This window comes from Diprion similis, chromosome 6 (genome assembly GCF_021155765.1).
Source record: "Diprion similis isolate iyDipSimi1 chromosome 6, iyDipSimi1.1, whole genome shotgun sequence".
Taxonomy (NCBI): domain Eukaryota; kingdom Metazoa; phylum Arthropoda; class Insecta; order Hymenoptera; family Diprionidae; genus Diprion; species Diprion similis.
The window spans coordinates 24215730-24331515 of NC_060110.1; the positions used below are offsets into that span (position 1 = coordinate 24215730).

Below are 115786 nucleotides of genomic sequence, written 5' to 3' on the forward strand. Positions count from 1 at the left end.
CAGAATGAAAGATAATCATGATGATCTCCGCTTGACAAGTTGTGCAGAAGATCGGACGAAGTATTTTCAACTTTGGGTCCGACGTTGAATGGTTGATACTTATTTTTATAAAAAAATATCCGAGGTAACGCAAAGCCGATGTTAAAGACGAGATACACCCGGTGACTTGGACTGCGGAGTGGTGGCAGAGAGGGCTATATAAGACGAAAGGGGACCGAGGAACTTACCAGTTCAACATTAAGCAACGAATTAGAAGTTCTCCGCTGAAGGACCGACGAAACACTGCGGCCGAAAACCTAAGGGTCCACCGAGACATCGCGGATTTCCAAATCCTAACGGAGTGCGCGTTAATTTCCTAACCGGAAGCCGGACGTCTTAAGGGTAAATTATTCCCCATTGTCAACCGGGTTCTACAAAGTGGAACAAGCGAGCCATTTGTTTCCATGAATCGGCTCGCTTTTAATCGAAACCATCGTCTGCTACGCGCTTTTATCAAAGCAATGCCAATCACCTTACAGGCGTCCTTAGAACTCCACGAGCATGTATAAACCAGCCCTTTACACGGCGGCCAACGATCTTCAACGATCTGATGCCCATGACATCACGGAGGAATACGCCGAGGAAATCGGCCATATGTCGGGGCGATGCCTCGACATAGGATCCGGTCCTGGAGACGTGGTGAACGATTTTATTTTGCCGAAGCTGCACCCGAGGGCCAGCGTTACATGTGAGTCTCGTTCTTCTCGCCAGTCATGCGAACACCTTGTCAAACTAAATACACGCATTCCAACGCACTCCAGGTTCGGACATCTCCGAGTCCATGCTCAATTTCGGGAAGTCAAAATACAGGGACAACAAACGACTCTCCTTCATCAAACTGGACATCGAGTCACCCGATCTTCCCAGGGATTTAATTGAGCAATTCGATCACGTTATATCGTACAATTGTTTACACTGGTGCCAAAACATGCGGTGAGTTTTGTCAGTTGTCTTGATTGGAGGGTTGATCCTGATGAATTGCTGAGGCAACTGAAATAAGGATCAGATTTTGAGACTTTACTTTGAGAGTTGGTTATTGGTTCTAAACGAGTCCTCAAATGTTTATGCAAATTCGTGATCTGGTCCGATTGTTCCAGCCAGGCGTTTGAAAACATCTTTAATCTGCTTCGACCAGGTGGAAGCACCCTTTTGGTATTCCTGGCCAACAACCCTGGCTTCAAAGCGTATGAGACGTTGGCTGCTATGCCATGCTATCAAACCTACATGAAGGTGAGCTCTTTTCAGACTCGACGATCTTTCACAGGACCGAAACGTCATCTGAGATTCGTCGATTTGTTTACAGGACGTGGATCGTTACATTCCGGTATTTCAGCACACCGAACGACGGCGTGAGACTTTGAAGAGTCTGGTCCAAGACGAAGGGTTCGAGGTCCTTCACTGCAGTCGCAGGGAGAGAAGTTACATCTTCGATACACCGGAGATCTTGACCAGTAAGATGTGTTTTTGTTTAATCACACTAGGACGTAATCCTCGTTCTTCACGAATTGCCTACTGCGTCATCGTCGAGTGTAGAGATCTCTTTTCCTCGTGTGATTGTCATGCTTTTTTCAGAATTCATGCTGGCGGTGAATCCTTTTATAGAACGCATGCCAGTCGACCTCAGAGCAGGATATGTGAAAGATCTGCTGGCAGAAGCGGTGAAAGAAACGATTACCTTCAACAAAAGTAACAACAACGAAAATAAGTATAGTATGTTGTCTAGATATTACATATTTGTACTTCACTTAAGGAAACCTATTGCTAAGTGATATTAAAAATGAGAAAAATAAATTGTTATCTAGTTTTTTAAGTATAATATAAAATACACACCAATGATCTAACAACGCAACTATTGTTCTTCTCTTCAAATGTATACACGTATATGTATATTATGTATAGTATAGAAATGTAACAAATGTAAATTAGTTTACTTTATTCGTTTACGAACCCTTAAAGAACTTACTATAGGAGTTTCTAAAGTAAAACCTGATAATTTGCAATCAGCAATTTGCTTATTGGTTCTTAGGACTTTCATTTGTTCAATTTGCTATGCCGAAAGCGAGCTACGATAAAATATCCCTCGAACATATCGTTTGGCTACAATGATTAAGAATTTTCTTACAAACGTCGAGTCACAACTATTATGTATGCAGATTGCAGAGACTTATGACTAATCAACTTATTTCAAACTTGAAGGAATTGTTTCTCAAACGATCATGTTGAAGAATAATTTTTCTTCTTCAACTCTCTCAAAATAGACTATGCATAATGCATAATATAGACAATCTTCAACTATGTCTACCCATTTCGATTCTTACCTAAATGGATGTTTCCTAAAAACATTATACAATTTATTAGAATTTCGACCTGACTGGCACATTAACAATTTCATTGTTGGTAGATCATCGACTCGTACAGCGTTAGTATTGATTAGTTGACTTTAGGTTTTAATGCTCCCAAAAATATTGCATATGGATTCTATAATGGTGAATTTTTAACATTTTCTGTTTGAAAAAAATTCAGTATTCGTTTATGAGTAATTCTAAACTGAAATAAAGTGTTTATATTTGTGGTTCGATTTTTGTTATAATATCTTGTTTAAGATAAATAGCAATGCCTTTTTCGCTTTTTTAATGGGACAAAAGTACTCCTCTTAATCACTCGAAGCCTTTATTTCAAAGAAATGCAGAATATCATGTTGATTATAAAATGATATCTTTCTATATTTATTGTATAACGCTTGTACCTTTATATACTTTGTATTAGAATCAAACTAGAGCCTCGAAATACCTTTCGTCAGGCACATGTCAGTGTGTATCTCATTATTATCTATTACATACTCGACATTCTACCAGGAGTAGCGAACTTCTCTCCAGATAATCGTGCCATTGGCTATTGCGTTGCTGTTAATATTATTCATGATTCCAAGTGGCAAACTCTATCTTGTTGCTTCTAATAGACGGTACGTTCAAGAGTATGTGAGAATCGCACATTTTCACAAAATTTCTCATTTTCTATTAAGAAATACCAGAATATTTATACTCATCTGAAATGCTAAGCAACATTTTCAATTTCATCATACTCATGTAACAGTAAAATGAGTTACATTTAGGAAACTTTCGAAGTTCATACCGGTAAGTTGTCTCTTGGGGTTGATCAACGCTGCAACGTCATTGAATTTCATCAATTTTCAGGATTCATGGCGTCATTCATCCTTAACGAGGATAGGAATAATGATTATAGTTTACTGTCCAGGCGTCTCACTTTGTAGTTTACTCGATAAAGCTAATCGTCAACTGATAGCAGCGAAATAATCAATTGAAACCGATATATCAATCATCGTCCGTGTTTTGAAATGTTCGAATGTTCAATTATCGAGGTTATTTTTTTTCTAGATTCATGCATTGAGATGAATGGAATGAAGAAAAATGAAAATTTGTGGCGTGAAACTTAAGGGTTAGGATTTCAAACCGTACAATTAATACGAATTTTTTTGTTCTATTCAAAAACGCAATGATAACTACATCCAAAACATCAATGAGATAAGCTACTCGATAATAAATAGTTTTTACTTCTCCAAGCTGTTACGAATGTAAACTAATCTGCATGCAATGGTGGACAATTAGCGAAGACAGAGATTTTATCAAGCAAGGCTTAGATGGTGGGGGAAGAAATCGAGACTCAATAATTACATCAAATCTGAAGTCAATGTTCTTGATAGCCTTGAGCCAGGCACATTCATTAACATTTTTTTCGCCGCGATAACATTTGGTCGTAAAATTTGAAATCAGTCTCGACTCGTTGATGTAGGTCGCTAATTTACGAGTAATAAAATAGCTATCGTATCTGCCGGTATGTCAACTTTAATCAATTATTTACTATTTCTAGGAAACATGTTTTTACCAATTGGACCTACAGATTTAATGGTATTTATTCAATGTCGCATTTTCAGACGAGGTGTCATGCTAAATACTTTAATGATTATTATAAAATAATTTCTAACATGATCGTTTGAAAAGCAAGCTCTATATATGAAGCGGGACGAAATTGATTTGTTAGAAGTGCATAGTTTAAATGTGAATTAACTTTTCTAAGGAACCATGAAACCATTGTGGTTTGTATCGTAGATCTTGAAGGACTATTATCCCTTAGTTATCCCTTGGCGTAATAAAATCATCAAGCAAAAGTAACTTGACAACGGAACAGCACGTGGCTGATCGAGACTTGAGGTTTTTCGATCATATATGAGGAATAGTCGACTTTTATTCCCGTATTGCAGGACTTTATTTCCGACTCAATTCTGGCCACATTATTGACTTAAAAATAAGAACTTGATACTTCTTTCGCAATATGGAGTGTAAAATTAAGAACGCATGTTGATTATCAAAAAATTCATTCTCGAAAATTCATATAATTAGGTTAAATTAAAAAAAAAAACAATTGTAAATACAATAAAAATAATTATGTCGCATTTATAGAAGGAACGGTTGACTTTCGTCTCTTTCTCTCTCTCTCTCTATCTTTAAAAAGTCTACTTTTTTCCCGCAAAAGTTGAGAGGAAAAAATATTCCAACTTCGTCTCTCTTGAGTCGGGAATAAAAGATTTTTTTTCCTCGTTTCTAATATCACTTTGCAGCAAGCTTACTGCACTCATTTTCGTTGTTGTTACTTTTGTAGAAAATACTGCCCTACAGTTGAGAATTTTTTACACTCTATTCTTACTGTAATTGCATTAAAAGCATGCGAAAGTCCCACCGAAAAATCACTGAAATAAAAACTTTTCCATTTGTAATGAAAAATATGTATTTATTTTTAATTACTCTTTATTGATAATTTAAATGCTAATTAAAATCAAAATAATGGATTTGCAGCGAGACTGGAAGCCGGTCTTCGCTAAGATGCTCATCGCCGATCTTATTCCATTGCACCACAGACTTACTTGCTCACCAGATGACAAATGTCAGAGGTATATTCAGTGCGAAAAGAGGTCTTCCGAAAATTTTATCCAAAACTAAGGCTTATCAACAAAAATGCCGATACCCTGGTACTCGAGAAAGAACCGCTTCAATATCCCTGAGATCCATCAAACCCCATTGTTAGTCAAATTCTTAAGTATTGGACTTGTAATTTGGAGATCCGCAGGGGATGAAATTAGTGATACTTTGATGAATACAGAGTGGATTTTTCGAGTGTAATTTTGGTAAAATCGCAATGAAAAAATTTCACAATTACACCGAAGAATTGAGTGGAATTTTAGTGGATTACTGGAATATTACTGATTTTATGATCCACTGAAAAAAAAATCTGATAACACGGTGGAAACGAATCCGCCAGAATGAGGTTGACTGGCACGCGTTCTTTGGCCAAAAAATTAAACGGTTTTAGATTCAGCATGTTAATGGTCTTAGAATTGATCATACGATTTTTGATATTTGCAAAATTAAGAAAATGGTGGGCATTTTTCGAAAAAATTAAAAAATACCGCTTTTTTAGCCGTTTTTTGCAAAAATAAAAATAGTTAAAATCCAAATTTTGAAAAAAGTATGATTCATTCCGAGGCCATTAATATGCTGAGTCCAAAACCGTTCAATTTTTTGGTTTCAGGTTAATCATCTCCGAAAAATCAGCAACCATTCAGTCTGATTTTCAACTACGATGTTTCTGTATAAAAAGTGATTAAAATCAATGTAGAAATTTTTTATTCATGTTATTTGAAAGTGTATTTATTAAGCCTAGGAAAGCCTAAATCAATATTTACAGATAAAACTTATTAAAAAAAATTATTGAAAAAAAAACCTTTTTTTTTTGCTCGTCAGTTGGGTAAACCCCTTAAAAGGATCCACCGTCAACATAAATTCTGAAAGAAGTATCGCAATCACACGAGGAGAAGAGACTTCGACACTTGATGATGATGCTGTAAGCCATTCACAAAATACATCTTACCGTCCGGCAAACTTTCGCGAAGATCTGGTAAATGGCCAGGACAAAAATTTTAAACTGACAGGACACAGATGACTGGAGATACGTAAACTATCATTTTATTACCCGTAGAGCAGCAACTGACGTCAATGAGTCGAGACGAATTTTAAATACCTCGACAAAATGTTCCCGGGATAAAAAAAATTTAAATGAATGGACGTGTAGGCTCAAGGATATCAAGAACAACTTGACTTCATATTTGATGCGACTGTTAATCCAGATGTCTTTTACCACCACCTTCGCCGTGCTCATAACGGATAATCGCAGGTCATGTCAATATATAAATCGTACCGTTCCGTGTATCTGTCCTCAGTCACTACTAGCAGGAAAAATCTCTGTCTTCGCTGACTCTCCTTGCTGATTAGTTCGCCAGTCCGCGAACAGTGCTCAAGACAGACTGATTGTAAGTAATCATAGTCGCAAGGAACATATTTGAAACTATTTAAATAATTTTACAACGGAATAAAACTATGATCATTTTTTTTGAAAGCGTCCACCGCCAAACTTTGACAGAAAATGTCTTCTGTATTCCTTTACACTGAGGAATTGTTTTCATTTTTTTTGAAGTGGTAGAACATTATGAAAAAAAAATTAAAAACTAATTTTTTTTTTTCAAAATCTTGCGTTCAGAGGACACGTCAGTGAAACTCTAAACTTTTTCGATTTTTTTGAAACTTGAACTCATTATAAAGCTCCATAAAAGAAGTGGTTTTCACTGGGTTCTAATCAGTTACGTTCCACATGTGTCCAGTTATTATTTAAAATAACGTGAAAAAATGGTGTTTTTTGAAAAGCTCCCTTCGTCACAATTCTCATCGTAAGAATCTGGAAAAATTCCACAGCCATTAGAGTAGCGTAGAGAACAAAATTTATCATGGAAATTGCAATCCGACAAGTTACCACATAATTGGCAATTGTTACAAATATTCAAAAAAATTGTCGAAAAACGATGCAACTTGACATTTGTTTGAAGAAAAAAAATACTGTCACTAGATAATTGAATGAAGAATGAAGAAGAAAAAGGTCAAGTGCAACTCGACTCTTAGAATAATCATTCAGAGGCTAGAGCTGGATGATCGTTTAACCCTTTTTTTATAACGATCTCGTGGATTGATGGCGAAATTATTATCACCCTTAGATCAAGTTCACGGATTCATACCTAAAAAGTACTACATTTCATGCTTATTTACTGAACCGCTTTGACCCATCCGCAAATACGAGATCTGGCAGTGAATTTTACATTTTACCAGTTACTGGAACAACTATGTAGCTACGTTCTATTAAAATAAAAAATGGGGAGCGTCACACCTTATTTACAGCAGGACCTTGCTAGTGAGAAGAGTGAGTTTTAAGACGATGTTCAAACCAGCTCAGTACTCTGCAAACGACGAACTGCCGCGTCACGAGACCACCGAATTCATTCAGGAGTATTCCAATGAAATTGGTCAAATGTCAGGACGGTGCCTTGATGTCGGATGCGGACCCTGCGACCTAGTCATCGAATCTCTCCTTCCAATACTGAATCCAAAGTCTACCGTCGTCTGTAAGTCTCAACCACCGCACTGATAACGGGTGTCACGAAAATGTCTTTCTACCGAATGATTCCTCTGAACTCAGGCTCGGACGTTTCCAAGACCATGTTGGACTACGCAAAAGAAAAATACGGCACCAACGACCGGCTATCCTTTCTCCAGCTGGACATCGAGTCCTTGGCGCTGGAAAAAGATCTAATTGAACAATTCGATCACGTTACGTCGTTCTATTGCTTACACTGGTGCCAAGACATGCGGTAGGTTCTCGTCATTCCTCTCCTCGGATGGGTCAATCGTTGTATCTGGCTTACGGAATCACACGATGAATTCGTCTATGCTTTCAGTCAAGCCTTGGAGAACATCTTTGATCTGCTTCGTCCTGGAGGTACGGCCTTCTTGACCTTCGTGAGCAATTTTCCTTGCATGGACGCATACAAGGTGCTGGCGACTATCCCTCGATACCAGCGATACATGACGGTACGTTGTTATTTTCTTCGTAACTTGTTTATTCTTATAATCTATGTACGCATACGTAACGATTATGCAATGCTTGCGTTTATAAATCCTGGATCACAATTAGACTCGTACATCGGAATACATTCGTTAAGTGCACCGGTTATGTAAAAATTTTCCCAACACACGTCATTTGGAATCTCAGTCAATACTTATCCGCATTATGATAAGAATAGCAATCTAGTAATCTCTGAAAATTCTCAACATTTTTAAATTGTGAGAATAACACATTTGCAAGAAGTAGCCTGTCTTGGAATAAGCCCACGGGTTCCAGTCAGATCTTCTGAAACGCCAAACAAAATTCTTGTTTAAATCATATTCAATTACAGGATGCGGACCGTTTCATTCCAGTATTTCAGCACGCAGAACGTCCGCGCGAGTCCTTGAAAAAGCTACTTCAAGATGTCGGCTTTGAGGTCTGCCACTGCAGTAGCAGAGAAAAAACTTACATTTACGAAAGTCCGGATGCTTTCGCCAGTAAGTTGTTTGTTTGAATTTATCATCATAGCAATGAAATTGATTTTGCACCGTTTTCAGAATTCATGGTATCTGTGAACCCCTTCATGCACCGCATGCCGGCTAAACTACAGCAGGAGTACGAAATAGACCTGGACATAGAAGCAAGAAAGCACACATTCACCCTCAACACGGATAGAAATGACGATTATCAGATACTGTCCAGACGTCAAACCTTCGTAGTTTACATGAAAAAGCCATTGGTCTACTGATAGACAACCGAATAAATAACAAAATCGCTGATTGTATGTAGTTATATTCCTTGTTATATCGTAGTAAATATATTCTGAGGATTAAAGTGTGCCATGTAACAAAATCCTATCCCATAATTAATATCTGCAACATCAGTGAGATGTGACTCTCGGAGAAAGTTGGCAAGTCGGTGATTATTCGTCTGATTATCAGATGTGGTAGTGACTGGCCATTCTAAAAATTGTCAAGATCACGGTTACGCGAAAATAAAAATTAGATATCGTATATGACTTGCCAGAGTGAATGTAATAGGATAAGAAAAAAAGTTTTGTACTTCTAAAAATTCGCTTGAATATTATTTAATGACGGCAAGTCAATTTATTATTCAATCAGCTTGTACACTATTGACTGTCCATTAAAAATTTAGCAAATATTCGTTAAAGTATTTTTGACACGTGGTCAACTTTAAGCTTGAAATAGGCCCTCTCCATCGGTAGACTTCGTTTTCTGCCAGCAGTAAGTGAAAATATGAATTGACGGTATACTACTAGAGCTGTGAATAGTTTTCGCGCTATATTCAAATCATCTACAAAAGAATAATTTAAGCTTCGATCGATCCAAATTGTTGATTCGTGTTTCCCTGGGTGCATAAATTATTTTTTGAAAATCTGAAACAGTGCGGTGAAATTAAATCTGCACTGCAGTAAGACTTCACTCATAAATAGCAAAAGCAAAACGTAATCTTGATTGACCTTGATGGAATTTATCGGCACATTTCGCTATGAGTGTGATTTGGTTTTATCTGTAACTGATTCAGTTTTTTTTTTTTTTTTTTTGAGAATGGACCATAAATACTATGCCAATTCAGTCGACCTATTTCTAAGTTCATCTGATTGTTGCTCGCAATCATCGACGTCAGACATTTTTTATGGGTCATAATAATAATAATATCATATTAGATTAAACGAGGAAAAGAATCAGAATCGAATAGTACATCTCATTACATTTCTAGAGAGTGATTAAGAAGAAGAATGTAGAAAATGAAGACAATTTTCATTTGCGTCAAATCATTCTAACAATATTATCTGCACTAATAAAGCGGAAACTTATACTTATGATTCGAATACGATAAACATGTTTGTTTATTCAAATCAAAAGTTATTATAGTTGACTCTGCACGCAGACGTAACAGTATAACGAAATAAAAAAAATATTGCACGTAACCATTGTGTCGTTGTTATACGTATAATTAAAAACAAATTTAACATTTTTATGAAACATTATCGAGAAAAACAAGTTTAGACTGGTAGTGTAGTTAGGCATGACGTACGAAAGGCTCCTTGAACTACCTGAACTTCCGGAGAAACATTCTGAGAGCAGAGTTCAATTCAATTTTCACATACCTGATTCTATTATAGGTATAGTGTTGGGGTTTTTTTTTTTTGAACAATGCAACGTCGCAACAACAATATCAAGAATTCCTCGATCCTCGAAGAAACTTCACTTCCATGCAATTATTAAAAACGCAATGTTAATTGCTTCGCCAACATTGGACTCTGTGAAACGGTAATGCCATAATCAAAAAATACTGCTTGGTGTGGCGTACTAATTTGACAAAAAATTAAAATCACATCTGTCTAGAGAAGAAAAACATAGTATCACTGAATAATTAGATGAAGAAGAAAAACGTCAAGTAAACCGCAACTCTTAGAATGACCTTGAGAAACTAGTGCTACATGATGAAACAGAAATAAATCGAGCTTGCCTCCAACAAACAGGGAAAATCTACTATCAATATGTTTAAATGGATTTTTGGTAAATATGTTGTATCACTTTGAACGTGTTTTTATCCCCACGAAAAATCGTTGTTTCGTAATCCAAATTATCGGTTATCCGCACGGTTTCCGGCCCCGATAAGTTTAGATAATGAAAGCGCTTCTGCGAAAACCACCATTTAATTGAAAATTTAACAATCGATTCCTCTTCGTAGCTGTAATGGTTTCCAAAAAATAAAACCGTTAATTTGGACCCTTACAGCGAGTCTACCATGATACAGAGTCCATCCAACACCCACCAATAGCATCACGTCATCACCGATACCTTAACACGCGAATGACTTAACGAACAATTAAATCCACCGCATAACTTTCTTCAGAATTTAAAATACAAGCACAAATTTACAATTTTCGTTACGAATTGGTATCACATTTTACGGGGAGTTTATGAATGTTCCGGGTAGAACCACAGTCTTTACCATAGTCGTAAGTGTTTTGAATAAAATTAGACCAGAATGCATAAAATTACGTTGCCATCCCTGTGTACCATTGAAATAGAGAAGTGGGTAATTCCAAGGTTCCACATTTGGATCCATAGATGATGGAGTTGATACGTACTGCCAATTTTTCGGTATTTTTGTTGCGAGTTATAAAAAAAGATTCTTCAATTTATCCATCGGCTGCAATAGGAAATCAGCAGGAACTACGTTAAGTTCTTGAAATTTATAATAACGTTAATCCATGCCAGCTGACTTTAGAGTAAACATGAGCTGCATTCTGGTCATACAATCGAGTTTGTGATTATTATGAAATTATTATCAGTTTCGAGATAACTATACATTTGCCAACAGCTATCGGCATTCATCATGCAAACGATCCAGCCGACCACGCAGTTCGAGCAGAATTCATTTCTTATTGAGTCAGCATTCGATCAAGTTATAAGTAACCATCTACATAATTCTCATTGTTAAACAAGAAAAAGAACTGTAATTAAATCAGGCATCTCAATATTCCCAGAAGGTAAGTGAAACGATGCATTAATGCATTCTGCGCTACCTTGCATTAGTGCAAACGACGCTTTGACGTTGAAGACGTCCTTATGAGAGTCCATTTAAATATTCCGTCGAATGCTAAAGTTTATAACAAGATTTACTAGCGATAAGGCAGGCATATCTTACAACAATACGCTAGTTCTAAGGAAAAGTACGTTCCTACATCTAATGAGATTAAACGATGAGGAAATTTTCATCGTGTTTATAAATCGTAGGACCTTGCCAGTGAAAGCAATAACCATTAAGACGATGTTCAAACCAGCTCTGTACTCTAAAATCAACGAACAGGCGCGTCGTGATACCAGCGACTTCATTGAGGAACATTCTCGTGAAATTGGCTTAATGTCAGGACGGTGCCTTGATATTGGAAGCGGTCCCTGTGACGTAGTCAGCGATTTTCTGCTTCCAAAACTAGACCCGAAGTCAACCGTTGTCTGTAAGTCTCTACCACCGCACTGATAACAGGTGTCACGAAAATGTCTTTCTACCGAATGATTCCTCTGAACTCAGGCTCGGACATTTCCAAGACCATGTTGGACTACGCAAAAGAAAAATACGGCGCCAACGACCGGCTATCCTTTCTCCAGCTGGACATCGAGTCCCCGGCGCTGGAAAAAGATCTAATTGAACAATTCGATCACGTTACGTCGTTCTATTGCTTACACTGGTGCCAAGACATGCGGTAGGTTCTCGTCATTCCTCTCCTCGGATGGGTTAATCGTTGTATCTGGCTTACGGAATCACACGATGAATTCGTCCATGCTTTCAGTCAAGCCTTGGAGAACATCTTTGATCTGCTTCGTCCTGGAGGTACGGCCTTCTTGACCTTCGGGAGCAATTTTCCTTGCATGGACGCCTACAAGGTGCTGGCGACTGTCCCGCGGTACCATCGTTACATGAAGGTATTTGTTTTCAAACTCGTAAAGTTCACGTCATTTTAATATCTGTCAACGATTACGTTATTATTGTACGTCACAATATGATTCGTGTATCGAAATACATTTGTCGAGTTCAGAAGTTATCTCAGTTTTATTATCAACCATAGTTTGCAAAGCTCTGTGACATTTGATAGCAATCGTGTATCATGTATTAGGGTGATTCGTTTAAGATTACTTTTTTGTTCACTCCCGACCTAAAATTTTATCGAACATGTAGAAATAAAAACTCCCTGAAAGTTACAGCCATCAAAATTAACATCAAGTACTTTTCCTTAGTGTGAAAAGATTTACCACCTAAAATACACATAAATTAAGATTTTTTTTTCAAAATTCTATATCTTTGCGGCATTTTATGCTATCACATCGAATCAGATCGCAATCTACTCAGAATTAAACGGTCTACAAAAGTGTCCAGTGCGACGTAAGTGTAACGTACACTGGTGAGTTGCTACAGGTGACTAAAGTTGATTGTTACCTAAAATTCGCGTTTTTCGATGTTATTTCATAAATGACTAAACTTAGCGAAAAAATGTAGATGCCAAATTTGTAGGAAATTAAATTTCGTACAAAAAAGATCCGTGCAAAAAAAATGTGATATGACAAGGAAAATCAATATTTCAGAACGTTTGATTCGATAACCCTCGAAAAATTCATACAACAAATAAGTTGAGGATCAATATCTCAAGAAATATCAAACTGAGTGATTAGGTTCAAGGAACCTCTTTTGTAGGAAATTTAATTTAAGAAAATACTTATTCCCCATTATGATAAAAATGCGATTCTCTATAAAGATTTTAAGACTTGCTAAATTGTGAGGATAACACATTTGAAAGATGTAGCCCGTTTTGTAATGACCCAACTGAGTTCTTATAAAATCTTCTAAGATACAAAACAATATTCTTCATTCAGTCATATTCAATTACAGGATGTGGACCGTTTCATTCCAGTATTTCAGTATGCCGAACGTCCACGCGAAGCGCTAAAAACGTTGCTTCGACATGTCGGCTTTGAGGTCTGCCACTGCAGTCGCAGAGAAATAAGCGGCATTTACAAAACTCCAAATGATTTCAGCAGTAAGTAATCACTGCGCAATGGGTTACATAATTACAGCAATGTCTTAAAAATTTTGATCCGTTTTCAGGAATGATGGCAGCTATCAACCCCTTTATCCACCGCATGCCGGCTGAACTACAGCGAGAGTATGAAATAGATTTGGGCATAGAAGGGACGAAGAATGCAATTGTCTTCAACAAGGATAATAATGGTGGCTATAGCATACTGTCCAGACATCACATGTTTGTAGTTTACTTGGAAAAACCTTGGATCGATTAATAAACAGCCGGATGATCAATGGATGTCTATAGGTGAGGGTGGGGCAAAGTGGGCACCTTAAAATTTTTGATATCTCAAAAAATTTGGGGGCAAAGTGGGACCCCAGAAATTTTTTAAATAACATGCAAGGGATAAAATTATCCACCTCAACTTTTTGTTAAACATGAATTCTTCGGAAATTATTTACTAGAAAACATTTTATTCTGATTTTAGGCATTATTTTCTTAAGGGGCCCGCTTTGACCATTCTTCGTATTTTAATCACTGACTTGAATGTCACAAGAAGCTCTCACACTTAGAAAAAAAGAAAACACGCAGATATCTTAGTTTTGCTGAGCCATCGACTCTCCTTTGCTTCGAGTCGCAGACAATATTTGTCTTTTCGAAAAGCCGCCAGAGCTAGGGACGAGCATGGTATTAAAAAAAATAAAAAATCAATAACACCCTGAACGTGATCCTATCACATTAAATTTTATTTCATATATATATAAAATGTATATATACGCACGTGTGTTTATATGTGTATATGTATGTATATATACATATATATATACATACTACATACGCTGTCTTTGGTTTTACACGATTTAATACAGCCATTTATCATGCATATAGGTATGTATATGTCCTATAATACCTTATGTATTCGTTATTCAAAATCCTTCTCTCTGCTTGTGTGTGACGAAATAGGGCGCGCAAGCGCGCGTGTGCGTGTGTTTGGTGTCTTTTCTCGGTGGTGGTTGGTATTGATTTTCATAGAGTAGGTAACAATTTCGCTATAATCTAGCCGCTAAAAAACACACTCAAGTGTAGGTGTGTGTACATACATTAATTGATAGACATACATTTATAATTACATATTTCGAACACCGACACAATATTGGCACCCTGGTAAACACAAAAGTCTATCGCCGATCTCTAACCTCACTCATTGAAATGATGAAACTTGACAACAAACCGCAGACAAATGCTGTGCGCGATTTTCAGGATAGACATCTTATGAATATACACCAGCATGCCAAAATTTACAAAAATGGAAGCAACGCAATCGTAACCGTATAACTTATGTACTTGCGCCGGTATATACCCCGTGTCCATAAGGAGAGTGCGCACCTTATGCGCGTGCGTCAAGTCGTTTGAATTCTATTGGCTGACAGTTGTCGCCTGATTGTGCAGCCGCAGCAACACCAACCGCGGCTGTCAAAAACTGTCCCTAGAAGTCCACAGTTAACGGTGGGCTCCTAGGGACATTTTTTAACGCACGCGCATAAGGTGCGCACTCTTCTCATTGACACACGGTATAATATACATATATAATATATATGGTACATGTATGATATTATGCTATTTACGTACGTACGTGTATTCTAACAATAAATCGGTAACAACATGTCGGAAAAACCTGTACCTACTCCCAAACCTCTTACATATTATACTACATGCTATGCCATAGTATGTATACATTTAATTCTCTCGGCCATACATCAGTTTAGAGATACAACGTGTTTCGGAAGAATATAAAAACTACATGCTACTATTCATATTGTACGTGTCCCGCGCTATCAAACTCCGTTGTTTAACTTTAACCATATCGGGTAGACCATAATTTTATTTACACAACACTTGAGACTTCGTAAAAAAAAATTCTCTCGGTCAATTACGATCGTTACAATGCCGATTTACACTCTTTTCGAAATCTTGCAACACCTGCTCCGTAACTCGATTACTTTAAAATTCCATGCCAATCATAATTATCATCCACATTCACGTTGCAAATCATAATCATGCAAAATAATCAGTTTCCCAGATTGAGGCATTTTTCATGCAACTTTACAAAATGTAAATAAGTGTTAAAGAGGACACGTGATGTTTAATTAGTGTGGGGAAAATTTAAATTTGATCAAGTAGAAATATTTCTCTGTCAAATTAGTAACCGCAACCGTCTAATTCGGTTTGAAAATTTATACGAGTAGAACTGATTTTTTTTTTTAAGTTTAGAAAATTGTGTGCCTCAAATAATCGATAATCCATAATCGAAAAGTTAAAAAACCTGACTGAATCAGAATTTTCTAAAAGTATAATAATTAGCCAAGTTGCAAGGTATTCATGCAGATCCAGACAATTCGTAACCTCAGTATTTCTTCTCTCAAAAACAAAGCCCGTCAACCTCAAGTGTATTTCACAATATTTTTGTATTATTATAGGTTCATGACGAACAAACGAAGCAGAAAACCTCGTACACAGTATTACTTCATCTAATTTTCACTATTCACGATATAATATAGTATAATATGCACGTATATGTACATACATATTGTAATGTTTATCGTTAATCTATATATCACATATATACAGAGTGACTTTCTAACGACTGCATATGATCCGCCATGTGCTGAAATTTAGTGCGCAGGCACAACCGGCATAAATTCAGAGGACAGTTTTTGTTCAGTGGCAGTTGTGCTCAATTTAGAACTATGAAAATTTTTGAGGTTAGACACAGTTTCTCGCCCTGACAAACAGTTGTTCTCAAATTGTAGCGCGTTTCCATTCAATTTTAACACACCACGAACCATTCAGTCGTTGGGAATTCACTCTGTATACGTTCACGGTGTGGTGCAGCTACATATCTAACAAGGAAGGTATCTCAAGTCGATTTCTCCGATTTGATTTCTTTTGTAATATATTATAGTAGACTGAAAACTAAGCGACACGTATTTTTTTTTACCTGCCATTAAATACTTTAAGAGGGTGAAAGCACCCTCCAAAGTAAGGTATGTCAAGCGGGGTGATTAAATTTGACAGTTTTCTTTTTTTTTTTTTTTTTTCGTAATTGAGAAAATTACATTTTTCATTTCTCGTTGTGAGAAAACTTTCCCAGTTGGATTGGTTAAAAAATATGATGTTCTTATTGGTGAAACTGCGAAACCGCCCCTTAACGTGCCTTATACTTTGGAGGTTGGTTTCACCCCCTTAAAGTGTTTAATGGCAGGTAAAAAAAAATATGTGTCGCTTAGTTTTTAATCTACTATAACATATTACAAAAGAAATCAAATCGGAGAGATCAACTTGGGATCCCTTCCTTGTAAGCTATCAGCAGTACGAACATATTTTCATGTAGGTATCGGAAAGAAGTTCGAAACACACGCTAATGTCTAGATTGCACATCGTGCAATACTGAATAATTGAAAAAAGGAGAATAAGGTATAGATTTGAAAATCCAACTTCTCGATTTCATTGCGATTTGGAAAAAATGAATAAATATTTTTGAAGAATCTCTCGCCACAGGTCGATAACACGAAAAAAAAACCTTCTTCAACTGTTTTCGTGGTCCGGATTTCGAATCTGAATTTAATTATATATACCGCATTCCACTGTTCCACGTAACGTGCAAAAATGACAAATTACCCAATTACACATTGCACGAGGTTTAGCCGAATCAGAATCATCCCAACTATCATAACATTTGAAATTGTAGCATAACTCTTCTTACGAATATCATACAGGTAGGTATGCATTAAACACTGCAGTGTATAATATTGCTAATGCCGCAGTACCTCAAATTAATTATTTACGGCCATGTGCCGTGCAACAAATATGATTACCGCTATATTATGGTTATTCTAAGTGTTATCTTTTCTTACTATACTTGTACGCTCTTTATTTTACAAATAATCCTTAAGGCTAATAATTATTTTTATCATTATCAGTTATATTATATATCATTGTTAATTTTGTTATTATTTTTTTAAACGTTATTCATTATTACGCGTGTGTGTGTGTGTGTGCGCGTTTGTATGCATGTATATATTATACCATAATATTACACGTTATCCTATGTAGAAGCAACATCGAACATCGAATACATTTACATGAGAGAGTAAATAAATTTGAAAAAAATATGGTTCATAGAGTATATAATGTATAATAGTGGGGGAGGGGGAGGGTGATTGAGGGCAAGGCACAAGTGAGTCGAAGAGAGATAGATGATAGGTGGATAGATCTCATAGAAGAGAGAGAGAGAGAGAGAGAGAGAGAGAATGAAAGAGAGAGAGACAGCGAGTATGATTATATCCGAACTATAGATAAACATACTTCGGTGATTTTCATATAAGCGTGATATTCTTTTATTATTACTTCTATTTCAATTGAAATATGGGCAAAAACATTTATTTGCATCACCTTTTAATAATAATAATAACATCGATCAATGAATTTTAGATTACAAAGTTTATATACCGATTTTCTATTTATCATTATATACGAGAAAATATTTCAATTCGCTAAATTTCGACCTGCTAATAAAAAAACGATGCGTTTCTTAAATTTTACTTGTGACGGTGTCTAATTGCGCAGTTCACATTTTTTAAATTTATTCCTTCGAAAAGTATTTTGAGTTTCATGTTTTCCCAGTATCATGTTTCAATTCGACAAGACTCCCCTTCCCAATCTTGGCCAAGTTTTTGTCTACCCTTAGGATCCGCACTAAATCATATCAACAATTTAGCTTATCCCTAATTCTTTGATCTTTCACGTCTATGGGTATTTAAAATGTGATAATTCTTCTCTTGTCTCGCTATTTCTATCATATTTTCGTCTCTTATTTCCGTCCAAATTTCAAATAATAAATAAAATCGTAATTCGTTATTCTTGTCGTCTTATCAAAGTAACAACTTCACGATTCAACATGATGAAGAAATTATACATAGTAGGTCGGCAAATAAATATAAAATGTCTTTGTAATATTGTCACTACGATTATATCTGAACGATTTCACTAAATGACACTAATTTCATTTTCATTCGCATAATAATAATTATTAGGAAGATAGAGAGAACAAGAAAAAAAAAAAAAAAAGTAATTGTGATGTAAAAAACAGACGAAAAAATTCTAGCTAATTTCGTCAATGCTCATATAGAAAATAGAATGTAAAGTAGTTGTTATACATGTTGTATATTGTATCGTAAATGTACAATGTACATATAATATAATTTCTATTACGTTAAGATTTAAATACTTTCAGTGTAAAATATAATATTTCATGGCAGATCTCGATGTAGATTATATAGGTAATTATACATTATAAAATTTATGCGTAATAAGCATCGTCAACGAAAAACAACTGTGAATATATAAGTGTAACGCATTTATACAAGCATTAAAAATACAATCATGCGGATAATCACATATTTATATATATGAAATTATTTGTGATCGTATTGTGGCAACGAGCATGCATAACATAAAGTAAAGTCATAAATTTTGCACACAGGATAAACGGACGTGATCAAAGTTGTATATAAGGTATAGGGTCATAAGTAGAAGTGGCAATTAAGAAGATTCGTCGAAAAAACATTGATTAATTTTTTTTCAAAAAGTTCGAGAAGCATGGAGGTAGGTATACGGAGTGTCGTTTGCATTGAAAAAAGACTGAAATGCTATTCTGGACAAAGCCGTAATTTAGGATGATTTGAATTCCATTTGAACCGAACGCTATCGTTACCATTATTATTATTATCATTATCATTATTATCGTTATTATTAATATTAATATCAATATAAATATAAATATTATTATCAACGTTAAAATATAGAATATAATGTGTGAAGGTAAATTGCAGATGGCGTATAAATATTAATAATAACTGAGTATTAAATAATTTAATAAATCAATATTCTTATAAAAAATTACAATAATAATTTCAAGGAATCGCCGCGTTATTTTTCGTTCATTATTTTTTTTTTACTCAAAAATAAATATCTCATAGACGCGTCTGACGTATTATGCAGAGAGAGAGAGAGAGAGAGAGAGAGAGAGAGAGAGAGAAAGAGATGATTTTCTTTTTCATCCTTTTTTGTATAATTTATCGCACGCGAATATTTCTCAACTCTTTCTTGAATAGAGAAAAAATGAGAAATATAGATCAACATAAGCGAGAGAAGAAAATGTACAAAATAGACGATTTATAATAAAATTACTGTTGCATGAAATTACATAATCTTTAAGGAAACATAAAATTAATATTAATATACTCTGGAAGACAAAAGCCATGATTATGCGACAAATGGCAATATGACTGTATAATAATAATAATTTGCTGTTGTTAGACACATTAATTGTCTCAGATTTTCACTCATCATTAATAATAAAACAGAAACTGGACGTATACCATCTGATAATAAAATTCCGTGCACCCATCGAGGGTATTAAATGTAGAGGAATTTTTTTCATTCAATTTGAAGTTACATTAACTATATAAATGCAGTCATGCGTAACGTATACTTAACATTTGTTGCAAAAAGAAGAGAAAGATTTATTATTGTTATTTCTTTTTTTTTTCACAAGTAGTAATAAAAACGATAACGATATAGTATAAATTACTAAATAAAATTCTGTAGAAAATAGTCCTCAAGAAATTTGATAACGATAATTTTCAAGATTGCACATATCCGATAAGCCTTTTCGCTGTATTTATACAATTATACATAATGATAATATTTCTTTTCGTTTGTTTTTTTTTTTTTTTTGCTTTTTTTTTCTTTGTCTTTAGTTTACTTTAACACATGATTCCTGGCCCACGACATTTATTCAAAACAAAGTTCAGATAATATTCATTGTTCTGTTACTATCGATTTAAGTGCATATAGCAGCGCATATACATATATGTATATGTATATACATACATATATATATATACATATTATTTGCAATAGTAACTTTGGTTTCATATTCTGAGTTCAATTAAACATTAAACAATTATATAATAACGATGAAATTTATACGCATCCGAACCGTACTTCAGGCTTAAATCTATCCCTTTACAGTTTTAAATTGAGCGAAACTATACGTTACGTATAAATATATATATATTACCAAGCGAGCCTAATTTTCAGAATTAGAGGACAATAACGAAGAAAAAAATAAATAATAATCAATAAATTAATAAATAGAAAAATATGTGCACTTGCCAAGTAAAAGTAGCATTTGTTATTAATTGCTACTGAAAAAGAAGACAGAATTTCAAATTGAGAGAGAGAGAGAAAGAGAGAGAGAGAGAGAGAATAATTCAGGTACAGAGAATCGTTGTAGGAAACAACGTATTAATAGAGGAGGTGTCTAGCAAACCTACGCATATCCCTAATGATAATATAATATAATATAATTATAATAACTTTATATTAGTAAGTAACTTTATTGAAAAATTGTGAATCTTTGTTAAAATGTCACGAGGGCCAGGCAGCTACGATTTATCTGTAGGCCGTTAACTACACTTTCTCCTTTTCCTCCCGAATATTATTTTTTATTTTTATTGTTATTATTAATATTAATATTATTATTGTTATTGGTATTATTATTATTAATATTATTGTTATTATTTAAATTATTATTATCATTATTATTATTATCATCATCATCGCCGTCGTCATCGTCATCGTCATCGTCATCGTCATCATCATGTTTTGTTTTCGTTTTTATACGTTTTTTAATGATTTATTTATGTTTAGTAATTTTTTTTTTTGTTCACTTTTTTTTCAATTTTCTTCCTCCTGCCTCTTTAGCATCTATTTGTAACATCGCTGACCTACGCTATTCTATGCACACACCCCGTTTCGATTATAAACGATTAATACCGTCGTTATACTATCTACAGAGTGTCCAGAAAAAACAAATCTGCTACCGGGTATGTGTATTATATCGGTAATCGTCAAAACGGTACGAACGACGAACGTGCGTAGCGATCGACCGCAGGTAACTATTATAGGCATATATTGAACATTAATTTAAATTAAAGACATAAAAGATAAATATTTTCTATAACAGTGAAACGGCATATTGTTTACTTCAATCGTCTGCAGCTATATGATGATAGTTGCGTATGTAAAAATTGCATTTTAATTTTTCTGAATACCCTGTATCTCCACAATGTCGTATCAACTAATAGATAGAAATATATATATTTATATATATATATTGTATGTATGTGTCTGTGTGGCTATGTATGTATATGTATGCAGTAATGTGGACATCATTTTCGCGTTACATGCCATATCCTTGTGCAAAGGGAAATGGACTGTATATAATTAACTTAAATTACAAGGTAAAAAACCTATAATAATAAATCATGGTGCGTATGTGGATTATAAGCTGCGAAACATGAATAATAGCGACAAGTTTTTGGAGGATTAATATAGGAGGTTGCAATGAATGCTGTTTAGCAATATTCATAGTTTCTAGGTTTATAGGTATACAGATTAGCTACATGTATAGGTGCGTTCCATTAGCTATTGGCAAAAGAAGATTTGAGGAGAAGGATGCAGTTTGAAAACTCCCTAAAGTGACTGGCGAAGAAATTCAACTATTCCAGAGCATCTAATTGTAGAAATAAAAAATTTGACTAACAATAAATAGAAGTAAACATATGCAGACAATTTGCCCTTCAATATCAAGTAATTGTTAGTTTTTAGTAAGACGAACTAATTCTAAGCGTTGATGCGTGTGAGAAAAAAAATGGAGATAAATATCAAATAAATAAATAAATATATACTAAACTGAATTTAAAAAATCGGTCTGTCGACTCAAACTAGTCTAGCTGAACAATTATTATTTCCATTTCTTGTAACAAGTCGCACTGGATAAATTTAAATCTCACAAATTCGCATACCAGGCTCAACAGATTTTCAAAACATTAAGACTTGATACGGGGTAATGCGTTACTTTAATTAAACTAATTGTACAGATATATCTAAGGTAATGCACATAGTATATATGCATGTATGCATGTATGTATGTATTTATGTATGTATGTATAACTTTGCAAGTCGACGCTACCTTATCAATTATCATCTCTATGAACAATGATGACATTATATTATAATAACAACATCAACAGCAACAACACATAATTAATATTTCAACATGAATATAATATTTTTATCAATATTTTGTGTATAAATATTTGTGGTAGGACGAAGGAGGATGGGAGGTCAAGCTAATATATACAGACGATGTAATTACTGGGATACAAAATTCTGATCCGAAATTTTGCGCGCATAGACAGAGTCACAAAATGCATGCATTTTAAGATTTTCTGTTCTCCGACAGTTAGCCTCTGTCTCTACACCCAGTATTCAGCTAATCCGAGGTCTACGTCAAATCGTACGCATCACTGTTATCCAGGTAAAATTGTACATTGTACTATCGAGTGGCAAGTTTTATTTTAAACCTAAATTAAACAGTAACTTGTGCAACGATTGGAGACAAAACTTGAGAGAAAAAAAAAAAAAAAAACGGAATACAACAAACAACTGTTTACCTAAAAGTGAAACGGTTCGATTACCGTTGTATCGGAATCATAATAAATAAAAATAGATTCGTGATAATGAAATATGGGCAAATATAAAACTTGCAGATTGCAGCGTGATTGAAATTGAAATATAAGTATTATTCTCTAGGGTATTGTAATGGAAGATCTTGGACCGCTCTCTACAACGTAAAGAAATTGTCTTAAATTTCTACAACAAATAATATTAAAAATTTGTACCGTTTAGTAGAAAAATCACGATGCCCAGCTCTATAAACTAAACTATTAGCACGCAACTCATCCCCTATCAACTAAAATATCGATTTCTTCTTATTTATAACTGGTACAGTAGCAAATTGTGACTAGGGCTCTGCTAAAATCAGTGGTAATAAATTTCAAAATCACAGCAGCAAAATTAAAATCTCGATAATGATTAACTTGTGTGAATTTGACGACTACTCAATAATTTGTGATAGAGAATAACTTTCTTCTTCTACATCGAAGCTTTAAAAATGAAACGATAACAGCGAGCTGTATATCCAAACACATAGTTATAATTATTCTAATACTAGGTTGTTTATCAAATGAGACTGGACATAAAATTCATGAGTATATCAATTAAAGACAAATTTGTGCGTAAAAATCTTCAACACGTTTCCAAAACTTTTACCAAATACTTTGGATATGTGTTAAAGACTTGCGAAATGAAAAGAAAGAAGTTATAAAAATTTGATCGTTTGCATTTCTACGTACCCAAGTTAACAGCGATGCATAGAAGTATTCTAACTAACGAAATTTTCAGTGCATTTTTAAATATACACTTATGCCACGTACAATATTGTGCTATAATTATTTCTAAGCTACTGCAAAACTGTTGGTATACACATATGTACGCTTATGTATATCTACCTTAATACCGTTCCTATAAACATTAATCTTACAATTTTCTAAAGGTATCAATTCACTAACTAGTTACAATACAACCCTAGGGGAATATCCTATTTGGAAGAGGCGTTACGCTAATCATTAACTTTCTTCCAAATATAGTGTAATCATACAGGAAGCTGGCACGCTCTACAATATGAATACTATTCGTCGGATAAAAGCATCGAACTGAGAAAAAATATCTATAATCACAATAAAATAAGAAATGCCGAAGGTCGTGTAGTTGTGGTATTGTTACATCGTTACTACCAGAGCTAGATCAATACTATTGGGTTTCACTTTCCTGTATTACTAGGCAATATATTTGGGTCTGACTGTCCAAAAATTGTAGCCATTTCTTTACAATCAAGTTCACTCGCTTTGACTATACATTCAATTCCAGGAGAAAATCGAAATCGCTACTAGAAAAACTAGAATCGACACAGTAACTAGGATAGGAGACGAGCGGCTCCTGTCTTTGTTAAGAAATGGTAACTCTTCTTGAAAATAACTATCCGCATTTACAATATGTCTGTGTATTACTTTACTTTCTCCTATACTATTTGGAAAAGACGCATTATTTCTCACAGTATAATAGTGATTATCTATAAAATACAATTCTGCTCAACTTTTACTGCTATATACACACCATATGTATGCATATGTAATCTAGATTACATTTTTGTTTTTTCAACCCGTTGTATCTTTTAATATCCAAGCATCGTTATTGTGATATCCGTTTTTCCCTCTTTTTTTCAGCCTACCGACTGCACTCATTTCCTCTCCATTGCCAAACATTTGCTGAATGTTTCAACAAACGTTGCATCATTCAAGCATTGTTGTGTCAAGCTTGAAACTGCTGTCGATACACCTACTTTCTCAAGCCATTGTATTGAGAATATATCAAAATTGCAGCAATATTAGATCGGATTTATTATGAACAATGAAGAGTAGAGAAATTAGCTTGATTTTCAAATAATGTAAAAGCACATAAATTAATTCCAAAGGAAAAACAATTCCTGCGACTTATATTGTGTATAAAATATCATGTCTTTTCTCTTTGTATAAAAAATAGACTTGTACGGTACTTGAGATAAGCAGGCGTCGGGTGGTAGATATTAAAACCAAACGTGCGACTTGGAATAATGTTACAACTCTGGAACAATATGTCCGGAACAATAAAATAATGAGATTCTTTCGCACGCTGAAATACTCATTAGCCAAAATTGTATTCTTCGACTGTGTATCATGCGACTTATTGCATTTTAACAAATAAGTTTACTGGATTGTGAACAGTGTGGAAGTTATTCGCATATTTTTACTCAACCAGCTCATTTTGATGTTTGGTTCGTAACGACTTGTTTGCGCAGCTACAATTGCTTTGAGATCCTTTAATATCACAACATGTCCCTTTTACATTATCTATTGACAGTCGGATTTTGGGCCGAAATAACGTAAAACGAATTCGTTGACATGATGTAACAAGACATCATTTCATCAACTTCGATATCTTAACGCCAAATAATATTCAGACTTCGAATCCCACTGCCGTAAAAACTTTGCTGCCATGATAATCAGTGAACATGCCCTATAATGAGGACTATACGTCCGATACTAATGTCAGCGATAATACCACATTGCTCCGCACATAAGCCGACCCCCAATTCTGAGACAGTGTTGCAGGGTGTTTTTCTTAGTTACGTCAACGACAAAAAACGGCTTATATTCGGGACAATACGATAATTTAAACAAAAATAAATAACACACTTTACAAGAAAGTTTACACACCTTAAATCTTTACCTTACAGTTAATAAGATTCGCTTATTTTAAGTATATCATATGATTAGAAACAACAAGGAAAATGTTACAGTTTAGTTTACCCTGTAACATTTTTGATTGTCTTCCTCAAAGAGGCGATTCGACCAAAGTTCATTCTTTGATGAATCTCACATAGATCCTGATAAACGTCAGAAGTTCTGGGAACAGCTGGTGGTTAACTTCATCGCCTAATATTCAACATCGATAAGAAAATGAAAAGTTGCCTTGAGTGTTTTTTTTCCTGCTTTCAATAGGATATATAAAATATATTAATATTATACTTTAGTCTAACCTATATTTTACACAATCTTATTAATTTCATTGAAACAGCCAATGCAGGCCCACTTCAACCGCATATTTTATTGACTGCATTGATTGCACAATTCAGATAAGGAAATGAATTGAAAACAGGATGTTGTTTTCCGAACTTGAAAGCGGTATTACACATACTTTCAAATTTTCAGTGTCATCCATTTTTCTCCAATTATGTACCGATAAACAAGATTTACTAAACAAGTAGGAATGCATTGGCTTTGTCTTCGAATAAATCGTCAAATACAAAGATTAGATGCCTGATTTACAATCTCAGCAACTTTGCGATACTGTTCTGCAAACAGCCAAGATATATGAGTGCATTGAATTCCATTCCTTTTTCACCAATCAGTCCCAGCGCTTCTGAAGCAGGTTCTTGAGAAATGTTTTTACGTTGATTACTTTCAGTCAAAAATACGTTAAATGTGTTATATTATAATCGCACATGCCTTACGCTTCTCATAGGCCAAAGAGATTCACATAAATATTTATACACCTCAGATCTTTCAAGATTTGATTTTATAAATTATAAATGAATTGTTAATTCTATTTTGCATTTTTTTTTTTTTTTTTTTTTTTTTTGTTTTGTTCTTGTTTTTTGTTGTTGTTTTCTTTTACATCTTTCTTGTTTTCCTCCCTATAAGTATAATATGGTTAGAATGGTTTTCTGAGTAACATCTTATTCATATAACAACAAAGTGAATCGATATTTTGGAAAAGGTTACAGTTATTTAGAATTAGATTTCATATCTTTACTTCTCGATAGTCTGTTTGCTGAGCTCCTAGGTCACACTCGATAGTTAAAGAGGATGTATTACGTGTGAATTACCAACCCATTTTTTGCTTCACCAAATTAAAGTTGCCTTCTGTCAGAAAACATCGCCGTGACGAAGCTCTCTTTGTTTGAAAACAATTCACGGACTTCGATCATTTAAGTCAGTGTCAATTAAAGATAACATACTATAATAATGCATGGTATGTACATATACATAAAATATCATGCTTTTTCGAAATTATCGGCATAGCTGTGCGTAGAGCAATAAAATATACTAATAAATGTGTAAAATAGCGTTAAAGAGAAAGAGATAAATATAGAGATTCTGTAAGGTACCTAGTTGCGATTTGAAAAGGAGAGCCTCTCGATTAACACAGGAGTTGTCCGCTTCTTTCACTTGTCTCAACATCTCTCAAGAAAACTAAACAATATCTAATAATTAGCTCTTTAGTTTTACCACAACTCAATGCGGTAAGCGTTTTTTTTTTTTTTTTCGTTTTAATTAATTAATTGAAACACGAAGACTTACATATTGGACAGCACACCTATCGAGGTCCCCGAAAACACAGAAAACATCAGACTCGGATAGTATCTGATGGACAGTCTAAACACAGCAAGTAAGTTTCAAGGCCTACGCGTTATTCTCGCAGACCCAACTTGAGGTATTAGTTAGTGTTTCCACTCAGAGATTCTGGGATGCTGCTACCGCCGGATGGAGATAACGTAAATTCAGTAATTTCAAACTTGCTGTAACGATTATTATACTCGGCCTGCAGCGCTGCTTTTACCTGAAAAATCGAATTTGCTAAATTCCACAATATGATACACAATACGTCGTAAAATATTTACAAACCTTCGAATATGGCAATTTACGTTACACGTTTCAATGAATCATTAAATATCTTCCAATCTGATTTGTCTCTAACATAGAAACAACAATGTTATCAAAATAATTGAGAATAATTTTTTTTTCTGGGAAATTCCCAATGCACGTTGATGAAATACAAAAATATAGGTTTTGCTTGACATCATCGTACCTTCGCTTTTTCATCTTCTAGCCTCTGTCTGACCTCTTCATGCTGTCTTTCAAGTTCAACTCGTTTCTTCTCATAAATTTCTTTGAGTTTAGTACACTCGATGACACCTTTTTCAACCGTAGACTTAGCCAGCTCACGTTTAACTCTGTCCAATTCACCCTTGTCTCTATGAAGCTTGGCGAGCTGTTTCACCTGTCGAAGTATTACATGGATAATATATGCGAATAGTGTGGGGTACAAGTTCGAAATTAGTGGAAAATATTGGACGTGTACCTGATCCTGCCTAGTAGCCTGGAGTTTTTTCAATGCCTCTTCTCTCTCTCTCTGACGATTCTCTTTTAATAATTTCAACTGATTTGACTGTGAAACTTTCATAATTTTTTCAAGCGTTGCAAACAAACTCTCATGATATTTCTCTTGAAGTTCCCGCTCCTGCAGCACATGCTCTTTGCACACTGCCAACAGCCTCTCGCTTTGACTTCTAGGTAATCCTCGCGGAATTCCCTCAACTCCGTCGCGCTGCTCTGCCTCGGAACATTCAGAGGTTTCAGCGAGCAGTTGGGTGCTAAGTCCAACTTCGCTTGAGAATCTGTGGAATCAAATTACTCAAGTGAGCCGCACCGCTGACATTTGATTGAAACTATTGCGATAAGCACAGATCAGTGCAGTTAGTAAAGATAGTTACATGTTTTTACTCGAAAGTCGCTTTACCAACATCTGGCTCACGTAAAATTTAGATCTGTGCTTTTCACCGTCCAGTGATCCTTTCTGCGACTGTATTCTCATCTTTTCCTGAAACATTTCAACATTTAAGATCTAATTCATCCATTTGAACGTGCTTTTCTTGAAAGCTTATTTACTCAGATGCTTTCCAACGACAAAAAAGCACGCCAAACATATAGTTTCAGTAAGTAAATAATATCATTGGCTTTTACCTTCTCGTGTTTTTTCCTCAACGATTCCAGTTTTTTATCCAACTCCATCTTTTTATCCTTAATCAGTTTGTTCTCCATTAACTTTTCGAACGAATCGGCAACTATCTCATCGTTCACTGTAATAATTCACGTAAAGTTGAAAATGAAAATGAAAAAAATTTAAATAGAAGTAGCAATTGGATTGCTATTTACAAGATAGCTGACTTCAATTTTACATACATACGTTGTAAGAATACTAACCACTACTTGTATTTACAGGACTTTTCGTCGCAGAACTTTCCGCTGGTTGTAATGTGGAAGCATTTGGGCTCTCGTCTTGTTCTTGAGTTTCGGGAGAGTTGAGGATCCCCACTATGGACGATCTGCCGTGCGGACTGCCAGACATCGGCAACGATCCAGTTGATTCACTGATGGACTGCAAGCGTTTTGCCTTCGACAACTCATCCTAAAAAATCGCATTCTGGTGAGAATTGCATGAATATAAATATAACAACAGTAACCCTAAACATGAGGAAGTTCGACTTACTGTTGATTTTGAGGAACTTGCCCCTGTGCCAAACTTATCCTTATCCTAAAACGGTCGGGGAAGGTTAGTGGATTATTGGGAATATATGGTATGTATTATTGATTATTATTATACACAGAATCTCAATTCAGTGGGACAGCATTGTCAGTTGAAAGGGTTAAAGGTTTACAACGTAGGGTAATAATTTCCACCGTCAATTTCACTGGTCAAATAGCCAGACTGAAATAATGTACAGATAATTTGTTAAAAGCTCACTTCCAAATCGCCTTCCGTGAGTTCATCGACATCGTCTGTGAAGACAGACAGCTGATTAGTCCTTTTCTCTAATTCACTTTGGTATTTAATCGGATTGGCTAACGCTTCAGCAAAGTCGCAAAGTCCATCGGGTACGTAATCCTTGACGATTACGTGCAGAAACAGGCTAGCCAAAGGCAGTGGTTGACCACATTCAGTTCTCAAAGCGACATGTCTATATCCGGGACACAAACCAACGACTGGCAGCACTCTATGTCCGATCAGTCGACCTGAGTCCTCGTAGGCAGCTATTCGGAGAGATGCGAGTTCCGGCAGAACAACCTAGCAGTAAAGAAGTAGATAAAACCAACGACGGCTGTGCAATTGATAGTATAGAATAAATTTCTTTAACATATCATTTCACTCCAGTTGGATCATTACCTTTTTGAAAATGAATGGCGGGTCATCATAAACCGGGTTTATTCCGTTATTCTGGACGATTTTAGTCCTGAACTTCTTTCTCACTGTGTCCGCTGGTAGCCCGTACATATCGACCTCAACGTAAGTGCCAACTCTCTTGTCTGTTAAAAATTGTGCCGAAATCACGTGTATGTGTACAGTTCCAGCTATTATACCGTCAACAGTTGACTCAGCAAAGGGATCCAATCGCCGATCCTTTCGTCTCATGAATTCTGGTTTCAGGAGGTATCCGCAACGATGGTTGTACTCGAAAATCCCCAAGTTGAGTTGCATGGCAAGATCTGTTTTCAAGAGAAGTACAAAGATTTGCATTAATAGATTTTCTTTACAGTATTATTGTTAGTAATAGAAATTGATCAGATAATAAACAAAGGATATCGGTAAGTAAAATATTGGTATGATCAATAACGCTAACTTGCCTAGAGTTTGGTAATTTAATGCAACCAGCTGGCAGCCAGCGTTCCAAAACACCTGAGGCATAAAGTTGCTGGAATCGAATCTGGTCCCGGCGGGATAAACCCTGGAAAGCTGGTGTTTGTTGTAATTTACGAACTCCAATGGCCTCTCCTTCAACAGTGTTGTTGCTTGTTTCTCGTCAAACGAAGACATTTCGTACATGCGATTTTTCTCTACGAACGCAGTGTTACATTATTACAAAATAACCACAGACAATTATCACTGCAAATACGATTCTCAACTTACTCTCAGCATTTTCAAAACTGCTAAAATGCACGGGTTGCACATAGTTAACAAGAGCCGATATCTCGGCTCCCGCCTCAGTTTCCTTTGCAGTAGCAGCTGTCGCTACCTTGTCAGGCACAGGGATTTTGTCACCGATACTCAGTTTTATATCTTCGACGTTTGACTCTTCTTCGTCAGTGGTGGACTCCTCGTCCTCGTCTGTAAGTAATTTAATAATCACACCGTTTCAACGAATGATTTGTTATTTAGCTATCTTCTCCTACTCAGCAATCTCTCAAGCATTACCGACCATCGTCTTCTTGCGTACTGTCCTTGCTTCCCTGCCTCTGTTGGAGCAAAGGAGCGCGAGGAATGTCTCCATTTCCAACTTGCTGCTCAGTTGGAGCGGCTCCGATGACGACTCCATCCACAACTTCGTTTTGCGGTATGATATCAGGCGGTGGTCCACTCTCGCCCTCAGCTCCGTTGTTGACAAGTCCGTTGTCATCGGCTTCCTGCGAACCCTCGCCGGAATCCTGCGAATGTGCTTGTTGCTTCTTGTGATGTTTCTTATGATGATGATGATGGTGATGTTTCTTTTTGTTCTTTATTATTATTTTACGCTTCAACGACGACGGCGGTGGAAGTTCTTGTCCAGGTTCTAACTACAATCGATAAAGACGAGTTTCATACTCCAGTTTTCTAATAAACGTATTCGTTGAGTACAGAGAACGTTGGCACACCTTGTGAGATTCAAGAGGAGCATCGAGCAGCATGTCGCCAAAATACTCTCTGCAATACTGTGCTATTTTTGCTTGCTGTCTGGGATTGCAATGGTTTTCAAAACTGAGGACGACCGGATATTCTGAAGTCTTGAAGGCACTCTCAGCTATCGCCTCTATCACGTCCCGTGCATATATTTCAGGCACAAATGTGTATCTGCGAATAAGTAGCCAATCCAATTATTACGAATTATCGTTAAAAGACACTGAACGTTCAACTGACGTAGCAAAGTAGAGAAAAACTTTACCCGTGAACAATCATGGGTTCATCAAATCTGCCGTTCCAGAAATCCAACTCCACACAACGACATCCAGCTAACAAACACTGCCGATAGATCTCAACTGAACTTTTACCAGTTATTTGATGTCCTGTGAACATTTCATAGTACATTACCATTTTTGTGGGGAAAATGAAAAGGTGATGGGCAGAGAAAAACAATATGTATGGAACTATGGCGGTTCACCTGTGAGGTAAGTGTTGTGGCTTGAATTGATGAAATAGTGAGCTAGTGGCTGATCCATGTCGTCGGAAAGATCAAATTTTGATACAGCCATAATGGGATTATCCTCGCTCATTAAGTACCTGAGAAAACCGTCAAAACTAAGGTATCCTCTTCCTGCGTTGTACTTGTTTGGTTCGTACTCGTTGATAATATCCTTTGCCCGCGCTGTATTTGCATACGGATATAAAATCTCATTCAATCGTGGATCCCTTTGAGTTTTGTTTAGAAACTCTACAAGCTGTGCAGCTGACATTAGTCGGCGCTTCGCATTGCCCACAATTTCATCAAACACTTTTTCTACCTCGGTACGCTGAGTGAGGGATTTATAAAAATTGAAGAAATCTTCAAACTGAAATTTCTGCAAAGATATTGCATCATTCTGAAACAAAAATTAAATCGAAGTTAGTATTAATAATTCAAACTATGTTCAGTTCAAGTTTCAAAATCATTTTTTCGCTCTATTATATATCAATTTTCTGTACAAGATGAACTTCAGCCTATAAACTCGATTCAGCTACTAAAACTTGTACACTTTTTTTAGTAGCATTTTTAACACGCTTCCGACACTTGAATGAAGATCAACAAGATTTATAACTTCCTTTTCTGTTACTGGCCAATAGCCAGTACAAAGATCCAGCGAATATGATTTACTGTTTACTTGAGTCAACAAATGTTATTGCACAGACATCAAAACAATTTCTGTTTTCAAAGCACTCTGTTATATACATTCGTAAAGCAATGCAAAATTCACTTGACACTGATATTTAAGAGAAGGAGTAGTATTGTAATAATTGCTTGTTCTGAAAATTTCTAGACCAAATTTTGACTAGCGGCATCAGGCTCTTCTGTCATGTTAAGATGGATTATGGCATACATTATTATACACTGAAGCTACGTTCGTCGAAGACTTGTTGTAGAAAAGACATTAAAGTGTCAGATTAAATTTAGTAGATAACCAAGGCCGTTTAAAAACACTTAAACTAAAAAATGATATGCTGCATTGAGAAATTGAAGCCTTGGCTGACTGCCAACGAAAACTGTGGTAGCTGAAATAGTATGCCAAATATTACTACAAATGATAAAGGAGAAAACAAACCATTTTCGAGATCTTTTAATAATAACGTTTACAGATGTCTAACTTTGTTTGATAGATTATAGATTGAAAATAAGTACCGTTAACAAACACAAAATGGCTTTGTTACTGGATACATGCTACAAATAATTCATAGTCGACTGTTCTTCGAACACAGCCATGCTAATGATCAATGGAAACTTTGAAGCTACTTCAAGAAAATATGCTGTGTCCACTAAAATTCAATACTAAGCAATCAACTTTGAACGTCAGCATTAACATACAGAAAATCCTTTTTTTAATTTACTACTATCTCACTAATGTCAACGATACTAAGAATTTAGCTTTGAGGTATTGAAAATGGAGGGGGCGAATAAAAAATTCAAATGACGTACATACAAGACTACATTTTCGCTCGTGGATAACAAACGGGCTTACCTTGCCAGAAGGCATGCCGGAAATATCAAGTGCTTTTTCAACACGTTTGCGGTCTTCTTTATTTTGTGCGAACATTCTTATCACACTGAAAGCATATAAATCATTTAAGATTTTGTTTGCCAAATACAGTTTGTATCGCATGTTACTAATTTTGAGCAATCTATAACAAGTTTCTCCATAGCTTCCCACGTCACGGGAAAGAAGTTGCCACCTTAAGTGTAGTTTGCGATTCTGGAGGAAAAAAATTATGCTGTTGAATTTCCAAAAAGGTACTCACTTTTTAATTGCAACCTTTCCAGACTTGTCAGCTGTTAAAGAAAGCTTAGTGTGCGCTTTTTGTAAGAACATTATTGAGCTCGTGTTAAGTTGTGTCAAGTTGTAAGCAACTTTCAACAGCTGATCCGTCCAATGTCGTGCGATTTCAGCTCGTGTTGTGCAAAAATTGATAAACGTCACGTTGACAAAGTCAGAGCCGTAACACACCGTTACAGTCTTCTCCTCAAGGGAATCTTGAGAGCCCATTGTTACAAGGGATTTCAATTTCGGATCCTGTATAAAGAAATGTTTCATCGATCAGATAATACTTGACAATCTAATCCCACCCGAACCAAACTCCATATAATGAAAATCAAGATCCATATACACCAAACACCATTCTACACAGAAGTGAAACGATAGTAAACACAGCATTCAGAATCGTAACAAATGCAATAGTAGATATTACGGAAACGTTGCGCAACCACTTTGTTAGCATAAACTTTTCAATTGTCTTTAGTTTGTGAGTTAGATAGTGAGGATCTGCAATAGAAAAGTTTTCCCTCAACGCATTTATTGATTCTTTGGATGGGGGGAGAAAACTGTTGACAGAGAACGTTATTTGTTTTGTTAATAAATTACTTTGCCCACAATAAGAGGGTGAAAGAGAAGGTGTGTCCAGCGACAGGGGAAAAAAACTATCTATGAGTAACTGTAATAGGACTTAAGGCAGGTAACTTTCTATTTTTGTATCAGTCAACAGTAAATGTAGGATTTTTAAAAGCCGGTCAACGTTAGTATCCAAATACTCGACATTTGTATTGCAAGATGTTTCGATATTATTTAGAAAATAGTAATAGCGTCGTTTATTTTACAGAAAACGTCTTGTTGGATAAATATAGATGGGTTACAAGGCTGAGCAATAAGATAGTTATTATAAACTTGTAGATCCTTAAATTCTTGATTTTAACATATGCAGTAGGCATAAAAATGGACTTACATAACGTGTATAATTTCGCTATATATGAGGTCATGTCAAAATACTAATTTGCAATCAATTAGACGTGCAGAAATAATTCTTGGAATATCGTCCTGAACGTGATTTGAATTTCTAGTCGCAGTATTTACCAACGATTGCTGTACGGAGGTTTCTATTTTTACAATTCTGGTAATCAAGAATGCAAAATAACTGTGGATATAAATAATTTGCATAATCAACAACACTAATGGATTGGCTGAAATTTACGTAAAAATGAAGAAATTATTCATCAGCGATGGCTGATAGGACATATTTTATGATGTATGTTAGTCTATCGTAGGCTTACTTTTGGGATTTTGGCGTATTTTCCAGTGCGTGTGTCTCGTATTGTGGAAATATCGAGCATATCCATTTCATTGTTCTGATCTACCCAATGAAGATAAAAACCAAATTTATCGACCCGCAGCGTGACTGGTGTCCCAACTCCTGAGTCCTATGAGAAAATTCAAAAACAATTTGGACGATTAAAATAATGCAAAGTTATAACTACACCGGTATTAGTTTGATAAATATTATTTATAAATGTCCAATCTTTTGATTCTCTTCTGTGAAATTGGAATCGACTGGTCAAAACAATTATTCCATATGCAGATCGGCAAGCTTGAATCAGTATCTGAATTAATGACACTGTTAATCATTCCTTGCTACAACAGCATTTCTAATACAATATGCCGAGAGCTTAGCCAAGCAAAAATTTGTCAATGGGATAGATTGGAAGAAGAGGATAAAGTAGATCGGTTCATAATACATATGGAACACCCACAATAACTGCAGAATTTTAAAATCTGTTGCATTAGCTTTGATGGTTGCCAGTGAATTCAATGAATCATCACAGCTTTATAAACATAAATCACATAACATTTCCTCTCCTCAATTCATACGTCAGAGAAAATATCATATCTCGTTGTAGGCTGTAAGATATATGTAACGGGTACAGAGACTGTTTCTTTTCTAATAACAGCAAAGCTCTCTGCCAACAAATGGGTTGAGATATATCAATGCCGAACATTGAATGAGACGTTACCAACATTCTAATTACAGTAATTTCTTCACAAGACACATTCAGTTAAGCTCGAGTTCCTGGTATTGAAATTGAACAGAATCAAAGCTATGATAATGTTTAGCTACTAAGAATTCCGTTTCAATGAATCAGGACTACAACAGACAAAAGTTAACGTTTAATGCGTCTTTAACACATTCTTAGAATTGATTTATTTATCATGAAAATGGGCAACACTGGCTGTTTCAAGCTGCAATCTTCTATGAGAGTTGAGTCTATTTACACTTGGATTATAGCAGAGAATATAGAAGGTTCAAAAAGTTGCAATAAACTGTGCAGCTGAAGTGGAATAAACAATTCAATTATATATGACTGAATTAAAAACAGTTCAACTAACAAACATATTTAAAGAATAACTTAACTGTATTACTTTTTTTCCGATGTCGTTAACTGAGCTAGTATAGTGATCTGAATTTTATTTTTTTTTTTTTGTATCAATGATACCAAGTAGAACAAACTCCAAATAACTAATTAATCTCGTTATTAATACTACATTGCATATGAGTTGTTGAATTAACGGTTTACACTTTTCAAACTTGATTAAATTCTCAAATTTGCCAGGCTCAAAATGATACCTCTCTTGTCAGCAGTTAATAATAATATTGTTACGTCTGAAGTTGAAAAGTTGAGTGAAATTTTCTAACATTTCTAAGTAGGTAAAATATCTTACAACATTTGTCACACGCTGTTTGCTGAATCATATTGTCACACAGAATGAGAAATGGTTATTTTTAAATTGAATTTCACAATGAAATCAAGGTTGAACATTTCCTGATGACAAGCAACAGACATGAATGTGTCCAGAAACAGAATAACTGTTCAAAGTTCCACTTGCAAAATTCTTTCAACTTCCCAGTATTTCCGGTTGGAAAGTCACGAAAGCAAACATGAAATTCCAAATTTACATTATATTGCAATGAAACTCTTCTACTCTATTGACTTTTCATGTCCCGTGAAACAACAAACAATTTAAAAATCATAACACGAATAAAATTGAAGACAATATTTCAGAGACATTTTTATTTTTAGCATTTTAATATCGCCAGTAGAAGAAGGACAGTTGTTCAAGTACTTATGAAGTACGTATATCACATTACACATGAAATTCGATTTCAAGTAAGAATTTTTTCTGATGCTCAAACAAACATTTCAAAATTCATCAAATACCACCATTCCTAGATAATATTTTGGTCTTTATCTATGAGCAAGTTAAAACTTTGCCAGTATTCTTGTCAGCTTAACTCGTGAGTTTATCTTGATTTCATACACAATAATATTTGTTGCCGAAAAAAATCTCCGCTTATCGACACTGAAGATTAAGAAGAAACAATTATTCGAGAGCAATTACATAATTGCTAACCGAGTGACTGGATTCTTATCAATTTCCCTACATTTTTAATGAAAATCCGCAGATGTAAGCGAAACCAGTTAGGTCCAGCATCGGACGAAACTCATTGATAAGCAGTCACTGACAGGAGTTGGATTTCGTGTGTTGACAATCATCCCACTGGCGACATGGACAAGGGGGGGGGGGGGGGGGGGGGACGTGCAGGGATACAAAAAAAGGAGGAAGACCACGGCACAATCTCAATCTCACCTCGTCCCATTTTACGAATTTCTCGCCGTCTTGGAGCTGCTGCGATACCTCGACCGGTTTTATCTGAACGACGTTAGCGACGGACTTTGTGCCTGCCATCGTGAGTGCGACGGTGGATGTCAGTGAACGGACGTGCCGTTTCCCCGACTCGAAAAAATCAAAACATGCAAAACAAGGCGGCCCGCTTTTCTTTTCTTTTCCACCCTCAGCAGCCTCTTCTTCCGCTTCTTCGGCTGCTTCGCCCCCTCCGCCGGCCCGGTTCTCACTCGGCGGCAGCCCCTGTCAGCATCGTTTCAATTACGTCGTCTGCTACCCGTCGCGGGAAACACGGAAGGCGATGCTGATACTCCAGGCGAAACACGGAGAAAAGCCTGGCGGCACTGCTCTCTCCCTCCTCTCGTTCTCCTTCTCACTCCTTCTTCCTCACTCTTCGCTCCCTCTGCCGCACTCTCTTGCTCAAACTCTCTCTCTCTCTCTCTCTCTCTCTTTCTCTCTTTCGCTGGGTAACGATCACTTTTTACGTCGTCAAACTGCACGACCACCGCACGACCGAACCGATGCAGCGGAACGTCAACGCGATAATTGACGCGACACCCTCAGCGTTTTGGGAAAACATCGACGGCACATCTCTGGCCAATCACTGGCTCGACGTCGGACTAACTAACTCCTCGCCTCCTCTCCAGCCGACCGTCTTCTCCTCTCGAGAGCAACGGAGCAGACGATTCCGGATTCACCTAGCACACACATTTACACAGGCAAACGCTCTCGTCGCACCGACGGTACGTGTGTGCACACTATGCCAGGCGATAATACGGCCGCTAGCGCGCGGCCCCGATTACAAGAGAGTCGAGAGTCTCGAGATCCCAAACACGAAACAGCAGCCACGCGCCGATAGGCGGCAGTTGGACGCACTTTCAAATTGATTTTAATACACCGCGGGCTTTTCAAACTATCTGCAACTCCGCTATATTTCGCTCCATTCTTAAACGTTTTTTATCAATATTTTCAAAACACGTTATAGTTTTTACGACTAACCTCAAAAACTTCCATGTTCTAGCCTCGTTACAGTTTATTTACAAATTCAAATGGACTTTGTTGCTGCGTATAAACTCAAAAACCCCTGAGCAACAAGTTTCGGTCAAGTTTGATAGTTTTTTTCATTTTGTATCCGCCATATTGGATCCGCCATCTGGAATTTACAGATGATCAAATTCTGACTTCAGATTTGTGATCAGTGACCCCGATTACTCCCGAGTAACAACATTCAGGCCGAAATATTGAGTTGAATAATGCGTGACTGAAAGGGTTATAACGAGTAATTCGGAGCAAGTTACAAGTTTCAGGATGAGATCAACTACAAATAATAAGGCAGCCTGTGCGAGAGTTATTTGCTTGTTTTGCAAAAGGTTGATGAGCCCTCTTCAGAACTTCAAAGGAAAAGCTATATAGTCTGAAAATTGTTGACGTATCTTATTTGAAGAAATTATATTGTATTCAAAGAAGAAAATTGGCCGCGAGCTATTTTGTTCGAACCGCGAGACAATTTGCAGGGTTATACTTCTCCACTTAAATTACGCGATTCACCCCGAATGTGAATAAGACTCGTATAACTTTTATTGCAAATTTGGATCTGTTTATATCTGTGTATATCACTACTGATGTTCTCTGCTCCAAAATACAGAGAGAACGTTAAAGTTTACACAGAATTTGTCTCCTACGTAAATAAACTATATTTTTTTGCGTTCTAGCTCCATCGCCATAAGCTATATATAAAATTTCTTATTTACGTGATCGACTGATATATACGTATACTGTACAAATATCAAATCCAGAATAAATAAATGACAAATTTTATCTATGTGTATGTACATTATATAAACCTTGAAACTTGCCTTACATTGGTGAAAAACGTTCGATAAGACGGCAAAAATTGTGAGCTTGAATTAATAAAATATATTGTAACTACAATGACATACATGTATAATTTATATTGAGCGTGATGCGTCTGTGAGATTTGATAATCTTTGATGACGTCACACGACACCAACCAATGCGAGGGCTGTTGTCACAGCTGCTCAATTTCGATATCAAGTACCACTACATCTATAGGTACAAAATTCTAGTGTATATCTTACAGTGAACTGTGTGAAATGTAATAATATGATCGTGTCCTGAGTAAATTGTTCACAATTTATATTACGAGTATTACGACTGAAATATATTGGTTGCGCCTGCGGTAGAACGTGTCGAACGAAATCCTTGCTTCGACTACCTTCGCATGGGAATTGGCTATCGACCGATTAGGTACATACAAGACTCGTAACGCTGTATGAGAAAGAGTTTAATCGTTCGGCACATGCTCGATCGTCGTCACGATTTACAAGTTTTATAAGCCTGCAAGTTTTACGCTAATCCAATTTTAATAATAGGACGAGAAACGAGTTCTCGAAGAAGGTGCAATTAGGCCGCGTGCCTTGCGAGCCAAATTATAATACACACGTACATACGTTTATTTCGACATAGATACAGATCTTCAGGTGTACCTACGTAGGTACAGCCGTGACTAACAAAATGCTACTGTACGGTAATAACAACGCGACGAACTACCTACACGTATAACGTCTATGCATGATTAAGGGTAATTTCAACACGGTTTCGTGAGCCTATTTCGGAGAGATAAAAACTCGAAAGAGAGGAGTGGTACGGACTAAATGCCGTATCAAGCTATTAAATCGACACTTGCATGTATACATGGGCCCATAACAAACGTTGATATATGTATACGCAGTACCTAATGTAGTGGCAGCGGTGGCGAACTATTTTCGACGCTGAATTAATTATTTCACGAATCTGTTCCGCACATCGAGGAGGGGTGGTTTAGACGGTTGTGTAATGGCCAACACGGTTGTGCAAAGCACCTTAAGCCATTCCGGCCGGATCTATGCCTGACCCATCCTGGCGTGCAGATCTCGTGTTTCAATTAATTCACCGCTGACACCAGATTTTGCCGAAAATAAATACACAATACAGAAGACGTGAAGCTCGAAACAAAATCCCTGCACTAATGAAATGTAGTTATCTGAGCTAGTTTACCACCTGGTAAAACTCGAAGTCACGAGAAAAATGCACGAGCAGATAGTGAGTGATTTGAGGTTTGATGAAAGGAAGAAGGGGTCACCCCCATAACTTTTACTGCTATCATTAAATTGATCCAATCTTGTCTCATTACTGTTGGGCTTAAACAAAGTTGAACGCGGCGACCGTCCCTTTCCTTCGAGCTCGCTCTCTCTCGTCCTCTTCTCCACACTTTGCCGGGGTGAATGTGAAACACAAGCAAATCGCATGTTACATATACACCCTAGGCTAGCTCTCGTTGTAATCCTATTTTTAGCGAGCCATATAATCCAGACGCAATTTAGGACAAATTGCGGGTAGAGCTGGCCAGATAATAGATTTCGATGTGGTTGTGGCCTTGCAAAAGGTTCAAAGTTAAACAAACCATTAATAGTATGTTATACATTATACACATAGAGCATCCACAACGTACGTGTTTCCCGTTTTAATTATTAGTGTGAACCGCATTTTTGTCCGCAATTAACGCTTTTCAACGACAGGAACTAGCGCCCTTATCGCTGAACAAATTCCTGCGTCTGTCGTGTAAACCCGAGGGTGCATTTATCACGAAAATATAATATATCGTTTCCGAAAATACGCAGACTCTGTAAAATTGATTTGTTGTGTACAAATGATGCAAGTGTGCGCCTATATATATAGATCCCAAATCAGTGAAACTCGTGGTTCAGTGTTTTGCAATAAAAAAAAAAAAATAGGTACAACGCCGTTGCTCTCACCTTCATATAAACGATACATCAAGAGAAAAAATAATACAACTTGGTTTACGTTAAGCCGTCTCGAGGAGTGAGACGTGCACTACTCACGGGAATTGCCATATGCCATACCGAAGTGCAAAAAAAGAAGCAAACGCAGATTTAGAGGAAAGATTTCTCGACTGTCTGCAGCGAACGTCGGTTTAACGTCGTGCCAGCTATTAGTATTTGAGAAGCCTGCACTTACCACGATAAATCTTGCTTTTAAAGTACGATAAACGGTCTTACACGCGTTATACATAACATAAGTCTGCACTAACACGCGACTAGATAATGACTTTTGTTTTTGTCTAGTTCAAATTTAACAACGGTATTCTGTTCATTTGATCCGTAACTCAATTGAACGCTTTTGAATTTCGAAAACTCGTCCGAACCGTTAACAAGTTTTCTTTCATTCAAACAAACAATTTATATTCTTACGTGCCTAGCATCCGTATAAGAATTCACGTGTAAACACAGCTTGTGCCTTCGATTCTCTTGCGAGTTTCCTTTAATTCGTTTCAAATAAATGTCTCATCATTGCGTAGCATTGTTTGGACTGAGGAAGATCCAGATACACCTTTGAAGTTTGAGGAAAGAAAAAAAAAGGGGGAAAAAACAAAAAAAAGAAGGAAAATTAATCACAGCGTGTAAAATATTTCATCTAGATGATATAAACACCGATATATTTTCTTTTCAACTATTTCTTGCCACCCCCCCGCCCTTTGTAGCCATTTTATCTTCTTCGTTTTTTTTTTCCTTTTTCATTCCTCGTCGCGATCAACTGTCTGCAATCGCCAAAACTCCGGCAAGGCGAACGGGGTGGAGAAAAAGAAGAGAAAAAGAAAAACCCAGAGGGATTCTAGAGCGGAGAATTATTGGACACCCTCCAGGGTGACCTTCCTCCTTAACAATGACTAAGGAGGGACGTTGATACGTGAATATACCAACTTCATTATAGTATATGTGTGTATACCTAGCCTGACTAAAGTATCAACAGAGTCGAAAGCGGACAGGGAGTGGCTGCAGAGGTCGAACTATCGAGTAATATTCATGCAAGTATGTGCAACAGTATTTTTATAATCATATGTATTGAACAGTTGGAGCTCAGTGGTGAATTCTATACATAATATTACAATATACATTATTTCATTTCAATTTACGTATTGTATACAATAATTGCAGCCGTTTTAATTGAACTTCAGATCGACTTTTATAATACATATTATAGGTACAAATATTATACATATACCTGTATATATTCAATATATTCAGACTACATGACTAGCTCTAAATTATACATAGTTATATAACTATAATACAGGCTTATAACGTTAATTTATTATACTTGCACGCACTGGCTTGAGACTTGGCGTAATTACATGCATTACGGTATACGTAGGTATTATAGTTCAAAGTATCCCCGTATTTGACGATTATTATTATACATATAATTTCGGCGTTGTATCGCACTAGCAAGACAATTTAAATCTATTTACAATATACATACATATATTGCATCGAACACATAAACAATGTGAAAGAAGAAAAAAGATGGGTAAAAGAAATTTTCGTTCAAATATAAAAGAAGAGAAAAAAAACGTAAAAAGAAAAAGCAACACGCAAAGTCTAAATCATCCACCGTCTGCAGAGAGAGGGGGTGGTTTTTATATATATATATATACGTATGTTTGAGATAAAACTGTTACCCGGTCACGGCAGCCAACACGAGCAATTTCGAGGGCAATTCACGGACCGACAGGGGCGAAAAACATGTTTGAACAAAGGGCTTTGGGCGTATTTACCACGTACGTTTATACGTATGCACAATGATTGTAGGCAAGTGGGAATGAAAACAATGAAGCACATTGTACTACACCGATATCGCGATAGTACGAAAAATACACGACGAGGGTCATTGCGCAAGCCACATTTGTATGACATGATGATTGAAGGCTGACTGTGATAATAATATGTTACACGTATGATTGGACAGAGTATATGCGAAACGAAATGATCAGTGGATGATTGTATTTAGTTTTTTTTTTCTTTTCAGCCAACGGCGAAATTTTCTCTCTTGTTATAACGTTTGATCGTATATTTTGATCTCCGTTTGCATTGTAGCTTTCAAATTTAGTCTGCGGCAGTGCTGTAATTATCCAAATTCAAGTAATCCGAATCAAAAATTGAAAAAAAAAAGAAATAATACCGTCAGAGCTTCGTTTATACATTACGGACAACGCACTTAGGAATAATCGTTTCACTGTAAACGTTTGCGTAATATAAACATTTTGCAAGTGACATATGTAGCGTGAAAATATTTCGGTTTGCGAAATCGAAACTTGTGAAACGATTCTGCATAGAGAGTGCATGCAAGGGCGAAAAAAATAACTCAATTCAGCATTTCCATTTTTGTTTTTTACATTGGTTAAGGAGAGAGTAAATTTTTTAATTAACTATTTTTTCGATTATTAGGGCACTGCCTTAAACGTACTTATAAAAGATCATATATTACAAAGGTCGTGGAAATTTTCAGTCTCTTGATTAGAACCGCGATTGAAATGATACCTTATAAATTATAAATAAATTAAACTTGTGATCACTATACACTAATGGACTAAAAAAATGATTATACGTGGTCAAACGTGTGATGTACATGCATTGAAAAGGAAGAATAATCACAATATATCATCGCTGTTATGTGATTAAATTAAAACTCGACCATGTCGTCTTCGTCTCTTCTGATCGGATCCCCCTTCAGTAGCGCAATAATCATGCTGTAAAAATGATTAGATTTGAGAAAAATATGCCTAGTATTTAACGATATTGCTAAAGCATGCATGCAGCGTGGTTATACAGTAATTAAATTATAAATACAGTTAATGGACGGGAATATCAAGTAATCAAACAATCCATGTAGGTACATACATAATGTATTATACGGTTAGTGAAATTTTAAAATATATGTATTATTTGAATTTTCCCATTCATCACAATTTACTGCGGCTCGAGTATCAGCGAGTGGTATAAACCAGAACGCAAGGAGCAATATTTCTAAATTCAAAACTGGAGGAAAGATTCTCTCATTCGAAAGATTCATAAAGCCTGCGAAGGAGGGGCATACATCTAATAAATAAGCACTGTGGGCTTGCGAACTCACCAGTAAAGGTATATGAAGAAGAAGACGAGGTAATATCCGAGATAGACCATGCAGTCCCTGAGGTGTTTCTTGAGCTGGCCATGGTTGTGGATCTCGGTTGGGTCGTAGATCCCCATGTTGCCCGTGGGTACTGTCAAAAATTCATACACGAGCCAAAGAGCCATCGGTAGATTGACGACCATGAGGATCCATTGACCGTGGAAGAGTAGCAGGACGACGAGGAAGACGTGCCCGACGATTTTCGGTAGAACCCACTGAACGAAAAGAAAAATATGGAAATACAAAAAGGAGCGCATCGCGAGAAGAATGAAAGATACTAGAATCAATTGAACAATCAAAAACCTACAATAATCTACGTGAATTTCTTTTTTTTTTAATTTACCGGCTGATTGAATGACTGGAAGATTCTCCCATTTGCACAAACATCGAATTGATTCAACATTTCGAGTGAAACATAAGTATATAATATGTAAATGCATGCCACAATTTTTATTTATTTATTTATTTATTTTTTTTTTTTTATCATCATTACAGATCCGCCCAGTTTCCGTCCTCTGTAAATTATTTTGCGATTAAAGTGCTTGTGCAGGTTCCGCTTTTGCAGTAAATGTGCACATTTATACGTGTGTTTGCGTATCGTTGCGGTTGATAAGAGAAAAATGCTTACACATGTGTGATACTCGAGATGAAAAGTACTTGGAGAACATATAATTGGGTCAAGAATCATTTGAGGCTCTCAATACGGCATAACGATATGATATTAAAGGCGTGGGAAAGTCGACGTCAACGACGACGAAGAAATGTAATAACGAGGTAGAAATTGGAATATTTTTAGCACCGAATATCTTTGAATAATAATTATTTAGGCGATCGTTTTGACGTCGAGGTTGAGCAAGATGGGAATTCCTCGATAATTGACATCCAGCAAATTGGTGTGCGGTTGTTGAAAACACTGCAGGGTGACAATTAAGTAAAACCGGAATTACCGTGTTCAATTTCGAGCAGCACTGCTGGGCGTTCAGGTAATCGCATTCAAGGTCCGAAAGCGTAATCACCTGCCGTTCTTGTTAAGGAAAATCTATTCCATGAACAATCACAGAGCTCAGAAATTACGCCCCCACTTCCATTCTGCAGTGAGCGGCGTGCATACCTTCGCTCTGTTTCATCCTTTCCTCCAGGATTAACCCTCCGAGTCCTATTATGCCGCTGGAGATCGATATTGCTATAGGTATACGTACAGCTATATATGTATATACATCTGTTATACCGAAAGTCAGGTAGGTATTATACGATCGCCGAGAGATAATGCCAATAAAACTGGGTCAACGATGGATAATAACAGCAATATCTTAATTTCAAACTTTACCTTCCGTATATCACGCATTTTATTACTCCTCTACATTATTAGCTTTTACATTTTCACTCTGGTTTTTTCCTTTTCATTATTTTTCCTGTCTACACTTTCTTTCTTTTTTCATCTCTGTTTTTTATAACGAGTTTTCTACCTTCCCAAGCCACACACCCAATTTTAAAACGACTGTAAAACTTGACTCGATTATTCTGCTGTAGCGTATAAACTTAAGCTTTGGGTATAAGGTATAATAAGCGCTAAATGTCAAATGAAAACGTTATACTCTTGTACTCTTCGGATATGTGTAAGGATACGCTATAAAGTGATAGGTATAGAATATCGTTTAAAGTTTATAGGGTTTACACCTCTCCGTCGATCCATTACGTACAACTCTCGACATTATTTTTTCCAACAAATTTAACGTCATTTCAATGTTTGAACAATTAGTTCATTGAATTGGTAATTCAAACGTAATGCTTCTAAAATTTGGGCGGTCGTTTTTTATCAACATCCCCTTTACAACAGGAATATTCGTATTGATCTTCAATAGTTTCAAGGTGTCATCTTGAACTCACGCAAATCACGTTCCGTGACGGATCGATACGGCATCTGATCGATCGTAACTTGCGCACAACTATTCCGGTTTTATTCGGTTCAGTTTGGTTATATTGACTCTTTTTAGAGCAAGTCAAGTTTCGTAACATAACAAAATGATCGTGGAGTAATTATTGATCGAAAACAATGAATTTACACACTGAGTAGAAATGAAAATGGCCGCCATAATGATCACGCACAGACGTTGTTCACGTAATTTGAAATAACAAGTGACAGTATAAATGTTGATTCAGTTATTATGTCACTTTCTATACGAAAGCCTACAAGCTGTGTACAGAGATGTACGCAAACTTATCGACATCACGTTAATATACAACGATTCTACTTTTTTCCTATCATTATATGTCAACCTGTAATTTCGCATTAGATCACTTGAAGCGTTAAATGGCATCGCGATGAACGATCGCGCGCGATAAGCTGTGTTTGAATTACGTTGCCGTTGGGTCATTATACTTGTGCAAAATATTATATACACGCATATTATATCTGCACATGTAACTAATTAGTTTCAGTAATGCTTCAGATAAAAACAGTTCCGCTGAACACACGGCCAGATGTGGCGTGTTTTTTTGGAGGAATCGATATTTCTTTTGTCGTATGCTGTACGTATATTAGTGGGAATTGGAGAAGCGCTACGAACGGTTTGAACAAAGCAAGTGAGAGAAAATAGCCGCTGCGGGCACCTACATAGGCATAATGTATAATCCATCCTCTGCCGAGCACCGAGAGAGCTTTATTGTAAACGAAATGATGTGTTGTCAAGGCATCTGGAACTCGTATGAATCGGACATTTGGAAACATTCCTGCGAGGCATCGAGCGTGTAGGTTCGAGGCACGAATAATGATGTATAATATGTTAATCCTGGTAGGAAATTCATACCGATATCATATCATCGTTGCACGAGAGCAAACAAACGAACGAATAAGTTTATAAACTACCTGTGCATGGAATTGCGAATTTTATAGGTATATCTATGTGGAAATGTGATATTGTGATTGGCAAAAACGAAAAGTACGACACCACGGGTCAGGTTAACTGGGTAATTTAAATTTTGAAAGATGAAACGTGTAGTTTGCGCAGAGCAATATCGACAAGAGGGGCGCCGCTTTAGAGCTTGCGTTATATCTGCTTGCATTTCCCACAAGCCGTGCATATTGTTGAACGTTGAAAATTGCAAACGACGGTGAGATAGACGTGGAATCGATCGATTATTTAATATAGTGCTATTTTAAATTTATGTAATGCGACAAACTCGTGGCTGCTACCAATTCTCAAAACCGCGCGGGTCGTGAAAGACAAATAAACTGTATAAACTCCCCCGAAACTATGCAGAATCTATTTAGGCAGAGATATAAACGGAAAGTCGTCAATGTCAATTAAACAGGTGCGTTTTGTAAGACTATTTATTCAAGACGTTTTCACATCTATAAATATATTTCAAGTTTTCATCTTCTTTTATCTATAGGTTTCTATTATAAATCATAGACAGGATATACTTGTACGCTATATACATTATACACGCATATTACAGGACTGATTGTTAACCAAAATGAAAGCACGCTCTAAAAGCCTTATAGCGCTTTTTTCTGCCCATCACAGAACAATGAAACCATTTCAACGACAAATTTGATGGGCAAATTTTCGAGACCAGTGCTCGGCGGGTAAGTGTGTCTGGATGGGCCTGGAGCCATTAGAATCCGAGTTAGCGATCCGTGAGCTTTTTTATCTGCGGAGTCGTTTAACACGCAATCCCACAAGGCACACAAAATCCAGTTAGTGTAACCGTGTTTGACAGTTCAGACAACGACGCGGGTTTCCTTGCAGTTTTTGAATTGGCGGTTATTGCATATTTACCCAGAAGACCGTGCCCAGGGTATTCCAAGGCACCGTGAGTGAAACATGAAGACGTAAAATTCCCTAGAAATCTTCAACTACATCGAAGCAACTGAGTAGACATAAGCAACACGCATCGGGGATGTTTGTGCAACATAAATTCATCGATAAAGTACAGCGTAATATTACGCTGATTAGAAAGCACTACAATTAAAAAAGGATACAAAATACACAAGCAGAAAAAGCACAGCGCCGGTGTCGAATAGAGCAAACGCGAACAGTAGCGGTTCGGAAACCATGATTTCTACACGTAATTTAGCCGCCAATAAGTTCTGAGATTACGCCGAAATTATACCGCGAACAAATTTGATTCGTTAATCGTAACACTAAAGAATTAAATCTTTATTTCTATAGATAAGTTGTAGGAAAATCTACAAACTACCGCCTGTCGTCGGACTGTCAAAGCCTCGTCAAGCACACTTCACGCCTCTGGCCAGCAGGCTTACCACTTGGCGAACAAAAAAGTATCCTAGAATCGCAAGAGACCTTGCGAGGTAACATTGAAGCAATTACCGTATCGTTGGTGGATTATATACATTTTTTAAGGCACCAAACGCATAAAATAACATTCTCAAACAAAATAACCTCCTAGCCCCTAAGGGTACGTTCCGAAATTAGCTTCTAATGCTGTCAACTATTTCTTATCTCTTTTGCACTATCGAGTTCGTGGATAAATCTGTCTTTGCCTTAGGGAGTTTTTAGCACTGCCAACTTGTTAGTAGGAGTCAGACATGTTTAATCACAAATTTGTGCGCCTAATTTGAACATGAGTAATCGTTTTCTACTTCAGTTAACGAGTGCGCGAAAGCTAATCAATCAATTATCTTGTTATTTTATTAATTTAAAAGTGCTGCCGGTACACGAACGCGTTTGGTAACCGTTTCGTGGGTGGCATTGAGTTTTCTACCTTCGTTTAAAGTTTGGGATAGATAAGGACAAGACAGCAACACTGGTTTGAAGTAAGTCCAACGAACACTAGGAAAGATTGTAGTCAAAGCGTCACGAAAGCGTGGTTAAAACACTGAGTCGAATTAGGTTAGGTGAAGATCAACAACGAACGGGTGCACGCGCAATTCTCCAATCGACGAATTGCTGAAAGGATAGTGACACAGAAAGTATACAAAGTAAATTTCCTAATGTCTGGCCAAGACTTAGTGTCGGACCAAGGACTAAGAGTCGATGGGCGACGAGCAAACGAGCTGAGACAAATTCGGGTTCGCATGGGTGTCTTCGGGCAGTCGGATGGGAGTGCTTACCTAGAACAGGGCAACACAAAAGTTTTGGCTGCAGTGTACGGGCCTCATCAGGTTATTCACTTTGACGTCTTTCAGTTGTTCACATCCCTAATCCTGTTACCTTGCTTATTGACTATAATAATTGTTTGCTACAGCCAAGAGGAGGGGGTCGTGGTGGGAACAGAAGTGGTACGGGAATTATAAATTGCCAGTACAGTATGGCGGTGTTCAGTTTTAGTGCCGGCGAGCGCAAGAAACGACCACGCGGTGATCGCAAGACCCAAGAAACCTCCCTGCAGCTACGCAGGGCTATCGAAGCGATCGTACAAGTAGAACTGTACCCTCGCTCTCAAATTGACGTATTCGTCGAAGTGCTTCAGTCCGACGGCAGTGATTATTGCGCAGCAGTAAACGCAGCGACACTCGCTCTGATCGACGCCGGGATCCCCATTAAGGTACTTTTAATAGAAACCTATTATGCACTGTGCTTTTATTATTTTCACTATAAAAATAATGAAATTCCATATTTTTCACTTACAGGATTACTCTGTAGGATGCACAGCAACAATAGCCAGCATGGGAGCTTCGGAAGAAACTGACAGCAAGGATGAGACAGGACCTGGGACAGGAATAGTTGATGCAAATCATATGGAAGAATGTACGGGAGCGACGACATTGACTGTGGTTGCTTTACCAGGAGCCCCTGGCTCAAATTATGGGTCAGATGCTGACAATTCTGGTTTAGTAGTCGTTGCGCAGGGAACTGGTGCACGACTCCATCTCTCCAGGCTCGAAGGGCTCAGGCAACGGGCATTGCAGGGCTGCCGGGATACAAGGGTGATTCTTGATCAAGCAGTTAGATTCCATTTGACGACACATGATCCTCATTTTATTTAGTACTTTTTTTAATTGATCCCCAATTTCTTACACACACACACGCGCGCACATCATCAGCTATGCATAATGAAACAAACGAAGCAGAATTCGAAATGGATCATAATTTATTGTACTATTTCATCATTTTTTTCCTCGTTTTTTTTTTTCCAAGGTGTAATAAATCTTAAAAAATATATACATGTACACATTTACATAACAGATATCTTCGACAACTGTAAAAATATAAATTCGTTTTTTCAGCGTAGTTTTGAAAGGGTTCGTACTATTCCGCATTTATAAACCGTTTAATGCAGTATATCGTATTTACGAATAGAAGAGTAGGATACGTCGTTATTCTACAGTTCCGTTAAAGTTTGGCGTCTGGGTGTCTCTCCATTATCATTCCAACACCCTGGAATGGAAGATAAATGGTTTGAAATTTCAAGATCTAAACTTTGTGACAAATAAAATAAGAAATCATCCCTCACCTGACCACCAGCAGCACAGGCAGCAATTAGCCCGAATTGTTGATCCTCTTTGATCATGCGGTTTGCTGTGTGCGTTGCTAATCTCACTCCAGTAGCCGCAAACGGATGTCCGATAGACAAAGAACCACCCCAAGCATTCCACTTGTTGATATCTGGCACACCAATCTTACCTGATCTACCCATATATTTCTGTGCGAACCAATCAGAATCCATGGCTTTCAAATTTGCTAGAATTTGTGCTGCAAATGCTTCATGCACCTCCCATACTCCTATATCATTCAATCCCAGACCAGCTTTTTCCAACACCTGTAAGGCATTTAATTTATATACATTTTTGCATTCTGTACAAACTGTATTCAATATAAATAGATATTTCCATTAATTCGGGGATCAAAGCATCTACTTCCATGTGTTGAGTTTTACAGTTCCAGTACATAATCCAGCCGAATTTCGATATCGATATCCTTATGACAGTGTCAAAATAACAGCTGGTGAAGATAATTTTACCTTTGGTATAGCATAGGCAGGTCCCAGGAGCAATTGGTCGACCGGATCCTGTGATACATAGGTGAAGTTCCTCAGATATGCTTTTGGTTTGAGTCCAAGCTGCTTCGCCCTTTCCTCAGTCATAATGAGAGCAGCCGAAGCTCCATCGGTTAGAAAAGATGCGTTAGCTGCAGTAACAGTTCCGTATGGTTTAACAAATGCTGGCTTTAGCTTGGCCAACTGTTCTGGTGTAGAAACTCGAATTCCATTGTCCTTGTCAATGACGTCATTCACACCAGGCACTGAAAAGAAATAAAACTGTGTTACCCAACAAATATGCATGTTGCCTGAAATTATTCAGCAACATTGAAGGAATTACCTTTGAATGGTGCAATATCAGATAAAAATCCTTGCTGTTGGGCTTGGGAAGCAAGAGTATGCGAGCGCAAAGCATACTGGTCCTGTTCCGCCCGAGTTACTCCAAATGCCGAAGCTAATCTATCCCCACTGTGACCCATGGTCTCTCCGCTTGAGAATTCCGCTACCGCTGGCAACTAAGAGTATCGTAGTATAAGTTTAAATATCGTCATTTCACACAACTATTTTTTAGAATAATTTATAACTTTGCACTTACCTCTGGAACAAAATGGCCAGGCCTGATGCTAGCCAGGAGACCCAACTTCTGGGGTAAAGTCTTTGCTTTATTGGCACGCAGCATTAAGGATCGCATGTTGCGACTGTGCCTGATTGGTACATCGGACATGAACTCTACACCGCCAGCAACAATAATGTCGTACACACCACAGGCGATCAGACCGACGCCAGTGGTTATAGCCTGATTACTGCTGATACACGCCATGGTTATGGTATGTGCGGGTGTCTTTTGGCTGTAACCCGCAGCCAGTGCTGCTTCTCGACCAACATTGGACGTCTTAACTTCTTGTATGACTGTCCCATACGTTATATATTCTACCAAGTCTTTGTCAATTCCAGTCTTGTTTGCAAGGCTCCTAAAATTATTGTTCCAGCAGGTTGAGTATTGCGTTAAACGCCTTCATTTCCAGGTGTAATCGATGTTGGCTTTAAATCTTTAAAGTAAATAAATATAAATAAATCAAAACAAAACTCACAACAAGGCGTGCCTGGCGAGATCATGAGGCATAAGTTTGCTGTATTGTGTTCCTGACAACAGGAACGGCGTGCGAACTCCATCGACATAGACGATATTCTTTCCAGCCGGATTTCCTCCTTTCGTAGCATAACCTCTGTCCCCGTTTCTGGTTCCATTGAGGTTTTTCCAAGCCAGAGGAAGAGCTAAATGCGTAAAATAAACAGATCAGCATCGCACTTTGCACCTTCACATGTAAGTGAAGAGTTAAAAAATTGTTAAGAACAAATACGAAAAAAATTGAGAACGGGTGGGGGGATAGACTTTTGAAAATAAAAGAAAGCTCAATCTATCAGCCGAATATACTGTATAATGGCAATGAAAATAAGACAGTGAAGCCTCGTATCATAAATTTGGTCAAATTTCATGTAAATTTAGTACTTTTATCACAGAATTATTAGTGAAAAATTGTATAATTTGTCATCACTTTTTGGATGAAGTTTGCCGTGTCTGACTGCTGACTTCGTCAGCTTGATAGAAAAAATCAGAAAATAATGGGCATAAGGTATTCCTGGGGCAGATCAGCGGTTCCTGAATCGTGTTTCGCATATCATAGATTGGCTAATTAGCTTCAGTTGAAGAAATATGCGGAACGTGACCGAGTGTACTTTGCACCGCGTTGAGCCAAACAGGGCAAGGGGCACAATTGAATGGCACGGTATGTGCGGGGCGATGGCTCATCCAATTACACACTGAATGATTTGTTAAAGTCTATCGATATAGCAGAGTAAAAATCGTTACAAATCTCTCAGTTTAGCGATTTTACCTGCGGTCTGTGAGCCGATACCGTGATTAAGGCGTATTAGATTTCTCGCTAGATACGTTGCCATTTTTTTATTTTACTATCAACAATATAAATATACCAGACACACTATAAACACTCCGCTTTCCACTTATTGTTAACAGCCTTCTGCCAAGCAAGTACCAAAGTCTCGAAACAGTTAACTGCATCTAGAGAGTGCTTGATTGGAGTAAATTACTAATTTGTCGAATCAGATTCATGTTCTTCGTATCGCCGCTTTGGCGCTAGCATTCATTTGATAAAATGGCGGGATTTTGAAAAGTCGTGGCCTGAGATGTTGTCTGAATCGGCATTTATTTGCACATACAATAAGCAAACTTTTTTGAATTATAAATAAAGATCTTAGACGATTTTAATTTGTAATTCTTTATAAAAACGTATCCAAAATAACAACGATTGTTTAAGCTCAGAAATACTTAAGACTTTTGAAAGAATTCGTCTTCGTAAAAAATGTATGCGTTTTTTTTAGCTTTAGAATAACCTTAATCTTAAAAAAATTTACAGTCACATTATTCATCTGCATTTACGACGTTGGCTGAAAATATCTTCACGCTTCAGTCAACGTTTACTGCCACTTCGATTTTGTGATATTACAGCTAATACGTCAGGCTTTCCCGGATGGATTGAAGATGGCACTACGCACTACTAATAACCTGATATCAAGTAAAAAAATAATGTAGTACAGCAGAACAAGTATCATTACAGAGCAGAGAATTTCGCATCTTGCCATAAGTTACACGAGGAAACGAATGTTACGTTAAGCACACGGATAATCACGCATTAAAAATGAGCCAAAACGTGGTAAATTTCCGTCATAGATAATACGAGCATCTTCAATTTTCCCCCGCAAGCGTGTTCAGTCAGCTCTTATTGACAAATCAGAGTCATTTAGAAATCTACTGACTATAATTTTCATTAATTATTTCTTCGATTCCACCACTTGCGAGAGAAATATTCGATCTGAATGGCAGAGACCGTCGATAAAATCACAGGCATTCTTCCCATCGACCGGAAATTGGCTCGTTATCAGCACTGGATACTGCAGAATACCAAGGACAATATAGCTTCCGGTTCTTGGATTCCAGCTACGGACGAAGAAGGTATTGGATGAAGGTCGGGGCGCAGGTGTAGAAATATGAGAGGATCAAGTGTAATATAGGGTGCTATGTATAATAATGCAATGTATCGGCTGTAGGACGAAACCTGAAATTATTTACCTAGGCATAAATTCACGTGGGTGTACTTACAGGCAATTAATCCTTGCGACACAACAAGATCCACCCATCGGGCAATGTGCATGCATATACATTACACATACATCGATAGCTATAGCCGTGAATTATGCAAGGGAGTATATATTAAAGGCAGCATGGAGCAGGGAACAGGCGGTACCCGGATATAGATACTAGATACTTATTGGTGGTAGCAATGACACACACTCGTATTAATGCGACTTTGCTAAGTTTTTAGCTTGCATTTTGGCCGAGACACCACTAATTGTCTATTCGATTGATACCAACATATATAGATTATACTGGAAGACAAGCCTGCAGTGGGCATGATTGTAACGTTAATTAGTCATTGGTATGTCAGACCATGAGATATAATAATAAGGCTCGTCTAGTACTGGAATGTTGCTCGCAATTAGCGACGCTTTTGGGCTGATTCAAAAAATCGTTTGGCTTTGCTGGAAATATTCTGATTCCTTTAGCATAATTTAATATGTCCGGATATCGGAAAATATACTTATTCTAATTAATTGGTTCGAGGGGGTTTTAGGTCACTAAAAAAGTGGTAAAAGTTATTGTATTTTAAACTGTACGCTAGCTTAGTTAATAAAGTAGAAGGTTTACCGTGCTTCGATAATCGTATACTAACCTACTCGAAATATTTAGACGAAATTATGGCTAAATCATGTTTGCGATAAGATTATCAACAATCGAATTGACAGCTGTGATCTCAACTTTTCTAATCCCATACCAAAAGTTAGTTTAACCTTGTGTAAAGTGACGTAATTGATTCACGCCGCGTTCTAATTTCTGTCTCGAATATACGATATTATGGAAACTGTTGGTATACGAAGAGATTTTTCTTTAGAGATTTACCCTGGCGTAATACGTATAAGGAAGGAACGGTATAGGGAAGCTACCCCCTCATGGATTCGCAAAAAGGAAAAACAAGCACTCACCACGGCGTGACATGCCGAAAGAAAAAGCATAAAAATGGTGGCGACGACGGAGGTTACATTGGTTGAGTCAAGTCAGCTTTAGCCAAGGCTCGCGGGGGTTGTCAGGCGCCGGCGAGACAGAGACGGACCGAGATAAGAAGGCGAGGGGTGGGAAAGTTTGGTTTCTTTTCCCCGCGCTTTGCCACCTCGCTTCTTTCACCCTTCTCTTCTCACACCACCCCTTTCTCTATAATGTATTTATCCACCCAACTCTCGCGTGTCTCTTATACCTATACGAATACATACATGCATATATTATACAGAGTGAATCAATTGAAACGCCGAGAATAGGAGGAGCTCAGTTATGTCGATATCAAAGTAAGGGTCAAAGTCTACATGTAGGTAACCACGGTGAATCAGAAACAATAATGAAGATATGACAACAATGGAAAGATGACAGCATGAAATGTCAACAATTAGGTTCGTCTTGTCTTGTTGTCATATCGTGACTTTATTTCTCATTACCACTGAATACCTGTATGTAGACTTCGAATCTTTCTTTGATATCGATACAACTGAGCTCCTCCCGTTATCGGCGTTTCATTTGATTCACCCTGTAGATATTCGTACACATATAAAACCTGTATATAGCATTATCTTATTATAGCTCTCCGCGTTGCATTCGCGGGGTTCGCGTCAGTACTGGCTGACATCTCAATTTTCTATCAAATTATTCTTGATCTCTCTTCGAATTACCTACACTGGATCGTTTTCGATCTACCGAAATTATATCGTATGGCAATTCGACTCCACTGAATCGCTGACATTGATTTGGGCACCGATTGGACAAGGGCAGCGGGACGGGGGATTGGATTACACAAATAATTTGTCGGTAGAGTGCATGCAGGAAATCATATTACAAAGCCTATGATATCCATGGGTTTACTGCACGATCGATGTAATCATATATAATTACTCAGCCAATTCATCGATGAAAATTCGGAGCTTGTCGTGTTATTTGCAATAGAATGAAAGCGCAGATTTTTCACTGATTATGAGACGAGTTATCCTAAGTCGGGTCAAAAATGTACCGGGACAAAAACATGACGGAACAGAGTTTGAAGAAGTCCTATTGAAGCTGATCACGTTGAATTTATAAATTTTAATGAATAGTCGCTGTGATTCGGAAAATAATTTTACCGTTAATTTTAATCGTAAACACATTGTCATTATAACAGCACACTGCAAAGAAATCGGATTATTCTAATTTCTTTTTTTGTACCAAAAACTCTACAGCTGGTTCAATGCTTATGAAAAATAGTTTATTTTATTCACAAACGAATTCCATATACAAATCGTTTGAAACAGATTTTTTCTCGAGCTTGTAACTTGATGAAAAAAATTTCGATACGTTATAATTCAAAGCATACGATACACTTGTATCTCAATAAAGATCTCGATCACAAAACTCATGGAGAATTTATTAAATTGATATATGTACGAGTAAAGCGAGCTGTTGTTTATCAGAATGAAAAAGTAATCCGAGCTTTCGGTGAGAGGAAATGGGAGAAAGCAAGTGATGGCGAATAGTACAAGGAGATATTTCGAGTTGAAATTGAGTGTTTCAGAATTTTTTCCTGTATCACGGATACATTTTCATTTGAACGTATTAACGCAATTAACCCATTCGCTTTTTTGTAGACCATAGTGAAACAATCTTGATTTTCGTATCTTACGATTTTCTCGCAACAATTATCAAGTATGTAAAATAGGCGTAATATTTTCAGACAAATCGATTACCGTTATTTATTTTCTAAAATCATTCTCACATTGCGAGAAGAAGGCAAATTTTCATAAATGAATCTCAATTTCCTAAACATGTCCAAAGCGTCTGAAAATCGTCAAAAAAGTTTTCCTCTACTAAAATACGGTCATTTGAGACAATATTTTAATTTCTAAGTGAACGGGTTAATATCGGCTACTTCGGTGCCGCTTTTCAAGCTCCCGCTGCGTCAGATTTTCACTTCAAAACTCTTCAGCCCGGGCCGTACGTGTCCCAACATCCCTAATCCCATACATTCGGAAGTCATCCGACGCTTGAAATACGTAAATTCTATATGACCGGGCGTGAAGCGGAGTAAAGCCGAGCGAAAGAGGGCGGCGAGCCTCGGAGTGAATCGGGCTGTCTGGCTACGAACAGGGTTGAGCTACTGCTCGGTGCGCACGTCAGTTAGTAGTCGGCCAGACATCGCGAGTCGCGCACCCGCTTCGAAGCCGTGGGTGTAAGAGGGTCAGGAATAGTTGAGTGAGCACGTGTCGTTGCAGAGCGGATGGACGGCACTCGAGGGTGTAAATTTCCGTGGTGCGTTATAACCAGATTCGAGATTTCCTGGTGCTACTCGTTAAGTCGATGAAGAATCGAGGATTGCCGATTGCTGAATTGGAGAAGATATTATGATATAGTATATATTATAGGTGTATATATGCATATGTATATTGAATACGTTCGTATAACGGAGCGCAGAAGAGGAGGAGGGGCAGGGAGGAGGAAAAAAGTATCTGAGAAATTTAGGCACCCAGCCAAGTGACCTCGAGTATAGTATAAAAATATATGGCCGTCTGAAAAATGGATAATTAAAGTAGCTCCGAGCTGGTTTCTTCGCTTCTCGGCATATTCGTGGTGGAAATAAATACCCTTTACATCGATCTTGGAATATGGTATGTATTGGAGGCAGGAAGATAAATTGGAACGATCATTTCTCGAACAGCGGATTTTTCCCAGCTCGGTTCATCCTGAATCGGGGTACTTTTTCACCGATCGAAATAGTCTGTAAGACTGCAGCTTCCGCTTCTTATAAACAGGCTTAAAGCTCGGAAGAAGGATTTCCATCCGGCCGGAGGCTGTATCTACGAGAGTCTTATCTGTATGCTTGGAAAGGCGAAGGTTGCCTCGTGCCAAACTTTCTGCAGGGTGGAAAATTGCATTCCAGAGACGTCTCCGAATAACCAGCTGTTTCAACAACAGTAATTACCACCTAGGCGTTACTTCGTGGCGGGTATATTTCGGCGGGAAAATTTTTAGTGAGGGAGAGAAAAAGCTAGAGGGAGAGAGAGAGAGAGGAAGCGTCGAGCCCGCGATAACCGGCCGGTTATGGCATCGGGGCGCCAAAAGGGGGGAGATAAAAGTTCGAGAGGAAGATAAGCGGGCTGCTGAAAAACGGCCGTGAGGGACGGCGATTTTGCGAGATGTAAAACGGCTGCGGAACCAGCAGCTCGGGACTATCCAGTTTATGTAAGAGGACGAATCGTGTCCGACGTCGAGAAAATAGAGAGGCAGAGAGAGAGAGAGGAACAGAAAGAGAGAGACCGATTGGTAGTCATCATTGCAGGAGGATAACTGGGGAATTTCCGGTTGGCCAGTCGGCGCTAAGCCGACGTTCTTTTGCACAGCGCGAAAATAGTCAGTGGTGAGATTGTACTGTTGGAGGGTGGAAAAGTGGAGTGCGATAGTGAGCGTGAAAGTGAGTCGTCGATCCATCACCCTGCAAGAGGTTTAAATGTTTGAGTGGCATCCAGAATGGTGCAGGCGGTGGTTCAAATCCTGCGCCAACTTTTACCCGTACTTCTACTCGGTGAGTTGATTCATCCCTTAATTCTGGCCCTTGTAGTTTACCCCACCATTCAAGCGAAATCAAAAACTGTACGGGTCAAACCTTCTAAGGATTTAAACCGCAACGATGTTACGTTTATCGCTGGGACTGTCGTTGGCATTATCCTTAACAGGATTCCGATGTAATCGTAAAACAGGGATGGCTATGAAATGTATACTGCAGATGTGACCGAGAAAAATTTTTCTCTTGTTCAAACGGTTTCGAAAATAGAATCGTGCATTCATTGAAGACTTTTAGAATCATTCTTCCTAAGTTTGATCATATTTTCAAGGAAAAAAATACTTAAATTATCAACAAAAACCGATTTTTAGATACAGATGCTTTATTTCAAATCGATTCAAGGTGGTCGCAACTTGCAGGACTAGTAGATTCATTCGATTTCACCTCTTCAATGATTGATTTTATTCAGAAAACTATTCTCTGCAATGCCATTGACAATGAGAGACTTTTTTTTTGGTCACATTGATATCTTCGGATATCTACTTAATTTTAATAGTCTTACAGAACAGAACAGAATAGTGTTAAGCTGAATCACACAGTGAAAGAAAATCTGTTGCAGTTAATTTGTAAAAATAGTTTCATTCAAAGAAACACTCTATTCTGAATTGAAACCGAACGAATCCACTTGATTTTTTTTCCTGTCCGAGTGATTTGAAATTGGATCTCGATATCTGAGCTCTCACTGATAATTTCAGTATCTTTGTTCCTATATTCTTAAAAAAATCTGATGAATGTACTTAGCATGCAGCTACCTCGTAATAAAATCGAATGAAAAGTATTTATTTTGAACTCACCAACCTGCACCGTATAGATCGAGTCTCTATGAAACATATTTAAATATCATAATCAAAAACACTCATCGCCAAAACTGAAGGACCGAAATTAATAGAAACTTTAAAAAAAAATGGCATAATCAAACAAATAGGTAGAATTTTTTTTGGTAGCATCATGCTTATGTCCGACATTTTAATTCTGCGGTGAACAGTAACAGACAAAAATATCTAAATCCAAATTAACTTTAGACGCTATTCAACGCTCAAAGAACTGGTTTCTGGTTTGTCTGCATGAGACTGCGAGACAGTTTATACATACATGTTGTACGCGTTGTCGGATAGATTTGGAACTCCAGATCATTATAAAGTTGAAAAGTTTGCAGTGACATCCATTAATTAATGTATCTGTATGAAACACTCTGTGCAGAAAAAAATATCCCTTAGCACGCGTGGAGTAAACGCACACGCACGCGTGTTACCGGAAAGTTCGTGCAGGATAAATTCGTACTAAAAAATTCACATTGTCTCGCAGCTTTCAGCCGAAGCCTTATCCAGATTCTGAAACACGTTGTACAGTTATAGGATTAGTATGTTACGTTTAAAATTCCGAACTGAAAAACAGAAATCAGGTCTGTTTCGAAAATCAGGTTGCAGGTTTCCTCGCTTCTGCTTTTCTTTGTTTTCTCCATCATAGTTATTTATTCAACTTTCCAATTTTTTTTTCCATAGTAAATTGCTTCTCCCTGCAAATCGAATAAAAACTTTCTTAGTCGCGTGTATATACAGGTATATACCACTTACCGATTGACGGAAGACCGTGTTTTCCTTTTCCGTCGTCAATTCCGGGGTGAATATCGATCACGAGGAACTAGCTTGGACGGGTAAAATGCAACCCTCGTCACAGACAACCGTAAAGGTCAGAACTCCCATACCGAAAAGCGAATTATTTATTACCATTTTTTCACCCACAAAACGAACCAGCGACCTGCTTCGACCCGTACCGACGATTTTAACTTTTTACCATGTCAGGTATTAAAATTGACCGAGAAGATAAAAGTCTCTTAAAAATTGCATTTTTTTGAACCATGTTTATTTTTTAGTTTAGTTTATTGAAAATTTTTATCATGCTCGTGTCGTAGCGTTCGAAAATCTATGATGCAGAACACAAACTAGATCTCAGCCTATGCAAATTAAGAATGACCAAAAATAATCGATTTTCGATTAAAACGTTTATTTTTCACGATTAATCGAGTATAATCTATTATTTTTCAAACTCAATTAATCGATCGACTCGATTATTTTTCCTTACAATCGTTTTTTCTTCTTTACTCCTAAGAACGATACAATGCAATATCAATTTGTGTTATTAAAGTGTCAATTATTATCATTGTCTTACTCATTGAGTATCTATTTGACATAATAATTGAAAGATAAATGAATATTTTCACGTAAAATTGAAAAATATTTTTAATGAAATTATAAATTATCAAAACACTTTTTCCCTGTTAAGACTACTCGCTGAAATTTACAAAATAAAACGAAACAATCGATTTATCGATTAATTATTATCGATTCAATCGAGTCGTGTTCGATTACTATTTTGGACTCGATTTACTCTCAGTTCAGTGGCCATCGCAAATTGAAGGCAGCTCAACTTTAACCTGTCGGTAACGCAGCTCCCGCCTTTCGAAGCACAAGGCATTTTTCACGCTTTCGAGAGTCAGCCTTATAGACTGCAGGAATGCCAATATCGTCCAATTTCCCACTCCGGTCAGAGCCCGCGATTCCTGTCTTACGGATCAGGAACGAACTGACTTTCCTTTATATATATTTTCCCGCCGAGATAGCACGCCTTGTCCCAGTCCTGCAGCGGGATGATTCAAGGCCAACTTTTTCGCATTCTCTGGGATCCTCGAATTCCAGGCGATTCCAATTTCGATTTCTGAAAATTCTGAGGTGTTTGCGAGCTTTTCTCACTCCTATCTTTCCACCAGCAAAAACCGTCCGTTCAGCAACATTCTTCCCTGCAAAGTTTCTTACGCTGAGTAATTTGATGAGGTGTAAACTTTTTCTGAATTATTCTTTAGTTTAATCATCGAATAAAACGAGCTCAACAACCGTAAGCATCAGAGCTTAATAATTTTGGACATTATTATTATAAAACCTTACTTGAAATTATGGTAAATCTAGTTTGTTGTTCGGATTTGTTCAGAATCATTTCAATTGCATATAGTAAGGACATTGTTCAATTCGTGTTCACTGTCATTGGTACAGACGGTAGAGCTGAAAATTTTCAAGCCGTTTCTCCTCCACTTCGCAACTTTTGTTCTGATTTCCGTCAAAACGATGACGACCGTTCCAATTTTTTACAAATCTTTACCGTACGAAGTTGAGAATAAATATAGGTATATTGTTCGAGGGGCTCTTTTTCTCTCTCCGTCCATCGGTATTTTTTGCGGTTAATCTTTTCCACCGTCAACCCTTCTCAGGCCTTCCTGCATTACAGTCTTTTCGACGAAGGTTTTTATCCTTCCCTTTTCTCGTCAAGCTCCCCGCAGCGCCCGGGGGAAACCTTCACCGGCTGAGCGTCAGGCGGTTAATTAATTGAGGTTTAGGTTTGGTCGAATGCTGTTAGATCCAGACGTCCATTTCCATGTTCAGCACAAAGCACGGGAATTCTCGGTGTGTGTGCGCTGCGCTTATCTTTGGAAAAGCTCGAAAAGCGACGATAGTTTTCATCCGGCTAATGATAACGCATGTATTAGGTATACCTATACAGCCTATGGCTGAAAGCCATGGATCCTTTCAGCTTTTGACGGTGGTTGCGGAAAAGCGGCAAAGTAAATGACGTCTTTTATTCGCAAATGACACCTAGTCGACGGCGCTCGCGTCGCTTGACCGAAGCTCTGCAGGCTGCATGCCGTTAATGCTCGTTAACTTCCTCCTCCTCCTCCTCCTCCTCCTCTTCCTCAGCCCCTTCGAGTCCCCCAACGAGCGTTTATGAAAGCGACGTTTGTCGGACAATAATGCCGGCCACCGGATGTGTACGCGTGCAGGTTGACCCGAGGGGAGAAAATTGAAGGGGAAGAACCGTCGCACGTGGATGTGCGAAATTCTATGTCCCATATTGTGACGTGGGGCGTTACACGAATGTGTCACTCATAATGGTACAAGCCAAGGTCTCCAGCGATTTAATTTTGTTTGCTTTTCTTTTTTCCTTTCACTTTTTCTCTTCTCTTATTATCGCCATCTGCAAATTCACGAGCATTATATGTATAGTCCTTATTCAATAGCGCAATGGAATTACAATTAAATGTAAACTGTGTTGACGAATTCTCGGGTAGAATATTTTTGCCCTCGTTAAGAATAAACGAGCCTCGAACAATGATTCCCATTCGAATGATGGGGTGCTGTTTACTCGAGGGTTGAAATGGTGGAAGTAAAAGCTCGAACGCGGTGTATAATAAGCTCGGATCATGCCGACAGGGAGGCGCTTCGTTGTTTGCCAAGAGAGCAGGTTGCGGCTCGATGCACCGTATAACTTTGGGGTGTTGGTGGCGGCGCCATTTCCGTCCCAGTCAGACCTCTTCCGGTCGAGCTGTTCCGGTCACGCGTTGTCCTCGCCCATCCGGGCGTAACGTATGTCTGTAGAAACTGCCAGCGACGGTTTTCACCTCGGGGATCGGCACGAACAATAAATAGGAACGAAGCTCGGTAGGGCCATAAGAGAAACTTGCAGCTCGGAGAAAAGACGTCCCCGTAATCGAGCTGGACGTGGTGATGGCGGTCAGCTAACCGGCCCAGACGCAGATTAAGTAACGGAGTTTTAGGTGGGCGGGGATACCCTGAAAAATTCTAGCATCAGTAACGTCGGTAATCGATACGTTGTTTTCTTTATCATCAGTCGGTAAGGCGTGAAACGCATCTTATTCCAGACAGCGTATGTAAAAAAATAATGAAACTCTATCGGATGGCGATTTTATACCGCGAAAATATTTCATATTTTCAACTACAAGACAGGGGGGCCAACTTATTGGAAACGGAGAATAAGATATCAAACTCTTCTGCGTTGAGTGGCGCACCGAAATTATGTTGTTATCATGTGGTCATCATTCAGTTAACAATAAGAGTTTTCCAAGTCTGCTCGAATCGCGACATATCAGCTGTTCGAAATCAATTTGACCTAAAAAAAATTGCATCTCACACATAAGCCGCGTTTGACAGCTGAGGCTTCAGGTGGCCAGCCTGCACGAAATAACGAGGAAGCTAACGCATGCGCAGTCGGACGTTCTATCTGCTCAGTTTCACTTGGTACACGTTTCACTGACTGTTCTTCATGTATCTTAAAAAATTCAATAAACGACACATGTAACGTTACAATGCGAATAATATGGGTTGTTTTTCACATATCCTACACAAGAAGATAACGAGATATTAACAAGTAAGGTGCGTGAGTCTGCGAAAATCGCGCGCCCGGACCGCAGGAAGAAGAAGCCGTCCACCACGCACCTTGTTAAGCGAACCGTGGATAATTTATAATCTAGGGTCGCGTCAGGTTTGCCGAACGGAACTTGCTCGGCCCCCGGGGTGCGAGTGCTCGCCAAAAAACCGCCTCGTCTGCTATGCATCATCTCGTTTGCCGCGGTTGAAGTCCGCTTCTCTGCCCACGTCGTCGAGAGAGCGAGAGACCTGACTCTGTGTGCTACCGCGAGGATTAAATGAACATGTGTTACTCTATTAATGCGTAAGGACTGACCAGGAAAAAACACTCCGTTTCACTCCCCTGCATCGCGATATATGCCACCCCTCGCAATCACAAGGGTGACTACACGGCATACATGTGCAGTATAAGATATTTATTACGGCGTGGGTGTTGATTATCAGCCCCCCCCATTTCATCGGTGTTTTCATAATGGTATATAAACGTCGTTCGTACAACCTTACACATTCCTCTCATGAATCGTATAGTATTGGAAAATGTCGTCACGACGTCAGAGCCTGGTTGTCGGCGCCATTTTATCACCACATAACCTAAGTGTTTAATTTTAATGGGGGAAAATCGTAATTTTCCGGGTTTCAAATTACTCATGACTCATAAATTTATGAAACGTAATCAATAATGTACTTGTTCTAACATCCTAATGCAAAAAAATACGGTCAGCTGTCAATCTGGCTGCATTAGTTTGACTTGTTTTCACCAGACGACGCATTGCAAAGTGACAATCTCAACAGGGATCAGGAGATTAGTTGCAGAATGATGGAAAACACTTGAATTCTGTGAACCAATTAAGTCATATGTATTAGTTTATTGTATTTGTTTTTAGCCTTCCTTTGCATATTTATTCGGAAACTGTTAAACAATAGAATCACGAAATAAATAGTAGAAGTAATTGCAACTGACGTTATAATCCAGGTGAATTAGGCCGAAGCAACGATCGGGAAACGATTTCTGCATAATTTATTTACGAACATGATGAGTTGTTACTTTTCATTAAAATTTTCAAAACCTCCACAGTTTGGCATTGCAAAAAATGTCCGACGATGACAAGGGGACTCACATTATTAATTCCTGAAGAACTTCGATTTCTTACCACACCAGAGGCATAATTTCCGGATAAAACTTATCAGATCTTGATTTACGTATCCGTTCAAGCTCCTGTATCTTAATTCTTGAGCCTTGAAACTTCTTTGACGGGACTGTACACCTGACAGATCTTTATAATTATCGTCTCGTCACTGCGATCAATCATTCTCCAAAACTTCGGGCCAAGTTTTAACGAGATTCAACGATTTAATCCTCTTCCAAAGTTTTCGGATCCCGGACAAAACGCACAAAAATTTTTACATAATTTTTACTCCAACTTAAATATCAGTAAAGTATCGCAACTTTGATACAGTGCGGAGAATTTCCGATGGTTACACAAACCCCAGACTACTTATATACCCAAAAACCAGCCGGAGTACGACAAGCAGTAGTATCACTCTGTATACATCAGACACAATAAAGCCAAGTCCTGACAGACGTTGAGTCAAACTACTGGCCGGTCCTAACACTGCAATTTTTTCTACTGCGGCATCGTTGGGCTCATTCACAAGGGACGGCCTAACGTATTTGAACTTTTTCACCGAGACCTTGACCGCGTTCCAGACGGCCAACTTTTCGTATTTCTTTTTTTGTTATTCGATAGTCTCTAACGCGTGGTGAAAATTTTGCAAAGAAAGAATTTCCATTACAGTGTTCTAACTGGTCATTATTTTTCTGTAGAAATTTATTTGAAAAAAAAGGAATTCCGATTAATTTTAATGAAAAATTGATTTGGTATATCAAATTTTTTTTTCTTTCGTTTAGATTCACTCTGTTTAAACTCTGTTTTACGTGTACATATCTATATATGTATAGTATACCTGAATATGTATTGTATAGGTATACGTAGCGGCATAACTATGTCTAGGCTAAGAATGAACTGCTCAAACTCTGGGCATTAGCCAAAACTTCCTCAGAGGTGTGGCTCAATCGACTTATATCGTTTTCTCATTTGAATAATACAATACCAACTCGAATCGTTTCCGTGCAATTCGTCCGTAAACGCCTGTCACGACTGATTGTACTCACCGTACGTTTACTTTTACTCATGATAATCTAGGCAATGATATTTCGCGAAAATTTAATAGAATGCAAAAAAAAGTCACTTGAAGTAAAATGTTTCAGACTCTTCGATATTTTGCTTGAAAAGTGATGCACGAATCATTCGCCAACGTAATTAGTAAACTCCATCATAAAAAAAATTAGAAAAAAAGACATCAAGTGGAAAAGATAATATAAATTTTAGCTCGAAAATTTTTTCTGAAGTTTGTCGACAGCGTGATTGAGATGCGAGGCCGCGAGGTTACAGCATCAGCCAAGTTTCCGAACTGGAGCTTTTTTTATTTAAGAAGCGCGCGCCCTAGCTGGGCGCGACTGTCAGCTGCGTCGCGGAACTTTCATAAAATTTATGAACTACGCGTACCAGTACTTTATGTACCAGCCACTGCACCTGCCACCCTGCCCTGGGATGTATAACGTGCAGAATTCACCCTACTGAATTATGGACCACTCTCTGCACAAGGCAGGCCCCTTAACGGTGAGAATTTGGGGAGGGGGGGGATTTAAGGGATTATGGTAGTCGATTGTTTGAGGGTAAGATCATAATTACGAAGCTTCAGTGAAAAAACGTGCTCGTAACAGCCAGCCTCCCTTCTTCCCCTGTCCACACTTAAATTGTAAGACCTTTCACCCCTCCGTTAATTCCTGCTGAACGTTTTGCGGGACAAGTACGAAAAAGTTTTGTGTAAAAGCTCGTCAGGTTCATTTGGTCCTTAAGTGTAATTTATTTTAATTGATTCTTTTCTTTTCTTTTCTTTTCTTTTTTAACCCCTAAACCAACCCCTTGGCCTAATTCCGGATCCAACAGAACTTGTTACTCTGTGGTTGAGAATATATCAGATGCATGGCCTGGTTGAAAATAAGGCACAGATTTGGAAAATGGAGAAATCAAAAGGAAGAATTATTAACTGGATTAGGTTCTAAAATATTCGAAACCGTGAATCTCGATCGCAATACGTCAGTGGCTGATAATCTGAGATGAGTTACGATATCGAACGCCTTTTGTTAATGCCAGAGTCGATAAATTGTGCAATTTCACTGAAAAATTACTCTTTTTATTTGTAAATAAGTCCTACACAAATCACCTGATAGGAATTTTAGATGCCAATGTATACATTTTCACATAAAGTTCTTCAAACACAATCTGCATTGATTCATTAAACCATAAGAGCAATTTACAGATAATCTATTTACCAATCAAATTGGCTGTAATATATTGAAGTTACATAATACAGCAGAGTTTTTCTTTCATTATTACTATCAAAGGAAAGAGGGAATAAGAGAGATGCAGTTTCAAAAGGTGTTGATAGCTGAACCCTTTATATGCACATTTATTTCTTTGTCGTTTCTTTCGGTTGTCCGTACAATTTGTCTTGAGATTAACTCACTACATTGTTTAATCTTTATTTCGTGATTCACTTGTTTCGATATTATTTCAACTGGATTGTTTTGGTTTCCTTGGTGCATGCGTACAATTGCGCAGCTACGTAAATACTGACTTTTCCCAGCGGTTGTTTTCCATTCAACAGAACTGAGTGGCGACCGAAAATAGCAACTCCTTTACAGTTTCCCATTCTCTTCACGTTGACCGTGTAGCAGTGCGATGAAAGTACAGCATCTCCCAGAGCCGGTGATTCTTGCAGTATAAGACGAGCGCGATCGATGCGCTTGTAATAACTTCGAGCGTCAAAGCCGCCGGGTTCCACGTTAACCCTCCTCGTTTTTACCGAATGGATGCAAACATCTGCTTGGTGAAACGTCGTTTCTCTCGTGCTGCGTAATCTGAATGCTGGGTTAAATTTTCATCTTCGACATTTGAAAATTATACGCACCCGAAGGTAGGCCTGATGAAAACAACAGCCATTAGTATTATTTCAACAAGTCGTCGGTAAGGAAGGAATTTAAAGTGTCGATATTCGTCGCAAGCTTTGTTCCGTCAAATGTACCTAATGAAATCCGTTCCTACTAGTTTGAATCAGTGACCCGGTACGAACCGGATCCAATTTCAAGTGAACCCTTGTCGGAGGAAATACCGAAATTGTATTGAAGTCTAACGGAGAACTTTTCGGGTGAAACTGGTTTCTGCTATTCGAGTATTTCAGCTGTTGAATCGCATGTGTCGTTTCTGTAAATGATATATGATAATATCGTAAGAGTGAAACTGTAGGACCTAAATGATGAATTTATTCGGTACGTGGCCACTATGTAGTTAAAAGAACATGCATCCGAATAAATGCCTGTGTAGGAAACGGCGAATTTAATTAAGGTGCAGTATTTGCATATAATTTCCAAAAACATTATGCGTTATACGTTTTGCAAATATTTGAATTAAAACCGAACGTAATAGAACACCATTGGGGTTACTCTCGCGATGCGAAATCAAAATTTGCACTCTCGGTATGTCATTATTCAGATAATATTAGCAGCTCGTGGAGTAAAATGTGTAGAATTCCGGAATCAAGGTCGTTGACTTCTCCAACTTCTGCCAACTTGTTCGAACCTGTTTACACAGTGAAAAAATTTTCTGTCAAGTAACGTGAAATTCAGGGAGAGAAATTAGCATATAGCGAGGCGTCGAATAACCATCTCTTACTGCGTAAGAATCATGATTCACCTAAAGTATAGAGGAGGTTGGAAATTTTTGAAAGAATTATAAGGCAGTGTGGCTGTCGTTACGATTATATTCTTAGCGCTGCGCGTATAGTCTCGTCCCGAAGCCTCCAGCGGAGGCCCCGCGAAGAACTATAAAACTTTTTCTTACGCCGGCTGACTTTCAGATTTACCCCATAAATCCCAGACCGGCGCCCCATAGCCGACCATTCTCTCCTACGCGCATATATATGTGTGTGTGTGTTTGTGTATGTATTTCTTTTTTCCTATTCCTCCGGCTTTTTCCGCAAGCCGGCAACTTTTTACTCTTCGGCACTTGTCACGGTCCGATTCTCCGACTCGGCGATACGGGGATTTCTTGGCTTCGTTCCGCCGTTCCGCCATTCAAGGTTCGCCTGCAGGCATGCAACCTCGCCAAAAATGTCTACCCTACATATGTACATATACCTTTTACTGCGGGCACCGGAAATCTCGGAGGCTCGATGACTGGGGATAAACTTTTTCGCCGAGGTGTGTGTTTTAAATCTCTTATTCCTCGGCGTGCGGCGGAAATCTGGGGAATGGGAAGGTTATACGTTAAGGCAGGTGTGGCGAGGCTGCTGCTGCCACGCCGCACCGCTCGAAACCTCCGCGCAAGCCTGGCTCAGGCCGTAAAACGGAAGTCGACGCCACGCCGCGTGTACGTCGTAATATTTCATGCCAGCTAGGATATAAAAAGGTGGAATGAAATTGAAATGCGTAATTTCGTTTCGGCTCGAGTATTTCGAGTCGAGACAATTTTCAACCTCCTTTCTACAAGTAATTCGAGACACGAGAGAGCAGAAAAGACTTCCGCGAATTACACTTTCCAAGAAAGCAACGCGTTGTTTTTCGCAGCCGCGACTTTCGCGTTAAGGTAAATATGAGTTTCTTCGAAAAATTAGTCGATCCAGGAAGTAATAAAACCTGGGCCTAGAAAGTTAAGCTCAAGTTAATTGAGTTTAATTGTTTCTTAGCGAATCTCTTCCCTATTACGTATATCAGAGAAATTAAATACCGGAAATTCGAGTACGGAAAGTTTACTTATTAATTATTTTAACGAGGCCATATTATCTTTCCTCTGTAGGTTTAAAATATGAAATAGTCTAAAATGGATTTCGAACGGGTGGGTAATGTGTTTTGAAATAAAGCATAAATTTATTTATGATTATAACCCATAATGACTTTGAATACAATCAATTTTCTTAACTCGGAACCATAAAAAACAATTAATTTCAGGTAATTTGTGGTGTAAGTACAATTTTTATGGTAGTAAAAAAATACTCTTTTTACGAATAGCAACTAAACCCTCTCGATTTGAATTTCCGTCGTTTAATTTTTTGTCGCATCTAGAAGAAATTCTCCCAATAAAAATCAGTTCAACTGATTAAAGTTAAAGTTACTAAACACTAACATACTTTTTTTGCTGGTTTGATTAATTCTGAAATGAAAGTAATAAACTATGCAGATGAAAGCAATCCAGATTAAAACTGTCACAGAATGATCGAATATAGAAAACCTGTAAAGTTTTTGTATATACAAAGCATTAAATCCCGAATTAGCGTAAATTCCATTCCAAGAGTTTCCGACAGTGATTAAAAACGTTGGAAGTTATTAATTACCAAAAAATATTCGATAATTCAAATGAAAGAGCAACGACAAGGACATTTCTCATTCTCTAATACACGTATATAACCCTAGATTAAAACATTCCTCACAATTTCCTTGTATATAGATATAATTATCGTGTTCAAGAGGTAAAATTTCTCTTTCGCCTGAAATCTTATTTTCATATCTTCAGTGCAAAAGCCGATGAAAATCCAATTAAAAAGTTCGCTCATTCGGAAAATTGACGGGCGATTTTCGTCGGCGTGCGAAGGCGATGAAAAAATCAAAAGCTCTCCCTCTTACCTCTACGATCATCTTCCAATTCACTAACGGAAAGTCTAACAAGCCAAGCATCAGGCAGTTGCTCGTGATTTCGTTTGACAATGCGCGGTATGCGCTGCGGGACTTCTTGGCCCGTATCTAAATATACCGCGACTCTGAGTCGCGAGTCCACACATTAGCTGGTCCGAAAATGCACGCCGGCATTTTTCGACCTCGATTCACAGCTGCCAGAATCAGAATCAGAAATCGTCGCCGAAATAGTGCCGCGCCGTTTGAACCAGCAGCCACTGCCCTGCACCGAATTTCTACTTGTAGCGGGCGTTTTGTCGCTAGCCAAGACTCGAATCTGCAACAGGTGTGGACAAATTGTCGTTTATATTGACTCGCCCCTCCTCGTCTTCCTCGTCTTCTTCTTCTTCCCGGGAGTTGATTGATTTCAGATCCTCGACGACCTGGTTATTCAATTTTCTTTTTTTTTTTTCTTCTTTTTTTACCTTTTCTTTGTTCCTCCTTTCCAATCAAATTTGCGCCTCGAATCAACCGAAGTGAGTATTAAGATCTCTTTGAGACACAAGGGTGGTATGCAAATGAATAAAAAAATTGGACCTTGAACGCAAAACCTGGCTCCGGAATATCTCGTCCAATGGAAAAATTTTGCGCCATCATAAATTGTGATGGGATTCGCGTAGCGCGTTTAGGAAGAATTCATTGAAGAAGGATAATTGTTATATACTGTAAAGTCACGACTTTCAGACGAAATGTGATCTGACGATGAGAAACTTGGAACTATGAAAACGCTGCGTGGCTTGATTTAGAACGGAATAAGCATCTGCCAATTTGTAATAACACAGTGTGTACAAAATTGTTGAGATCTTGCAAATGTCGATGAATTAGAGGCCGGAAACTTTTCTGCTGTAGGTGTTAAACGTCGTCATCTCACACAATTTATGCAAAAAATTTGCGTAAACAATCATCATTTTTTCGGTCGGAATAAGCTGGGCGCATAGCATATATGATGCACGGTGATACGGTGAGGAAGGTGGAGATTCGAATACGGAGATATTGTAAAATATTCCCAACGGCATATTCCTCGCATCTGCCAACTGCACGTGGAAATTTGAATACTTTATATCCTATACCTTATACCTTATACCTTATGCCAGAGGCATAGAACGTGCTAGAAGAGAAATATTCTTTGGGTCCTTTTGATCCTCCGAAAATTAGAATCTTATCAGTCTGTGTGGAAAAAGAATTTGTAAGTTTGAGGGGTCAAAATTCTTCCTGAAAAGTTCTTCATTTTGCAAATTTGTTATTATAATGTGTCGGTAAATGTGAATTTCGTCAAGTCTCGTGGAAGGCTTGACCGAATTGATAATCGTGTCGCGCAGGTGAGAGAATACGATATAGAAAAGTGGCGATAAAAAGCAGGTACATACGAATATACAGGGGTGACGAGGTCAAACCTGGATTAACTCCTGACGCGATATTGCTTTTAGCTCCAACTCGGCTCGGAGCTTTCACCTGCACTTTACACAATGGGAAGACGTTTCTTCCTCTCGACGAACGACGAACCTCCGGATTCAACGAATCTTCTTCGCCGCGTTGAAGAAGGTACAGCGAGGGCCCTTGACTATCGGAAAAACACGATTCCTCTGAAAAGATGGGGATTAAAAAGCAGCCGTCTTGAGGCATCGACGCGATCTTTTCGAGTAGAAAAAAGATGAGAAAAATCATGCCGTGTATGCTTGTGACATCGTCCAAGATTGGAATCCGCGTTCGAAAATGTCCCAAATTTAGTATCAAAAAGTTATTTTCTGAAAGAACTTGGAAAGAATATATATCCTCTCGGTTATCCCTTAATCCATTGCAACTAAGGAAGGAGAAATATTTTTAACTACACGACGAATGAAGAAAGGAAATAATATGCGACAAGGGATGATTTTTAAGATGCTCAGAGCAAAGGGATAATGCAAATAATATATTTTAACTAACACCAAAGAACGTGAAGAAGTAGTGAGTTACAGGATGAGGTTCATTTGACACAATGATGGGAGATTAGCGATTGCTGAAATCTGAACAAGCTGATGGTGTCACAATGCGAGCACTTTGTGAACAATTGACGAGAGAATTCAGGATACAGGAACTTAATGCACCCTATAAAAAACCCACTAATGGCGCGAAGTATTACTGCATAGTAATTACAAAAACTAATAGCGTCCACTAGAGAACCCAGTCATGAGAGCCATAATCCTCCACTCATTATTTTAGATCGACCGCTCTTAGTGGTTTCAGCCACCACTTCTCTCCCGAACTAGTCGCCTTTGTTCCATTCATAGGAACCCCATTTTCTGACTATACCTATCCTGCGGAGGAAAAATGGTAGACCAATCGAAGCTTGTATATCACCACTCGCTTCCAGACAATATCCGCCTGCAGTTTAAGCTTCAGTTCCCTTTGCGAAGGAAGTTGCAGAAAATACCACCCGAAGTCTTTGTCCTTGACCAGTCATCTGCAATCTGCTTGTGTTGATAACTATAACCGATATTCGGGTAATGGATACTGGAATTGTAGGTCAATGAAGTACGTCACATCATTTGTTTCGTTAACATGTCGACCCGAGTAAGGACCCTACTCGAAACAATTTATACATTTATTAACACTGTGAAGAACAAAACGGAATATTGAAATGATGATCCAGTTTCAGATCTATATGGACATGACAAAGGTGATTGTACTAACAATCATGATGTGACGTACTTGATTGACCCACAATTCCAACATCCATTACTCCACTATACCAACGAGGTCAAGACTTCAATATTCCTGTCCAAGTGTACGACTAACGGTTATAGATAGATTATCCAATTTCACCAACTATATTCATTCGCCTTTGTCGCAGATCAAAAATTATTCACAAACCAGATTGTTCTTCTTGTCTGTTTCAGCCGGCGCAGCTACAACTGGACTTACGGGAATGGTTGGCAGTCAGTCTTCGAAGTCTCGTTCGAGTCCGTTTTACGGTTCGTCGAGTTCGCCGACAGAGCCGAGATCCCGAGTTAAAGACTTCGGAGTAGTCGGTCGCTCGATAGCGAAAAGACAGCTGCATTCCGGGGGTGAAGATAACCGCGGTGTTCCGAGTGGCGGGGCTTCCACCGCACCTTCATCCCTCTCTTCCTCAGCTTCGGCAATCCAATCCATCCCCATTTCAGTTTCTGGCTCAAGCGACTTGCCGGAACGAGGATGGAACGGAACATCCCTGATGTCGAGGGGCAGCCTCCTTCGGGACGCTTTGGTCACCTCGGCGAAGGAGGTCGGCTTCCTGCGGCCAAATTCTAGCCGCGGAACCAGAGACGCGCCGGGAAACGACTGCGACAGTTTCGCCATCGGTAAACCGGAGAAGCAAGAGTTTTACAGCCCAAATTGGCCGGACAATTATCCCAACCAAACGGACTGCGTTAGGTTGCTTACAGGTAGGTGGATATTGGTCGGTGACAAGCATCGAGCGAGAAATACATCATCGTCCTTTCTTCTCAGAATTCTTTCTTTGATTTAGCACGATGATTGAATCGAATCGTTTTACCTGCACGAGGTCGCTTTCGCCGTTATATATTATCTCGAAGTCAATTGATGACGCGATATCCGCGAGCTTGCGAGCTTCCGGGTTTCCTCCCATACGTCAACCGCGGGTATGCAAGATGGACTTGATCCGGCCCGTTATAAAGCATTGTGAGGAAATCGCCCAGCCATCTCCGTGATATAGAGCTTGGTTGACGGGGGCGCTTTGTCGGCTTATCGTGACGCCTGACGCTTATTGTTAGGACTCCACACCATCCGAGTTTTGCATTCTCGCAAGGTTTGCTTCTCGGAGAATGAAGAGCTCGACCTTGTTCGCTAGATCCTCGTCTTCAGCTGTGACTTGGCAGAGAAAATTATATCGATGATATAGGGAGCGTGTATACGTGTTATTTAGGGTGGAAGGGTTCAACCTGGCCGGCCTCCCTCCTCCTCCCCTTGCTTGGCATCGGGAAAAACACTCACGGCCCGGAAAGGCCAAATTGGAATTGGAACCGGAGGAGATAAACGAGAGACTTCCGGTACGACAGGATCAGCTTGCAAAACGACCCGGCTTAGGATGGAAACAAGCACCCTGAGCTGCGCCCCAAACTTAATTATGTTAGCTTGTTTTATTACTTGATATTTAAGCGTTGGGAAAAGTGTTGATTTGACCCTCTGTCACCGACCGAATGTTACTTTTGACCAAAACCTAACCTCCATCAGCCGGAGGATTGGCTGAACAGTGCGCAGAAGGTTCATGCAAAATGTTGCCGTTAAATTGACACAATTCGAAAAGATTTTGGGTCATTCATTTCGTAATTTGATGTAGGAATTGGCACATTTAAAAATCGCAAACCAAACACGTTTTGAAGTTGATATTCACTTATGACAGTAACATGTGGTAACATGTATTGAAAATTTTCGATTTCACAAGTTCTTAACCTCAGATTTTCCGATTCCTTGATGAGGAAATATGTGCCAGAAATACATATCACAACTTTATGTTTCGTCGAAGGAATTAATAACCTTGAAAAGCATCCACCCCACCCGTCCAGGGAGAAAAATCTGAAATACCTACGTCGTACCTATAAGTACTCCCAGATTGACGAGTAAGTATCCCGATGGTCGAGGCCTGATTCGAGGAAGAAGACATCCGTCGACGCGTCGACTGCAGCCATCCGTCGAATCCGAGCCTATTTAGAGAGTCCCGAAGTTATTTATACGGGGAATCACAATGGATTCCCACAGCGCAGAGATCTGGCCGAGTTCTGTCTGTCAGAAAGTTTTTTCCTGACCCAGATTTTGCAGCTTCGTGTCTGCAGCTGGAGAGATAAGTAGCCACGTAACCGTGCCACACGTGATGCCACAGCTGGTCTGAGTTTGATTGAATCGATTGTTCCGTCCGACTTCACATAGCAATCCCACGGAAGTTGCGGATCTTCCCCAACACTGCAGGGGATGAAATTATTTTCAGTTTCTGATTGTTCAAGTAGCTGCGCACAACTCTGATGAAAATAATTGGAATCTACCGTCAACTTTAGGAGTGTAAATAGTGTGGGTACTAGAAACTAGGAGTGTCGACCTTTTGGTGGTTAGACTTGTGGAACTGCTCACTATATTAGTTCATACCTGTATTTATACAAGAGAGAGAGAGAGAGAGAGAGAGAGAGAGAGAGAGAAGATAAAAGAGATCGCTTACCTTTTTTCCCGATCCGTCACCACCGATTTTCTCTATTTCCTGAAATAATGCATTGTCGATATTTAACTGTAGGTAAAATACGTGAAGTCGGTACGGTTCTAAAATCAATTCTTATACGTATATATATATATAGATGTCGGAAAGTAAACTCTGGAAGTGTTTTATAGATAGATAAATAGATTCGCGAGTTTTACTTTGACTGGAAAAGTTTCCGCCGCCTATTAGACAAGAGAACTTTTATATCTACTGCGAGGATTAAGAAGTTTGGTGGGAATTTGATGAGTTCGAGTTTTATTACAAGTTCCTCGCTCAAGACTTTGGCAAAGCGATAGGAAGTGTTTGTTTGTGTGTGCAGGGTTGCATTATTTAGTGGAAAAAGAAAAAAATAGTACAAACATCTTTAATTAAAGGTACAAAAAATTTGTTCTTTCAAAATAACTTGTTAAGAAAATGTAGAGAATTCAGTATAACGGTGGAGAAATTATTTTGAAAAAACCAACTTTTTGTACTTTTAATCCAAGATGGCGGAACGCGGATTTTTCATCGGGGCCCGGAACTAAATGACACACATCAAAACTATTTCTAGAACACCTTTCGTAGGGCAAAAACCCCTATTGATTAGACTACATCGTTGTCCTCATCAAATATTTGGTTTCTTTAAAAGTTGATGTAGAGACTAATGTTACGTCCAAGCTGAGACTTTGATTCCATCGCAAGGTGCAGCCGGATCTGTTGAGCCAAGTTAAGTCAGCCAAGTCTCTCGGAGGGAAATTCTAATGAAAAGGGAATGGTCCTTACGGTTCCGCTACCTCTTCGCTCGGGATTTTGGATTGGCGTAAGCGATCAACCGCGTCTATTTAATGAAGTCGCTGAACCCATATCCTGCCTCCTCCTACCGGAAACATTCAAGTCTGCCTACTGCCGCCATTTGCATATTGCTTCGGTCCCCGAGCGCACACTCAAGCTCTTCGTTTCACTCGAGATTTGAATTATTTAGTTCTGATGATTGGAAGCTATTCACAGCTGCATGATCCACCCGATTAGAGCCATTATTTTCACTTTCTGCCCTAGTCGAAATTTCGGTACCCCAGGGTAGACCTGCAGATACTAAGTAAAGCTTTATTATTAGCCTTTAGACGGCCGGGATTTGAGGTTGAAATCGCCCTTGAAAAGTGCCCAAATCAATGTCTGCTATCATGTATCAACTATATACAAAGTTCATATCACAAGGCGAGCCGATTTATGGGGTTTTTGGTCCTCTAGAGGTTAAATTTTTAGCCCCAGTCATGTTCAGAACCTTGAGAGACCTACCAGCTTGATATTTATACTTATATAGGTGTCCAAATCCTCCGAAGTGAAGCCTGTTTACTCATTAATCAACCAGTTTGATTTCGTAATTCTGACTTACTCTTGAGTAACTTGTGCGTCCACCGCTAGGGGCGCTCGAGCGCATTTTGTTCTCGTATTTGAAAGTGTGCAGCGGATTAATATAATGTGAGCGCGAGGACCGACCCCGAGTATTTCTAGTTGGACTGTCATTTACGATTAGCATTTACTCATATGGCAAGATGTTGATCATTTAGAGATTTCATTTTAATTAAATATGGAATCAATAGATCACAATGAAAATGTTAAACTCGCAGTATGAATTTTATTATAATTGAAACAACAGTCACGTGACAAGGGAAAACGATAGACATTTTCAATAACTATAGTACCTCGCATCTTGCTGCATAGTTACAAGGTTATTCAATATCATGCTAAATTATTAGACGTACTGTCCTCGGATGATTCATGTACACCGATATTCGCTGTATGCGATAATTTTGTACTGAATATACTACATTCCACGGTAAAAGATACAGAAGATGATCTGCAAAGGTCCTAAATACGTCCTACTTTAAACGTTACAGTGGAAGAAATGGAAATATCTGCCAAGTTTAGACCTAAAATAGGATCTCTTGTTAGTACTATTCACCCCCTACCGAACGTAGGTCCTTGCAGGATTACATTAGGGCCAAAATTTCGACTCAGGTGTCCACTGGTTGCGGGCTGATTTCATCGGTGCAGATAAAACCCGCAGGATTAAGCCGCGCATGCAGCACCAACGCAAACTGCAGACTCCAGTCTTGCCTTCCTCTCCTTATCTCAAAAGATAGAAGACTGTTTTGGGACTAGCCGATCAAGAGTGAAAAGAAAAAAAACGTCGCAGCTGAAAATAAGCCTTGTTTTCTACCACCTTATCTTTTGCAGCGCGGCGAAGACAGACTATTTCCGGGTGACACGGTGACCCTGGGAAAAAGAATTCGCGATAGGTCAAGCCTCATCAAGATGGGCGGAAAGCGGGACTAGAGAAGAAAACGCGCCGCGGTCCCGGAGCTGGAATTGGCAATTCGCATTCGGATTGGGGATGTTTACCCCGGCTCGTATACGTAAACACAGTCTCCGGTTTTGCAGATAAACTGCGAACCTCGATTTCTCGTCGAATTCACCCGGCATTTTCGACGTCGTCCTCATTCCCATCCTCGACTTATGGAATCAGCGGAAAAATCAAACGGCCAACTGTCCCAGCTCTATTTCTTCATGCTCCTCTTATTCTTCTTCTTCTTCCGCATGGCTGTTTCAGCTCTACTTCGAATGGCCTAATCTTGGTAGCTCTTGGCTCTCGACGAGCAGCCATCGCATCTATTGATTATCATGAGCCACCTACTTCCCATCGCACTATCTGCACAACTTTGATGCACCCTGTCCGCAACAAGTTATTATACAACAGCCCCAAGGTCCAACTTCTCAGCACCTGTGTTCTAGGCGGCTTTGTCACTTCGCTAAACTCATTGCGGCAGACGTCTGCGCGAGTTGACGAATACGTGGGGAAAATCGCGTTGATTGACGAATTTCTCTCTTCTGATATCCTCAGGTTTTCGAATTTATAATTTCTGCCAGTTTCTGATCATCCCTTTTCGATATTTTTCTCTAGCTCATACTCAAAAGAAGAACCAAGGCTATGAATTCTCCAAGAGTTTCTCTCCATCATTTATTTTAACCTTGACTTTGGACCTTCCGAATGGTTCAGAGAACCCTCGAGCACATACATTATCGAAAATACCGGTATCTAAAAGCAGTGCTTACGATTAGACAAGTGGGGTAGTTTACACTTTACGACCTGTTCAGATGGGTTTATCGATTCAATTGACGATGTAGAAAATGTAAATGCACTAGCGATCCGGTAATAGTCTAGCTATATAAATTTTTATTTCCAGATTGTAACGGAAGTATTCGCCTCCGAACTTTTAGATTAAACGCGTACGTTATCGTTGTTTTGTTTGAGATCACGGCGGCGCGGTGCTGCAAGTTTCTACTTGATCTGGGAGTTTACTTAAGTTCACTTCTTTTATGTGTCCGGTATCTCACGATTATACCTCGGACGTTAGCTCATGCTCACACTGCAGTCTAACAAACTTTTGAACTCTCAGCTTTCGCCGAAGTAGGTACGTATATACACCCTGGCTTGCGCGTAAGGGGGTTATACGATATGTGCGAATGACTTGGCCATCCGACACCGTCGCCTTTCTCCATCACCTTTGTAATCGGGCGAGTGCTCTTAAGGGACTTTCCGACCGTTCACATTGCAGCATACATCCATCCACCTAGGAATAAAAATGCTCGGCTTTCTTTTTCTCCCTTACTTATAGGTATAGCTCTTCATTCCGAGTCCCCAACGTCTGCAGCCTGTCGTCTTTGGTTATCCAGGGAATTATTCAACCCCGACGCATCGTTAGGATTCACTTTATCTGCCGTTTCCGCCTAGCTCGAATCTGGGTCTAAGAGCCACCTAAAATACGGAGACGATATGGGCGCCGCCGAGGGTCCGAGACGGTTCGAGTAAAATTATACGACTATTGGCACGGTTATTTGTATACCATACGCAAGCCTCGAAATTGTGTATTTCAATGTACGTGACGATGCGGAGGCTCGCAAAAACCTCCAACGGCCTAATTTCTTCTATGCTTTCAAGACAAAGCTACAAGGATTGTTATGAGACATTTTCTAAACGAGGGACCAAATAATTCCACTTGTGGTTTCGCAAAGTCAATAGGTACGTTTTCGCGAAAGATTTTAAAACTCGTGTGGGCTGCAAAATGACTGTTAGTAGGTTTTACTATAATAAAAAAAAAAAAACATATGCCAGGATAAATTATTCACTACCTTGGCACAGAATACCTTGTGTACAATATAATATCCTTAAGGGGGTTCTATGGTCAGTTTTTACCGACTTCGTTGAATGTTTTCTATTTTTGATGTTATCAGAGGCTATATGCATAAGAATGCAAAAAAGAGGATAACAGTCGTATTCTACATATTATCCTCAACAAAAACACACCAACATATTTTTGCGTAAAATTAAAATGTACCACTGAGTTTTTTCGTTCAAAATTGCACATAAAGTTTCGGTTCTCACATACAATTTTGCGTTGCGATGCACAGCCTTTGATATCAGACAAAACAGAATTCTGTAAGACCTAACTACAGCATCCTCGTGTATCGCCAATATTTTTTCAAGAAAATTTTCAAAATCACAAATCGTACCCTCCGCCGCAGGGATTACAAGCACAACAATCGCGTACAGGAAGGGATTAAAACTGAAAACGGACGCGAAAGGGGCTGAATGAAAGAGGAGATTGGTGAAAGGGGAATAAAATTTCTCGAGTAAATGGCATGCAATTATCCGATGTAATCACTCCGGTTCCAGGCCCGCGGCCACCATCCAGAAGAAAAGAGAGCCAGCAGAGTAGACGATCCGCGAGCAAGTCGGAAGATTAAATGTTCCCCGAATCCCCACCGTCAGGACGGAGGAACGCGTGTCGGACAGAGGCGTTTGTTTTATATTTGATCGTCGGCACATCAGGACGTCGAGAGTCCAGGATGTTTATTCTTGCTGGGTCTCGACGGCATACCAGACGGCCGCCTGGCCGGCTGGCTGATGGAATGAAAAATAGCTCGGACCATTTCGCGACGATCGGCCGAAACGACAGACAGGAGCAACGAACGTGCCGACAGCCGCACCCATAACACCCTCCCACAATTTCCGCGAATTCGACTCCCTCTGGCTGCCACCAACTCCGCAGTCGAGAATGAGAGGCGGGAGAGGCAGGGGGTGGGAGGAAGGAGGGGGAGGAGATTTATTGGGCGCCCAGGGACAACCACCCTATCCGAAGCGCATGCCTCGATCTCGATGTACACTCCCCGGCACTAATACCGTTCAAGAATTTACCACCCTTTGCGCCACGTGACCAGGATGGGGGGGGGGAGAGGGGGAGGGAGGTAGTAGAGATTACCATGAGGAGATCGAACTACATGTAAACAAATAGTTGACTGAAATAAGGTGGGACTGGTGTTCCGTATGCACCGAAGACAGTGGAAGGAGTAGGATCATTCGCAGGATCATCGATTAGTCGATCTTGGGCATCCCTGCAACCAATGACACTTTGGTGCAACAGGAACACTAGCGACGCTAGTGGTACTAGAAATAAACCTGATGTGAATTATTACAGTGACATGTTTTGTGTCAATTCATTCATTTGAGTTAGGTCTCCTTATGTAGTCTCCATGGGCAGGATTACCAGTCGGCTATAGACATGCATCGCCGCATTATAGAGACTTTCGGGATATTTCAAAGACTGGACTAAGCTTTGCGAGTCCGCGTTATCTTTTCATCCACGCTTTCGATGTAGTTCAATAGTATCTGACGAAGGTTATGAATGGAGGAAATGAGAGCGTTATAAGCCCCGGAATTTATACCGAATCACCGAAATTGTGTGACCAAAGTAAGCCTTGTCCATGTCTTTTTTTATACCATGGCCACGTGAGGATATCGTTTAATCTTTGCTACGGCTAAATTGATGTGTTGGATGAATTGAGCGCGATACACTGATGTGTCGATCCCTTCGATGGTCGATACCGTATATAAGCTTCACAGAAGAGTAATTGAGCTCTCTGGTGGTGCAGTGAATTCAATTGACTTGTGAAGTCGATAAAACGGCAGAGAAACAGTATAGCCGAGAGAGAGAGAGAGAGAGAGAGAAAAGAAGGCAGGAGTGTGGGAAAACGAGTTGAGTGGAAAAGACAACTCGTCGTCGCATGATCGCGAAGACCAGTATTCTACGAGTATCTTGGAAGAGATGGGATGAGATCGTATAAAACAAAAGTAACACATAACAATACGATAAAGATGAGTAATGGCAGTAAACTGAAGTTAAACAAGACCAATCAATCAGCACTGTAACGTAACAGAAAGCAAACATCGAATGCAAGATGGAAACTTGCCGGCAGTTTTTGTGAGACTCATTTGAACCATTCGCGATTTATCGAAGGTGTGAAAATGGACCGTTGGCGGAAAAAATATATTGAAAATTGACGATTCATTCTTAGCCACATTTCTGCTCGATGTAAATGAACATATAGCCGTCTTGCAGAGTAGACAAACTCGCCAAGGACACCGGCCCGGCCATGAATGGGACCTAGACTTGGCTCAGAGATCGAAAAAGCCCACGCGAAGTATGCGACAAGCGTAAATTTAAGTTTCGTCTCCGCGGACGTGGCTCCGGGTAAATATAGAAACACACCGCAATTCCGAAGTGGACAATTTTTTGCTGTTATCAAGCCCACGAGTCAGCACAGAATTCATAGGGAATTGTTTCGAAGCTCGTGAAATACACGCCAATGTTGTCGAGGTTTGAAGAATAACAAGGCATTTTCGATGTCGAAGTAAAATTAATTATTCCTGGAATTATTGCGGTACAAATTCTGCGACAATAATGGATAATAATGCCCTCATTTCCAACAAGGTATATAATAATTTAAATATCTTTTACTTGAATAACAATTGGGGGTAGATACATTTTCAAATAGCTGTTCAGCCATCTGGCTCTCATTCATAATTTATTCACTGGGTATTTTCAGTCAGATAATTTTTATACTAATAAATGATTTCAAGTCTACGTCCTAATCAGAATTAGAAAATTTCACATTTTTTTCTTCATATTCATATTTTGTTAAATGTTTCTTACACGTGGTTCTTCTATTAGAACGAGGTGTAAAACGTTAATTAAGATGGCTTCCACCTTCGGTCTGGTACATCTGCGATTGGTGTTGAATGGCAGAACGTGAAGATTGAGGGCACTGTTCAAACCAAATCTTCAAAGGACTTATTCAGATCACGAGGCAGTTTGATTAGTAAAGACTAGCTAATATATCATCGCATAAAGATGCGTTTCATTATCAGCATCGTATTTTATCTCTACTGTACAATCCGCGTACTCCTTTCACCTTGACGAAACGATGATTCCGAGTCTTGTCTTCTTCAAAAGGAATTTTACTCGAGCAAGACACTATTTCTCTTTGCTAAGATCGATGAACTTTGTATCTATACTTCCTGGATCGATACATCCGCGCATTTCTACAGATAGCAACAATTGCACGTGTACACTCAAAGGTGCATTCTCACGTACCTCTCCAGGGATGGCTGCTCGGGTGGCTGCTTTAACGGATGAGCTTTTATTCGCCAGGGCAAATGCATTGTAAGCTCGATGGTATAATAGGTACACGAAACGATGTCATTTGCAGAGGGCAAAAAGCTTCGCTTCAATCGCTCTCATTGCAGGCCATTAATTTGCTTTTGACACATCCGCGACAGTCAAGAGTCAGTCGAGTGTATTCACTCTCTGTATCCTCGTCAGTGTTTGACGTGTGAGCCGTAGGCATTGGTTTTACGAGTAGATCACGCTATTTTTATGGTGTCAGTTTGCATCGTGGTTTCGAAAAACGAGTCTAAACACACCGAGAAAATTCGTGTTCCGTTTGATGTTTCGGTGATGATACTTTTGGGCAAACTGGAAACTTTGGTCAGGAATGTCAACAGCGTAGTGTGTGAATCGATATGCACAGTCACGTCTGGTCGGAGCCTGACTGAAGCTTCCACTTAACTTTATGACGATGAAATACAACTCCGCAGATGGCGAAGAGACGTTTGAAGCTTTCCGCTTGAAAAGTTTGCCTCTCAATGCCTCTGATGTGGTACACGATGAGTCAGGTCTGCTCGCTCGGGGCTGCTGCTCAAATTGAGTTACTATTCCACTCCAGAGGTAACGTCAAAGCTGTCAAAGAATCTCTTTAAAGTCATCGGCCGAGCCAAACGGCAGCCGCCGTGAAACGCGCATGTTGATTTATACCCGCTTTCTCTCCCTCCCTCTCTCTCTCAGCATTGAAATTGGTGTGAAAATTCCGATCAATATAAGCCAAAGCCCATCCTTGACCGAAAGAACAAGTAAAGAAAGATCCTTTTTCCTGCCAGCGGACAAGGGCATGCTTCTGAAGCTCGACTTCCGGGATCGGTTTGACATGGAGCCGAGTGACGGCTGTCGCTTCGACTTCCTGGAGGTTCGTGACGGACAACACGGATTTGCCAAAGAGATTTTTCATTGGTGTGGCAAGGATTTTCCCCCCGTGGTCATTTCGCAGTCACGGTACCTCTGGCTCCGATTTCACAGTGACGAGAACATCGAGTACGGGGGATTCAAGGCCGTTTGGAGCATGATACCCCGGCCCATGGATAGTAAGTCGCTTAGGTTGAGATCAAATCAATTTCCATACCCCGATACCATTCCTTAGTCATTTTCTGATAAATATTCTGAACTGTTACTTCAATGCCTCGTAGATGCAAAGAATAGCTATTTATGTGGCATGCCCGTAAACCGCCTGTTTTTTTGGCAAGGATAAATATTTCAGGACGAGCTGAAGGCGAGCCGGAAGCGAGTACTCAAATTATCCGAGCCAAAAAACGGTTTACGGGCATGCCACATACAATATTTTTTACGGTATGGGCATTGAAAAGCAAAACGAAGAGTGAGGTTATGTCGCGATCTGTTCGACGAAGCTACTTTATTCGGCAGTTTGGGATGCGCACTTCGAACTGCGCATCAAAACTGCGGAATAAAGACTTTATTCCGCAACTTTGTTCGCTTTACGCAACGAAAAATGCCACAAAAAGTGAACTTTTCAATGCCCATGGCATAAAAACATATTTTTCAGCTTACAGTAGAGTTCCAAGAATATTTTGACGCGTTGAAGCTCATTCATTCCTTGTCCATTTTAGTGGCACGATTGCTGTAAGTAATGAGTGTTCAGTAACAGTTCATGGTTTTGATATAAGATGAAGCGATACTCTGACCGTTGAACCTACTAAAAATGAATGTCGAGACTTGTTTGACCATGCATCTAAAATACCCATTAAAAGTCCGGATCCTTGTTTTAAAAGACAAACATTGTGTCTGTTTAATCCAAAGAGGTGATACCGGAGCCGGAGTCCTGTATGATAAATAAAACGGGATTCGAGGCAAACATCAACAGCGAGGAAGTAGAGGATCAGAAAAATATAGCTGAGAAGAACGGAGTGGCTCTTGACTGTATGTGGTCCGTGAATGTCGAAGCGGGATGGAAGGTAGTTTGGCGTCAGGTTTCAAAGCAGGTTCGGAGCTCGAATCAGAACTAAGTCAGTAACTTTCGTTTATCCTTCATCTTCCTACAGATCCAGCTTTCTTTTACGAAATTCAAACTGCAGAGGCCGAACGAGTGTGACAGCAACTTCGTCGACATCTTCGGGGAGCGGACTGACCTGCCCTCCCGGCTCAAGAATTTCTGCGGAAGCACCGCAGACCTCGTCAGCACTGAAACCAACACCCTTTATCTCCGGTATTACGCTGAGCCAAGGGCTCTCAATAGCACCTTCACATTTCTCGTCACTGCCTTTAGAGAAAAGGGGGGCGAGAATTCGAGTGAGTCTGCATCCTCATGATACGTAGCCGAAATTTTTTCCAATTAACGGTGAGACCATGAAACTCGAAAGTTTTTAAAAAATTATAGGGTTGTTTAAAACAAGAAAAAACAAAACGTCTAACTTCTAATTCACAATCACATATTTTGCAAAAACAATGTCGACAGTGACAAACAGTTAACATCCACTTTTCAATCTGACGATTAAATATCAAATTATGCTATATACATGCAATTGACAATATTTAGATAAATTTTCAAGTTCTAATTATTTGAATATTCACTTTGGTTATAACTTATTCTGCATATTAAGGGAATAATTTCATACTTAATAATCAGGTTGAAAATATTCTTGCACCTTTTGTTTTCAATGTTTATACCTGCAGAATTGTGACGCGAGAAACTTTTTTAATAGCACTACAATTTTTGGCGGAATTTCAAACAAACATATGAGAACCGTGGTAAAATACAACGAATCCAAAGGTGGATAGAGAATAATGTACGCTGAAATGTTATTGATATCGCGTTGAAGTTTCACGTCTATCGGAAAAAGTTTCGAGTTTCAAAACTCGATCCATCCGAGTGAAAATTTCCAAAATGCATTTGAATCATAAAATTTGAATTGATTTTGAATTTCATGTAAAAATTGCAGAATGCCGTGAAGGAGAATTCGACTGCGACGACGCAAGATGCATCAATGACACTCTGAAGTGCAACGGAAACGACAACTGCCGTTTCCGAACAGACGAGGAGCCCGCGACGTGCGGGGTGAGCATCATTTTCATCCAAATGACGTAATCCGCGCGACGAATAATTCATGGTCATTCAAAATATCAATTTTCCATTGGATATACAGCTTCATTTTCACCATGTGCTACATAAACGTTCAGCTATACGTGCAAAGCGTGTAGGTATATTCACCGCCGATTAGAGCCCCATTCCGCGTATTGCACCGATGACTGGTATTCGCGTGATTACGGTGAACCGATCGGGTGGTTTTGGCCCCAAACGCTGCTCGTTATCACCGCGGATCAGGGATCGGATCGATACTCGAACGCCCCGCGGTCTTGTTTGCGAAACCAGGTGCAGGAGAGTCATATGTAGCATGAAACCGCAGCGTCACGTTATGCACGTTGTTTGCGACGCTTTTTCCAAACAAGAGTGATAAAGAGTGCGAGTAAAACAGGAGGAAACAACGGGTAGAACGAAAGCGCTAAGAGCTTGCGGGTAAAACAAGAGTCTGCGCCATCCGGGAACTCCGGAGTGCTCGCATGACGAGAGTTACTTAAGATTAGGTGCTGGGTAAAATCCCAGCGTACGAGTTTTTCCGGATCAACAACCTCTCGGTGGAACAAAGAGATGAAGAGATGTTGTTAGGCTTGTTACTGGTTTCCTTCTTTATGTCACTCTGGTTACCGTGGGAACAATTCCAGGACATTTTCTGCGACACCCGAGGCTGTGGAAGCCATCTACGAAAGTGAAATGCAATCGATACTGCATTCCCAATTCCCCTTTGCTTCTGCTTCCGTTATGTCAGTTAGACACCGAGCTGTATAGAGTTTGTCAAATTATAAACTTATCCACGTGGAACCTGCGACAATTCACACTTTAGAAAAGTTGCAAGACATATGTTTAGAAAAATACTAAATTTCGACTGATTATAATATGTGTCGTGAAAACTTGTGTACTCAATGGATTTTTTGTTTGTCTATTTCGGTCAAAATTGATACCTCTAATTTTTCTAAATTTTCCCGTCATTTTGTAGAAATGCGTCGAGACGAAATATTCTTGAAACGAAGATGGACATTTTCTAAAATCAGGGACTCTAAAGCACATCATTTTGTAATGATTCAAAAATGGGATGAAAATATTGAATGTTTTTTATTGAACTTTGTTTCTCAAAAAAATTTCTTTGGAATTTATTTTTAACGATGGTTTCTCGTAGTCGAAAATAAAATAAAAAGAAACTTCCTCTTAGTAAAATACGATTTTCTTTTTAATTCAAGAGTAAAACGAAGATGACAAATTTTTTTTTCGAATTAAGCATCGTTTCCTATCGATTTGACTCGAGGAATCCTCGATACATATTCTTTAATAATCCCATGATCAGAGTAGTGATCCACGCTCTGTGTTTGTCAGTTCGAAAGTTCACAATTCCATTGTTAATTTTTGAATTAAGTACAAAAAACCTTCTCCACCAACAACAAGACAAAGCACGGCTGACGATCGGATAAAGTAATATACCAAAAAGGGGATCGAAATGTGAGGTACCATTCGGCCGTAAAGTAAAGTGATAGGAACGCGTGCAGAAACGCTAACCGAGAGAAAAGAAAGTCGTGCGAGCGACACTCGTAACAAGTTGATTATCCAACGTGCTGAACTCCAGCGATAAATAACCAATCGCGATTTATAGTCTATAGCTACCTTATGCCTGCCTGCCTCATCCACACCGACGACGGCGTCAGGTATAACGTAAAGATACTTTGATACTGTGTACGAAGCGACGTAGCCGTGGGCATAAAATGAGCTCTGGATCTCATCCTTTCGACGGATCCCCGGAGGGTGAGCCAAAATCTATTGGACCCGTGGATCGGGACGAGATCAGGGCTCGTCCCAGCTGTCTGGTGAATTTTAAGTCGAGTCAAGCACGTGATACGTTCCGTTATTCTTTGCTGCAGAACAACGGAGGCTCCGTCGCTATGAACTCGGAACACATAATCATCATCCTGGTCGTATTCTCCCTGATAATGTTCGGCATGAGCTTCGCGTTCGTCTTCAACTGCGTCCGGAAGCTGATCAGAGACCACAGGATAATCCAGGTGAGGACTAACAGAGGTTACGAAAAGGCTCGTCCAATTTGTTTTCAGCTTTTTCCGCAGCCAATTAGAAGCTCAGGGAAGCTTCCTGTTTGAAGGAGCGTAATTGAAAATAAGAATCCCGAGACTCTTCAGCTGTTTCAACCAACTTCCGCCTGTTCTCCGGGCTTTTCTTTGTTCCTTTTTTTTTTCGTTTTTTAAAGTATATACATTTATCGGAAATTCGGGGAAACGCGCAGAGCTCATCACAATGAGATGAAAGAGGGATGAGAATTTCTTTGAAATTTTCCTCTTCAAGTTGCCCGAGAACGCGGAACACAGTGAACTCGAAAATTAAAATTTGCAATTTCGCATCGCGAGTTCAGCTCGCTATAAAAACCCCGTCAACTTTCGTCTGAATTTTAAAACGTTCGTGCATCCGTCGGCGTATTAATTTATACGTCGGGTGGATGTTCGACTGACGCAGTAAGCGAAGCAATCAAATCGCAAATCGGCCACTCTGCTCATACTCAATTAGTTGAGATTTCAGTCCCTGTATGTTTCACGTCCAGCTGAATCTCGGTATTCGAAATCCTGTATTTGCAAATATATGAGTCGGTCCCGGCAGCAATCACTTGCCCATTAGCGAGCACGGCATATTCGTTAATTGAAGTCTCAAGGCTTCTTCGTTATACCGGAACCGGAACTCGAAAGCAATATCATTCTGACCGGTGATTTCAAATCTCTAGAGTAAATTGATCGGTCAGTATCACGTCGTCTACGAAATATTCTGGGAATAATTCTCGCCAGTAAATGGGGATATTTTATTTGGTAAAACTGGATAATGTCAGTCGTTTGTCCTTTTCCACATTTTAATAAAATACAATAAAATTAGAGAATATATATATAGGTAAGTTTATGCTGATATTATGCTGAGTGATTACTGAATAACTTTTATGACAATAGCAGGGTTCGAGACTTTTGAATATATTCCTTGAACGAGTCATTCTATACCGTAGTATACAGAACTGAGTTACTCGTCATGATTATTCAGTTATTTATCCTCGAAAATTGACGAGCTGATTGAAAATCAAGATTCGCGGTGGTGGCGCGACGTCAAGAGCCCGCCGCACTTTCGAATTTATTCCTCCATACTTGTTTTTAATTCCGCACTCGCTTCTAATTGTTTCCTCCGCAGGAGCACATCCGTCAGTCGCGGGAGAACCGTCTGGACGAAATCGGTCGTAAAACAACGCCATGTCCTCTGTCGTCGACACGAGTCGACTCCTGCGATCATCGAGGATCCAGCGAGTCTCCGAGCCTGGAAGTGGCGCCAAGCAAAGAGCTGCTTCCGCCGCCAACGACAGGTTCCTCCTGCGCCTTGATGGGGCACGATTACGCCCGAGAGCTGCTGGCAAGGGAGACAGACTACTCGGCTATGGAGATAAACGACATCCACCGCAGCAACAACGCGAGCAACGCGACCCAGGAACGGCTTCAGGAGTCGAGCGAGGAGCCCGAGACTCGCGACAACGCTTGCCAGACGAGGGAAAGCCTCTTCGACGGCGCTCCGATACCCCGGAGGACGACTTCCGGTTCCCACTGCTCCGGATGTGGCTGCAGTCCCAGCGCCACCTGCACCCGCCACAGCGCCCTCATCCCACCCCCGCCCCACGGCTGGTCCCTCCACGACCCCCGGTTCCCCGAACCTCCGGACTACCTCTGCAGCTACCAGCGATTCCAGAGCCCGAAGCCGGGTAACCGCGAGCCTTTCCACTCCCCCGGGAAGTTCTCCCGGCAGAGCACCATTGACTCGGGAACGACCGGGACGACCGCCGGGTCCCAGCACTCCTCGGGGAGCGCTCCCTCCAACCAAACCACCGCTGGTACGCCGACCTCCAGGCGCAACGACCCCAGGTATCGGGCCGAGGCCGTCATCGAGCTGCCCGAACTCGAGCGCCGGCCCTTCAGCATCGAGAGCACCAAGAGCGCCCCCGACGTTATCGCGACCCACTGACGGCGGAGCGCCGGGGGTGAGTGGGAACCTTACCGAAGGCGGCATCCCCGACGCGTCAGCGTCGCCACCCAGAGCTCCCTCGACGACGACGACGAGGAGGACGAGGACGAGGACGAGGACGAGGACGGGGCTCGTCGAGACGGCTCCTGATACTCCACCGCGCCGTTCTATCCCACCTGGCCAAGACGAGGCAACGATCAAGAACGCGAGATTGTCGACGGCTTTCGGAGGGGGGATCAGGTCGGCGCTGCCGTTCGATTTTGAAATTCACTGCCGTTGTAGGGTAATTGGTATCGAGGGGCTATTTGGAACTTTCAAAATCGCGAACTACTACATGTCGAGCGATTCCTAGGAAATCGTTTGAGAATCGTTCGAAGTCGCTGAAAATTGATGAAAATACGAGTTGAAATCATTGACAACCCAAGCAGAGATAATAGTATGAAATTCGATCTGGAATCGGTTGAAATCGGCCAAAATCGTTTGAATATTTTCAAAATTGAAATATTTTCTGGTCGGCTGAAGTTGCTGTTACTTAATCTGCGAGTTTTTATAGCCCCTCGGTTGGTACGCCTGCTGCATCGAAGACACGTCAGTGAAGATCTTCATTTCCGTTTGACGTACGTCGCAGGAAAGTCGGGGGAATTTTTTCTTTTACGAAAAATGAATACCATGTTTTTGGGTGAACCGTTTTTTGGAGGATCTCGATGTGACAAATTATAAATACATGTGATAGCGGTAGGTAGAAGAATTTTACTATATGACGGAAAGAAGGATCGTTTTATACGGATCAAAACTCTTAGAGGTGTATAGTAATAACGAACTTCCATTTAAAAATTCGATGCCGCAGATGATTTCATTTTTGTTTACTTTATCGTGGCTCTTTTAAATCCGGTATAACATATTTTATAGCATTAAACGAGCTGTTTTGAATATCAAGAACTTGGTTGGAGTTAGGCATTTGCTTCAAAGGTTCCATTTCACGGAAAAATTGCTGGAAACAACAATCCAATACATATCTTTGTAAAGAAACACACACGAAAGTATGATGTAGGTGTGTCTTTTTTCAACGCTAAAAATTGTCGCACGTATTTTCACCCTCCTGCCTAATTGTTAGTCCTTAATTCCTTTCTTCCTTCCTTCTTCAGCTCGAAAAATTTACATTTCCGTGTACTACAAATATTGCATCACATTCACATTAGGCTTCGCTCTATCGTAATATCATTTATAATGCACGTTGACAAACTTTGAAACGTCTTTATATTTCATACTTTGTAATCTATGTATATGTATATGTATAATAAGCATGTAATTGTAATACTGTAATATATATATATATATATATACTTAACTGATTAGGATGACTATTTTTTCATCATGACTCTCTAATAGCCGCGTATACGTATACGTATAATCTCAAGAGTTTAAAGTCTACGCGCGTTTCAGAATAACGGTGTTGCATTTATGTGTATATATTTTACCAACATTAGGTCTGCGTAATAATTTATGTGGATAATTAATGTGAATTACACGCAAGCTTGAAAAAAAAATCACGGAATATTTGGTAATCGTATTCTCTGATCTATTCGTTGCAGTTTTTTAGCAGTTATACTTGCACCACGAAAAGAGCTTAAGATCTTAAGCCAATTGTAAGCTGGAACGCGCGTAGCCAGTTTCCGTACGACCAAGAATAATCAATTTATAGTCAATTACGTACCAAATATGTTCTGTAAGGTGTACAAATGATGAAACGTGCGTCTCATTATTGCGACTTATGTATAATACGTGTATAAAGAAATGATAATGGTGGTGAAAAATCAGTAAATAGATAACGAACATCCGCGATATTAATGTACGAGGCTTTTCACGCCAGCCAACAATGGCTCACGTTCTTCTCTCTTCGACGTATATCGGATATTTTCTTTTTTCATAAAATTTAATCTTCGGGTTGAATAATTCATCGACCCAACAGCTATATATTTAATTCTACGACCTCGAATATTGACGAATTATAAAAAGACTCGCTCATCCTTCGTCAATTCTCGTTTTATCTAAAACCACTTTACAATTAATGATCGTCTCTCATCCGTGGGGGGGGGGGGGGGGGGGGAGGATCAATTTTTTATTGTACACTGAAAAGCCTCATCAGATATATATATACATAAATACGATAAAATACATGAATAAGTTGTACTTGATTACACGCTGGTATAATATAATAAAATAATGTTACACGTAACATAAACTAAACAGAAAATTGTGATGTACACATTTGTATATAAAATAATAAACTACGTGTAGAAAAGAGAAAAAAGAAAAATATGAAAAATGATTGAGAATGAAAGGGGGAAAAAACAATTCCGCTAGAAAAAAAGAATCATGTGTATATTACAATATAAAAATGTATAAGATACATGCATATTCGTGAAACAGCAGCCAGAGATCAAGATAATAAACGGAATAATTTTCAAACACATGAAGACCAGCGATCCTTTTCTTTTCTAATAAATTATCTCCTTAATATCCCGCCCAAAACGTTTTTCAAACTCCGAAAGTTAAGGAATAGACTTCCATAGTTGTTTTTTTTTTTTTTTTTAATCGACTCGATAAAAAAAAAATGCTCAACTTTGCCGATATTTTAAAATATTTAAACAATCAATTATGGTTAGGAAAACAAAAATATCTTTTTCCGGGATCCTTAAACGATACCTAGATATTTTTTTTATATTTTTAGGACTCAATCTTGCAGCAGGATATCACTTCTTTAGAGCTGGGGTCAATTTCCCCCAGTGAGGTCGTTATGCGGTTCTACCGACGTCTCACCAATTAGGGTTAGAAATCACGCTTTTATACTTAATTCGGATAAATACTGAATAAGCATCAATTATAATCGACGAGTAATGGCAAAACACCGGTCATTACGCATATTCGCGAACAAAAAAACCGAGCTGGAGCAAAAAAAGATCCTGAAAGTCTGATAAAGGAGTTTAAAACCGGAAATGGCGGCAGCCATTCATCCGCAAGTGATCGCCTCTCGATAAACCATTCAGAGTGCAATCCTCAGTTCCCCTTTTTCCTAATTCCTGGCTCTTTACGGCGGAGCTGAAGGGACCAATTCGAACTCACCCCGAAATAAAAGGGAGAGAAAGCTTTGGACTCGGGGGCTGCACAGGGAGGCCATTTGTCAAGGCTTTGTACACACGGAAATATGCGTATATAATTGTCATACTATACCCGCCTCCGCACTTAGACTCACAATCAATCCACGGTTCGCCACTTAACTCCCAAATAGAATCCGACGGTTCGTTGTCCTCCACTTTTTCCCCGTCAATTTCTCGACCTGCTGCAGATTCTGCTGAATTTTGCAGGGGAGCCGCGAATTATTCGAGGGTCCTCCGTAATTTGCAGACTCGCGGCGGGTAAATTGTCAGGTGCGTAATTGTCGAACGTGACTTCGATATCGGTTCGCTAATTTTGGGTCACGGCACGTAGATGGACCTCCATGTTACGCCGCAACCCTGCTTCTTCATATTCACAGGATCACCTTGTACCCATCGATATATCAGCAACTAGGCCGTATTGACGACACGGTAAGTTTCATTATTTAAAAAAAACAAATACGAGCAGAAAACGTTGACTGATCTAAGAAAAACTAGACAGTCCTGCAACTTTCTGCTTATTTTTTCAGAGAATTTGGAAATTTTGTGAATAAGTTATCTCAAAATCTGGACATTTTTAAATTAAACCGCAATATTTGCGATTGAAGTTCTCATCCGTATAAGAAATCCATCGACCAACAATGAGCATGTATACCTATATATTCTAAGTTATCATACCGACTGTATAGAAGAAAATTATGACCCCAATTTCTTCGCCACCAGGCTCGAGCTTCCGCCGACCCGTAGTTTTCTTTGAATCATTTTCCGGCCTGTGTATAAAAATTGTAAATTAGGTGGAAGAGATAAAAAAAAGCGAAGTGGTTAGGGGCCAGGTCTGAGCACGTAAAACTCGTTTGTCTTCGTTAGGCTATTCAGCTTTGTTGGTGCTGCTGAATTGTCCAGCGTATTAATTTTACCCTCCGCAAATGAGGCCTTTGGCTTTTCACCCCATCTCAAAGGCCATGGAAAATTACGTGTATGGATTATCACTGTGCGTATACAGGTGAGCATTTCGCGCCGCATTCTCGTCTCGGAATCTAGCAATTGCGAGCGAAATTCGAGAGATCGGCACTTATAGCCGGATAAACTTACAGCGTCCCGCTATCGCTTCTGCAAGCTCGTTTAAACTCTCATCATCCACCTCCTTCGTGCACATTCTCGGCTCAAGACCCGACTCGGAATTAGTCCGAGCACGGAACGAAGTCTCGTTGAGACTTTATTCCGTAAAATCGAATCACTGGCAATTGAAATTTCGCCAACCATTTTCGTTCGCCCTCCACAATTACATTGCAGAGACCATACAAGGGGCGAACTTCTTTCGAAATTGGTACCAATTTACATACGTACAATTCGATAGTTTCCTTCTTTCTCGTGTTCAGCTCGAGAGAATTCGTGTTGAATTTAATAATATTTGACAAACTACACACGTACAGATTTTTTCCTTCTGCGTTTTCTCAAGTGATTGTCAAAAGTGAAGTCAAAAGCGACTTTCTGTCTATGGGAATATCTCTTATCATTGTGTTTATAGATACTACAGATATTTGAATACCTAAAGGTGACAGGCATAGCTAAGTTAAAACGATTTGTCTTGCACATCGAACGCTAATTTTATTCATTGCTATTCGAAATCGCGATCAGTGGGGTCTGAGCAATATCGGGAAATAGCTGCCGGCGGTTTTCAGACGCTATGCAGTGGCTAGACGTGACTAATTACAAGCTCTGTCGATGACTAAGGGCGCGAAAACCGGAGAAACTTAACGCTGCACAAAAGCAACGGACAATAGGTTGTTATTAAGGTGCATCTGGAGTGCAAACTTGGCTGGGTTATTACGGAGATCTATGCGCATCGCAAAAGGTGCAGCGCCTACCGAGCCGATATATAACCTAATTAGGTACTATATACACGAAGGTGCGCCCGGACGCATTAAGCAAATGTTCCATAAGCTTGACTAATGACAGGGCTGGATTATTTCATACCGCCATGAAACGCCATCCTGCAGGAATTCTTCATTTTATTTTAATTGGTTCTAACATTGGTTCGCATTGCTTATACATATATATATATATATATAATATGTGTTCGTACGAGGCATAAACTGTCCATTTTTTTCAATCAAGCGAGCATACCGGATCCAAAAAAGCTGTCTAACCTTATAAATTTTCTAATTTCAAACGGTGATTTTTCGTTGTTACCTCGCGCCTCTCGCGAGGATTAATTTTAATATGAAAAAACGGAGCGCGCTGATGTCGATACGTAATTATCGAGGCTTGCCGTATATTAGTACTACATTTTATTCTTTCACGCCGTTGATGATTCGGAGTAAATATACATATATATATGTACACAAAGGGATTTCCGATAACGACTGCATAGTTCGTCGTCTAATAAAATTTAATGCGCACGCGCTATAATCTAATTCCCTAAATTCACAACTGTTAAAAGTCTTGAGGTTATAGACAGTTGGTTGCCCTGGCTAACGCCCGCCATCGGAATGTAGCGCATGCGCATTAAATTTTAGCAGATGACGGAGAATGCAGTCGTTAGAAATCCACTCTATATAAATATTAAGGTCGTTCACTTTTTACCTTTTTTTTCAAGGTACCACTCCAAAAATTTATGACGAATACTGATAAAACAACGGTCATAAAACCTGGGGGAGGTAGGAAAATATTTAGCGATCTCTACGAATTATTGTGATATTATTTATTTATTTTTATGGGTACACCTTACGGATTAACATATGTATATTAGTTTGTTTTTTTTTTTTTATACGCAACAATTCCGCAGTTGGCTGTGCTCGTCTTTTATCCGGAAGATTAATCGTCTCGAACAAAATTTGGATTACCCTAATAATTATATACGTATAACTTTCGCAGAATTGAAAATAAAAGCAGCAATATTGCGCGATGAAATCGAGGTATGATAAACAAGACACAAACAATCCAGAATATAGCGACGATAAGGAAAGACTGTGGCGGGGTAAAAGATTAAAAAATAAGGCGAAAGATAAGGCATATAAAGAACGAAGCGACGAAATCGGTGGATTATGAGAAAACGGATTTATTTCATACACGCGTACACATATATACGTGAGTTTGTTTTCGCCATGAGACGTGGCGGTAAATTCGCCCGGAGATCAACAATAAATCTCAGCTCGCCGCGGATTTTGGCCGCTGTTCGCTCGGTGCGGGACCTGAGAAAAAGCGCACCGATGTCTATACATATGTATATACATATAGCAGCTATGCACGTAGTCGGCGACGCCGATAGCATCGGAGCTTTCACCTCCCACGGCTAATGGACCGGTCGATTAACGATTACCCACGGTTCACGAGCACCGGTTACGCCGTGCCAACGGGTGCCGTTTACTTACTTACCTTTTTCCCACCCTCGCTCCCTCGTTTGCCTTCTTTCTTCGCCCTTCTTTCTATCCTTATTAAGGCCGCCTCTCTTTATTCCTCCCCTGCTCGAACCGTCGTCTGATAAGAAGAAGGGCAAAGAAGCGCAGACAGGTAGCCGGTCTTACATTAACCCCTTAGCACCCGAATGTCGTAATTTCGAACCCCGGTTACCCCTGGAATTCATTTACTCATGGTTCTCGGATGATTGCGATTTATTGTCTCAGCATTTTCTCGTTATTTATACTCCAACGTTTGTGTTATAATCTTCAATCGTTGATGACGATTCTTTGAATTACAGAAACGTTTTTTTTTTTTCTTTTTTAGTCATTTGGAATATTATTCGATTCGATATGTGACTAACCGATGTTTCAACCTTATTTTTACCCGATTTACCCGATTAAAGAAGTGATAATCTAGGTAAATGTATAATTCTCCAGAAAAAACGTCTTTGGATGACAAATCTAGATATGTTCTTATTATTTATGGGTATCACTTTGATAGTGGGCCGATTATTTGCATAATAAAATTGATATAAGGAACTTATCGTTAGCAACGTCCGTCGCTGTGTGTGTAATTGGATTCGGGATTTCAGGAGTGACCCGAAGCCACTTTAGCGATGAAAATGACGGAAGCTTTGATCAATTTAAGGGCCGAGATTCCCGGTTTGATTTCTGAAGCGTGACATTACCAAGAAGAGGAAACTTGACTTGATAATAAGTCAGTATAAAGAGTGGATGAAAGGAGTTACTTCCCGGCAAGATTCTCCTTCCAGCGACCCGGTCTTAGCGAAAGGACCTTGTGCAAACAGAAAAAGCTCGTAAGTGAATCCTATCAGAAAATCTTTGGTTGAATTAACTCAATAATTTTCCCGCCTGCGCCGATTCTTTCGATCTAGAGTAAGTTTACACACTCATACCGAGTTCTGCGGTTTTTTGTATTTTCCAAACATGCTATCCCGAAAAAAAACGTTCCAGACCTACACAACGAAATAATGAATAAAATACAAGTAACGGTTAATTCCAGCTTGTTTTTACTCCGAGGACATTAAGTGAAAAATGGAAACTGTGGAGTGTAAAAAAAGTAGATTTGAAACCGATGAGACCGCGAATTCCGTCATGTTTTATATCCAGCGCGTTCGACATGGAGAAAATCGAACTCAGCCAATCTCTTTATCGCTGAAAAAGGAAATAAATTAGCCATTGCGAAGGAACGTCAGAGTCCATACGTCCGTCGTAGGCAGGTGTGCCACGATTCACTTGGGATGAAGGGTGTGAGCGTTGGGGGTGCCCGAGTAATTACTTTAATACGTGAAACGCTATTAGCTTTATTCGGTTCCTGACGACGAGACCGAAGGCCTTGCGATTATCGAGTTAACTTTTTCCTCTCATAATCTCCCCGAATTAATAACCCAGTCCAAGGCTGCAGGATCAAGCCGGAAAAGACGCCGGTTCTCCTCGTCCCGAGTTAATTGTATTAGGTATCTGCATGACGCATAAGGATTATCCTGCAAATCAGATAAACCTTACCGTGCGCGAATTCTAAGGGGTGAATTCAATTCCTTAATTATCATTCAAGGGAATGTCGAGTACCGACGGAGCAAGCAAATCGTGTTTTCACCAATTGTAGGACTGTTTCAGCGGTATTTTGGAGAATAGTCTTCTGAATAAAGACTAATCTCAGAGTTCAGTCGATCGGTTACACTAGATTTTTTGCAATTTTAAACCGATCTCGAATGAAAAATCAATGTTTAAGCTATTGGTATTGCTCTTAATCTATTCTTGACTCAACTCACCAATTTCTTGGTACCGATAGAGTATGAAATTGTTCCAAACATTAAGAAATAGTTTTTGAAAATTGTGCTTGTGTGCTCATCCTGAAGATTTCCATGAAATTAAAGAGAACACTGTAAATATTGAACTTGCTGCTAATACTCACTCGCTTTGAGGTTAATGGCATGCTACTGAATTGCTGGATCCAATGTTTTTTATACTTCCTCATGAACATTATACGAACTTGTGAACTCAGTGAGCATATATGTGGACAAAGTTTGTCCGATTTTCTCGCCAAAGGAGAGAGAAAAAAATTTGCAGTTATAAGATTAAGCTATAAAACCTTGAAGGTTCAATATCCCCTTGGCGTGACTTAGATGCTTGCATCCGAGTGTTAATAACCTTCCTGGTAGCAGCTGAGCCCGTCCGAAGTAGAGGCTGCAGAATTACTTTACGCTATGTTTAGGGATACGGAGGAATATCGATACATCTATCCAGCGGTTTTGCCAAGAAAGCCTGTTTAGCAATTTACGAGGGCTACTGGGGCTGCGAAAGCCGACGAAGACGAATGGCGGACCGCTTCCCGAATAGATTTCCAGACTATTTTCCCTTGGCCTTTCACGAAATTTCGCTGTGTAACAATACGGGCATTCCTACGGCGACTCAAAAGGAGCCTTAAACACATCACAGCCACGCGCCGGCTCGCCTGAGGTAATTCAATTACACCCCGGATTTCTTCTTATCTTTCTACATAAACCTTGACGCTTAGCAATTAAGCACTTCTTTCACCTTTTGGGCGTTGAATCGAATCAACCTGCCCCAGGTTACCAGCCTCTTTCTGAAAATCGCGTCGACGACGTTCAAGCTTTTTGTCGATAAATTAAAAGTGAAGAAACGAAGGGAATGTTGAAGAACGAAAGTGAGACGAGAAGGGAAGCAGGCGGGTAGGCGGACGAATGATTCCTTTATTATTTCAAATTAAGTAATTTATAACACTCAGAATTTCTCTTCCATTGTACATACATACCTATATTAACACGGCTGCAAAACTTTGGCGACAAATTTTCAATCTGAGAAGTGTTGGACAGTATAATTTTGAATACTTTGCATCGTTACCCGCTGAAAATCGAGTAAACGAACATCGCGTTTTATCCGTGATTAAAATTACTGGAACAATGAGTCTGCTGGAATGAAGTTTACTGGCAATTTGAATTATACAGCTTCTTCATCCATCGCTGCCGCGCCTCTCGGATATACATATAAAGGTTCTTCCCTTTCTCGTTGATTTAGGATTGAAATTACGTTCAACTTTACTCTGTTGCTCTGTAAACAAAGTTTTATTTCATTAAGTACAAGTTCTGTATACCCTATTAACAGAAATTATTACCTGTAAACAAAAAAAGGACATTGAAGTTTGTTGTTTAAATTATCAATTCCTTTTTTCCAATGTTTAGAACTTATTTCTTATTCGAACTTTTATCACACATGATGATTATGATTTATCTTTATCTTTGTACATATGGTCCTACCGCCGTATAAAGCGGTTCCTACTCTACTAGCACGGAGCGCGGTAAAATTCAAATTAAAGAAATACATTTTCTTCACATACAGATAACAAAACTTGTTCAGAATTGTTCGCTTTCGAAGTCTCCACCCCTCAGAGCTCCAGTTTCATTTGACAATGAGAGAAACGTCGAGACGCCTTGTTATTTCTCGTCAGCTTATAATTCGGTGTAACTTCGTCATAGACACGATCAGCGTCACGTCTGTCCTTACCCCTGGAGTCAAGGATCATACACCTTGGCACCGAAATACGTACCATTATGCCCGAACCGAGATCCGTGCCGTTGATACAACACGCGAGCATACACAGGCTCCGTGAAGCGAGGGTAGATGCAGACGCACAAAACCCTTAGCTAAAAGGGTTCGAGCTGAGAGTTCGAGCAAGTTGCTACTTAACCGAGGAGCTGTGAGATCAGCCGATAAAGATCTCCCGAGGTGTAGAGCGGACGCCGCGGGGCCCGTGTAGCAAATGAATATTTGATACGCTCGACGCGCAAATATCTCTCTGCAGCTCTACTCGACGTATAACCGTGTTTGACAGAATTCCTTCTCTCGGTTCGCCGGCTTGATTTAGTGCTACCCGAGAGACGTATATACACACATGATGCTCCCAGCTTGAGACTTCTTCAGCTCTCTGGAAGCCATTTGCTTCCGGAATATCGAGAAGTGGTCTGACTTATCGTCAGTAGGTAACCACACCAAACACTGCAGATCCCCATGATTTCAGTCTTGGTGAAAACCCTGAATCGATACTGGAAATTGACTTACGAAGTATTGGGATTATCAATTTGCAATGCGTCGTCTGGTGGAAAAAATGAAACTAATGCAACCAGGCTGACAGCTGACCATTGAATGCGTTTTTTCGCGTTTGGATGGCAGAACAGGTATATTATTCATTACGTTTTATTAACTTATGTGTCGTGACCGATTTCAAAGCCCGAAAATTACGATTTGCCTCCATTAAAATTAAAAACTTAGGTTATGTGGTGACAAAATGGCGCCGAGAACCAAGCTCTGACATCACGAGGACATTTTCCCATTTCGCACCGGGCGTTCCTCTGGTTTCGTTTTTCGAAAGACTTTACATGACCGTGCGTGACTATCAACGGTCTCTGAAAAAGCGTGGAAAGCATTTCGATGGATTCGATTGATTTCCGAGTGACAATGAACCGGTTTTGCGCACTCAGCGGTAGTTCTGAGAAACTTGAATATCCTTTTCCGTGGCTCGTCGAGAGACTGCGAATCACTTGAAATGATTCTGTACGCGGGTTTTGAAGCGAATTGAAAGAGCTTTTCATCGGCTGTTGCGCGACCGACTTGAAGAGTAGTTAACACCTCGCCCGCGATCCATTCGACGTCTGAATCGCGCGGCACGGGGGTTAGAAGGGGTTGAAGGAAAGAGGCGGAAGGAAGGAAGGAAGAGGAAATGGGATGAAAGGGATCAGGGAATCCGGGTTGACAACGTCAGACCTCCCTACAGCGCGGCGTGGATACGCGGAAGCCACGAGAGTCTTCGCCTCGAGTAAATCTGTGTCGAGGAGTTACTTCGTGATGCTCGATTATAGTTATATACGGAGTATAAAATCGACGGTTGCAGGCCTCGACGTTCGTTAGCGATATAATGAAAAGCAAGATTTACGCGGTCGCTCCTGCAGCACAGGCGTCGCTTGATTCCCCGATTTAAAAACATTGTTATTCCCCGTTGCAGGCCATATAAATGCAAATTCCGAATCGCGGCATGGCCGACTGCTGCCATGCAGAATCGCGAAACGCTCCAAGAGGGTAAAACGAGCCGTGCTTTGCTTTGCTTCGGTCTGCCGGCTAACTTCACACTCTACGATAAATGCTGGGGCAAACTTTTCAACCTCTGTGTCAAGTCTTGGTGCGAGTTGACCTGTAAAATTCAACACATTTCACATTGTTTCTCTTACGAGAAAGGTATCTCAGGTCGATCTCTCCGATTTGATTTCTCTTATAATATGTTATAGTGAACTAAAAACTAAGCGGCACGTATTTTTTTTTATCTGCCGTTAAACATTTTAAGGGGGTGAAACCAACCTCAAAAGTAAGGCACGTTAAGGCGTGGCTTGGCAATATCACCCACAAGAACATAATATTTTTTAATCAATCCAACTGGAAAAGTTTTCTCATAACGAGAAATGAAAAATGCAATTTTCTCAATTACAAAAAAAAAAGAAAACTGTCAAACCGCCCTTTGACATGCCTTACTTCGGAGGGTGGTTTCACCCCTTTAAAGTATTTAATTGCAGATAAAATAAAATGTTTGTCTCAGAGTTTTTAGTCTACTGTAACATATTACAAAAGAAATTAAATCGGAGAGATTGACCTGGAATACCCTCCTTGTTAGTCCAAAACCTGTCACAAAGATTTTCATTATATAACCCAATTAGAATTCTTCAATTTCTCAATACTTTGCTCCAATTGTCTCCTGACAATGATGTAAGCAAAAGCTCTTCGGGATGTCCAGTCTTTGATTGAAATTAATGATGCATCTACACTCCTATAATAATGGAATAAAAATACCTTGAAAACTGTAATAAAATTCATGAAGAAAGATCTGACGATCAGGATCTTCGTTATAAATTTTCCATTTGACATCGGAAGCACGCAGGACTTCCGATTTCACATACATCGACGAATCCCGCCGAAGGGGCGTTACGAATCGTAAACTTGGTCCATTCGGGTGTATAAAGAGAGAAGTCGTAGCCGTTGACTTCTGGAGTATTTGCATATCCACCGCACCTCCGGAGGACTCCCAGCGGTCGGATACTGATCCGCAGTCGTCGGTATTGTCTGAGGACGACGGCGAAGGAGGGTCGTGCGGGTGTACGCGTGCACAGCTATACGTATAATATTCAATTCCAGGGATTCGTGATCCCTTCCTGGTTGCGGTCGCGCCTCCCTGGAACCAGCAGCAGCTGGGAATCCTGGTCCGAGAACCAACGATCCAATTCGCTTAGTGAAAACCGTTGGGATTGAGAGGTGAGAGGTTGGCGTCACGTGTGCAGTCAGGGTTTCCGGCTCGGCTCAACTCTTAAGCCAATTACGAATCAATATTGTAATGTATTCGGTGAGTCGCGAATCAAGCTTATTCCCCAAACTCCTTTAACTCAACGTCAGCCTTGCAGCTTCGATGCAAGTGTTGTTACAAGTAACTGATTTTTCATCAAACTTCCAAAGCCCTGAGATGTAAGGAAATTGAATTTATATTGATGCAGACTTATATCGTACTTTTTTAGAAGTAATTTTTAATTCAAGTTGAAATATTCAGAAAAAAGTCGATTGCTCAAGCACTTCATAATTGGTCGAGTATTTTCCTTTGAAAAGAGAAAATAAAAATAGAAAAAAATACCCTGACGAATGAAAAAGCATGCAATATCAGCCACGACGCTCTATAACGTGTGTGTAAACGACGGGGTAGAAAATTGGCGAGGGATTTGACTAAAGATGGTCTAATCGTGAGCTGAACCGCGATTCTGGGGTCCAGGATGGCCGAAGCTGGGTGTAAGCGGTTATTGACGACTAAAACCGCCAGCCGCACGAGAATCTCGCCCTTTCTCGGCACTTACCGGCTGCCTTTCTCTCGCTTCCTTCCTTCCTGTCGGATGTCTTCCCCATCCAACGACGCCAACCTTCCTTACTTCCTCACGATGGCTTTTACATCTTTTCTCTGGACGTATAAGGAATTCGTTATACTTCTTGCCTGGCCTCGGTAAATGGAAAATGGAAAATGAAAAATGGGAGAAGGTGTTGGGCGACCCAAGACCTCCGCTTCCTTTGTACGAGGTGTTTCCTTACATTTATTTGATACATGCTGAGTAAGACCTGAAGATTTATCAGGCATTCAGTTCAGTAAGAAACGAATCGCGGCGAGAAATTAGGAAACAGAGGCTCATTGTTGAAATTAATCATTCAAATAAGTCATAAATTTCATCAGATCACTATCGTTTTGATATTTACAAAAACAGTGAATACCACGAATCGTCGATCGAAATAGTTCAGTGAATAAGCCAACTTCACTTAACAGCTGCAAATTTTTTTTATAAATGAATTCTACAAGACCGCTAGCAACTATTTTTGATAATTCGAATATATTCTAGAACAAAGCGTAGCATTTTATTTTACGTAATAAAGATTTCACATAAGTTGATTTTTCGGATAATTAAAGAGTTGAACAATAATTTAATTGCAGCTGTTTTACAGATTATCAGCTACAATTGAGAAATGATATAATAGCGTACAGTTTTTCATGAAAAATATCAGAATATCATAATGTTTCGAAGATTCTTGACGACTGATTGTCAGCGTAACTTATAGAAGCTATACTTTTGTGAAAATTCGTTGGTTTTCTTTTGTTTCCAGTAATTTAATATTATGGAGCAAGCCATAGTATTAAATTTCCTACTCTGCAATACCGACCGTCACAAGCGTTGGTAAAACAGAATGATCCAACCACCCCGAAATCTAAGCGAAATACGATAATTTTCTGTGGCTCTTAGTCTGTTCCCGTATTTGGAAGAACGAAGGATTGTTAGAGAAAATCGGGGTGCGAAATTAAGGTTCGACAGTTCAACCACCCGATATCAGATTCACGGTTCGTGGACTTTGGTGTTTTGCATGATACGGTGAGAGGAAGTTTCGGGACGACGTCGCGTCGTCTGCAGTACCGGAGTATTAATTTAATGGTGAGTAGGGACTAAAAGGGGAGAATCAGAATATCCTCGCGTTACTTAAGCGTACTTATATTCGATTCCCTTGTAATTTTATCGCGGGCTTTATTGTGATTTTACGGCAAGTTTATAGTGATTTTATCGCCCCTTTACGACATGCAGGTAAGTATTATACAACCCTACCAGCGAGGGGTTCGTATTTACCTAGGCAGAATACCTGCTACCCTCGACCACGTGTTCATATACCCGATTCCATTCCCCTCCTGCGCTCATTTTTAACCGCCTCCACGTACTTTGTAATTAGACGAAGAAAAGACGTCGTTTCGCTCCCTCGCAGCTGTAACGAATCGCGTTCTAGTGACACTCTTTACTTGATGGGATTGTTCTATGCGTCTCAAAAAATTCTTGTGCTTTGCAATACGAACAATCGAAGCTTTTCATGGTTTGCTTAAGACGATATGCTACGTGAGAAAATAAAAAACTTTTATATTCGTAAAATTTTTCGCATTTTTCATGCAGTTTTGAACGAAATACGTCACAACGAAATTGAAAATGGCAGTGCTCCACAACAAGTCTGGAATTCTCCATGAAATCGCCGTACCCACCAGTTTATTAAATTTTAACGAGGGATGAAAAAAGCGTTCCATTCACCTGCAAGTGCTGCCTCACCTGCGCCAGAAGCCCGCTTCTCTAGCTTGCAGAGGGAAAGTCACAGGTGCGAGGTGCAGCTAGACGCTCTAGTCTTGCGGATATTATCACATAGCACTACTGCCCAGGGTTCTATACTATAGTTATACACCTATAGCAGATGCGAAGATAGGTAATAGAATATTTATTATACCCTAGGAGCAGCTCTGACAATTCCTATTTACTTACACGAAGCTTGTAGAGACAGGATAGCAGCGAGCCAAGCGGATAGGTCGGCTTTGATGACGAATGAAGAAGGTCGATCAACAGACAAAATCACTCAGTGGCCTTTTGGGTAAGGTATATACTCACAATGGGAAGTCTGGGTTCGACTATTCAAAGTGACAGGGAGACCGGATGTAAATCGAATTTAGAAGGGCCAGTGGAAATCACTTAAAGATGAATAGCCCGTAGAGTCTGAAGCAGATATCATTCGCATTCTCCAGCAATGTGATTTTCGCAAGTGATGATGAAATTGAATTAAACAACGTCCCTGTCGTGCAATAGAATCTGAGAAAAATCGAATAATACAAGCTAACACGAACTTGAAAAAAGGTTTTTTATTATTAGAGGGTTCAAAGTTATTGAACTTTGCAGCAGATGGTTTTTTCACTCACTCTGACCATCACAGAATCGAATAAGAATCGCACTCACGCTAGTCGTGTTTCTCAATTTTCCGAGTGAAACAAACTGGTTTGAAGAATAATCACTGCTCCCAGGCCTCTCGTGTCAAGAGTGGCTACCTAAGTATCAGCAAACGTGACATGCGTCACGGAGATTTGATTGTGAGTGGAAACGTACACGGCCTATTTCTCCGTTTTACTGCATGTAACAGCAGTGTCTTGGCGATGTCAGTGTTAGGGGAATTCCCGGGAAAATTAATTGTCAGTAACGATGCTAATTCGTGGGGCGGAAAAGGAAAGGGTTGAAGACAGAGGGGCGGAAGATCTGCTAGGGAGGACGGAAGTCGCTTCTGCATGTGCCACGTCTAGCTCTGCAGCCTTTGGCTCGATGATAACGTTCCTCTTGCAGACTGCCGTATATCGGGGCTTGTAATCCATAAGGACGGCCGTAATTATCGTCGGAGTGCTGCCGGAATATTAATCCCACCACGTTTTCGGCTGCGATTGTACGTGTAACGACTTAGCTTCGCTTATTATTAAACACGTTTACGTTATGGATGTACCCGAGTGTACTTGCTGCGATACTTGAGATCCAAGCAGCTGACAGATCCATCATGTATCACTTACTCTTAATCACTTAATCTGACAAGGAAGGTATCTCAGGTCGATCTCTCCGATTTGATTTCTTTTGTAATATGTTATAGTAGACTAAAAACTAAGCGACACGTTTTTTTTTTTACCTGCCATTAAAAGTTTTCCGCGAATAATGACCATCCGATATCAACGTCACCATCCACTGAATGGCTTTGGCGGTTCCAGGTTCAACTGTAGGGTGACTGCCTGTCACACCCTGATCCTCGTGGACTTCCCTGCTATTCCTGCTAGGATGAACCTGCCAGAGGAGATTTGCCACAGCAAGACGTACAGCCTTGTGTATGCACAGAGGAACTCGCGTGTCAGGTACTTACATAAGTATATGGCTGGTAATGTTGCGCGGGAACCTACATAGGGATGAATTTATTTCGCCTAGCAAGGGGTTCTCGCAAAATCGAAGCCACTCGGTGAAATTGGACGAGCAATATGTACGGAAGGAGGCGGAAACCCTCAAGCGAATTATGCCCAAAGAGGGTGGATATAAGCCTGCACAACCTCGAGTTACCAAATTACTGACTCGCGCGTACCGCAGAAGCGCATTTCTCAGCTCTCGTGCCTCGCAGAGAATCGCTCAAGTAAATTTCTGCGCCTGTATCTGCCAGGACACACACTAAGCGATATCGCACGATGTGTATTCGTGTCCATGGACGCCCTGCAAAAGCTAAGTTCACTCCTCCAGACCCTGCATGATGCAACTCCACTGCAACTGCTATAACATAGCTGCGAAGGTTATTCGCTACAATAGATACGAAACGCGAGTTCCTCTGGGTACAGTATCGGAGATGTAATACACCGAGAGCCCCGTCTCTCTAGGTACATATTTCTACATGTTGCAGGTGTATCGATGTCTATTACTTTCGAAAATGTAGTAGGCAGCTTAGTTTTCCCAATGAAGACTTACAGGGGTACCAATATTCGATACCGCGTATTCATAACCGTGACTCATGCTCATTTCAGAATTCAATCTCAGATTCACTTTGAAAACATCGGTATAACAATTATGCGGCAAAAAAAAAAAAACCAGCAGGCAAAGTGGACTGGCCTGAGAGAATCATAATCTCGCACTATTTTTACGGAGTTTTTTAAACGAAGCGGAACCAGTGGACCATATTATTGGATAAAAAAATTGCATTTGTTTAAATAACTGAAGAACAGCTTAACCGATATTATTCAATATTCAATACAGGTTAGGAAAAACCGCATTGATTGAAAGCAGGCACGAAAATTTGTTCATTCGTTCTCAAGGTGTCGTCGAACGAAAAATTTATCTATAGACGATTCTCTTTCCATGTTCAGGAAGATTGTAGAAACTAAACTTTTCCCCGAAGTCAAACGAGGCGGAAATGGAAAATTGAGAACATTTTGTAGAAAACAAAAAACGGAACTGTGCCTTCCTGTAAATTGACTAAGTATTCGATGAGCGAAGAATATGGTGGAACCCGGCTAAACTAATTATGTTGGTAACTTCAACCCTACCAAAAACTGGATCTCTCAGTTTTCACGCGTTGAAGACGGATCCAGTGTCTGTACCTTAATACAGTGAATAGTGTGCACCGGAACGCCCGCGCATAGGTAGGTAAATACGAGACACGTATTTATTTAGGTAGAGGAGTCGATAGCTCATTCTGCATGTACATATGGGGGATTCCACGTCAAATTAGCAGCCCATGTACCTAACCCTCTTCCATTTTATTTATTTTTTAGTATGACGTTCATACCGATCCACAAGGGTCTCGGATTTTTTTTTCAGATTTTTTTAGACATCGGTGAAATTTCAAACAATTAAAAAACCAATTACGGTAACGCCATTTTTAAAAATCTGAAAAAATTCAGACAGATTCGTATATGATTCGGATTGTAATTTTCAAGCACTACACGATAATGGGATCTCAATATTTACCATTTTTTTCGTAAGTTTTTAGTTTTTTCATTTCGGAATTGGAGTTTCTATTGTTTTTTCTATTCCTCGATCTAAATACATGACGGAATCATGAAAATAATGTGATTCTGCAATCTATTTAGATCGAGGCATATAAAAAATAAAAAAATTAAAAACAATTCCGATATTGAAAAATTAAAAACTTGCGAAGGAAAATAGTAAATATTGAGATCCCATTATCGTGTGCTGCTCAAAAATCACATTTTGAATCATAGAATCAGTGTGAATTTTTCAAGATTTTTCAAGCTTTCGTTCTAGTAGGAAACTGATTACTTTATTTACTTATTTTATTTGCGTTTCATCAGTGGTTGAAGAAACCCTGGACAAATTCCCGAGACCTTTTCGGGTTGGTAAGAATGTGGCACTAAAAAATTATCAGAATCGAACTCAGTGAGATACATGGGCTGCTAATTTGCCGTGGAATGCCCCATATATATCCAGGAAGAGCGCTGTCTGTGATGAAATTTATGGGAATCCGTACAGAAGTGAGCATCCGATTTCGGTGCATATAAGCATCCCCGCACACGCGGACAAGCATGAGATACCAAGCAAGCTGCCCTCAACCCCGGTAAGAATACCGGGCTCCAGGAACCACAGCACGTTTCCTTTTCCAACGGTTTGTTTCTCCCGTTTATATCTAGCGTGCGCCCAGCCTTCCGCAATCCGCAGACAAGAATAAGATATGTCCCCGCGGGTGGAAAAGTCGGAGTCGGCGGTGTTGATAATAATGTCCCGACTTGGCAGCCAGCTCCGAGGGTAAAGTCGCACGACATACGCTGTGCAGGGATAAGCGGATGGTTTAATGCCGGGATAGCACCATGTCGGTTTTCATTTCACACTCATTGTCATATAATAACTACACGAGCTGGTTCCAGTCAGCGACTTTCAGGATTCACGAGCGGAAAGGAAGATCCAGAAACAAGGCGGGATTTATACAAGATACGCCTCCCCGTTTCTCACGGTGCACAAATGCTGCCAACCGTCGTAAAAATGCACCTATTGCGATTGTCACTTTGCAATGTGTCATTTGATGGAGTAAATCAAAACTAATGCAACCCGCCTGACAGCTGACCGTCGACTGTGTTTTTTGGCATTTTGATGATAAAACAGAATATCAATTACGTTTCATTAATTTATGTGACATGAGTAATTTGAATGCCCAGAAATTACGACATGCCTCCGTTACATTTAAAAACTTAGGTTATGTGGTGACAAAATGGCACCGACAACCAGGCACTGACGTCATGAAGACATTTTCTAACCGTGATTTACTGCGTCAGATAAAACAATTGGTAATTTTTTTATTTTATTTTTTTTTTTTGTGAAATTAAATGTATTCTTTTTCGCAAGTCGTTCCTGCCAGGAAAATTGAGTATCTAAACTGCACACGTACTTTGAACTTTCTCTCAATATTACTTTGAATGCAGAGCCGCAGGCAGCGGTGTTGCATTATTCGACGGATCTCATTCTCAACTCGCTTTAGCGTACGTCGCGTCGCAAGAAACGCATACGCAAAGGTATATTTTACGCCTGGGTAAATAGACCTGTTTGCATAGTGTGAACATTTTTATTTCATTGCCCCAGGGAAGAGTGCAGACTGGGGATAATATGGGCGTATGCAAACAGTTTTGCAGACTTTAGACGGTATAACAGAAACAGGAAAAACTCTTTTTCTGCATGAGCAGGAATCGAGACAGGATCAAAATTTAGAAAGGAATAAATAATTGTATAAGGAAGGTGCGAGTGTGAGTTTATTATATATTCGTGAACAACTTTATTTATAATTCTTACGATCAAATATATTATGTATTCCTGTATTTATTAACGTTCCGATACCGTCGAACATCACTCTCGAAGATGAGAAATATGAAGAATTATAGTGGCGCCATTAAGATATCTAAAGAATTATTATCGTGCCATCAAAACAAGAAATCTTAAGAATCGCGTTGGCGCCATTTAAAGAAATAATCGTCTGACAGGTTGGCAATGCTGCCGCCGCATTCAGTCAACACAACAAGTATGAAGCATCAAAGAACTATCTTTCAGTGAATTCCGAGAGCAAATATAACGCAAATATAACGCAAAAACCTGGTGGGTGAGTTGCAAGTTGAATTTCTTCTTGCGATGTGCGTACTGAATAAGCCAAACGGCTACGGCGTGTCTTGAAGATCCTTCAACGATTCGAATAATTGATTTTTTCCACACGGTGCTTGCCATACTGTTCCTAGAAAATCCGCAGCTAACCGGCTGACGCCTACTTGGAATATTTATACAATATACCCAGTTTTTCCCGCAAAATAAGTCATCGAAATTCGGCACACTGCGTTTGATGTAATAATTTTTCATACCACAGTTCTATTCGTCGCATTGTATATATCGTATTTGTTATAAAGTATTCAAGTATAATATTTGTAAATCGTGAAATAAGTAAAATTGTTTCCGGAATTTATATCTGGCACGAGGCCGCGTGAAAGGGATGAATTATGTAGTTATATGATAATTCTCTCGCTGATCGACCCTAATCGTCGTTATTTCGGTTGAAACTGTCAGCCCCTCGACGTTTTTGACAACGATTTATCCCCCCTCAGAGAAATCGCGATCCGTTCGTAACCACGCCAACACACGTTTAAAGACTCGGTATTATTCGACGGCTTCCCTCGGGCCATAAACCGAAAAATACGAGCGCCACTTCCAGTCAGCGAATCTGAATAATCCGAAGCAATTCTCTCTCTGATCTCTCCGATCCACCTCTCGCCGTATGTAGGCGATGTAGAATAAGGGCTGCGGAGGTTTCACTTGGTTTTCTATGAAAGTACAAACGTACAGGAGATAAAATTGTGCAGGTATTTCACCAAGAATTGTCGACATAGTTCTTCTCCTCCATAATGTCAATGTCTCAGCGTTTCGGCGGGAACAAAACGATTTTCAAACATTGTAATTCTGAAACTGTCAGCTTATATTCCATGATCACATTTTGGAAGATAAAAAACCGTCTTGTCAGGATTTCCTAACGTTTATTGATCCGCTGTATAATCTGGACTTGCTATTCAAAGATGATGCTCGAATTTGATATCATGGCAAGTTAATCGCCCAGCTTTATCAGGGGTCCTGCACATAACGAGCGTAGTCCTCACGTTGGTAGAATAATAATCATTACTATCTACGCTATTATATTCATATCCTGTCTAGTACCGCGAGTCGCCGCCTCTGTAGTATCGGCCTGCTAAAATTCCAGGGATGCTAGTGCAGAGATCCTCTTGCAGACCTTCGATAAACATACGGACACATATGGGGCGTTCGTTGGAAATTACTGATTTTTCGTTTGGTTGGAAATTTGTCAGACTGAGACCTCCAAAAACATCTCCAACGTCTTTTTCTTGTATGTAAGGTCTGAGTATTGAATTCTCAAACCTGTGTCTATTCCATTCAGTTTTAAAATACATGATCAAAAAAATGACTAAAATATTGAATTATTCCTTTTTATTTCGATCAGTTTTCTTCTGTTCCTTAGAACAGTTTCAAGTATTAAAAATTTGGAATTTTGTAGGTTTCAAAAATATCTTACTACTGTAGAATATCAAATGAAAAGAATTTCACTATGAAATAGATCTTTTAATATGAGCGGTACAAGTAATGGAATTGTTTAAAAAAACGGCGAACTACAAAAACGCTTAGATTATTTGTAACTCGAATGTTTCTGAATATTCTGACGACGCTATACTATAGCCTGAAAAATTTCAAGCACACCGAAAATGGCATAGTCTAAGCTCCTGGGATTTGGCACGGAATGTCCTACGCGTATCGTAACCGAGATATGACCATCAATTTTGATCTTAAATGGAATTCGCTATGCGCCGTTGTGTATAAAATGCAATATCGGTATTGCAAGTATTAATTTTAACGACTTGACGTGGACAACGTGGACCTGGCATTCAAGCTTGCGGCCAGGAACGTCGACTTGAAATCCGCAACCGCATAGCTGTTCCAGCATACCGGAGTTCAGCTTGTCGGGTGGATGGGAAATAAATGTCTAGGGGTTAGAATCTCGAACCAAGGGTTGTCTCAGTTTTGATGGAATTGCAAACAACCGAATTACCAGGTTCGTCAAAAGCGTGGCTCCCCGTGAATTTCACTCTGCGCGATGTATATTTAATATTTATATACGTGGGAAAATTTCAGGTGGAATCACCCACACTTCGCTACTTTTTCTTTATTTTGCATTTGCAATTTTTTCAGAGAGTAACCCATACTTCTACCCATTTCTTTCTCATACGCATTACAATTTTTTATTCCGCATCCCGGCAAAAAAAAACAGAATACATGCTACATGTGTTTCCATTCTCTGATTTTATTCATCAAAGCTCGGCGTAAGCTTTCGTGATGTAGAATTCCCGAATTCCGTAATAGGTCCTGATCGAGCATACAACAGTTGTTCCTTTTCTCTCGGTCTGCTTTGATATACCGCGAATATATACCTCTACAGTAATTTCGTATCCTCGGATATTCGCGAGGAAATTCAGCGCCTCTCGAACTCGTTATCAGAGCAGTTAGAAAGAAATTAAAATCCGATTATATCCAGAAAAAAGTTTTATTTAAGAAAAGAGAAAATAACGTTGTTAAAAATAATCGAACACTAATCGATTCCCGTCTAAAAACTCAACTGATTTTTCATACACCCCACCTAACGATTAAATGTTCTTTACTCCTCACTGTGATAGGAAATTTCGTCAGGAGTTTGAGGCCGGCTGAAATTCCTTCGAGTAAACTTTGTAGATTAGTCACGACCGCGTACCTTATATACGTTTTCTAAATTTTTTTCTACAACTTAGGATCGTTAATTAATTTATAACGAGTTTACGATTAGCCATAGACTGCCAAGCATAATGCGGTTCACGTCCAAGTATATTTATTATATGTATATTATTATACCCCCATACCCTACAAGAATGAGACACTGATCATTAATCACAAGAGTAAAGGAACGTGTCGAGTTATTATATGTACACAAATTTTAGATGAAAAATAGCAAGAGAAATTGAAAAAAATTTAAGGACTGCTTATTAGTTCGTGAATTGAAAAGCGACTATATATACTCGTGTATCATCGATTCATACGAATTATGCGACGTCACTCAATCTGCAGCTGTGCCTAATACAGTCCCCTGCAGCAAACGAGCTTTCAACCTGAACCCGAAGTGCGCCAGGCGAATTGTTGATCGATCCGAAATGTCCGTCCCTATCAAAGGATCGGCCCTCAATTTCTCCCACTTCCTGCTTTCCTCTGATTCGTCACTCGTGCAGGGCGTTGATTACTCTCGCTCTCCGCAGTTGGACTCGTGGCCGAACGATTTCAACGATTCTCGTTTAATAAATTGCCCCTTGTCCGGCGATCCCGGTGATCCTAGTGATCTCGGTGATCTCGGTGATCTCGGTGATCCGGGTCGTACTCTCTCTCCGCAGGACCTGCGTCCATGTCTCATAAATACGAGGCGGCGGTCGCAGGAGCTGGATGAGAGAATCGCTTCACCGAAAGCTCGCATAAAGCTGACGTCCGCAATACCGGACCTTGTACGCAAGCCTCATCTTTATGCGATATTGTAATCCCTTCTTCACCCGTCATCCTCCTCGTTTAGGCACGTACCTACCGTATTTCGGAACGTGCATGCAGACTCCGCATGTTTCGTCTAGCTTAAAGGATTTGCGTGTTAAGTGTACTGGCAAAATAGTTTCACGAATTAATCGAGCCGAATTCATCAAAGAAATGTCTCCTTAATCACGCGAGAACAAATTAAATCAACGGATTCGCATGGGAAACGGTCAGTTGTTAAACAATTTTTTATACATCATGTAGGTGTTATTGTTACTTTCTGTTTTTATGGAAAAATTGTAACGCATATCCAATTATTCGATGGATGAAAGCTAAATTTTTTTCGTAAACGAATTATCGACAAATCGCCTAAACTTGCATATTTATCTGATTCTTCGATTGGACGAAAAAAATTTCATGAAAAATTCATGTCAGATAATTTTTTAAGTACTTATAATTATGAAAAAAATTAACT

At 39.3% G+C, this 115786-nt stretch overlaps 8 protein-coding genes and 1 long non-coding RNA gene across 14 annotated transcripts; 5 read left to right on the forward strand and 4 right to left on the reverse strand.

The window, feature by feature from the left end:
* The first annotated feature begins 237 nt into the window (after nt 1-237).
* LOC124407784 (juvenile hormone acid O-methyltransferase-like) lies at nt 238-1826 on the forward strand. The gene is made up of 6 exons (XM_046884304.1): nt 238-381; nt 519-727; nt 801-972; nt 1137-1269; nt 1343-1490; nt 1612-1826. Exons 2-6 carry the CDS (start codon nt 541-543, stop codon nt 1806-1808), a joined length of 837 nt encoding a protein of 278 aa, XP_046740260.1. The 5' UTR covers nt 238-381; nt 519-540; the 3' UTR covers nt 1809-1826.
* A 4504-nt stretch (nt 1827-6330) lies between these two features.
* On the forward strand, nt 6331-9080 carry LOC124407785 (juvenile hormone acid O-methyltransferase-like). Of its 2 annotated transcripts, none has more exons than XM_046884305.1 (6): nt 6331-6421; nt 7338-7561; nt 7636-7807; nt 7895-8027; nt 8393-8540; nt 8601-9080. In XM_046884305.1, exons 2-6 carry the CDS (start codon nt 7375-7377, stop codon nt 8789-8791), a joined length of 831 nt encoding a protein of 276 aa, XP_046740261.1. In that variant the 5' UTR covers nt 6331-6421; nt 7338-7374; the 3' UTR covers nt 8792-9080. The 2 variants fall into 2 exon arrangements, with proteins under 2 accessions (XP_046740261.1, XP_046740262.1); XM_046884306.1 differs by having other exon boundaries at nt 6378-6442; nt 7352-7561.
* A 2691-nt stretch (nt 9081-11771) lies between these two features.
* LOC124407783 (juvenile hormone acid O-methyltransferase-like) lies at nt 11772-13887 on the forward strand. The gene is made up of 5 exons (XM_046884303.1): nt 11772-12034; nt 12109-12280; nt 12368-12500; nt 13462-13609; nt 13678-13887. The coding sequence occupies exons 1-5, from the start codon at nt 11848-11850 to the stop codon at nt 13866-13868; spliced, it is 831 nt and encodes a 276-aa protein (XP_046740259.1). The 5' UTR covers nt 11772-11847; the 3' UTR covers nt 13869-13887.
* A 479-nt stretch (nt 13888-14366) lies between these two features.
* On the reverse strand, nt 14367-38461 carry LOC124407782 (1-phosphatidylinositol 4,5-bisphosphate phosphodiesterase classes I and II). Of its 5 annotated transcripts, XR_006929355.1 has the most exons (21): nt 37636-38461; nt 35265-35411; nt 33962-34233; nt 33685-33769; nt 32136-32553; nt 31920-32040; nt 31633-31828; nt 31200-31554; nt 30911-31108; nt 30628-30837; nt 30170-30489; nt 29750-30070; nt 29495-29539; nt 29209-29413; nt 28969-29084; nt 28719-28825; nt 28307-28622; nt 28034-28225; nt 27526-27784; nt 27333-27417; nt 22769-27246 (listed from the first exon to the last, which is right to left on the reverse strand). XR_006929355.1 is itself a non-coding variant. In XM_046884302.1 (19 exons), the coding sequence occupies exons 1-19, from the start codon at nt 37732-37734 to the stop codon at nt 14721-14723; spliced, it is 3681 nt and encodes a 1226-aa protein (XP_046740258.1). In that variant the 5' UTR covers nt 37735-38461; the 3' UTR covers nt 14367-14720. The 5 variants fall into 5 exon arrangements, 3 of the variants coding, with proteins under 3 accessions (XP_046740258.1, XP_046740256.1, XP_046740257.1); XR_006929354.1 differs by having other exon boundaries at nt 22769-27417; XM_046884302.1 differs by lacking the exons at nt 22769-27246; nt 27333-27417; nt 27526-27784 and adding an exon at nt 14367-14785 and having other exon boundaries at nt 28141-28225.
* Nucleotides 16948-23100, reverse strand: LOC124407786. The gene is made up of 3 exons (XR_006929356.1): nt 23089-23100; nt 18204-18208; nt 16948-17012 (listed from the first exon to the last, which is right to left on the reverse strand). It is a non-coding gene; the product is annotated as an uncharacterized LOC124407786 (long non-coding RNA).
* A 4623-nt stretch (nt 38462-43084) lies between the features above and the next one.
* LOC124407209 (protein cornichon homolog 4) lies at nt 43085-48969 on the reverse strand. Its single transcript, XM_046883097.1, has 4 exons — nt 48686-48969; nt 45648-45716; nt 44662-44915; nt 43085-44278 (listed from the first exon to the last, which is right to left on the reverse strand). Exons 1-4 carry the CDS (start codon nt 48758-48760, stop codon nt 44212-44214), a joined length of 465 nt encoding a protein of 154 aa, XP_046739053.1. The 5' UTR covers nt 48761-48969; the 3' UTR covers nt 43085-44211.
* Nucleotides 48970-49515: 546 nt separating this feature from the next.
* Nucleotides 49516-50765, forward strand: LOC124406804 (exosome complex component RRP41). The gene is made up of 3 exons (XM_046882411.1): nt 49516-49828; nt 49912-50211; nt 50297-50765. The coding sequence occupies exons 1-3, from the start codon at nt 49658-49660 to the stop codon at nt 50651-50653; spliced, it is 828 nt and encodes a 275-aa protein (XP_046738367.1). The 5' UTR covers nt 49516-49657; the 3' UTR covers nt 50654-50765.
* A 35-nt stretch (nt 50766-50800) lies between these two features.
* LOC124406803 (trifunctional enzyme subunit beta, mitochondrial) lies at nt 50801-53709 on the reverse strand. The gene is made up of 7 exons (XM_046882410.1): nt 53541-53709; nt 52737-52920; nt 52241-52616; nt 51986-52160; nt 51628-51908; nt 51121-51426; nt 50801-51044 (listed from the first exon to the last, which is right to left on the reverse strand). The coding sequence occupies exons 1-7, from the start codon at nt 53602-53604 to the stop codon at nt 51000-51002; spliced, it is 1431 nt and encodes a 476-aa protein (XP_046738366.1). The 5' UTR covers nt 53605-53709; the 3' UTR covers nt 50801-50999.
* A 4519-nt stretch (nt 53710-58228) lies between these two features.
* Nucleotides 58229-91377, forward strand: LOC124407084. The gene is made up of 9 exons (XM_046882905.1): nt 58229-58824; nt 59077-59375; nt 74294-74818; nt 84953-85213; nt 85944-86098; nt 86186-86432; nt 87083-87198; nt 89109-89249; nt 90424-91377. Exons 2-9 carry the CDS (start codon nt 59321-59323, stop codon nt 91240-91242), a joined length of 2319 nt encoding a protein of 772 aa, XP_046738861.1. The 5' UTR covers nt 58229-58824; nt 59077-59320; the 3' UTR covers nt 91243-91377.
* Nucleotides 91378-115786: the final 24409 nt, after the last annotated feature.

Coding starts and splice junctions, on each gene's coding strand:
- LOC124407209 (XM_046883097.1), bottom strand. CDS start 48,760: ATGGTTTCCGAACCGCTACTGTTCGCGTTTGCTCTATTCGACACCGGC. Junction 44,916..45,647: donor GCTGCTCGAAATTGAACACG/GTAATTCCGGTT, acceptor CTTTTCGTTCAG/TGGGTTCTACCGAAAATCGT. Junction 44,279..44,661: donor TTCTTCATATACCTTTACTG/GTGAGTTCGCAA, acceptor TCATTTTTACAG/CATGATTATTGCGCTACTGA.
- LOC124406803 (XM_046882410.1), bottom strand. CDS start 53,604: ATGGCAACGTATCTAGCGAGAAATCTAATACGCCTTAATCACGGTATC. Junction 52,921..53,540: donor TATCGGCTCACAGACCGCAG/GTAAAATCGCTA, acceptor TTACGCATTTAG/CTCTTCCTCTGGCTTGGAAA. Junction 51,045..51,120: donor CCTGTGCTGCTGGTGGTCAG/GTGAGGGATGAT, acceptor CTTCCATTCCAG/GGTGTTGGAATGATAATGGA.
- LOC124407783 (XM_046884303.1), top strand. CDS start 11,848: ATGTTCAAACCAGCTCTGTACTCTAAAATCAACGAACAGGCGCGTCGT. Junction 12,035..12,108: donor CCCGAAGTCAACCGTTGTCT/GTAAGTCTCTAC, acceptor CTCTGAACTCAG/GCTCGGACATTTCCAAGACC. Junction 12,501..13,461: donor GGTACCATCGTTACATGAAG/GTATTTGTTTTC, acceptor ATTCAATTACAG/GATGTGGACCGTTTCATTCC.
- LOC124407785 (XM_046884305.1), top strand. CDS start 7,375: ATGTTCAAACCAGCTCAGTACTCTGCAAACGACGAACTGCCGCGTCAC. Junction 8,028..8,392: donor GATACCAGCGATACATGACG/GTACGTTGTTAT, acceptor ATTCAATTACAG/GATGCGGACCGTTTCATTCC. Junction 8,541..8,600: donor AAGTCCGGATGCTTTCGCCA/GTAAGTTGTTTG, acceptor CACCGTTTTCAG/AATTCATGGTATCTGTGAAC.
- LOC124406804 (XM_046882411.1), top strand. CDS start 49,658: ATGTCTGGCCAAGACTTAGTGTCGGACCAAGGACTAAGAGTCGATGGG. Junction 49,829..49,911: donor CAGTGTACGGGCCTCATCAG/GTTATTCACTTT, acceptor TGTTTGCTACAG/CCAAGAGGAGGGGGTCGTGG. Junction 50,212..50,296: donor ACGCCGGGATCCCCATTAAG/GTACTTTTAATA, acceptor TTTCACTTACAG/GATTACTCTGTAGGATGCAC.
- LOC124407084 (XM_046882905.1), top strand. CDS start 59,321: ATGGTGCAGGCGGTGGTTCAAATCCTGCGCCAACTTTTACCCGTACTT. Junction 74,819..84,952: donor CTGCGTTAGGTTGCTTACAG/GTAGGTGGATAT, acceptor TTTTCCTGCCAG/CGGACAAGGGCATGCTTCTG. Junction 86,099..86,185: donor ATGTCGAAGCGGGATGGAAG/GTAGTTTGGCGT, acceptor ATCTTCCTACAG/ATCCAGCTTTCTTTTACGAA.
- LOC124407782 (XM_046884300.1), bottom strand. CDS start 37,734: ATGGCAGGCACAAAGTCCGTCGCTAACGTCGTTCAGATAAAACCGGTC. Junction 35,412..37,635: donor AATTCGTAAAATGGGACGAG/GTGAGATTGAGA, acceptor ATTTTCTCATAG/GACTCAGGAGTTGGGACACC. Junction 28,226..28,306: donor AGGCTACTAGGCAGGATCAG/GTACACGTCCAA, acceptor ATACTTCGACAG/GTGAAACAGCTCGCCAAGCT.
- LOC124407784 (XM_046884304.1), top strand. CDS start 541: ATGTATAAACCAGCCCTTTACACGGCGGCCAACGATCTTCAACGATCT. Junction 728..800: donor CCCGAGGGCCAGCGTTACAT/GTGAGTCTCGTT, acceptor AACGCACTCCAG/GTTCGGACATCTCCGAGTCC. Junction 1,270..1,342: donor GCTATCAAACCTACATGAAG/GTGAGCTCTTTT, acceptor ATTTGTTTACAG/GACGTGGATCGTTACATTCC.